This window comes from Trichomycterus rosablanca, chromosome 24 (genome assembly GCF_030014385.1).
Source record: "Trichomycterus rosablanca isolate fTriRos1 chromosome 24, fTriRos1.hap1, whole genome shotgun sequence".
Lineage (NCBI taxonomy): Eukaryota > Metazoa > Chordata > Actinopteri > Siluriformes > Trichomycteridae > Trichomycterus > Trichomycterus rosablanca.
Window position 1 is genome coordinate 5904328 of NC_086011.1, and position 129081 is coordinate 6033408.

Genomic DNA, 129081 nt, shown 5'->3' on the forward strand with positions numbered 1-129081 from the left:
AAAGAGTTGCCCAGGGAACCATACCCCCCCCCCCACCCACACCCCGCGCCCCCCCCCCCCCCCCCCCCCCCCCCCCAAAAACATAAATTAATTAATACATTAAACAACCTGTCAATAACTAACCCTAACACAAGAATCTATTTTATATAAGTTTCTTTCTACTCTTCTTTCTTGCAAAGTCATCCACTAATTCATCAAAATTAAGCTGTCTGACCAAATCTGATTCATTGGCCAGAAGTGACAGTGAGTTCAGGCGGTTTTGGCGCATCCTAATCCTGAATGAAATATGAAATATGGTAGCTTGCCTAGCAATTTGTAGGTCCCTAGAAAGTCAAGGAGCCATGGTAAACGACTTCTATGGAAGTCAAGGGCCCCATAGCAGGGGCCCTCGTGATCAAGGGCCCTCTAATGGTATGCCCTGCTCTTCTCTAGGGCCCCCTGGTAGGGGCTCTCATAACCAGGGCCCTCTAAAAATATGCCCCCCTCTTTCCTAGGACCCCTAATAGCCAGAAGTCGAAGTCAGAGCAGTGCCACAACGCCTCATCCATTTTCATAAGGGGCCCAAAAGCATGGCTAGGGCCCAAAAGCATGGCTAGGGGCCCCAAAAGCATGGCTAGGGCCCCCAAGAGGCCCTGGGGTCAAAGTCCCTAATAGTCAGAGGATCCTTAAAATGGAGGGCCCTCGGAAATAAAAATATATTGTATCATAAATGTTGATAGGCATCGCAAAATGTTTTGGGCCCTGGGCGCTGGCCCCACTGGCCCGGTCAGTAATCCAGCCATGCTTACAATACTTACAATGCAATCAATTAATTTAGGGTCTTGCTCAGGAGCAAAACAACAGCACCCTGGTGTCGGTGGGGCTTGAACCAGGGATGTTTAGATCAATAGTCCAGTATCTTAACTGGGGGTATGGCCGAAGCCCTGAGATGGATTGTCACCCTGTCCGGGGTAATCCTGCCTTGTAGCATGACCCGGACCAGGATTAAGTGATAAATGAAAATTAAATTAAATTAAAGAAATTGTGGCCTGAGCTTTATTTCTTTATTAGGGCACCACGGTGGGTCGGTGGGGATCAAACCCAGGACCTTCAGTGCTAGGCAGGGCAGTTCAGGTCCTTTTTGTGTGAAGTTTGCATGTTCTCCCCGTGCATGGGTTTCCTCCAGGAGCTCCGGTTTCCAAAGACATGCAAGTGAGGTGAATTGGAGACAAAATTGTACGCCGGATGCCCTTCCTGACACAACCCTCCCTAATTTATCCGGGCTTGGGACCGGCACTACAATGCACTAGTGCATCTAGCGGCTAGGTAACTATAGGACAATTCAGTGTTTCCAATTAACCTGGTGGCATGTTTTTGGACTGTGGGAGGAAACCGGAGTACCCGGAGGAAACCCACGCGGACACGGGGAGAACATGCAAACTCCGCACAGAAAGGATCCGGACCGCCCCACCTGGGGATTGAACCCAGGACCTTCTTGTTGTGAGGCGACAGTGCTACCCACTAAGCCACCGTGCCGCCCATCATTTATTTATTCATAATATATTCTTATTTTTATTTTCAGATAAGATTATAAACAGGAATAGATGTTGGATGATCCACCTTGCAGCGTACCAGATACCACAGCACTCCTTTACATGTCTTGTGAGGTCCAACAGGTCAGAGCTGTTTTGACAGGCGGTCCTAATGTTTTGGCTCATCACTGTACATTGCAATAACATTTTACATTGAAATTCCTTGGATGGAATTGGTTAAGCAATGCAGAAAGAAATACACCCTGAACAGGGTGTCAACCCATTTATGGTCATCACACATTTACTTTCTAATTTAAGGAAACATTCCACCTTCTGGCATGGTTTTATGTAGTAAGTGAAACCCCAAGTACCCACAAAAAAAGAACAGGCTCTTTACAAACCAATTTTGCTGTGTAGCACCCGCTCTTTCGGCTGCACCACCATGCATTCTCATCATTATACAGTCCCACCAGGATCTTTTAAACTTGTTGGAAAAGGCCAGATTTTGTAGTGGCTTTGTCAAACTTGGGTGGTGCAGTGGTAGCTCTGTGGTTAAGGTTCTGGACAAGTAATCAATAGGTTGCCGGTTCAAGCCCCACCACCATCAAAGTATTGCCCAACTTTAACTTGGTCTATAATTATAACATACATACTAATGGATGCCCTAACTTTGCACCAATAACAGCCTCCACTCTTCTAGGAAGGCTTTCAACAAGACTTTGGAGCACGTCTGTGCTGTCCTTACAGTCTAAAGTTCAATATTATTACTTAAGCTTAGAAATAAACAGAAAAGCCCTGGCTCACAAGTCACAAATATTGAAATGGTGCTTTTCTACTTTTCTGAAAACAGAGGGAAATTTAAAAGCCTTGTAAACACCAACAGAGTAAATCTAGAATGGAATTAAATTACTTTAGAAATCTACCCACTGATGACAAACATTCCAAATTGTTAGCCTCATTCGTTAACAAGGGCCTACATCCTAAACCTGTTTAGGGGTCTGTTTGGGCCATGGGTGATGCCATGTGCACAGTGGGAGGTGGCGAGGGGATACCGGATTGAGTGAATTACCCAGGTGAACTAGCCGGTTATGCCTTTAAAGCTTCGGCTAATGTCTCTTTCTCTCTTTTTCGCAGCATGTGCGCTCCCCGTTCGCCGCAGCCTCGCGGGGCCGAGAGTCCACGGCCATTGTGCCATTTCTAATCCCCTCTGTTCCTGCCTTTGTGCGGCTGCCCAGCAGGAAGTGAGAGCCGAGCAGACAACAATTAACAAAAGAGCTGCAAGGAATACAATTAGCCATCAATAGGAACCCGCGCGCCTTTGTGCCTGTTGCCATGACGATGCTCGACAACCACTATTCCAGGATTACGGAACCTATTTCCCCTTTCACTCTTTCCTTTCTCTCTCTCTCTCTCTCTCTCTCTCTCTCGCTCTCTCTCTCTGGCCTTTTCACTCTTCTATCACCTTTTTCATCCAACACTTTTTCTATCAGCTCTTTTCTCTTCTTCTCAAGTCATATTCTATCCCCAACAATACCCTCCTTTATTACCTTACACCTTTCTTTCTTTCTTTCTTTCTTTCTTTCTTTCTTTCTTTCTTTCTTTCTTTCTTTCTTTCTTTCTTTCTTTCTTTCTTTCTTTCTTTCTTTCTTTCCTGTGTTACTTATTTTCTATTTACTTTTATTCTTTATCGTCTCTTTCATTTCTCTATTAAACAAGTCTAAAGTCTGACCTTTTGTTTTCTTTTTTCTTGTATTTATTCATATAATCTTATTTGTTTGCTTTATTTCTTAATGTTTTGTCTTTTATCCCTTCTTTTTTCTTGTATTTATTGTATCTTTTCTTTCTTTTTCTTTCATTCACTCTTTATTCCCTACTTATTTATTCTATTTTTCTTTATCTTTCTTTCTTGTATTTATTTTTTTCACAATGGCACAGTGGGTAGTGCTGTCGCCTTACAGCAAGAAAGGCCAGACGGCCAGGGTGAAGTTTGCATGCTCTCCCTGTTTCCACGTGGGTTTCCTCCGGGTGCTCCGGTTCCTCTCACAAGTCGAAATACATGTAGTCAGGCCAATTGGAGCTACAAAAATTGCTCCAGGGTGAGAGTGTGTTTGCCCTGTGATGGACTGGCTACCTATCTGGGGTCTTTTCTGCCTTTCACCCAATGAATCAGACCCACCATAACCAGGAGAAAATGATTTTTTTTTTGTTCTTTCATTCTTTCTTTCTTCGTTCCTTTTGTTTATTTCTTTCAGTTATTTATTAATTAATTGGTTTTTATTTTATTTACTTTTTTATTCTTGTCTTTTCCTCTTTTCTTTTCTCTTTTATTCATTTTTTTCTTGATCTGTATTTTTTTCTGACCTTTATTGTTTCTTGCTGTCATTCTTCTTTAATCCCTTTATTCCCTCTTTTACCCTCTGACTGCATTATCTTATTTTACTATTTCCTTTTCCTTCGTCATGTCCTTCATCTCAGTTTTTCTTCTTTCTGTTTTTATGATTTTATGTATTGTGTTTTTTTTATTTCTGTTGGTCTTTATTGTTTACTTCCTTTATTCCTGTCCATCTTTTCTTATTGATCTCTTTTTTTCTTATTGAGCTCTCTGAGCTTGTCTGAGTAGGCACTTGCATCCTCTGTTGTCTACTGTGCTTGTCAGGTCGTCCACCTTATTCATTCTTGTTTTTGGTCTGGATGATTATCTCACCCGTAGCTGTGAGATGAGACTTGGTAGACGGGCGATATACCGTGCCCCTGTTATAACCGCATTGAGGGGGCATTTTTAGAAGAGAGACCTTTTATTGTCCAGACATGTACAATAGCTTTCAGCATCACACAAAGCAAGAGTTACTCAACACACATAGATACTGAAGCATGCAGTACTGATGTATATAACAAATACATGTGGGAAACTGATGTTTAGCTATAACAGCAGGCTTGTTTGCATTACAATTCATTGTAAAGGTGTTGAATAGGGTTGAGCTCAGTACTACTGGTTGGCCTGTCAGTTCTTCCGCAATAAATTTGGTAAACCAATTTTAATGAAAGGAGCATTATGCTTCATTATGCATCACGCTTACAAAAGTTGCCACAATGTTTAACACACACAGTTCTTTAGAATGGGCGCTCGGGTGGCGCAGCGATAAATTATGCTAGCCCACTACTGGTGGGATCCAGAGTTTAAATCCCTGTGCTTTCTGCTGGTCGTGCGCCTATATGCAAACATGATTGGCTATGTCTGGATCGGCGTCCTGTCCAGTGTGTGTTACTGCATTGTGTAATGCATTTTCCCACTGATTCTGTGGAAATGGGATCCTCCATGACCCTGACCAGGATAAAGCATGATAAAACTCATCTCTGCATCACTGCATGCTGGCCAAGAAAACACATTAAAATTAGCCTTCTCCACCAGACTTTATAGTTAGCACATTGCATTCAGGCAGGTAGCATTCGTCTAGTATCCACACTGCCAGACAGAGAAGTGTGACCATTACTGCCATTGCTTTAAACTGCTCTAGAGTCCAACAATCTTGTGCTTTATTCCTCACTAGCTGACAATTGGCATCACACATGATGATTTTAGGATTGAGTGCAGCTGCTTTGTCATTATAACCATAACACAGAGCTTCTCATAAACAGTTCAACAGGTTTTTGTCCAAGATACTGTCGCTTCTAGATAGTTCCACTTTACCATTACAACAATTAAAGTTTATAATGCAATCGATAGCATAGCTCAAGCATAACCCTAAGTCCAGCACAAGTAACACAGAGGGAATTATTTACTTTTAAAGGGACCATATTAAGACCTTCATCCTGCCATAACCCACTTGTTTTGTATACTGACAGTCAAGCTGTTTTGTTGCAGAAATTTGTCTGGGCAAAAATAAGTAAAGCAAAATCAACTCAGCTGTTTCTCCTCTTCTCAAATCATATTTGTCCTCTACTATAGCTTCTTTTATTACCTACATCTTTCCTTCTTTTTGTCTTATTTATTCCTCTATTTCTTTCTTTTATGCATCCATTTATTTAGCATTTTGTCTTATACAGTTTATTTATTTATATCTATTGTCTTCTTATTTCTTTTTATCCATTTTTTCTTGATCTGTGTCTTTTGTCTACGATTTAATCACTTCTATTCCCTCTTAACTTTTTATTTCCCCATTGACTGCATCCTTCTTACTAATAATCCCTTCAGTTTTAATTGTTCTTCTTTGATTCAAATCTTTCATCTCTGTTTTTCTTCTTTCTATCTTTTATGATTTGATGTATTGTTTTATCTTCTCTTATTTCTATTTGTCTTTCTTGTCTACTTCCTTTCTTCCTGTCCATCTTTTCTTATTGAACTCTCCTTTTCTGTTCCTTTGTGTTATTGTTTTGTCAGTGAGCAGCTCTCTGGGCATGTCTGATTAGGCTCTCGCATTCTATGTTGTATATTGTGCAGCTGCTCTGTCACAATAACTATATCTACAAAACTCCCAATAAACAGTTCACCAGGTTTATGACCAGGCTGTTGCAGCTTCTAGAAATGTCCACTTTACAGTAACAAAAGCATTGTAGTTGTTAAAGCACAGAGGCACAAGAAGAATGATTTATAAATAAAGAAAAATTTCATAGTTGTTATTCCATCTTGCAAAGATTACACCAAGAGCACAACATGCTATGATAAAGAGGCTGTACAGGTACCCAATGGTAAAGCAAAGGGCTTGGAGAAATATCCAGAAATTGCTAGAGAACATTGCCACATGTCAGTGGTTTGCAAAAGATAAACCCATATGTTTCGCAAAGCTTCTGGAATGATGATAAAATTATAAATTAAGAGATAGAACAAAAGTAATAAATAAATAATACAAAATAACAAATGCTTATCCCAATTGTGAGGTACAGTGGAGGTAAATGGTTTGCTGTCTCAAAACTTGGATGACTTAAAATCAATGAGGGACCACTTTTTTATGATCTAGTTAGTGTTTACTTGGTACCTGATTTGAAATATGATGGCATGGACCTCAGGAGGGGAAAATTTGCAGAACAGTCTAAAATTCCTACTTATAATCACTCACTCACTTTCTTAACCGTGTATCCAATTAGAAGCCTATCCCAGCCTATCCCAGCTTTTCAATGGGCGCAAGGTACACAGTAACACCCTGGACGGGGCGCCAGTCCATCTACACACACCCATTCACCTTTAGGGCAATTCAGTGTCTCCAATTAACCTGACTGCATGTTTTTGGACTGTGGGAGGAAACCGGAGCTCCAAGAGTACACCCACGCAGACACATGGAGAATATGCAAACTCCACACAGAAAGGACCTGGACCGCCCCACCTAGGGATCAAACCCAGGACCTTCTTGCTGTGAGGCGACAGTGCTACCTGCCGAGCCACCGTGACGCCCCCTACTTATAATAATATATAATAATGTATAAGTCGTATCAGACACAGAATCGATTTTTGCTGTTGAAAAGGTTCCACGAGTTATGAAATATCAGTGTTCATATACATTTTCCAGCCTGATAAAAAACATTTTGAATAATGATTGTGTATTATTATAACTTGGATAAAGATCAGACCCGGCACCCTCTGAAGGATTTAAATACTCCTTTTTGCAACTCTATATAATTTACAATCTTTATGATCTTTATTATTGACCATAATTAAATAGGAACTCCAGTATCAGTGCCAAAAGCTCTGTGGTGCTGAAAGAGAAAAACACAGAAGAGAGATGAAAACCACATGAAATGCCTATTTCGCCTGACTGCTGCAATTTTTTGATAACACCCAAACCAATATACCATAACTTTGTCTATGTGTGCACTTTACCCAGGAGGAAAAAAAACACCTGGGGGGCCTTATTGAAACTGCAGAAAAAACGTGGAAAGTAGACATGGGTAAGCAGACACAGACCACAATCTATCTGGGCTGATAGAGAACAGCAAAGGTAATGAATGTTAGATGTTAAAACGAACATGTGTCCGATAACATCGAGCACATTATTTCTGAGAACCCAATCGGAAGACCGCAACCTATTCCAATTGCGCTTCCGCTGTCGAGATGTAACAAACAGGTCTGCGAAACGTGCACCAAACAACAATTTTCCTTTTTGAGCTAATAAAGCTTGCAAAATTATAAGAGTTCGGTTTGGCCCAGCTGAGGTAAAAACCACAGCAGCAGGTGTACAAATGGGCTAAAAGAGATGACCCTAAATGTTTCAGGTATACAGTATGCAATGATGTCTTTGGTAAATATATTTACATTTAAAACAAATGGCCTAATTTGTATAGATGACACGAAACGTCAGATCCAAAACCTGTGCAATAATAAAGAATTTATACAGATTTGACTGCAAAACAGGATTGGACCTTCCCAAACTGTGGATGCAGACTCTTTGGAAGGCTGATGTACACCGATCAGCCATAACATTAAAACCACCTTCTTGTTTCTACACACACTGTCCATGTTGTCAGCTCCACTTACCATATAGAAGCACTTTGTAGTTCTACAATTACTGACTAACTTGCTTTCACCCTGTTCTTCAATGGTCAATACCCCCACAGGACCACCACAGAGCAGGTATTATTTAGGTGGTGTTTTAGTGTGTGTTGTGCTGGTATGAGTGGATCAGACAGAGCAGCGCTGCTGGAGTTTTTAAATACTGTGTCCACTCACTGTCCACTCTATTAGACACTTCTACCTAGTTGGTCCACCTTGTAGATGTAAAGTCAGAGACGATCGCTCATCTTTTGCTGCTGTTTAAGTTGGTCATCTTCTAGACCTTCATCAGTGGTCACAGGACGCTGGTGGACTATTCTCAGTCCAGCAGTGACAGTGAGGTGTTTAAAAACTCTGTCAGCGCTGCTGTGTCTTATCCACTCATACCAGCACAACACACAAACACATCACCACCATGTCAGTGTCACTGCAGTGCTGAGAATCATCCACCACCTAAATAATACCTGCTCTGTGGTGGTCCTGACCATTGAAGAACCGCATGAAAGGGGGCTAACAAAGCATGTAGAGAAACAGATGGACTACAGTCAGTAATTGTAGAACTACAATGTGCTTCTATATGGTAAGTGGAGCTGATAACATGGATAGTTTGTGTAGAAACAAGGAGGTGGTTTTAATGTTATGGCTGATCGGTGTATACTGTGTCATTAAGATTTGCCTTCATGGGAACTGTGGGGCTTAGAACAAACCATTAAAACAGCCCAACTGTTTTCTCATGGCATATGTTACACTCATTATTACACTGTTTATTTCATCATATTTTCTAAAAAATCCATTTTATATATGATAACCACAACAAATAATGATCAGTGCACTTTAAAAACTGAAAAGTGTGAAGGTCCAAGCTTCCACCCTTGGTGCATTCCACTCACACAGATTGCTTTGTGGGATCCAGTATGTTTGATGTCAAGACACAAAGCATTGTACAAATACAGCATATGTCAGAGAAGCCATGCGAGGTCAGGACCATTCAATTAAGACCACCCAAAAAGCATTGGAAGAATGTAAAAGTCATGCAGCAATCAAGAATGCACCGCCACTGGCACTTAGATCCATGTTTAATCTAATTGTTTTATGACTGACAAAGGCAAAGGTAGTCCCCCCCGTCCACTTTTTTTCTATTGCGCAGATGCAGTCTGTTCTCAGCCACCCACAGTTTAGTGCTGAGCAAAAAACAAACAGTGGTGAGAATAAAAGGGCCGGCTCTCTCTATAGGGGGTTGAAGGGAATATTGGCGTTGGCCCACACAAAGCCAGCCCTGAAAATAGCCCCCCAGCACAATGAGACCTGCCACTCCGTGTATGAGATAATGTCTAATTGAAAACACTGCGCCTATTGTCCTGCTGTCACCGGCCCCATTGTCCAAGGTTTCCCCCTCCTCCTTTTTTTTCCATTGATGCGGCTCGATTGTTCCCTGCCATTGTGGCTCGCGTACCTCTCTCTCTCCGTCTGTATTGTTATAATTTCATTACTAGCTTGTTTTTTGTTCCACATCTCCTTTCGCTCCTCTGTGGCTCTTTTGTTCCTAACATTTAGCCACCGCATACTGTGTTGCCACCACAGTTTGGATGTGCACGTGTAAATCTATTTTATGGACAAATAAACAAAAAAAGCTGGTCGGACGAGGTGGAAAAAGACCCACTTTATGGCACAAAGGGTGTGAAGTCATTTTGTCATTTGCATAAACCTATAAATGCAGCTACTGCTTTCAGTAAGCTCATTTGACTGTTCGTGTAAGTGATTAAGTGAATTTTGGGCTCATGTTAATAATGAAAATACAAGGCATGTCGACTGCGGCACTACAGTCATTTCATGTAGGCAACCGTGCCAATCCAAACAAGCAGTGTCAACTCGGGAGCAAGTTTGAGAAGCTTTTACAACTTTAGTAGTTTTGCAATACTCGAAGAATTTGGTCTGATCAACAGCCAAGTCATAATTAGAGATAAAAACAGGCTGCTTAACTAATAAAACATAAACAGAGGTATTTTTTCAGGTGTAAAAAAAAAGTCTGTGAAAGTCTGGCTAACAGCTTTTTAAACCGTCAAATGTTTCAGTAGATGAGATAAGACTCGAAGAGAGATACAAATAGTAAAAAATAGCATTTCCTAAGACCTGGGTGTTTATCCGTCTGCATTAAAACCATTTGTCTAAGTACCTGTTTCTACTCTCCATAGGAGTGACCATTCATTAAGGATCACACCAAGTGCATATAAAGGTATGCTAAAGAAAAATAACCTAAAGGATGACACCAAATAATATACAGGAACAAATCTCTAATGTTCTGTTGTGTCTCCACTATAAGAAAAAACTGAAAATGTTTGGACATCAAAGGAAACCAAATTACTGCTTGTCTTTAATCTGTGGAGAAGTTTTCTGTGGAAATGAGGCTCATGACTGCATACTATGTTTGGTTGAAATATGGAATGTGAATGCTATGTTTGGATTAATAAAAGAATTGCGAGCCAACACCAAGACCTTATTCAAACTATGAATTGTGGTAAAGGAAGTACCATATCATCATTTTTGGGATTCAAACAATATGAGTGAATTAATAAGCCAGCAGAGTGTCAGAGTAGTGATCCATTAACTAAAAACAGGTTTATATAATGTGTAACATGTGTAACATTACCTAAAAGGTGCTGGTATTGAGAGAAAATGCTTCTCATCATTGTTAAAGACTGAATCAACAGCAGTTAAATGAGGTTAAAAAGTTACTAAACACAAGTTACTACACACTTGCATTTCAGTGTCCCTTGTCTTTACCAAGGTATCATAAAGATACAGTATTTAGGTATAAATGAAGGTAAGTTTGGTGTTATGGAACGTCAGTGGTCTGCACAAACCCAAGTGAACACCAGATTAATTAAAATATTGACTCCGAGCCAGGTTTGAACAGTGGAGGCTTGTGTAACTGCAAACCAAGGAGGAATTTTTATTTGTAACATTATTAGCCCATGGTCAGATGTTCATAAACTTTTAGCCATAAAGTTTCCCTTTCCAGCATGTGATTAGTTAAACAATGACATAAAACTAAACTGGTTCCAAATAGTTCACCAGCTTTTTTTGCGACTGTATGTTATCTACTGTGCGTTTACGTATGTCGTGAGAATTAACACGTAAGCTGGCCTGTATGACCCCCTTCTTCAATCATCAACTTCATATCAGTACAGTGATGCTAAAATGGTGCTGAAACGCAGACATGTTTGGAACTTGTTAATTATTCGTTCAGACAAAGGCACAGGGACTTTCTCACCTACAGTTCACCCTGGACCACTGCCCACTTTATAGTCAAAAGGTTTAAACAATGAAAAATGTGACTGTTTCCTCGAGTGTACGTTCAAACAAAAGGCCTTATCAGAAGCTGCATATTATTGTATGTGTTAACTGGAGAAATATGAAGGTATTATGTGTGGGGCTGCACTGTTAAAACAAGATAAGAAACACACAAATGCCATGACCTGTTCTTTTAGAGCCATTTCGATGGAAAACGTCATTTTCTTTTCTAAAATGTGTGATGTTTCATATGAAACCTATGGTGGCCAAGACAGAATGACATCACTGAGTCTGGCAATATCAGGCATCTCCAGTAACAGCTTTAAATTCCACTGAACAGGTAATTCTAAACCAATACGGTAAAGTTAAAGCTAGGAATAATACTTGGAGCCATCTCTAAGCAACTTTAACTGTAACTGGACTTTGTAACTATAGAGAATTGTTTGTAAAGATGATCAGTAAACCTAAAGTCCAGTTAAAGATCATCTGTACAAACAGTTGACCACAGTTACAGGATGGTTAGATGTAAACGAGTCTGCCATGAATTGGAAGCCACTGAAATATGTAATATGGTTTTATATTGGCTAGATCAGACTAAAATAAACTTTATAAAACGGATCGTTCCGGTCCTAAAATCTGATTGGCTGAGCCGCGTTCGAAGCCGTTGTAAAATCCCTGATAAACGCACACCTAGGACCACCTCACATCATTCCATATTAATACGCCACTGAATAGAAAAAGTTAGTTATTTTCGCCCTCATGTTGCCTAGCAACACTGTTAATCGAACTATTTTGCGTCGCGGAAGAATGCTTTATTGTAAGTTTATACACAATAAATACATTTATGAATTAAACATTGTTGTATTTATTATATTTTATGTTGACCGCCGTTTTATAAAAGCAATAAGCCACTCGAGACCGTGCATTACTGTTATGATTTTAGCACGGGGAAGGAAGTTTTAGGCACTCCGCTTAAATTCCAAAAATATAGTGGATTATACTGAATATATTGGAAAGTATAGTTAACTTAGATTAATATACTTATTAATATTTTTATCAAATGCAATCATTACAAGTGAGCTGACTAGCTCATGCTATTGTTAGCTTGGTAACTAGACTTAAAGTGCAACACAACAGCATGGGTCCTGAGGTCCAGGTTCATTTATGTGCACTTTACGGTATTTTGCATGATGTGTGTCAGCTATAAAACGTTGGCCAACTGTAAATACTGTAATTGTAAAGAAGGAATGTCTAGAGCCAACAAGCTGTTATTTACATTTTCAGACCCTCTTATGACAGAAATGCTTCCACAGTAAACCTTTCCCTATTCTGGTTTAGGTAGACAACAATCCAAGGATACAAATCTGCTAAAACCCTGTTAGAACAATAAGATGCTATTCAAGGTTAGTTAGTGCATGTTATTGCTCAGCTTTAGTGCTTAGTAAAGGGTTGAGTCTTTAATAGTCTTTTAAAGACAGTGAGAGACTCAGATGTCATACAAGTATAAGCTCAGTGAATTAGTGCTGCAGTGCATATAATGTAAATGTTTGTCCTTGTTTGTAATACTTACAATTTTTAATCTTCCTCTGAAAACATAAGCGCACAACTAATCTGTAATTTCTTTACTTCAATTTTGGCTATGTGGTGTGCATTTCTAGTAAACTGACACCTGTAGGGTATATGTACCCATGTGGGTGGTGAGATGTGAGCCGGGCAGCCACCTGGCTAGAGCTGAGGTAGGAGACAGGTCATGTAGACTAGCCAAACAAAGGGTCTTCTAACAACAATCACCCCAGCTAAAACAGGACGGCCTCATGGGATCAGGCGGGACAGAGATCTGACCTGGGCAGTGTTTCCACCGGGTAAGCAGACTATGGGAGACTAGGTTGTGGCACAGACTTCCTCACAGCATTTCTACGTCAATAAGAGTCCATCTCTAAGCTTACTGGGTTAAAGTAGTTGCCAAAACAAATCTCAACAAACCCCAAACCAGTTGCAACTAGCATCCATCAAAAACATGTGGTATCTGAGTAATGGCAGCGCAATGGAGAGGCACCAGGCATTTTCCATCCATACATGCTTCTCATTTTAAATCCGTATGTTTTGGTCACTCTATGCTGCATATGCCATGTTTTCCTTTACATATAGGAACATGACTTCAGGGATTCCCTTCTGTCATAGGAGCATTAGTAAGGTGTCAGGCACCAATGTGTGCCTACAGTTACATTTTTATTCATCCCAGGGTGTTGATAGGGCTTATCCCAGGGCTCTGTGCATCGCTCCTTATAGATCTCAGTATCTGCATAGGCAGAATTCTAAAACAGACCTTCTATAAACCAAAATTTACAGTTGGCACTATAAATTGCACCAGTTGAAACAAGTCCGTCAAATTAAAAGCTGGTGGCATGTAATTGCTCACAGTCAATCAAGCCTTACATTACTATTGATTTATATGGCACATAAAGCACAGAAGCCCCTAATTTAAAACACTGCCTTAAAGCTAAAGTTTGAACATACTGCATGTGGTGAACACTGAGAGAGGGGTGTCCATATACTTTTGACCATAAAGTGAAACACATGGCCTCTGCCAGAAAGCAAACGGCTCTTCAATACACCACAGAGTTTTCCAAAACACCAGATAAATTACCCTGACAGACACACGGCCATCAAGCTTGCGCACGCCCCAATAGTAACTAGTCTATATTAACAATATACTCCCATCCTCACCGAGAGATTAAACACGAGTCTTACGAAATAGCAGTGTGGTTAAAATCCACAGGCAGCTACTGAGCGCTTGCGGTCGGAGTTATGAAGTAACGCTTGTGAGGGGGGTCTGGAGTCAGCAACTGACTTCCTTCCACTGAAGCTGTGAAAAAGGTACATTTGGGACTTCTGCTTTCCACATGAACTCGCAAACTCAGTTCAAAATGATTAAGATACCACTTCCTTCTCAGGATGCCAGTGAGTGCCTATCTGTCAAGCATCCCCTTAGAAGAAGCACCTCCTGCCTCTAAAAGAGCTCATTAGCCGAGGAACACGGTATCTACTCCACCATGATGCTTTGCTGACTTGTGGCGGATTTCATATTTTGAGATTGCTATCGCACTTCCCGTCAAACAAGACACGTTATTAATAGATAATGCTTAAAGGTTTATAATTTTTTTTTCTTACTTTTTTGAAGCTGAACCAAAAGAATTGTACTGATTACTGGACAAGCATATACTGTATATTCCATAAAGTATGAAAAAAACATGCTGTTATTTATGGACAGTTAAAGATTAATAAAATATTTTTTATCTTTTAAAAGAGATGTGCTGTTGGTTTTTTTTAGTAACTCAATAATATTTTAATAACTCCATTGTAAAGCCTCTGTCTCCCTAAAATGAAAGTCCTTTACATCTGCCTTTTATTCATAAATACATCTTCAGTAACATTTTTATCCTAATCAGGGTCTCAATGGATCTTGAATTAAGCACTATATTCAGAATAAAATTCTAAAGCAAGGCAACACAAACTCAGTAATTGTTATTCCCACTCTCCAAGGGACAATTAAGACTAGTCGTTTACATCATGGGAATTTTTGAATTATGAACTACAAATCCCACTTACAGAAAAGTTGGGACATTATAAAATTAAGAATCTGTGATTTAATTATCTAAGTAGAAAAAGATTTCCAATGTTTTTACTGATAACTGTATTTTCTAAAACAAATTTAGAAATTGATGCCTGCAACACACTCCCAAAAACTTGTGGCTGAAGCCAAATAAGAGTAAAACATTGATAAACTGTCAATTATACAGACTGTAATACAACAGAAGAGAATCCAAGTCCTCAGAAGCCTGGTGCTGGCTTAGACTACCTGCTGCAGTACACCACCACCACACGGGGACCTGGGATTGGTCCACGTCTTTGGTCACTGTCTGCACTGAACCACCCCCATCACACACCATGTACACATGCTTTTGCTTTAAATATTTTGACCACCACACACTTTGTCTTTTTTTTTTTATATATATATATATATATATATATATATATATATATATATATATATATATATTAGGACACACGTTGCCATGTCAAATATCTTCCATAATGGAACCTGCCACTTTCTACAACAATGTCTTTATGTGCACATATATTTAATGCAGCAACAAATATATAAAAATAATATTTGATAAGACTGGAGACCTTAAAACAGCTCATTCTATTATAACATTCCTAACAAAACAGTTTGTCTCTTAAGGCAACTGTTGCACATTAAAAACCACAAAATATAAAAACAAAAGCCCTGTACAGCTCACAACTAAACACCTACATAACAGAATAATTGGCAAAAATTCTGCTTTTAAAACTGGATCTACTGGTACATTCAGTCCCCAAAAGATTATGTTGTTAAAAGTGAAGATGATGTATTTTTGAATGTGTTGCTAGCAGCAAATTTGGATATTAACAAAAAATTACTTCTGAAGTCAAACAACAAACACCATCTTACTCTATACTATTTACAACTATATACAGGTTAAGAATATATAAAACCACTGGGTATTTTTACAAGCATTTTACATTGTCCCAACTTTTTTGAAATTAAGATGTGTTATAATAAATATAAAAGCCACTGATATTTGCAGATAAGGCCTGGCTCAGGATGTTCCAATTTATTCCAGATTTGTTCAGTAAAACCTCTAGAGTTGATCCTGGACACACTACATGCCATCACTACTTAACACCCCCTCTTAAACAAACTTGACAGCAATAACAGCCTCCCTTCTTTAGGAAAGTCAGTGAATTTGTATTTAGTTAGTTGAAAGAGTAGTTTTGAGGTCATAAACTGAAATTGGACTAATAGATCAGCGTGTCTACTTATCCCAAAGACGTTCAGTGGGGTTGGGGTCTCCACATCAAATTTGTCAAATCATGTCTATTAACTTGGCTTAAAAGTCTGATGCTGATTCAGAAAAGGGCCTTCCCTAAGTTGTTGGCACAGTGGCATAGCTTTAGGCATATAATTAATTTGATCTAATTGATTTATACACCTGCAAGCAATAGATGAAGCAACTAAATCTACTGTAGTTAAAATTGAATTGGACTGGTGTCCACATACTTAAGGACAGTGTACCATGCTGAGTGAAGCTACACAGAAGTGTAAAACATTTGTGATTATGCTGCCCTCTTGTGGTTTTGCATAACATTGCAGACTACCAGTTTACATAAAGATGAATGCATGAGGAAAATCTTTTCTATTTAAATTTACCAGTTACTGACGTGCACTGAAGGTCTGATTCGTAGTCAGCATTCCAACTCATCCTAGAGAGGTTGGATGAGGTTAAGTTCAGCACAAAAAAGGTTAACAGTTTAAAACCACCCAAATTTAAACAAATCATCATTCAAAAAAATCCAGGTCAGCAATAAAGAAAAAACATTTTAATGTTGTTTGAGTAGAAAACATTACTCATGATAAGCACTGCTCATGTACAAATGAAAAAAATCAAACAAATCAAACAATAAATCATCCAAATGATTAAGTGGTGACACTTTGCAGAAGCGTGATGTTATCTCCTTTCAACATGATCCTGCCTGTAACAGAGAGAAAAGATTCGACTTTAGCAGGTTCATCACTACATTTTACATTTTCAGCATTTAGCAGACGCTTTTATCCAAAGCGACTTACACAATGAGCAATTGAGGGTCAAGGGCCTTGCTCAGGGACCCAACAGTGGCAACTTGGTGGTGGCGGGGCTTGAACCGGCAACCTTCTGTTTACTAGTCCAGTACCTTAACCACTGAGCTATCACTGGCCCACTGGCCATCACATTTCAGACAGCAATTTATTAGGACCGTGGTGGGTCCAAAGCCACGCGGAGACACTAGGTACAAGGCTGAAATTTACAATACAGGGCACCAGACCACCACACAACACAAAAAGCCCTAAAAGTAACACAAGTTGGGACATTTTGTAAAATGTAAAAAATGCAAAAAAAACTGTGATTGGTTAATTCTCTTTAATCTATATTTAAATGACAAAAATACAAAGAAAATATTTCCAGTGTTTTCAGTGACCAATTCAAGTTGTACACAGACCTGTCAAGCACACACACTCAATGTTTACAAAAGCCAGGGTCTCAGCATGTGGTTTTACCCGGAAACACATAGTGCATGGCAAGGACAGGGCACCAATCCATCGCAGGGTTTTAGCCACCCCCCTCCCCTAAAAACATAGCTTATCATATCTGTGTAGAGGCCTGGACTTTGTTTTCCAAACTACCAAATCTCAGCAACGGTGGGCTAGCGTAATAGACCACTGTGCCATCAGAGCCACTACATACTCTTAATCTTTTTACAATATTATGTACGGTAGATGGTGAAAGACCTAAATTATTTGCAAGACTGCACTGAGGTTTTATTGCATTTTATAAAGTGACCAAACTTTACCAGAAACCAAACCAGGGCTTGATGGTAAGCTTTTAAAAATCAGTTTCTTTGGCTTAAAGGAAACCTGACTGTCTTTAAATTATCATGATAGTCCATGTTTAGTTCTTGAAAAATTTGTAAAGTACTTACCCAGAGGCTTCCTGTTCTTGGTTTTCATGTGAACCTCCTCTGAATCATCCAGCACCAAATTCATATACTCATCAAAACCCTGTAAGAAATATAAAACAGGAATTAGGGCATTTTGAAAACAATGCCAGCAAATTGAGCTCTGGACCAGTGATCAAAAGACAGAGTTTAAATCCAGGCTCTGCCATGCAGCCACTGTTGCAGAGGTGTCGGATGAGGTTCCTCTTCATTGTTGGTGTGATAATTAACACAGGGCATAGCGTGACACACCACGTGCAATATGACTGCGTTGAAACCCAGTGCTGGCGAGTTGGAAATGGTAATTATGTAATAAGAGTGACAGTGTTAATATGAATGTGGTGTAGTAGGTTAACTCACAATAATGCATCCTTCTATTCTCATGTTTACTTGTTCATAGAGCCAAACCTGAATACGAGATCGCTGTAAAGATAAAGAAAAAACTTAACATTAACTTCATTATAATTCTTATACAGCTGTAAAAAAAAAAAAAAAAAAAAAGGCTTTGAGATGGTTTTATATCACATTGTGAATTTTATCAAATTGCACATTTCAATAGTTTGAATTTTGGGCATCAATAAAAATTACAAATAAAAGTTTACAGAATTTAAAAAACTAAAATCACAAAATGTAGTTCTACCCCTGGGAAGACATTTAAACTCATGAATCACGTTGCCATTTTACTGAAACTGGTACAGTTTAACACACCTCAGGAAACAGACCTGAACAAGGACAAAAAACTAAGAATAATAATTGTTTTATTAAATGTCCCAGTCAACTAAGGGCAGTGTTTTCCAGTGTAAACACAATATTTTGTTTGTAAGGATGAAGAAATTGCTGTAGATCTAAATCTGATTTAGGCAAAAACATAAGCTGATACATTCCTAATTAGGTCATAAAGCTTAATAGCAATGATTTATTAAATAAAAAAGTTGCACTTACATTCTGCAGATACCTGAAAATAAGATTCTGTATGTTAAAGTTAAAGAAAAACAAACTCCACACAGAAAGGAACTGGACCACTCCACCTGGGGATTTAACTTTCTTGTTGTGAGGAGACAGTGCTACCCACCGAGCCTGACTAAGTATATTTAAGTTTAATGGGCTGGTGTGTCCTTCAGCAGCAGCATTATTATGAACATTACTTGTGTGTTACGTTGTATTATGTACATTACTTATGTGTTAAGTTGACTGCTTGTATGTGATACACATTATTAATAAACACACACAAAGTTTTATAAATAATACTACTGCTGATTACCTGACTGATTATAGTAAGCCAAAATTATGCCAAACATATATCTATATCTATCAATGTTACAAACAGTTTCACAAGTTTAATGTCCAACACAGTCATGGACAATTTAGTATCTCCAGTTAACCTCACTTCTCACAGTATGTCTTTGGACTGTGGGAGGAAACTGGAGCTCCCGGAGGAAACCCACACAGAGACGGGGCGAACATACAAATTCCACACAGAAAGGAGTGCACTGAGATAGTAAACACAATTCTGCACCCAAGTAATAAATGTATATGATAAAAAGACTAATAATATACAATGTAAGATCCACAATATTTACATAATGTCCACATTATCATGCTTCTAAACGCATTACATGTGTAAGACCAGAAATTATGTATAAAAAAAATACTAAATCTATACACAAACACGTTTAGCTACATGGCATGAATTCTGTTATTTAGTTCAGATTTTCACCCATTTTAACCCATCGAGGTAAAATACACCGTTTAGGCCACAATAACAGGTCACTTCTCTCTGATGGGTAAAGAGAATAAATACTCGAATTACACACAATATAAAGTGTAGTCGATAAAAAACGTAACTGTTTGTTTTGTTGTTACAGTCCCAAATATTACATTTTATAACAGGTATAACAGTATTATATATAAAACTACTGCTGAATGAATGAGTATTCAGTGAGCACTATGCTATGCTAACTAGCGTCATGTTCACAGGATGTTCAAAAGGATACAATCGGCTGCACCATAACCTTCTGCACTTTCTGTCCTTGTCCTCTGTACGCCATTCTTTAACAGATGTACACGCTCCTTTTGACTTTAGTTTTAAGAAAAACTCAGTAGTTTTGGCGCGATAACGAAGCACTCACGTTGGCGAAGACGACAATGGCGTCGCACAGGAAGGAGAAAACCGCTTTAGCTCTTATTGTTTATGAACTAAAGCAGCGCCGCCAGAGGGAGGGAGGTGAATTACAGCCAAATAAATCCATAACAGGGTTTAATTTTGCCCCAGTGTGGTACTAATGTCAATACGGCATAATACTGTGCCACAAGTAGTGGTGTAGTATATGCCAAGTAAATACAGGGTCAGTATCGATACTTTTTACTTATAAAAGCAGTTTATTTACTTTCATGTAGGGGGGAGCAGTGTGTCAAGATTTATGAGTAGAGCATTTATTACTACAGTATAATGAACTAAGTCTGAGGTTTTTGTTCAGAACCAGTTATATAATAACAAAACATAATTTATCCCTTTCATTGCACTTTTCTGAAAATATCCCCACACAGCTCCTCTCTCTCAGCCTCTGTTCTCTCTCTCTCTCTCTCTCTCTCTCTCTCTCTCTCTTTTAAAGATTCAAGATTCAAAGATTCAAAGTAGCTTTATTGGCATGACTGTAAAAAAAAACAATGTTGCCAAAGCATTACAACAATAATAACATTATAAAATTACAAAGGTAGCAAAAGATGACAGTAAAACAATAAACAATAAAAGTGAATAAAGATAAAATAATAATAAATAAATAAAAATATACTAAAAATATTTTTGCTAATTCACAGACAATATATAACTGTATTCTATAAACATTTGTATATATACACAGAATTGTTATAACTTTATTTTTATTTATTTTGAACTCTCTCTCTCCTACACGTGTTCGGTCTCTCGGTGCCCTCAGTAGAACAGCCGTGTGAATGTGTCAATACCTAACCCTAGTCAACTAGTTCACAGCTGAGATACTGACTAAAACCCAAATAACTCATAATGATATACAATAAAGACTTGTACACTGTGTGCAGTACACTAACTATAGGAAAGACATTACAGCTGTGAGTTCATATCCAAGGTAAACAACATCGGTACTTGTTAGCTGCTAAGTTAATTGCAGCGATATCTGTTTCTATAAGCACTCTGTATCTATATTTTTCATCATATTAATATTGTAATACATTTTTTGTAAGTAGCTGCTCTCAGTAGGGTTGTACTTAAATCCAGATTTTTAAAGCTGTTAGATTTTTTACTTTCTCACCTGGTATCACCACCAAGTGGCTAACTAACTCAAACCACGTAGTTGTGCTTGCCGGGTGAATAAATATGTACATTTTAAATAAAGACCGAATATACTGTATGTGTCAATGATCATTTAAATATAAAAATAGATGCTAATCTGTATACATTTATAAGCACAAAGTTAAAAGCAAGAAACACTTGTTCAACGGACACACACACACACACACACACACACACACACACACACACACACACACGGAATGAAAGCCTCATTGCGCATGCGCAGAAGGAATTTGCGTGAATTGCGTAAGGTGCGCAAGGTGCGTTCGTACTTTACGTACTTATAATTTACTATTGTCATAAAATTGCCCTTATTTCTGTATGTGCATATTTAGAAACTTACACTCTTCTGTCAGAAATGAAAGAAGAACGAAAAAATATTAATTGGATCATGTAGATAAGTACTTCTGTTAGATTTAAAAGTGGCATCAAGGACACAAAACCACAGACTAACAATAAATGTGGTTTGCATTATTTCTGTTTACATTTCATAATGTAAAGAAGCCTTTAAGTATACAAATGAACCATGAGTGACTCTCAAAAACTAATGAGTAACTAGTAATAAACTATTGAATCACTGAACCGACTCAGGAATCACATTCATTTCAATGAGTATTATAATATTGCTTATTTACATTTAAATGAAATAATTTATTCCAGTTCCATATATAAAAATAATAATTTGTCATTATTTATGACAGTTTGGATAATAAACGAAAATGTGACCAAATAAAGCGTTTCTGTCAGAATGTTTGTGGTGTTTCTGCGCCATCATGTGGATCTTTACTGAGGTAACTTGTCCAGTTGCTGGCTTGGATTAGTTCGTCCTCCGGGGAGATTTACTACTTAAAGAAGAGTAAATAAACATTAAACAATGTGGCTGCACCGCAACAGCGTCTGTACAGGAGCTCAAACACTAAAGAAAATAAAATTCAACACGTTTCCATGTTGTGTTTTGAGCACTGAGGCAGATCGAGTGATTCAGGAGAAGAAAAAGCAGCTTTTCACTGTCAAACTGAACAGTGAAGGTGAGCACAAGAAACCAGGTGGTTTTATACGAGCTGAACGTGTTTTTACTTCTTAAAATATGATGTATAAATCTCGCATTGAACACAATATGGATGTTTTCTGCTTTTGGTAAAAACATTAGAGTGCGGTGCTAAAATACTGGTTAATGAATGATAAACATGTGCATTTATTATCGACCAAAGCTCCACTATTCTGGCTTATTGTGAAATAAACAAAATACACTAAATTCTAAATTAATTAAATAACTTTAAATTCATTTTCAGTTAGGGGTTTTTCATACAATCATATACAATAACATAATAACATAGTGACTAAATTTTCACTGCACTTCTGTGAAGCACAAAAAATAAACAAAATTATTTCTGGAGAACAAATGTTTTAAACTTAAAATCCTTTTTTATTTTATTTTTTCATGTACTGCCGTAAAATATCCCCCCACACACACAGCTCCTCTCTCTCTCTCTCTCTCTCAGCCTCTGTTCTCTCTCTCAGCCTCTGTTCTCTCTCTCTCTCTCTCTCTCAGCCTCTGTTCTCTCTCTCCCTCTCTCTCTCTCTCTCAGCCTCTGTTCTCTCTCTCTCTCTGTTCTCTCTCCCTCTCTCTCAGCCTCTGTTCTCTCTCTCTCTCTGTTCTCTCTCTCTCAGCCTCTGTTCTCTCTCTCTCTCTCTCTCAGCCTCTGTTCTCTCTCTCTCTCTCTCTCTCTCTCGTCACGTGACGGTACCACAACAGAACACAGCAGATCAGGAGCAGTAATGTGAGCAGCAGCATGTAAGATGTGAGAGAAGCGGCGTCTGTACACACATGGTTTCTACTTTCTGATAAAACAGGAGAAACGTACCGAATGTAGCGGAGAAAAAGTCAAACTGAAGTATCGATACTGTCGATATTTGGATCGATCCACCCATCCCTAGTGATAAGGTTAGAACAGCCGTGTGAATGTGTCAATACCTAACCTAGCCAACTAGTTCACAGCTGAGATACTAAAACCCAAATAACTCATAAAGATATGCAACAAAGACTTGTACACTGTGTGCAGTACACTAACTATAGGAAAGACATTACAGCTGTGAGTTAACATCCAAGGTAAACAACATCGGTACTTGTTAGCTTAGTCGCTAGTGATAGCTGCTAAGCTAATTGCAGTGATATCTGTTTCTTTAAGCACTCTAAGTATCTATAACCCTATCATGTTAATATTGTAATACACACCTGTAAGTAGCTGCTCTCAGTAGTGTTGTAGATAAATTCAGTTGAGTAAAGGGGTCAGATTTCTTGTTTCTGGTGCTTTACTTTCTCACAACGTTACCATCATGAAGTATCACTACCAAGCAGCTAACTCACTCATACCACGTAGTTGTGCTTACCGGATGAAAAAATATGTAATTTTTAAATAGCGACAGAATAAATGTGGCCTTGTTGATTTTAAATAAAAATAGATTCTATTCCGTTTACATTTATAAGCACAAAGTCAAAAGAAAAGAACTTTTATTCATTAAAACACAGACGCACGGAATGAGTCTCACTACGCATGCTCCGATTCACGAACCTGATCTACGTATCAGGATGGTTTAGTGAATTTGCGTAAGTTGCGCAAAGTACGTAAGGTGAGTTTGTACTTCACCTGTGTAAAATTTACACGATAATCTCCATAAATTGCCCCCATTTCTGTATGTGAAAGGCAAAGTATTCAAAAACTTACAATCTTCTGTCAGAAATGAAGGAAAAACAGAAAAAAATATTAGTTCTATCCAAAAGAAAGTTTTAGCAGGGAGATAAATATACACTTCTGCTAGCTTTAAAAGGGCATCAAGGACACAAAACAAAACCACTAACATTAAATGTGGTTTGCATTATTTCTGTTTACAACGATAATTATGCCTAATGCACAGAAGCCTTTAAGTAACCAAACGAACCATCGTCTCGACTAAAGAACCATTGTTTTTAAGCGTGTGTGCAAATCAGGACAGTAATCAAATACAGGTATGTAAAATTTAAATATATGTACTTTATTTGTACTTGTAAATAGACACAGACAAAAAACTAAAAACTCTTTGTGCAAAATAAGCAACATAATACAAACATTTACCACTACAAGTGCAACATGGTCGCTGTTCCACACGCTCACAACCAACTTAGCTTATCAATGCTGTTAACAGATGATCATTTATCCAAATAACGGTTCCTGGCATCCTTGCTGAGTTTGTCTTGGTATGATTTCCTCTCATTTCGCTTCTGCTTCTCCAGCTTTCACTGCTTTGAAAGAATGAAAAATAAGTAATGTAAGTGTCTTTGCTGCTACTTTCACTGTATCGCTAACAAAAACAACACATACAGTGGTGCATCGGGGATGTCACACTAAACACACGTGACTCACAACGACCTATGAGCAACAAGTAATAAACTACTGAATCACTAAACCGACTCAGAATTCACATCATTCATTTTAATGAGTATTATAATTTTGCTTATTTATATTTAAATGAAATAATTTATTGCAGTTCCATATATGATAATAATAATTTGTACTCGTTATATTTGACAGTTTTGATTAAAAATGGAATTTTGACCAAATTAATGACTTAAAATGCTATTAGATATCACAATCCAGATATCACATTGAATAAATGTTGAATTAGGGTCAGACAGTATACAATCTAAGCAATTGAGGGTTAAGGGCCTTGCTCAAGGGCCCAACAGTGGCAACCTTGCAGTGGTGGGGCTTGAACAAGCAACCTTTTGATCACTAATCCAGTACTTTAACTTTTTTACTTTACTTTTACTTTAACTACTAGGCTACAGCAGCCCCTGAAAAAAAATAAAAACATCTGATAGGTGACTGATGTCTTTTAAGATGAACATTCTAACATTTAATTGTTGTTGATATCAAGCCATCTTTGGATGCAGTGTAATTTGGAATCTACTCAGAAACGACAAGAGAAAATTAAATGTATGATTTATGGTGGGTGCCACCAGGATCCCTGATCACGGTTTGAATCAGAGTTTAAGTCTGACGTCACCAGCGTTTTGCTGACGTAATACGCGTGTTGTTTGTTGGTCGGTGTTTCAGTTGTGTTGTTAGAAGGCGCTCAGTGGTGAGTACGAACGGATTTTTCAATAAAAAGCAGGATCGTTTATGAATATTAACCCATGTGTGGTACTTCTAGTATCGTAGCAACAAAAATATTACGTGTAATGTTTATTAGCCAACGCTGCAGAGCAACTGAGGTAACTTAAATCGGTAGCTAATGCTATTAGCCTGTTAGCCCCGACCCGTCACTGTTAATCATTGTAGCTGTTTTATTATACAGCGCACCGTTCATTGTGTCGGGATAGTTAGTACAGTGAATTTAAAACACACAGTTCATTACATAAATAAGATTTAATGTATAATTATGTGGTATATGTAACACCTTTCAAGGTTGGTCAGATAAACTACTACACAACACAATAGCTCCCTGGTGCTACACTGGCTCCACATCATCTTCCAGTGAAACCATTATAAACAAATGCTTACTCACAGTGTCCCTGTGTTTCTGTATCTACTGTGTTCACTGCAGTTATTTTACTTACAATAATATACTTTTCTCTACCAAACATTAAGAGTAAGTGAACAATGACAGCAGTTTCTTTGTTCATAAATGATGTAGTCAGCACCTTTTTATTTATTACTCTAAATCAGCTTTTAGAAACTACATTTACTAAATGATTTAAATGTTAAACTAACAAATCACATTATTTAAAAAAAAAAAAAAGATTTTTTTCCCAAAACATTAGTGCCCAGCAATGCATATAGTGCACTACTCTGGGCTTTAGATAAATATAGATAGATAGATATGGATATACTTTATTTGTCATGCATACATATACAGGTGTACAGTACAATGAAATTCTTTCTTCGCATATCCCAGCTTGTTTTTTTTTAAGCTGGGGTCAGAGCGCAGGGTCAGCCATCGTACGGCGCCCCTGGAGCAGACAGGGTTTAGGGCCTTGCTCAAGGACCCAACAGTGGCTGCATAGCAGAGCCTGGATTTGAAAGCTCGACCCTCTAGGCTACCACTGTCCCATACATTTGGTAGTATGTCCCATTTATAATGCTGAATCATCTTTCCATCATAAATATAAAAAAATAAACATTTAAACAACAAAAAGACTTTAAAGGGGGTTCGTTACACATTGCAAGTCCTGACATAATTATGCTTTCTACTTTACAGCAATAATTATATTAAATATTTGTTTGAGCAGAATAACAGTCATAAATTGTAGTATATAACAAGACAGTTCTGTAAAAAAGCTTTAATATCATTTGTTTTGTGATGGCTCATTGATTCAGGTGTTTTTGACTTTGTTCTGATCCTGGTATTTACTTATTTACGAGCAGGGCTGAAGGGACTCAGAATGCTGCGTTTGCGGTGCAAGGCCAAGAATGGAACTCATCTGATGCAAGGCCTAACGCACCAGTCTTGTGTTCAGGAACTAAAAGACAAGGTGGAGGAACTGACTGGGATACCATGCAATGTGCAGAAGATCATGGTGGGCTACCCACCCTCAAGCTTGGATCTCAGCGACAAAGACGCTCATCTCAAAGACTACCCTATAAAATCAGGTGAAGTTCTGTGTATGCAGGTTTAGTCCAAGAGTGTCAGTTGTTTGTGTCTGGTTTATTATGTCATTCACAAGGATCCCTTTCCTCTGTGTAAATGCTCACATCTATCTTCTACCCACTCTTCTAGGAGACACTTTAATTGTAGAGGAAGAAAAGAACAAGCCTAAAGTCGAGACCAACTCCACCACACCCAAAACCCCACTCTTGGACTGCTCGCCTGTTCTAGAGCGACGTGTGGTACCTGCTGACAACTCGTGCCTGTTTACAAGTGTGAATTACGTAGTAGAGGGCGGTGTGTACAACGCGGCTTGTGCGCCTGACATGCGTCAACTCATCGGGCAGATCGTAGCCAGTGACCCCACGGCGTACTCCGAGGCAGTGCTAGGTAAAACCAATGAGGACTACTGCACCTGGATCCAGCGCAGTGACACATGGGGTGGTGCCATTGAGCTCTCCATCCTGTCCAAGTTCTACCAATGCGAGATTTGTGTAGTAGACACGCAGACGGTACGTGTGGATCGTTTTGGCGAGGACGCCGGCTACAATAAGCGTGTGCTGCTCATCTATGATGGCATCCACTATGACCCCTTGCAAATGCTCATACCTGGAACAGATTGCCCGCCACAGACCATCTTCTCAACGTCTGAAGATGTCATCCTGGCGCAGGCGTTGGAGCTGGCTGACGAGGCTCGTCGCAAGCGCCAGTTCACAGACGTGAACCGCTTTGCGCTGCGCTGCATGATTTGTCACACTGGCCTGGTGGGACAGAAAGAGGCAAGGGAGCATGCTAAGGAGACGGGCCACACCAATTTTGGGGAGATTTAAAACTGACACTGCTCAGATCCAGACTGTCTCTTGCCCCACTGCCATCCCTGCGTTCATGTTCTCACAATTTTACAGCTGTGTGTCTCAGCTTGGTGCAGTTTTCTACCTCACGTTATCCCGATTCCCACTGTCAGTATTATGGCTTTGGTTGACACTGGGTTCTTAAGTTCTCAAGATTAAAACATTTCATTTATCAGCACAGTATTGTAACACATTTGTTTACAAGTATCAGTTCTACAGCTGGAATTTATAAAGAAGAGAAGCTATGGCAAAAAGGATTTTAGCAAAATATAAATTCTATAAACTTCAAATTAAATTCTTCTGGTTTTTTCCCTTCATGCCCATAACTAATAAGTATTGTAATTACTAAAAATATTTGTTCTCACAGTGCTCTGCTATCGACCAGCTGGGCACCAATACAGACATGATTGGCTGTGTTAAAGGATGGGCATGCCGAAGGGATTCCTCATTGCTACTGCAATTGGGGCATGTGTTGGCTGGTCGCCACGCCTGCACAGAGACGGGGAATAATGGAAATCAATGTATGACTCTCCATTCGTGATATTAATCCCTGTGTGAAGCAGTTGGCTATTTGGGTATAGCCCTCGTCGATCAGAGTGGGGGTCTGCAGCAGTAGAAGAGTTACAGTTAAGTAATTGGATATGTCTAGATTGAAGAAATAGAGAAAACACAGAATAATAATAATAATAATATAAAAGTAATAATAAAAGCAGCAAAAATGCATTGCACAAAACAATATTTCTCTTCATTTATAAGACCAGGGAAGGCCTGTCACAATTATGACATTTTAGCTAACGGTTAATTTTCATGATTAATTGGGATTTATGGCAAATTAAGTCTTTCTGGTGGTGTTTGTCAGTTTTAGGTTTTTTTGTCAGCAAACACATCTAGCAAACACATGCGGCTTAGTTTTTCATTTAGATTGAAGCTAAGAAACAGAATTGTGTAGAAATGTAAATATGATAAAACAGTGGCTTGATTATTAATGAATATATTCATATCGACCCTGGTGTTTTGCCATTGCATGGAAAATTTTGAGACATCTTAATGGATATTTGTGGTTCTCAATTACAATAAGCTTAAATTGTAAGTACTTAATATTTAATAATTGTGACAGGCCTCCAACAGATTGCATCTGCGCCTAACTGTTAACAAAACGACTGTAGTGAAACTCTACTTTTTTTGATAAAGTAATACAGGGAAATGTTGTTGTTGGGACACTTAAAGTCCTTTGATTGTTGCACAGCTCGGACTGTTGCTGAATCACGTCAGGCTCGATTCAAACCAAAACATAAGAAATGCCTTTTTGTCAATATTTTGAACTTGCAGAGTAGTTATTGTTACATTTGTGAAACATTGCACATTTTCAGAACAAAAAGTGGCACTACATGGTATATAAATGCTCACTAACTGAATATTAACTGTTACTTGAAGTGGTTCCACACCAGGCTGTAAAGTGGAAGCCAAAAGTTTACATACACATTGTAAGGGACTTGTGTTTTTAAGGCAGTCTTGGGAGTTCAAGGATTTTTGAAACTTTTTTAATTTACTGTAAGTGATTGGAGCACATACTTCTTTGTCCAGAAAAAAACATTTTAAATGAGTTGTTTAGGAAGTTTATTGTGGGTTTAATGGAAGCATTCTGGGTCTGAGGTTTTTGCATGGCAGCCCATGAAGGTTGTGCGATTATAATTTATAGCAGACTGTTAATATGTGTACTTGTATTACATCTGAACAAATTCAACAGTTTTAGTTAATGTCCTAATCGTGTCAAAAGGACCAGCCCTATGTATCTGGGCACAGAGAAGTCACTGAACGTAGTTAATAACAACCATTAACTTGAACCTAGGAGCCATGCCACACAGTGTTAAATGATATTATTGAACTTTTTACATCACCAGGTTCTTGCTGCTGCAAGTGTGTTTTTAAGCCCCTAAACGTGTGAAAGAACTCAAACTTTGAATTTAAATGAACTTTTTTTGACAATGAATTATATGCTCCAGTAACAGAGTGCAGTATGTTGCAGTGCATTCCAGTATTCTTATTTGAAGTATTTAACCTATTAAGTTTTGGCTGTAGTGCCAATTAGACTTCCAACATAGTGAAGGAATTGTTTCTTTATAGCGAATGATGGTGCTCGTCTTGAAATTGTGTGATATTGATTTGCATCAAAAGCACTGTCTTATTGATTTATAACTAGCCATGCACAACACTTTTATGCAAAGTTCTCAAGTGGCTGTGACATTTTTGCAAAGAGTGGCTTCACTTTTGTGTTTTTTTTTTTTTTCTTTTTAGTAAAAAAATTGTGTCATGTCAGACTTTGAAGTGTTAAAACACTGGGGCAAACATAGTTCGAAGCCTAGTATAGTAATTAGTCTGAGTGAGAACTGTATTTAGAATGTATTTTAATCCTAATAAATGATCCTGCAATCTAAATACATTTGCAGTCAGGTACTGTCCACACTACAATGCTTTTGTAAGTTATTTATTTGTTTACATTTTGCTCCATTGTGAGGCCAAAGAAATCTACATCATTTTAAAGCTTGATGGCCTTGATGGATTTACAAACAGTAAAATCTACAGTGAGGGGTAACCAGTCACTTTCAGATCTTTAATGTACTTTCAGTATATGTATGTGTGTGTTTATGTATATATACACCTAACATTTACATGCAAAATGTCTTGACTTTTGTACTTCTTAATATGAATAAAACATATTTAGAAGCATAAAGATGCAGTATATATCCAAATGTATTTTTGTTTATTTTTGCAGCAAAACTTGATTTTTATGTCTTCAAAATTTAGTGACTTAATATTATTATTTTTATTATTTAATTTTTTAGACAAATGTGTTTTTGCTTCAAAATCCAAACACATTTTGTTCATCTTTATAGCTACTAAGCTACAAAATAAAAAGACAATGTGAATACTTTTTTTTTTTTGCTGCTTCAGTATTAGGGGCCACTATAGTGGATCATTCTGGTCTGAATACCTGAATTGGCAGTTTTTACACTTCATGCACTGGTGCAACTCTCCTTGTTTTATCTGAGCTTTGGACCAGAAGAGAGCGTACTGAAAGTGCACTTCCCAGTGGCTAGGCTGTTCAGCCATCCACCCTTACCGACATCATGCCAATCATGTCTTAATAGACCCCAGATTCTGTCTAAATTCTGACCCCAGATCTTAGCGACAGTGGGCTAGCGTATTTCACCGCTGTGCCAACCAAGAGCCCACAAATGTGAATAAATTGAAAACTGATAAATGCACTATGTTACAAGACAAAAGCAAATGTGGTTTAGTACTTGTGTTGCCTCAATGTTCACTATATGTGTTTTGATTTTATTAATGTAAGTTTTAAAGTTCATCACTGAGTAGGAGGAGTGTGTGGGTGTGTGAATCTGCATGTAACCAGAAATAAAAGTAATCTTGATTACATACTTGTTTGGTTGAAAATAAAACATAACTTGAATGTCTATGCTTCTTTTTTGTCTTTGCCTAATACAAGCAAAAATAAACAAATGTATGTAGACACCTCTGTCTACATACAATTGTCCATTGATAGCAAGTGCAGCAAGTCCCAGATCTCAACTTATTCGAACATCTTTGGAGTGATTTGAAATGCCACCTAAAAGCCAGACCTTACATCAGTGCCTGAGATTAATGCTCCTGTGACTGATGTTATGTTTAAAATTCTAATGGTAAGCCCTCCTAGATGAGTGTGCTAAGGATTTCAAAATAACGCAAACCTGAGTCAATTCTGATCTCATGTAGCGTGTAATAACATTACTGTGAACTTTTCATTTATATTTATTTTTTGTTCATAGTTGATAACATTCATCCTAATCAACACGGTGGATTAAATGCCACACATTCTACAACCATGGAAATTAATACTTAATCCACTCTTCTTGGAGGTCATTCTACAAGACTTTGGAGTGTGTCTGTGGGAATTTGTGCCCATTTAATCAATAGTCACTGATGCCTGGCTAGCAATCCAAGCATAAATAATTCAAAAAGTGTTCATTTGGGTTGAGACCAGGGCTCTGTGCAGGCAACTGAAGCTCCTTGGCACACAAATAGTCAAACCAAACCAACTAGTCAAATGATGCAGAAAAAACTAAATCCAGTCGTTATGAGGGGTGTCCACATACTTTTGGCTGTGTAGTGTAGTTTGTAAGCAGCTTTTAAGTCTCTTAAAGTTCAAGCAAAAAGTCTGGGCAGAGAGCTGAATAAAACAAACTCGCTTTGCTGTCCATTTATGTCCAGATACGTTACACTGGTATAATAATGTGGACACCTCAAACAGAAATCGATACTTCGACGGCTAGTTAGCTAATTAGCAATGTAGCTTTGTAACCTTAGACGAAGTTCAGTAACAGCAGGTAAACGTTCAGTTAAACGTTCAGTTAAACGTCAGGTAACGTGTAGAATCGTGACTTACCCTGAAGCTTGTGTTGTTGGTAAATACCGTGTTGTTGGTCAGTCACTGTGGCATGTTGGTCTGTTGGCGCTCCGTGTATGTTTATGTTTGCGCGTGCGCGTGCGCGTGCAGCCGCTGTCACGAAAGTCTCGCGCTGAAATCAAATAAATGAAGTGACGTTACAGGTTCACTTCAGGGACCAATCAGATTTCAACAGGGGTCAAGGTCTCCGTGGGTCCCGCCTCTGATCTCATGGCAGACTGTGTGATGTGATGGACCGGCCAATGCGTTTTTGTGGAGTCATATAATTTACAAACGCATCAGTATGATGAGAAAAGCTGGAAAACACTCCACACATATTGTGGCGTGTTTAAAGTGTATTCCTAAATTTGAGAATTACTATTAATGCTTTGTCAAATAGCTGTTTTTGAGAAACAAATAGTTTAAACCATGTCATCTAGTTAGAATGCAGGTGTGTATATATACAGGTGTGCAGTACAATGAAATTCTTTCTTCGCATATCCCAGCTTGTTTGGAAGCTGGGGTCAGAGAACAGGGTCAGCCATGGCAGAGCTGGGATTCAAATCCTCAACCTTTCAGTAGGCCAAACCCACTAGGCTACTACTGTCTCTAAACGTGAGTGGCCCGTACAAAGTTTAAAAACATGTTTTTAAAATATTTTTAAATTAATAAAAAAAATTCCTGTAACTAAAATCTCTTCTATTCAGAGAGAAATTAAAACCGTAAAATCCTTTTAATTAATGGGCACTGAACTGGTGCAGTGGTTTGATGCACTAATTCACCACATCTGAGATCCGAGTTCTGCTCTCACACAGACATAATTGTCAGGAGGGATGGTCGAAAGTAGTTGACTAATACTGCAACTGTGGTCTCTACTGGCTGGTCAATGGTGCCTGCACAGAGATGGTGAATAATGAAGAGCAGTGTGTGAGTCTCCATACGCTTTACTCTCTGGCAATTAAGAAGATGTGGTTGGCAATTGCACAATTCTCAGAAATAGAATTTTCAAAAAGAATGAAAAAAGGAACATTTGTGTAAAGATCAGTGGGTTTAGGCTTTTTAAATAACTTGTTTTAATGAAACAGGCCACATTAAACTTTACTGTGGAATTGTCATGAAATGTTTGTATGTATATGTATGTGTAAAGTGTTTGTGTATCACTTACCCTTTATTTAAATAGAAAAGACCTGTGACAACTTCAACAGACATGCACAATAGTACTATTTCTAGAATCACAATAAATTTGCATCTTATGTGAATCTCTGTAGAGTATTGCTCAATCTACCAACATCATTTGCAACTTCATTTGCATCAAACCAAGCTAGGAAAATCACATCTGTAAACACGTCACATTTAAATAGATGGAAGAAGGGAAGCTTCACCCTGTACATGAATCTGTGAGACAGGACTACTCATCGGGGACGGCTGTTTACTCATTAGTAAGTATTGTTTCAGCAGCTTTGTTACATAAAAATTTTTTTTTGTTTTATTTTCTTGTATTATCACTGTTTATGTTAGTTTGGGTCATGGCGGACCAGTGAAACAGATGGACAAATGGACAGTTTTGAAAGCTCGGACAGTACGCTCAGCTTGCACTCTTGCACTGTAAGTTCCATTTCAATACATTAAAGACCACAATTTTACAAAGTTATTGATTACAGTCCTAGTTCCTGTGATTTGATGTAAGGAGGTGAGTTTTTGTGTCTTTTAGAATGATGACCCTCAGTATCTGTCTGCGGGAGAAAAAGCTTGTCTCATTTTCTTGGAGGAGGCCATAGAGTCTCAAGATACAGAGGAGGAGAATGGTTTATCCAATGATGAACCTAAAAATCTTCCTGTACATGGGAACAAGCCTAACAAAACATTAAATTCCAAAGGTAAATACCTGTAATGATCTTTGATTTAATCTCATATAAAATGCAGTTGAATGGATAAGTTTGAACATCTCAGTTACATTTCATATATGGTTGATATTGTTGATGATTTTAGAAGTGATAAATGTTAAACATATCCTATAACATGTCTTATTAACATAGCCTAAATGGCAGCTATTCTGGTTTATAGTTTACATCAATTTTAAAATGACATATTCAAAAGTCTAATGATTTTTCTTTTCTTCTCAGATGCACCATGGCACTGTAGTGATCCCAATCAAATTAGGAATTACCTGGTTCCTACACCTTTTGTCCTGGCAAACTGCAGTCCTAATATCCTTGCCAATCCTTTTAAGGATAAAACATCACCCAACCAGGATATTACACCCAAAAGTGGTGCGCTATGCCAGGATGCTCCTGCTGAGGTTAACGTTTTGATTTCTCCTACATTTACATCTAAAATCAGTAACAGGAACAGTTTTGGATTGCAGGATTACCAACCCTCAGACTGTGGCTCTCCTCAAGGCCCTCTGACTTGTGAGGGTCTAATGAAAATATGTACCAGTGTGTCAAGAAGAAATCAACATTCTACACATGAAGATTTCACAAATAACACTAATAAAGGACTTCAAACAGAGACAAGTGGGTGCTCCAAGCCCAATCCTCCATCTGTTGCACCCAAACCAAAAATAATACCCTCATACATATCCACTTTAAATTCCAAAGAAACCAGCAACTCCAATATAGATTCTAATATCCAAGTTTTATCTACATCCACAAGGTGTACAAGTACCGGACCAGAAAGAGTAAGGCTAGAGGCTTTATCTAAACTAGGTCTTCTAAAGGAGGAAAATCTGAAACTGTTAAATGTACAAGTTTTAGAGGGACAGCCCTCGTCCAAAATTATGGCTGAGAGCAGTTCCGATTGTGATGACAGCCTTAAATTCAACTTACTGTCTCAAAACCCAGAGAGAGAAGTTGGATTAAGTCAGGCAGGTACAAGCCAAACATCAGGACAATCATCCAGTGCTTCTCCTGCGCTTAAAAAACCACCTGCTCCAGGTTCCAGTGTGCTAATGGTTCCAAACATGGAAGAAGAACATCGAGAGGCTTTAAGAAAACTAGGATTGCTCAAGAAATAAACAACTGAATATCTCTGACTACCCATATTTCATCTGCTCCAAATTGATCTAATTTGACTCAATTCGACTGAACTGACTATTGTATTTATTTTCTGTGCTCCTCACATGGGGCAGCAATTATGTAGGCTATGAAGAAATACATTGGGCATTGTCAGTTCTAGTCAGTCATTGGGCATTGAACCAGTTATTAGTGCTATATTTACTTTAGGAGTGGAGGTTAGCAGCAGTAAAGTAAGTGAAATGTGATCGGGTAATTAGATATGACTACACTGAAAGAAAAATGCGTAAAAAATTAAAACACATTCTTTGTACACATGGTCTTTCTCCTAGAGCTCTCATATCAAAACTAGTGTTATGATTTGCCTCTGGGGTTTTTCCAGACACAAAGTCATTCATGTGTAATAAAACCACATTCTTGCCACAGTACCTGCAGATGAATAGTTCCACAGTTCTAAGTGAATGATGGTGCCTCTGACAGTGCTCTCATTCACTTACTGTGTAACATGAGAAGTCTTACTGAAAGGTGATGTAACAGAGAAAAGTGGTTCAGAGTTCAGCACTCTGTGGATTAGCAGATTATATCAGAAAGTGACTATTAGCCTCCCTGTTCACATCACACACACACACACACACACACACACACACACACACAACCTTTCAGGTTTAATACCACTCAGAATAAACTTAAAATTGAACTGAGTCTTACTTAACCAACACAAGTGCCCAGCAACAGAAATGCTTTTTTGACTGAATAGGCCCAAATTCCCACATACATACTTCAGGCTTGTGAGAAGCCTTCTCAGAAAAGTGAATGTTTTTATAGCTAAACTATCCAATAAGGTATGACATAAGGGTCCTTCTATTTCTTTTATATTGGGCTGTCCAACAAGCTCATGGTCAGGTGTCCAAATACCTCAGGTGTCCAAATACCTATATCTATGTATTCTATTGAAATTAATGTCACTGTGTGCTTCCAAAAGCTTGGTGTGACCAGGCATTAAGTGAGTAAATGTGTAAGTGTGGTATGCTGTGCACTGGAGTGGCACCAAGTCCACAACCATGACCCTGACCAGGATGAAACAGCTGAAGAAAATAAATGAATGAATGATCTCTGGCAAGACAGAACTGAATTTTTCATTCTAAGTGTATAAAAGACACAAAAAGCCAAACGATAATGCTTTTCTAGTTTTTATGTAGGAAAAATACATTAGTTTAGAACTGTGATACAAACAACAGTGAGAGTATAGAAAAAACTAGTGCAGGTCCATGGTAATAGGTAGCATTCTTATTAAAACTCAGCTAACAACTTCAGCCACATTTCCTACATTAAATTGCTTTCCTAATTTAATCAGCTCACATTCAGTTAGTTAAAGTCACATTAGAAAAGGTCATAAATAAAATCACATTCAAACATTAATCACATTTGTCAGTAACCAGCTACACTTTAATTTGCACCTAGAATTTTAAAAGCAGCAAATTTAGTGCTCTGATAGCTCTGTTAGATACAGAAAGGTAAGAAATGTGCCTTAATGCAGTATCATATGCCATCGCAGGAGGTGTACAGTTTGTTCTTCTTTCGCTTGGCTTTACTGTTGGCAGGCATGATTCCTAGAGACTCCAGCCGAAAGGGGCGAGGAAGGTGGGAGTCAGCAGCGAGGTTTGAGCCACTGGAACTCAGATGGGCCAAGCTGTTCCCTAAAGAATTAGAATGAACACAAACAGAAAATGCAGAGTTAAGGTGTTAAATGGTGAGTTAAAAAGATTAGCTTTCTAAGAGCTGGCATGAAGTAAAAACGATTGTTTTATTAATACTATGTCAGCCATTATGAATTTCTTCTAGGTATTATCATGTTTTCGTAGAAAATCTAAGGTGACTGGGTGACTTTGATGGTAAGGTTAAAAAACGAGTATGTGTTATATAGTACAGGGCTGACAGATCAAATTTAATTTGCTTTACTGGCTTACCATTCAAATGTGATAAACTGAGTAACCAAGCTTATCTTCCTGTACATATTACAACAGTAATATGCATGTTAAACTACTACATCCCACTAATGCTGGAATTTAGGGTCTGCAATAACAGAATCAATCACAAAGGGGGCTACTACTTATTCCACATTACTGTATTGCTATAACCTGGTCATTAAACGGTGTCTTCCAATGGATTAGCGCCCTGTCCATGATATTCCTGCATTGCGCCCAGTGTTTCATAGGTCCTGCTTGACTTAGTAATATTATAATCGTATATCTTTCTATAGTAAAAAAAAAGGTAATATACAGTAATACATTATATGGTCAAAAGAATTTAAACACCTGACCATACCCATGATGGACATCTCATTTCAAAATTATAGGTATAAAAATAAAATCCACCCCCAACCCCTACTTGCAAGTAGAACATCTTCCAATCTTTTGATGGCTTTAAACAAGATTTTGGGATGTGTCTATGGGAACTTGTGCTCATTCAGTGACAAAGCATTTGGGGTCAGGCACTAATTTTGGACGAGAAGGCCTGGCTCACAATCAGTGTCCCACTTCATGCCAAAAGTGTTTAATAAAGATCAAAGTTGGACACATAATTATGTAATATGAATGTATTTTTCTACACCCTTTGGCAAAACATGTGGTTAAAACTGCTGAGGTTAATCATTAGAACCGGTGTTCACACAGTCTGTCGCAGAGTTTGCTTTAGTGTTACAAATCACAGTAACTGCATGTACATGAATATAAATCAAAGAGAATTTGGTTATTTTTGTATAGACAAGATATTAGGGAGTGCTGTCACTTGTTCATCAGAGCTGCTGAGTGCTTGTGATCTCACCAGGGCTCCTAATGGAATCTCCGGCCAAAATCTGACTGGCCCTCTTCGTCCTGAAATAGTTACTGGCAATGTTTTCACTGTCGCTCCGATTCAGCATCTCTTTATAGCGGTCTTCTTCCTCCTATCCATGAAACATACAGGGTTTAACTCCATTAAACCATTCCAGTATTATACTGTCTCAGGTCTTTGTGAGCTCATATGAACAAATCACCCTAAGCAAGGGATTGTTGAATGTACAGTTAGCGACTAGAGCTATTATTTTTCATGCACAGTGCGTATGAATCTTCCTGGACACTGAAGTATTTAAAAATCTCAACACACTGCTGCACCTGCAACACTTGTACTAGCAAGTCATCACCACAACAATATTTTAGGTTGGTTGGTTGAGGGACATCTCATTTTAAAATCATGGATATAAAAATAAAATCCTCCACCAAGCCGTGATTGCAAGTAAAACAGCTTCCACTCTTTTGGAAGTCTTTTAACAAAATATTGGGGTGTGTCTAATTTTAGAAATGTAAACAAAAAAACTGCTCAACAGTTAAAAAGCGAAGTTTTCACATTCCCATTACAGTATTATATGCGTACCATGAAAAGGTCTGCTGGTTCTGACATCGAGTTCCTGTATGCTGGGAGTCTGAAAGAGCTGCTTGCTGTTGATGGAGACACTGCTGAGAACGAAAAACACCCCGTCTGTCACTAACTGGTGGCCACAATCACACAAAATGAGCAAGCACTATCTACAATATATCCGAAAATAAAAATCAAGCTCTGACCGATCCTGCAGCAGTCCAAACCTCACCTGCAGGTAGCGCTGTTTTCTGTACCAGTACCTCGGGCAGCCGCCATGCTCCGTTTTCCTCATCCCACACTGCCTCCTTCTTCAGGCGCTCCAGGTTGCTGTAGTTGCAGTCTCTGCGCACCAGGGTCACCGTGCGCTCCAGCAGACCCTGCAGCAGCTGCGCTTCACGCTCCAGACGCCTGATGGAGGCCAGATAGTCATCGCGCTCCGCGGCAAACTCCGCTTGCAGGTCCCGTATCTCCAGCTTAGCAGCTTTTAGCTTGAAAAAACATAATGATTTAAAGCCCTTCACCTCTCCTTCACTTTTTTAACTGTTGACAGGAGACTGGACTGGACTAAAAACATCCCTAGGCTTTCTTTAAACAACTTTAAAATCAGTCTACAGACACAGCAGGATAATTTGCTAGCACACCAGTGCTCTACAACCAGTCGGCTGGGTATCCTCTGGCAGGCATAATTGGCTAATGCCTGCAGCAGACAAAATTGGCTTCCAGTCTGCTGGGTGGGAAAGACCAGACTGGGTAATCAGTCCTCTCCATTTGCTAGAGTCTAAGGGAAGGAAAGCCAGATAGAAATCACCCTTTGTGTCTGAAACAGCAACTTCTATTGTCTAGTTAAGGCAAATGCATGCTGTACATGAAAAAGGTGTGTGATAGCCTGTGACCATCCTTGTGGGCACTGTGTAATGGGCAGAATTCGTCCAAAAGGACACTGGGTATATCCAAATTAAAAACCTGACAGACAAAAATACCCAACACATTAGAAAATTGCACACTTAAAGCCCACCTTGCACTGTGTGTTCTCCAGTAGTCGGTTCTTGGCGTGCACCTCCTCCTGGATGGAATCGTAGACATTAAGCATAACTGTGTCACTGTCCTCATTGCCTTGACTCAGTGCCTCGATCAGCTGTTTTTTCCTTTGGTTAGCTAAAGTTCTCCTCTGCCTTCGTCTCTGCCTGAGCTCCTCGTTTCGTGCCTGCTCACCTCCAACAAACTCCTGCTCCAGCTGATGAAGCCTGGAGGGCGAACAGCATCGTGACCAAAAGTGTATCTCCAACATCGCAAACAATCGTCACGCATTGTAGAGTTGATTCTCCGCTTTGATGTTCTAAGCTTTGCTTTGGGGCCTGGCTGGGAGTTGACATTCCAATTCATCCCAAAGTTTTTCTATACTAATTTATTTAAACCTGCAAATCTTAATTTATGGACCTTGACTAGTACATCACGAAACAACAGAGCAGATCAAAATGTGGCAAAGTGACTTCCTTGGCAAGGTGGTATCCTATGACGTTATCATTATGAAAACCACAGCTCATTTATTCTGCCAATGTTTGTGAATATTTCATGGTTGTTTGTTTTTTATGCAATTACAGTTTTGGCCATATACTGTAAAATCAATATTTCTGATCAACAGTCTGATCAAAATGTAATGTTCAATATGATTTTACATCTTTTTTAGTTGTGTCTAGTGTTGTGACAGTTTTATCCTAAATTCCCAAGGTGTTATGCTAAAAAAAATCTTTCCGTTGCTCAGCAAATGAGTTTCCTTACCTTTCCAAAACATGTCTCTGGTCCATCGGTGCTGGTGTAGCAACAATCACTCTGTCTGGATCGGAGTTCTCTCCCCCTGGACCTTCTGTAATAGTTCCCTCATGAGATTGCTCCTTATCCTGTAGGAAATGTTTGTTTACATGTCATGAATATACTTACTTAGGTGTATTAAATAGAAGTCCGAAGGCTGATGTGTACCTTGCTGATGTCTTGGGGAGAAACTGAGAGCTCTGGTGTGGCTCCGTTGGTAGGACTCACAGTTTTGTTAGAGTTTGCTGCAGAAAAGACCAGAAATAAGAACATCAGTCGTGTGTAAATATATTGATTAGTGATTTGTCATAACAAAACTAAACTTACATGCTCGACTAGCTCGAGCCCGTTCCAGACTGGAGACCTTGGTCTCGTAAGACATTCTCAGGGCAGCGATGTCCTCTTGCAGTTTAGCTTTGGACTCCTGCTCTGCATTGTACTCTGCCTGCAACCTGGCAAGCTTCTCCTCATATTCCTGCATTCAAACACACACCATGATGAGCTGCTAAAGTGTAAAGCTGTTATTCAAATCTCAGTCCTGCTTATGAGAAACGCTTTCAAACTTCACGCCCACCTGTTTAATCTTCTCCTTCTCTGCTTTACTTTCAGCTGTACTGCTCTGTGGTCTGGACTGGTCACACGGGGTCCCCTTCAAGCTCTGACCTGTTAGCAGAGCTAAAGTTGCAAAGACATAGGTTTAGCATGTATGAAATGTATATGTTTATCTAGTATTTCTCTAGTAATTTAATCATAACCAATTAACAACCACTAACTGAGTCTCCCTATATAACTCGCACATGCTTTCTTTGTAATACTGAACATAAAGCCAGTCAACCTGTTCATTAAGCAATACTAGATAAGCTTAACATGCTTAGAAAAGAATGCTTACTTACTAATTGCCTAATTCTAGAATGTGCCAACAATTAGCAATCACCAAACATATCAACAGATTACACATATATGCTATCCATCCAGCCCAGTGAGCAGGGCCAGTGTGTGCTCTCCTGGATTCCTAACCAACAAGGGATGTGGTATTTCTGTGATCTGAGCTTGTAATCCTGTATTAATGTCAACTGCAAGTTAACAGCGACAGGAAACTTACAGTCAAGGCTGGCAGTGCCCAGCTGGCCAGTGATGAGTGCTCGCAGTTGCTTGATCTCCTCTTGATATTCACGCAGAAGTGCATCCTTGGGGTCCTCATTGACACGTGGACGGTTCTGAATGCTCTTGGCTCGGTTGGCATAACGCAACGTACTTAGGCTCTCCTCGTAATTGTTATCAGCAGGGGAAAGACAGGCCACCATCAACGTACGGGTGTTTCCGCCCAATGAGTCCTGAAGGAGGCGTGTAAGCTTGGAGTCTCGGTAGGGGATGTGCTTGGAGCGGCCGTCCACCAGCGCAGAAATGACGTTGCCCAGGGCTGACAGGGAGAGGTTGATTTTGGTGGCTTCTTGAAGACGATCTCCTGTAGCACCGGTCTTGGACTGGCGTTCACTCCCGGCCAGGTCCACCAGGTTGAGCTTGCCAGCACGTAAGTGGTCTTCACCAGCAGCATCTCAGATTGGAAAGAAGACAAGCACTTAGTTATTTTATACTGACAAATGATGAATGGAACAAAGTAATGCTAATTATGCAAGATGTGGCATCGTGGAGAGGGTCACAACCTAGAGTATCACAGCCTGGAAAAAAAATTTCTGCAATACCATAGCTGATTTTTTGCTGCTGTATAACGGAGAGCTCCGAGCGTCCCCACAACTAGATGAAAAAAAAGTTAAACTGCCACAAAAATTAATAAAATTCTAAACCTGTGCTGCAGATCTCCAGGTGGATGGTGAATATGGAATGAGATCTAGAGGAGTCTTTGTTCATGAGTGTGTAGCCCACTGAGCGATTTTTCCAGCCCAGCTCCATGATCCGCTCACACTCCCCGACACTGTGCACCGTGTGCATGGACAGGTCCCGGACATACACCCCTTGCTCTGGGTGTTCCTTCAGCTGTTAGACATACAACCACATATACCAAAGTGGTAATTACTACAGTATTACTCACATTACAAAGATCCTAAACAAAAATCTGCAACCCTCTGGCTGCAAGCTTTAAGGAAAGGATGTTTAAGCACAGTGACCCAATGCAAACTGCCAAATTACGCAATTTTAACTCCTATGTCCTGTTGAACATCCAAAAAACTCAAAACTGCAGCATACCTCCAGCTTATGTTTGGTGTCCTTTCCCAGAAGATCTCTGATTTCCTCTTTATAGATCTCAAGGTAAGATGCCCTCACAAGGAACTTGGTGTTTTCCACACACTTTAACAGAAATTACATTATTTATTTTTTAGTTCTGTATTTCTGTGGTCCAAATACAGCAAAACAAGTGCCAATTACATTTTTTAAAACAGGTCAATGCACTAATTTCCCTTTTCTATGGTTGTTTTATGGTCATCCTAAGTCCACCTTACCCCACTTTAGAGTACCAGTGAACCTAATCAGTGGACCACAACAAGGAATGTAAGATACAATGTACAAACAATGTTACAGTACCCTAAAAGGTACAACAGTGGTCTTAAAGGTTGTACTAGGTTTTTAAAGATACACTTAATTTATTTAAATATGTTTACAGTTTAGACAGAATCGAATCCAAGCAACTGAAGGTTAAGGGCCCAACAGTGACAGCTTGTTGATAGTGGGACTTAAATCCTTAACCATCCAAATCATCCACACTGTTTTGAATTTTCCAATAAATCTGCAGGGTTAGATTCAGCAACAAACCTGACGTTCCTTACCTGAATGGTCTCAAAGATGTGCTCAAAAGCTCTTGGTATGACTCCTCTCTGAGTTGACGGGTCTGATACCCCCTGCATGGTGAACGACTTGCCACTCCCTGTCTGTCCATAAGCAAAGATGGTTCCATTGTACCCTTCTGTTACACCCTATCATTTAAGCAGAAAGATAAAATAAAGTCAGCACACCTATACAAACTCACAGCATTCAGGACCAACTGTGAACCCAGTGATCATCTCTTGTGTCATGTCATCTGACCTTGTCTACATAAGATCGATGCCATTACCTGATTTTCTATCTGTGCCATCGTATTATATTTCACATCAAGCATGTTAAGTTTATCAGTTACAGTACTTTACCCATTAGGCCTGTCTATGCTGTTTACTGCCAATGATTCACATTGTCTGGCTGCTCATTCTAATCAAGTCCTTATTGATTATTAAGACTTATTATTATTATAATAATATTATTATTAAAAGAATTACCTCGACAAGAGGATATGCAATCTCGTTATACATCTGCTCAGTGGTTTGTTCGATGAAGTAGGTCCCATCAAATGTGAACTGCTTGGGTGGCTCCTCAGCAGCTCCTGGTTTTTTAATAAAACACTGGCAGCGGCTGGTATCCACAGACACCACCATCTTACAGTTAAGGGCCTTCTCTCTGTCATTCAGCGGCCGGCATCTAACTACAACCTTCACAGACTCTGACGCCATCCTGGAGTGCAGAAGGAATCAGCTCAGGCTTTGGTAACACTAGCTTGGACTTCTCTGTAATTACATCAGGTTAACATTTTAATTTGGAGAGTTAAGGATAGTGCAGTTGAGGTCAAAACTTGACATGCACTTGTAATGGACATGCATATCACGACAGTCTTGGGATTTCAATAATTACCATAACTGCTTTTATTTCTCTGACTAAATGTTTAGAACAAATACATCTTTGTACAAAGAAATGTAGACATTTAGCAAAATCTTCTGGGTCAAAATGTAACACATGCATGGTTTAATATGATCCTCTCATGTGGCCTTGGGACCCTAAAATTCTACAAATATTATTTTATACAAGTAAAATAAATGAAAATACATGTAATGTATACATGCAACTTGAACTATCAGATTTCTAACAGATTTTCTGCTGTTACCCAGTTCCTTTCTAGGAATTTCTGGGGTGCAGATTTTAAAGAGCTACACCCCCTTCATCCCTCAATCATTTAAATCCAGTGACCAGGGAGCCAAGAAAGGCATTTGGCTTTGGCTTGTATGTGGCATTATTAGCCTGGAATATGTGACCAAGAAGAGGGTTTGCACCATAGGACAGGTACACCTAATTCTATAAAACTCTAAAATACTTTAATACACACTTTTACACACTTTTAGCTGGTAAATGACCATGCAAAGCTATCACTGTACCTATGTACTGTAATCCATGAACAAACTGATCATATCATTATGAATTCTTCATTGGTCTAAACAATTGGCAGCAGACATAATGGATTGTAGACTTCCTTTAAACATAACAGACCAGACCGTGTTCAGATTTGGAGGAAGGAGATTTATCAGATCATATTACTTTTCCATTGCTCATGAATCAGGTTGTGCTTTTTATACCATGTTATGCATTCTCACACATTGCCCTTTAATACAAGTTAACAAATGGCTGCTCAAAGAAATTCCGGCACTATGAAACTAAAAAGTCTAGTGTTAGCTAATTCCTGTGGTTGTCTCTGGTGGCACAGCAACATGGGTACAGTATATATTTACAATATATATGTACAGTATATATTTACAGTATATATGTACAGTATACATGTACAGTATATATTTATAGTATATATGTACAGTACAGTATATATTTACAGTATATATGTACAGTATATATTTACAGTATACATGTACAGTATATATTTATAGTATATATGTACAGTATATGTTTATAGTATATATGTACAGTATATATGTACAGTATATATGTACAGTATATATGTACAGTATATATTTATAGTATATATGTACAGTAAATATGTACAGTAAATATGTACAGTATATATGTACAGTATATATGTACAGTATATATGTACAGTAAATATGTACAGTATATATGTACAGTATATATGTACAGTATACATGTACAGTATATATTTACAGTATATATGTACAGTATATATGTACAGTATATATGTACAGTAAATATGTACAGTATATATGTACAGTATATATGTACAGTATATATGTACAGTATATATGTACAGTATATATTTATAGTATATATGTACAGTAAATATGTACAGTATATATGTACAGTATATATGTACAGTATATATGTACAGTATATATTTATAGTATATATGTACAGTAAATATGTACAGTATATTTGTACAGTATATATGTACAGTATATATGTACAGTATATATTTATAGTATATATTTATAGTATATATGTACAGTAAATATGTACAGTAAATATGTACAGTATATATGTACAGTATATATGTACAGTATATATTTATAGTATATATGTACAGTAAATATGTACAGTATATATGTACAGTATATATGTACAGTATATATGTACAGTATATATGTACAGTAAATATGTACAGTATATATGTACAGTATATATGTACAGTATATATGTACAGTATATATGTACAGTATATATTTATAGTATATATGTACAGTATATATGTACAGTATATATTTACAGTATATATGTACAGTATATATGTACAGTATATATGTACAGTATATATGTACAGTATATATGTACAGTATATATGTACAGTATATATTTACAGTAGACTTTATGGTACAATGACATTAAATAACAATAAATTCAAGACTAGGTGTTTAATTGGTATGTACTGTTAGTAATATTGCAGAGTAGATAAATAATCTAAATACTGTTTATGGTTTATGATAATAGTTTAAGATATTTAGAGGTTTTGTAGTTTTGTCCTCATCTCATTACTGCTGCAGATAATTAGTTAGCTCTGTAGCTAGCCTAGCAGGTTTACAAACATGTAAATACAGTCATTATACAAAATTAAAAATAGAAAATATGAACATTAGCTTACACTACAAGTCTTCATTCCCACTTCCATAAAACCATTCCGGTCCTACACTGCTACAATCCAGAGCTTAAACAAACACCATTAACACCAGCAGCAGCACTGTGCGGATATTCTGCCATAGCGTTCAGCGTTACTTAGCAACGTGCAACACAGCTTCAACTCCACACTGCTTTCACTCGATCTGATCTGATCTACTCTGATCTGATCTAATATCTGATCTACTCTGATATGATCCAATCTATTCCTAAATCTGATCTGATCTACTCTGATCTGATCTACTTTGATCTAATCTAACCCTAAATCTGATCTGATGTAATCTTAGATTTGATCCACTCTGATCTGATCTGATCTAATCTTAAATCTGATCGGATATACTCTGATCTAATCTGATCTACTCTAATCCTAAATCTGATCTAATCTTAAATCTGTTAATCTAATCTGACAGCAGCTGGTGTAAAAAAAGACAACTTTGGCTACAATAATAAGAAAACCAGAAATTAATTATGAAAAGTAAATAAATAATGAAATGTACTATATTATTTAGTATTATATTAACATAAAATCAAAGTGTAAATTATACAATGACAACCTTATATATTAACAATCCCCAATCTGTTATTTTCACCACTTTGAACCACGCATACAATTGTTTGGTTTCACCACTGCTATATAGTATAGAAAATTTGCCAAATAAGTAAACCTAGTGACCGTAAAAATCTTAATTTCAGCAAGTTGGTGCAAGTATTTGTCACTTCACGCTAAGAGTTCCTCATAGCCATCTAGTTATTCATGCTTAAGCTACATGACCTACACTACCACCCCATAAAATACCAAACTAGTATAAAATCATCTGCACTGCATAGCAATACCATAAAAATAATAACAAATTCTACCTCTGATTTTCACTTTACGATTGTGTAAACACGTCTATTTAACTCCGGGCCTTAAACCAGAGCAGCTTGTTTATTTAAATTTCCTTCCCATTTTAAGTGTTCCCATTTTCTGCATCTATGATTAAGTATCCCAACATCTTCATCAAACTCTCAAAACATCAGACATTTGTTTTTTTTTTCAACTGCTTTGACCTTAGCAGGTTCATGGTTAGTTCAAACACTAAGCGCAAGGCAGTCATACCCTGGACAGGCCAGCAATTTATCCCAGTGCTTCAGCTATCCCCAGACAGACAGACCAATCACAGATCCTCCAACATACTTTATGTCAAAACCTTGACTGGATCCTGATTCCTGAAATTGAGCTTCTAATAAGAGTAACAGCAACAAGCTATGGTTTCTTTTAAGAAAATAATAAAAATCCACAACATGTGCAACAAATAATGTTTATATAAATTATAAATCTCTTGCAAAGGTGTACACGATTCTTTGTTCAGAAAGTGCTTCAGTCAGGTTAAAAGGTAATAAAAAAATTGTTAGTCAGAAATGGAAATGGAACATTTGCAACCGAGTGCTTCAGTCAGGTTAAAAGGTAATAAAAAAGGTTGTTAGTCAGAAACTGAGTAGAGCTACAGCTCTCAAAAAAAACTGACATCAATAAGAGTTATTAACCGTTGACAAGATACACAGCATTTTCACAGCATACGCCAACATTTCAACTCTGTTAAACAAATCTGCAGTTTAAAGGGAATTACCACAAATGGTGGTTTCAGCACGTTTCCCTGTACTGCTACAAGAACCAAAAACATTATTACTTATACTCACTTATAATGGAAGTCTAAGAACAATTGTTTAAGCAGTCAAATATATTTTTGCAAAACATTTTAGTGAGTGCTGTTAAGCTATTTTAAAACACAGATTTATGCTAATTCTAAATATAAGCTTTAAATCAGCATTTTCCTGCATCGTCCTTACACTTTTTGAGAAAATAATTGTGGGTTCCAATATGGGTGGGTGGATTTAACTGTGCATCAATCTCATGGAAATCCCAAATAAAATTATTGTCATCCAAATACTTTTTGTATATTGCATTTAATAATTTGGGGGTATGTAGCCACATATTTAAACATGCATTGACAGAATCACAACTTTCCTGAGTCTTCTATTACAGGTGTTTTAAATCAACAGGTTTCTCATAATCTTTCAGTACAGGTAAATGCCAAAATTAGTGTTTGGGGTAATCACATATAAAGCAGACAAGCTGGATATAGTATAGAGTATTTAGATAAACAAAAGTTGGCCTACAATTGAGCTGTGAATTCACGCAAAATTTGTTCTAAGGTTTGCAACTGGCTAGTGTACAATTCTGCTTGGTAAGAAATGTTGCAAATGCTTAATAAGACATATAAACATACTACACATAGAAACATAGAAAACTAACAATGCTTTCAAAAAATTTGTCCAGTGTCCAAAAAAAGAAAAACTTAAAGCATTGTTCAAAAAGGGGAAAAAATAAACATGAACAATTAACTAACTACCCGTGTGTTAAGTGCATTCAGAACATTAGTGTAAATAGAGCAAAAGCATTAGTTAGGTTAAAGATCAGTGTCATACTGTAAAAAAAATCCACATTTAAATCAGTAGTTTAAAAACAAGATCACACAGATAAAATACTAAACACAACTTAAACCCAGCATTGGTTTTTTGTGTCCTTTTCAGTCTGGTCTTTGTCCTCTTCCCATTCGTAACAGTGATTAACACGAGCACAACTCAGTGGGACCTCCAGCTCTTCTCGGCTCTCGGTGTAGTGATCGATCAATGCAGTGAGACTCTCAAACTGTACATGGCCATTCTGTTAAATGAAGCAACAAGTCTTATAGCAGGTACACATTTAATTGATGAAGCTAGCTGTACAGTGTAATTACTAATTAAACTTAAATGCTTTAATGCTCACTGTACAACTCTTGCTGTAAGGTTTTGTAGTGTTTTAGACTGCTGGTTGTACTGGGACCCACACAGAACTGAGTTTCATGGTCCAAGCTTATACCTGATAAACAGTCTGCTAAACACTAAACGATCATTTTTAATCTCTACAAGCATACTGATGAGTCATGAACGTGTGCTATTATAGATGTAAAGCTCAGAATATAGAAACATAACAGCTCACCTCAAGGAATATTTTGCCTTTGGAAGTCTTAACATCCAAAGTGACTAATCCTGAATTGAAACGTACGAGTAGAGATCCAAGGTTGCAATTTGTTGTGTTAGGACATAGCAAGTAGGAACCCAGGACATCATCCACAAGCAAAGATGAACTGCTGTCACTGTAACCACAAATACATTTTCACACATCAGAAGAACTCATTTGGCTTGAGCCTATTTTATTGTCAGCTATGACAGATCCAGAAAAGCTAACTGACATCTAGTTATCATAAGTATCAACACCTTGTACAGTGTGTGAATACTGTATTAAAATTTGTTTACATAGATTTTATTAAATTAATTTAAATGTGTATTTTAGTTGTTAAGTTATTTTTGTATTTGGCCTTCAGAGATTAAAGCTTGAGTACAAAGTTCACATTGTGTAACTACTGGAATGTGCAAAACACACTTACTCTATCATTAATGATTTGCAAGTTAAATGTAACCTAAATGGGCAAAATCAACATATAATGTAACAATGTAAAAAACTGTTTCGTAGTTTATCATAAATTCCTATTTAAATGACTTTAAACATCCATCATTGCTATAAAATTTAAGCTGACAATTTTCATTTAAATAAATGTAACTTTGTCTTTCATGTTCACATATGTGCAGCCTTTATTTTACAGTGACGAGAAAGTGACATTTATCCACTTTTCTTTCTTTTAATTTGCTTTCAGTCCATGTATCCACTTTAAACAAACTTATGGGCATCCTCATATTTTAGGCTGTATAGTGTATATGGTGTCCAAAACTTTCCTAGCAATTACAGAAAAGTAATAACATGCTTTCAGTTTATTACAAAAAATAAATATTTGTTGCCATGAACACTGACATCTTACCTAGAGATGCCAGCCCAGCTCCACACGGCATGAGCCAGTGCTTCTTCGGTCTCGGCCAAGCTTGGAGCGCGAACCTTGCAAACTGGCACTGTGTCCGGTCCCTTGTCTGTTGCACACAGACAAAGAACTAGTATCTTAAAAATCAGTCATTAGGTGGTTGAACTATTACCGTTTTATTTAAGTTGGTGGTTTATTTTTGAAGAAGCCATTTAGGGTCACTCTACAAAAGAGGTCAATCTGGGCCCAGCTCTCTCTATATATATTTAATATGGTGTAAAGAAATTATGAGTAAATACATTTGGAATAAATACTGTACTTAAAAATAGAAAAACAAAAACGGGTAAACCAGAAAAGAAAATATTGTGTTGAAAGTGCAAGTAATTATATAAAGCATTACTGAACCCCAGTGATACAGGTGCCACCATTCTACCCACCCATTGTGGTAGATTAAATATTAATTACTTGAGTTCTGTATTACCTAAGGAACTCTTTCACTTTTGACAGCGTTCTCTGAACACTTGTCCCACCTTGTGGAGCATTAAGGCGCTCCTGCAGGCTGCGCTGCTTAATGGGAGTGCAGGTGAAGGAACGATAAGCCCCTGAGCGCAGTCCTTTGTCCCTGATGGCCTTCTTACGTACAAGCGTAGGGGAAGTTAAAAAGACATCCTCTGGGCTGCTTACGGGATCCATGCTTGGATTGTAGGAGACCTGCATCACAAATTCAAACATTTAACAAACTTTATTTATTCACATTTTAAGCACCAGTAAATCAGGCACATCCAAAAAAAGTCACGGTCAGCTGCCAAGACACTTCTGGTGTATATCCAGTGCAGTATAAAGATTTGTGTACATTTACCTTTGCCAACAATTTATTTAAATGTAAAAACACAGATATTAAAAGATATAAGTAACCTGTGACCCTGACAGCATCCCCTGAGTTGGTGCCCTGCGAAAGGACACAAGGGCACTGACGCTGAGGGGAAAGCCATGGTTCAGCAGTGAGGGGTTACGAGCTGGCTTTTTTCCAGACGCCTTGTCCTCTGCATCTTCAGGATGTTTCTCCAAATAATACAGCTGGAAGCAGCGGCACAGCAGCAGGTTCAGAAACTGGGCCTTAGACAGGGCAGAAACAAACATTAATAAAGCACACTGATGGAAAACAATAGGTAAGCTTGAGAAGCTGACAGTGTGGTTATGTGCAGACGTACTGCTCTGGCGTGTCTGGCCTTAAAGAGGTGGCAGTAAAGCTGGGTATCAGAGCTGCCTGGATTGTGGGCGACGAAGGCGAACTGGGCAGCAGAGGGACGTGCGATGGACAGGGAGACTCGGCGCAGTGCATGAGCCATCAAAAGAGTCTGAAAAGACCAAAAGTCATTAAATTGCAACAACAACAGCATGTTGAAACTGGCTTTGGATAGTTGGATTGAGTTTGGAAATCTTACTGTTTCATCCTCGTTGTACACCTTCACCCCTTTGATGGAGAATTTGAGGGAGACGTAACGTCTACGTTTGCAGCGCTAAACATATGAGTAAAAGCAATGAGGGCCATCACCAGTAGACTTTTATTACTGTAGACAGTGCATGTATTCATGCATTACCTTAAGAGATTTTAGCTGTGTTTGCAGTTGTTGCATTTGCTCATCTAGACAGCAGTCATCAACAGGAAATGAGCCAATGTACTAAAGAAAAATATAGTAAACACAGAAAAGATAAGAAAATTCACTACTTAGGCTGTTTTTATGGCAGGAATAGCTGGGAGGGGGCTTGGTTGTCAAGGGATTGAGGTACAGTTTGTAAATTGTAAGTAAATAACTGTTTTTAAGGTAAATGTTCAAAAAGTATTTGGATAGAGCTTTACAGTAATAAAAACTTGAATACAAAATCTCTCATTACAACTAAACTCTTCTTTGAACTGAAACTGGACATTTAGGCAAAGCTTACCTCAGCAGACCTTGTCACAATCCCATCCTCTCTGACTGGTGTCTCTCCCATGTTGATCGATTATCTGGTTGGTTTACTTAACTTGGTGACTAATATAAAAAATGAAAGAGAGAACATAGTTTTACCTGATGCCAAACCAAGACGCGTAGTTTCTGTTAAGTGAATTCAGGTCAATTCAAACTTGTTGAACATAACATTTTTTTTTTATAGAAGGTTGAACTGACCATAAATACTGAACAATCCTGTGCTAAAAATGGACTGCACCCCTGTACACAAAGCATTTTTGATAAAGACATGGTTTGTCCAGTTTGATGCGAAGGAACTACAGTGACCTGCACATACCCTGGAGCTCAAGCCTATTAAAAATCTTAGATAGGCACTAATTCTCAAAGACTTTTAGTTAGGTCAAACTGCATTAATTCACCTGCCTTGTGTCAACACTTCAGACTGCAGCTATACCAATCAAACATGGTTTGAGTATTGTTGCTGACCATGTGCATTTCTTTATGGCCACAATTAATCATCTTACAGTGGCTATTTAAAGCATATTAATGTGTTTGACAAAGCAGTATTCATCTCAAACTGGTCAAATGGACATGACAATGGATTCAATGTACTTCAGTGGCTTTCCAGTCACAAGATTCGAATCCAACAAGCCACACTTAACATTTTGTAAAATCAGATTGGCAGAGTGAATGTGTAGATGACACGTCTGCAGCAATTATGCAATACAACCATGTAAACGCTGGCCAAACGGGTAAATAAACGTTTTCAGCAGCTTGTGAATAAATGCCAAACAGAACTGAGTCTGCTCTCCAGTGTGTTTTCATTAAAATGACCGGTGAGAGTAGTATTATTTAAAAACAGCTTCTCTAAAACGAACCGACTCAAGGAACCGACTCTTTCGCGAACGATACATCACTACCAGGAGTATTGACACATTTCGCTCTTGACACAGCAACTGTTCTCTTAGATAAGGAAAAAGTAACGCCACGCCTTGGTATGTTCATTTATTTCTTTTGACAAATGTTAAAGAACAAAAACCTTCAATTTATTGGATAAATATACAACACATTCTAAAACATTTTACCTACACACGTTGGTAAACTCCGCCCTCTACACTACCCAACTTAAGGATGAGATAAATACCAAAACAGAGATAAAAGAGGCAATTAACATGTTTTAAACATATACTATTAATTAAATAAAACAAAACTTACAGTTTGGAAGAGGTTTAAATCAACATGACAGGCCACAACACAGCGTCCGAACTTCCCCGCACAGCCCCTCACCGCGTCTCCTAACCTCACTGCCTCACCTTATCTCATTAGCCACGCCCAATACCTTCCTTCAGATGTGCGCCGTGTCCCAAATCACATAATGCTTCCTACTCCCTATAAACTACACACATGTGTAATTAGGACTCTACGTCCACCAGGCTGCAACACTGGTCACTTATTACTCTCAGTGCAATGTGGGGTAACAGAAATGCGCTGCGTACTAACGTTTATACGACAGAATGCGCAAGAATATATTTACTAGTGCACTTTATAGTAAGCAGAGTCTGGTTTCAGACGCACAGTTAGTCGCCCACTCCTTTACCGTTATCTTAAAAACGAATACATTACAACAAATACGTTTCCTCTTACTGCTATTATGGCCTCTACTCTTATGGGAGACGTTTCAGGGGCGTAACCATCAATATAACTTGTTGAGGGGGCCCAAAAAATTTTTTGCACTGGGGCCCATTAGCTCCTAGTTATGCCACTGAGACTTTCATAAAATTTTGGAACATTCATTCACTCATTTTCTTATCCGCTTATCCAATTAGGGTCGCGCGCACGCGGGGAGGGAGTTGCTGGAGCCTATCCCAGCCTTTCAATGGGCGCAAGGCACACAGTAACACCCTGGACGGGACGCCAGTCCATCGCAGGGCGGACACACACATAAACACACCCATTGACTTATAGGGCAATTCAGTGTCTCCAATTAACCTCACTTGCATGTCTTTGGACTGTGGGAGGAAACCGGAGCACTCGGAGGAAACCCACGCGGACACTGCAAACTCCACACAGAAAGGACCCGGACCGCCCCACCTGGGGATCGAACCCAGGACCTTCTTGCTATGAGGCGACAGTGCTACCCATGACTGAGGGAATTTACTTTAGTTCAGCCCAAAATCATAAGTCGCATACTGATTTTGGTTGATAATGAATGACTTGCAGTCTGCGTTCTCATTTATTCCAAAAGTGTAGGATAGGGTAAGGTCAAAGTTTTAGTACAATCATTTAGTCAAAAAAATAATTTAATCCAAATTGCAAATTAATACAGAAAGCAGTGATTTGTAAATTGTATTTGGTACATTTACTTCTTACATAATGTAATTACTTTTCCTTTATTAACTTTATAGGGTATGGGGTATAGGGCATCCAAGATAGACATTGTCTTTTATGAGCAAAAATTGGTTGAGGCTTCCCACATTGTTAAAAAATGTCTACAAATAATAAGTAAAACATTCATCAACAGACAGTTGTACAAATTATGGGTATTTCACCCTTTATAAAGCTAAAACAAAGCTAAAACAGAAACTACTACTGAATACCCATGACCTTTAATCCAGAAGGCTCTGCTACAAAAAAAAACTAAGATGTTTCTGTGATAGATATCACCACATAAAGTCAGAATACTTTACAAACTGTTGTTAATATATAAAATTCATCTCTGCTTCACAAATCCAAGCAAAGACTATGCACAGTGATAGCCATATGTCAACAATGTTGTCAATGACTTATTAGACTTTGGACAGGAATGTAATATTCCACTGTGCTGCAATATTTTTGACCTGTTGGTTAATCTCAAAGGGATTCTACTGGGTTGAGGTCAAGATTCTGCACAGAACACTTGAGTTCCACCACAATTTAAACCACCCTTTTATGATTCTCATTTTGCACACAAAGGCTCACGGAACAGGAGAGGGCCTTCTGCAAACGGTTACCACAAAGCTGTAGAGATGAAGCTTTTTTTTATATTATTGATTTTACTATCTGAATCACCTGAATTTTATAATACTTAACCATGTAATGTATCGTTGTAACTGTTTAATGGCAAAGGGGATCACTAAGCTCCTTCACCTTCAAAAATGATTACTTGCAGCAGTTTTTCCAGCTCAACCCCCCAGTCATTGCCAACACCCCAATTACAATTCTTATGCTGCTTGTATCACCCCAGTGCTAGCAGAGGAATGCTGAAACTAGCGCAAGACCCCTTCAAACATTATGAATTTTTTATGTAACCCACCCCTAGTGCAGGTGCCTTGACCAGACAGCAGAAGCCACCGTCTTACAGCTCTTTTCCCTTTATCCCTCAGTCACAGCCATATGGTGCCATGATGCCTCTAGTTGAGAGGCAAAAACCCCATGAGATGCAAACTTAGTCACTTGGAGTACAAATATAGTCACTTTATTAAGGACTATGTAAAAGCATAATCAGTTACATACATGCAGGCCATAATGGATGCTCAAATGAAAATTGATTCAGTGAATCACACAATACCACTGTTTTTATTTACTGAAGATCTTGTAATATTAAACTTAGTTTACTAATGAGGACTTGTTCTTATTTTTACTACACAAAGGAAGAATTGTATAAATATTTAGCTTTATATAAGATATTCCAAATAATAATAATAAAAACAAACAAAACCCTGCTATTTCACATGGCCCCAAATCTGATGAATCTTGCAAGTCAAACTCAAAGCTAAGCACCAGTAATTTGACTTTCACTTTTAATTTAACTGTATTTTAATTTAAACAAAGGAGCCAACCAGTTAGATATTTTCTTACATTGTTGACATTTCACAAAATGAGTCTTCTTTAATAAAAAAAAGAAAAAAACACTTCAGAACTTTTAAACACTGTTGAAATGTGAACACAAAAGAAAACAAGTAGCTAAAAATTCGCTCCCTATGCCAAGACAAACAAGTTCTGTTCAATTTAATGGGCACAATCAAGACAACATGGTGGCATTAACCATCACACAAGTGTGTTCAAACGGAACATCTAAAACAAAACTATTAAACACTCGAGACTGTTGTAGAAAAAATGAATAACTGAAAATGCTTCTATAAGCACTACAGTAATTTGTAAGGAGGGAAAAGCATTGTGGTTTTATTTAACAGGAGGCTTTGAAAGGAAGAACAGTGAAGCTACTAAAATGTGATTAAAAAGGAAAATCAAAGCACTGCAGTCTAACCAGCTACAGTTAACCACCCTTGTATCAAGCTTATTTTTTGGCCCTGAGAGACTTTCGCCCGGCAGATTTAGCCTCAGCAACAGGAGCTTCCTTTTTAGCTGGTGTCTTCTTGGGTGCTGGTCGGTTAGACCCCCTGCTCGTCATCTTCTTAGCGATAGGCGTTTTGGGTTTGCGGGCCGGAGCGGCTTTCTTGACGGGTGTGGCTTTAGGAGGTGGAGAGGGCTTCTTGGAGGCTTTGCTTGTTTTCTTGGCCGGTGCTGCTGATCTCTTAGCTGGTGCAGGCTTTCTGCTGCTCGCCTTGGCTCTTTTGCTGGGTGGAGCCTGGCGTCCTCTGGATGCTGACCTCTTCTGAGCTCTGTAGGTGGGAGGAAAAAAAGCCTAAACTTTAAAGGGTATGGAATCCTTCTCAAAACAACTACTGCTGTCACCACAGAAAGCACCCTTGATACTGCAAAAAGATTTTTCTATATGCCTGAGACCTGTGTCTTTATTTAAATAAGGGAGGGGTACATTTATGTGATTTAACTAACAGTAAACTACATGCACTTTAATTTCTGATTGTCGGCAGTAATCTAATTATTTAAAGAGTCATGTACACTGCAAAAAAGCTACCTGGCTTTCGATCAAGCACTCAATTTATTCAGGTCATGCATATAGGTGACATTTACAATTCATATGACTTAAGTGGAGTCTTTTACCCACACAAGCAGTACAGCACACGTTCAGACTTCTGATTTGTGATCATCAGTATGCATGCACTAGTTACATTTAAAAACATATGGAGTTAGAATGGACTGGTTCTGTTTATGATGTTGATGTTCATGTTACTGTTCTACATTACTGCCTTGTTTGCCAAGTTGAGATACTTTAAAAGTTAAAACTTGTTATATATTTTGATGAGACACTATTTGCTTGTCAGTTAATAGCTAACTGTCACCTTACACCAGTTGGTTATAGGCTAAAAAACTGTATTTTTTTTTTTTTATTCAAATAGAAAAAATAAAAAAGAATAAAAACAAAATCAACAAATTCAGCTGATTTTCTGACCTTTTACGAGGAGCTGGCTCCTCCTCCTCAGACTCTTCATCCTCCTCCTCTTCTTCCTCTTCATCGTCCTCCTCATCAGAATCATCCTGGTTCCTCTTCTGCTGCTGTTTGAGTTTCTCCTTTTCTTTCTGCTTGATCTTTTCCATCATTTCTGGAAACAGCACCGCTGGACTGTAGAAAGAAGCAACAACTGGTTATGCTATGGAGATTAAAACCTTTATATAATAATAATAATAATAATAATAATAATAAAAAAACAGTTCTGCCTTATTAGATTAAGGAGTTTTCTAACTGAGGAACATGCAATGTGGATCTGGGATATTGAACTCTATACAATATGTGGTATCAGATTTGTGCTAACTAGACTATAGTGATCACATCAGATCAGAAGTGTTTGTGTTAGACTGAATTAATCACGCAGGGTTTTTCAAACCAGTCACAAGCCAAAAAATGGGTCAGAGAGAAAACTAATAATAATTAAATAAACTTAAAATGTGAATGCCCCCTTGTGGAAGCTTTATGTTACATCTTGTAAGCCACAGTGTGACCAAACTGTACAGAGCTGAGCAGAGAGAGTAAGATGCACTGATTGTGTTGCATACACAAAATGTTGGTTGCTTGAAAAAAGAAGGCATGTTTAAAGGATGCGCACCTTGGGTAGTAAGGGTAGCTGAGCTGGTAGGATCCGCTGAGGCCGTGTCCGGTGATCTGCTCCATCCAGCCCATCATCTTACACCTCTGTAGCGTTCTCTTTAGGTTAGCCACTGCACAAAGTCAAATGTACATTTACTGTTACAACTATGAGGTGTCCTGAACTTTAAACACAACATTGCTGCTATTGTTTCCAAATAAAACAGAACTATATTGTGTGTTCTAACCACAATATAGGGGTGGGACTAAAACTCAATACATTACTGTATGCCTCCTGGAGCCAAATCGCATACTACTGAACTAACTATCATGTCAAAGGCAGGACACTACCAATGGTAGGAATATGCACTATGCAGCACATTAAGATAAGAATTTGGGATGCAAGCAGTACAAAAATTCCATCTCTCATAATCATATGCCCAAATAATCACACATGTATAAACAAATGCCACATCTGCAGTTGATAAAAGTACATACTAACCCAAACGCAGTTAGGCTTCCACCTCAGTCACATCTGACCAATAAGCAGAGTGAACGTTCCCACATGGTTTGTGGCTGAGAAACATTTTGATGCACTTGGATTAAATTTTTCTCAGTGCAAAAAAAAAAATTGAACCAGATGTAAATGTTAACAACCCCATGAACTGACTGACCAGAGAAAACAAACTACAGGTGTGAAAACACCCCAAGACAAGTCTGAGTGGTGCTGGTTCTGAGGTTTCACTCTTACCAATAAAATAAGCATTTTTATCTTTGTGGTTCTCCACTAGGAACTTGCGCAGTGTGCTTATACTGACGGTCTTGGGTTCGTTCATAGCGGTGATGGCTGCGACAATGGCATCCTCCAGGATCCCACCGGTCAGGAGCACTTTGTTTCCAGATTTCTTCAGCTAGTGGAGAAGAAAAGAGTTGACCATTATTTAAGGGTACCCACAATTGCTTACACCCCTTTCTGTACATTTCTTGTAATTAGTAAGAAACAGTAAACAAACCACATGTCAATAATGCCACTGAGTTTTAAATAACATTGATTCTAATAAACCTATATTGTTCTGGATAGCCTGCTGTTTTTTTTTTAGGTTGTAGTACTTTTTACAAGGTACAGATGAAACACAGATATTAAAGTGTTTGGTTAATCATTCCTAAGAATTATTTCTGTAAGACGTACAGGAAACCAGAATTAACTCTACTGAATTGCATTGGAATGCTTCTTCAGGAAGCAGGAAAAATCATATCACAGCATCTTTGTAAATAAAGTCTGTATCTTATTAATATTTTTCTATAGCTGTCTAAACCTAACTGATGTTTGACCTGCTTTAATAACAATGACATTGCAACTTGGACCTTGTTTTTAGAAATGGTTTAGCAAAAAAATTAAAAGGATTTATTATAGATATGCTAGTCAGTGTTACGACTGATAAGGTAAAATCCTGTAAAAGGATTGAACAAGACAAGCATGGCATGACATGTTGTTTTAAGGGTCGCCACAGTGGATCGGGTCCGCATACCAAAGTTGGCACAATTTTATGCCCGATGCCCATCCTGACATAACTCTCCTATTTCTGGGCTTGGGACTAGCATTAAGAGCACACTGACAAGGCTGTTTTCATCATATGCTATATGCAGCCTAATTTAAAATAATCCAAACACTAAACACCAAATCCTGCAGGCTTCAGGTGTGTTGTTTTCATATTGTTATCATCACTGAAGTGAAATGCAACAAGATGATCAGATATACATTAATGCATGTGTAAACACGAATTTTGGCAAACACTGGCAGATGCTGTAAAAAATAACTACACCGCCCTCTAGTGGATCTTTAAGTTATTTTTTGGTTTAACGCCATGTTAACACATTGGTTACATTCACTTGATACATGTAGTTAAAGGACTATGTTTATTTATATAAACAATGCATTCGTGGAAAGCTTACTGATTACTTACTAATGGTAAAAGAACACTGGATTATTCTATTTCAATGCAATGGCCAATAATATGGAGTTGGCTCCAATCTAAAGATTTTGTAGTGTGTTCTTGGGAATTTTGTATCCAATAAGTCAAGACAATTTGTGAGGTATGGCATGGCTCGCAATAAATGTTCCAAGTCATTCTTGTTTAATGGTGGTGTGGTCAGTGCTCATTGCAGGCCACTGGAGTTTCACATTAAAGTTGTCAAACCATGTCATGATGAAACAAAAAAAGTCCTTTTCAAACTGTTCATTTCAGGATCACGATAGGTCCAGTTCCACCGGGAAACAATAGGTAAACTGTTAGAAATTGGTATATATATATATATCTGGGCTTGGGACTAGCATTAAAAGCACACTGACAAGGCTGTTTTCATCACATGCTATATGCAGCCTAATTTAAAATAATCCAAACACTAAACACCAAATCCTGCAGGCTTCAGGTGTGTTGTTTTCATATTGTTATCATCACTGAAGTGAAATGCAACAGGATGATCAGATATACATTAATGCAAAAAAATAAATAAAATAAAATCGTGTGTATATATATACAGTGTATCACAAAAGTGAGTACACCCCTCACATTTCTGCAGATATTTAAGTATATCTTTTCATGGGACAACACTGACAAAATGACACTTTGACACAATGAAAAGTAGTCTGTGTGCAGCTTATATAACAGTGTAAATTTATTCTTCCCTCAAAGTAACTCAATATACAGCCATTAATGTCTAAACCACCGGCAACAAAAGTGAGTACACCCCTAAGAGACTACACCCCTAAATGTCCAAATTGAGCACTGCTTGTCATTTTCCCTCCAAAATGTCATGTCACTCGTTAGTGTTACTAGGTCTCAGGTGTGCATAGGGAGCAGGTGTGTTCAATTTAGTAGTACAGCTCTCACACTCTCTCATACTGGTCACTGAAAGTTCCAACATGGCACCTCATGGCAAAGAACTCTCTGAGGATCTTAAAAGACGAATTGTTGCGCTACATGAAGATGGCCAAGGCTACAAGAAGATTGCCAACATCCTGAAACTGAGCTGCAGCACAGTGGCCAAGATCATCCAGCATTTTAAAAGAGAAGGGTCCACTCAGAACAGACCTCGCGTTGGTCGTCCAAAGAAGCTGAGTGCACGTGCTCAGCGTCACATCCAACTGCTGTGTTTGAAAGATAGGCGCAGGAGTGCTGTCAGCATTGCTGCAGAGATTGAAAAGGTGGGGGGTCAGCCTGTCAGTGCTCAGACCATACGCCGCACACTACATCAAATTGGTCTGCATGACTGTCACCCCAGAAGGAAGCCTCTTCTGAAGTCTCTACACAAGAAAGCCCGCAAACAGTTTGCTGAAGACATGTCAACAAAGGACATGGATTACTGGAACCATGTCCTATGGTCTGATGAGACCAAGATTAATTTGTTTGGTTCAGATGGTCTCAAGCATGTGTGGCGGCAATCAGGTGAGGAGTACAAAGATAAGTGTGTCATGCCTACAGTCAAGCATGGTGGTGGGAATGCCATGGTCTGGGGCTGCATGAGTGCAGCAGGTGTTGGGGAGTTACATTTCATTGAGGGACACATGAACTCCAATATGTACTGTGAAATACTGAAGCAGAGCATGATCCCCTCCCTCCGGAAACTGGGTCGCAGGGCAGTGTTCCAGCATGATAATGACCCCAAACACACCTCTAAGACGACCACTGCTTTATTGAAGAGGCTGAGGGTAAAGGTGATGGACTGGCCAAGCATGTCTCCAGACCTAAACCCAATAGAACATTTTTGGGGCATCCTCAAGCGGAAGGTGGAGGAGCGCAAAGTCTCGAATATCCGCCAGCTCCGTGATGTCGTCATGGAGGAGTGGAAAAGCATTCCAGTGGCAACCTGTGAAGCTCTGGTAAACTCCATGCCCAGGAGAGTTAAGGCAGTTATGGGAAATAATGGTGGCCACACAAAATATTGACACTTCAGGAACTTTCACTAAGGGGTGTACTCACTTTTGTTGCCGGTGGTTTAGACATTAATGGCTGTATATTGAGTTATTTTGAGGGAAGAATAAATTTACACTGTTATATAAGCTGCACACAGACTACTTTTCATTGTGTCAAAGTGTCATTTTGTCAGTGTTGTCCCATGAAAAGATATACTTAAATATCTGCAGAAATGTGAGGGGTGTACTCACTTTTGTGATACACTGTATATATATATATATATATATAAAAAACAAATACATGTAAAATTAGAAGTGTGTCCAAATTCTTTATATAGTGATGGGTTAGGGCAAAATTCAAAAATATAAGCCCTTCTCTCTCCATACTTGGATAACTACGGTTATGGAGTACATGCTGGTGTATTTTGCTTTTGCATCCACTTTAAAAAAAAAATCAACAGATAACAGAAAGTTAGAATGGGATGTGTAAGACTGAACCAACTTGAAAGGTCCCGGAAGCGCCCTTCCCAGTGATCTGTTCCAGGTAGCCTTTTTCCACCGACCTCTGCAGGCAGTTCTTTAGCACATCAGGCCTGTGAGAGACACAAACACATCTATAAGACCAATAGTTTAAGATCAACAATAAAATAAGGTTAAGGCAAATGTTGAATCTGACCTGCTCTCTACGTTGAGCTGGGGGAAGTGCTGCTCCAGGTACTTCTTGATAAGGATGTAGGACGCTTCCTTCGGCTCACAGAGGCGAGTTATAATGAGAGGCAAAGCCTCACCCAGCGTCCCTTTGTTTCCGGAGATGGATGAGGGCTTCTACCAAGCGAGCACAACCAAAATGTACAATCAGTATTAAAGCATTAAACCAAAACATCACTACTACCAAAAGCAATTCCAATTATGCTGGATATGATAAAGTAGAAATGGGAGTGGAGGGTGGACTGCCTTAAATCCCTAAGACTTAGTATATTCATGCAAAAATGCCAAAACTATTTGGACAGCTGACCTGTCCACATGATTAGGGTCATATAGGGTCAATTAGTACGTCACAACCAAGTGACCAGCTAATGAAAAGTTTTTGGAAAACTCAGAAAGGTGAAAAGAAAATCACAGCTTGACTGTTTTAATAGGCATGTAAATAAAATAAATGCAAAAAAGGATTTAGTAGTGGCAGTATTATATATTATATAATATATTCTGTTTAATTAATAGAGCAGTAAAGCTGCTCTTGACAATATGTTTATGCTCTTTAATCTACACTGTTAAAGTCTTTGTTGGTTGAATGTACCTTAAGATTGTTCTTAAGTGCAAACAGGTTAACACCAGTCATTTAGGATTGACTATTTTATGCCAGTGCACCAATTAAGCTTTACCTTCTTCGAGTTGGATTCGGCTGGGAGCTTTCCAATAGTAAAACTTCCTGAGAAGCCTTTGCCTTTCAGCTGAAACGACAACAAAATACAAATTAAAACATGTTGTAACAAACCCCATGTTTGGAAAAAAATAAAGGAAGGAATAAATAAATAAAATTATCTATTCATCTCTTACCTGCTTGACTGTCCCCTTCTCCACCAATCGTTTAAGTGCCCTCTTATACAGGCTCTTGGTTCTTTTGTCCATTTCCATGGAAGAATATTTCTTCATTACAAATTTCATAATGGTGAAGATTGATGCGCCGGCTCGGTCTTTGCAGCTCTGAAATATATTTAAAATGTGATGCTTTGACATTAATTTTATATGCTTTCAAATTGCACATCAACTGGACACATGAAATCGAAATGCCCAGAAGGAATCTATGTAGACACAAGGAGAACCTGTGACGCCACAATGTGAAACCCCCATAAACCCTAATGAAGTAAAATTTGCACAGACCTGAATAGCATCGACGAGGATTTCTTCCACTTTGGGCTGAGACAGTGAGATCGCTTTTGGAGCAGAAGCCAGTTTGCTGGCAGACATGGTGGCCCAGGCTGGAATTTTCCTTTTCATCTTTTTTGTCTTTTCATCACTTACTTCCTTGTCTCTGTCACAACATAAAATCAGAAAAAATATTTCAGTTTGTATACATATTTCTAACATGGTCTTCAAATTCCAACATTATTAAGGTACAACTTTGCAGCATTAACTCTACAGATATGACTTAGCTACTAACTCTTTCTTGTCCTTTTTCTTCTTCTTTCCCTGCTTTTCGGCTCCACTCTTCTCAGATTTCTCCCCCTCAGCAGTTTCTCCATCCTCTGCTGCTTTTTCTCCTTCCTTTTTAGCAGACTTCTCTCCTGCATCTCCACCTGCCTCCCCGTCTGCAGCTGCTGAAGCTGGTGTTTTCTTCTCCTCCGCCGCAGATGTGGACTCATCTGTGTTGGCTTTGGCCTCTAGAAACACAAATGACACGTGTGTCAATGTTACACAAATATGCACTAAAACAGTCAAGTTCTGTTTTTGTCTTGTATAGTCACCAAAGCTAAGAAGCTCTGCGCAGGGTGTAAAAGACCCGTGAGCATTTAAAGTATTACTGTCTAGCTTTAACAGAACACCTAGTGCAAATACACAATGTGTGGACAAAATCAATGAACGATCTATAAACAGGATTTAGGTTAACAAAAAAGCCTTCTTCTTTCTAGGCATTTACTTGTTGCAATGCATTCTGTGGAGGATTCACCATTTTTGCAGCTAGGAATTCAAGTGAGGTGTTCCAGAGGTGTTTTTTTTTATTCTATCCTCCTCTCAGTTGGACATGCCCTGGCTTTAAACCTTACACTGTCACATGACAGCAAGAGGTGCTTTCTTCCAAGACAGTTTATGAGCTGCTGGCTGAGCTGGGCACTAGGTGGGTCAACGTTTACCTTGTTGATATGTCATGTCCTCCATCCACAAAGCACAGCTAATGATACTCACTATGTCTATTTCTGAATAATCCATATGAATTAATATGGTTTTGGAATGGAATGTCCAACAAGCTTACTGTCAAGGTGTCCACATAACGTACCTGCTTTAAAGCGGTCCTATATGCAACAATCACAATTAAACAAAACTTAATGAAGGGTTGTTTTGATTTTGCTATTGAGCTAAAAGATGCCGTGATCCTGTCAGTATGGCAGACCAAGTGAAATGTCACATTCCCAAAACCATTTGCAGGCCCACAGAACTGTTTCCCCACAGTTTTCCCCAATTTAATGCAACGATCATGAGGAGTCCTAAAATTACGGCGGGTTTAGACTATACCTGTCTCAGATGCAGGAGCCGCATCCTCCTTTGGCGGAGCCGCAGCGGCACGGCGAATCGGCATGATGATAAGCTGAAAGGAAAAGACGTTCTTTAAAAAAGTTGCCTGGTATTACATGTTATCAACTGCAAAACTGCACAAGATCAAAAAATATAAATACAAATGGCTACAAATAATTGTCACAAATAGGGTTCGATACTTAAGACCTCTGATGATGACATCTTTACAGTAACCAGACTGACTTTATGCAAGGTATAAGTGATGGCATGCTTTTATACAGTTTATGTTCATGGTCCAGGGGCAGTATTTGGCAGGTTGGATGGCACTGGCTGTCTCTAGTGGTCAAAATGTGCAAAAAGTGAACATTATGGAGCCAAATGGCATTTTCACCTATACTATATTATGCACAATAAGCTGGATTTGTTTCAAAACTGTTGCAAAAGTTTTTGTCACATGGTGCCATCAGACAGTGTTGTCGCTTAGATGATTGATGATTAACCGGTCAACTGATAACCAACAAAGAATTGTTCAGTTAATCCTGTCAGTTAAGTCTTTAGTTAAATTCATTTCTATTAGCTGACACTTCATTTTAACTATCAGCTGATCAAGAGACCTCTCTCGTTTTTCCACTGATTTGAGTCCTCACAATGCATGCACAACTTTTGTATGAATGTACAAAAGAGCGCTTACAGTTCTACCTCAAACACGAACATGCACATTCTCAAATCTTAGATTAGTTATAAAATTTCATACACCAAGCATGATAAACTAGCCATGGCAGGTTTAAAATTCTGCAGTGAGAGCATGCCATCACATCATATTAAAATATGTCAAGTAAACACACACACACACACACGCAACAGTTAATATAATAACACAAAGCCAACAGTACAAATCTAGTTCAACAAGAAAACTTCTTTTTATTGTGATCTCTCTCAAACCTTCAACCAGATATTAACAAATTAAAATCACAAACAGTTAAGCGTAAACTTAGTCTGACTGTATTCAGAAATGTGGATATTATGTGCATCATACTCCAGCAACATTTCATGCAGCATTTAAGTCATAAACCAGTAAACTGTGTAAAAACAACATCTAAACTCAACTGAGTTATTTGAACTGTGATGCCTGATCTGTCAGAAAACACACCATGGTCATGACATTAATCTACACTGACATGTCTGATTATTGGTTAGTAACTTACTTTATTTAGAATTATTAGGTCAAAACCAAAACTTTGGGTTGACTGGATCTGCACCTTGAGATATTTTGAAGTTTTAAGATTGGAAAGAATGTTTGCATTTATAATGACCTTATCAGTCGTTTTAACACCTAAAGATCAGTATTGTGATGAACACACGATATATCATACATCCTTTCAATCAATGAATGAATGAAAACTTACAGGTCTGTTGAGGCTGCAAAGAAATATTAAATCCTACAAGTTTTTAAGTGATTCCTAATCTAAAATTAAGCACGCCCTATTAACTGGACATATCTAAATGCCATAAATAAATGATGGGGGTGTGCAGGGGTTTATGGGGGTGAAGTGTTTGTTTTTTGTTCTAAATGTGTGCAGTGTATAGGTGCTGTGAGGACACGGTTAGAGAAGCTGGAGCTGAGTGAGATCTGCTGGGGGACGTGATGAACACAGAATTTTACTACAATGAGCAGAGGTCAGGATTCAATCCCACTTAATTAGGTGCATTTTGTCAACACGGCGCTAGAATGTGAATGCATGTTAAATGCAGAATGATAAAACGTTGCAGTTAAATGCACGGCGTTGGTGTTTTAACTGCACAAGAGCAAAGCAGAAGCACTAAACACAAAATGGCCATTTTGTCCATTTTACCTACACACAGTAATGGCGCTTGCACTGGAAAGATGGTAAATACACGGAGTTCAAGCAGCACTCGGACACGAAAACGCGGACGAAAAATTCCGTGCATTACTGCGACATTGTGACTAAAATAACTACAAATTTTATAAAGAAATGCGCTGTTTTCTTACCTTTATTGGCCTGGATTAACGGCTGAAGTAAATTAACTGCTCCTTTGTTCGGGATTCTCTGTTTACGGCCCCTCCCCCTTTCTGCCTTCACGTACAGACGCCCAGGCGTCTCCTTCAAGTTTTCAAGATTCAACCAATCACAGGCTGAAACGTCACCGCGTTGCTACGTTGCTTGGGCGACTTTTAAATCCGCATACTTCCCTACTAAACAGTATGGATGCGCTTAAAATGGCGTGTTTATGCGCCCTACTCGTACTAAAACTCTCAGAGCTTCACAGGCATGATGAGCCTTGTTGTGTCAGTAGTTTTATTAATAGTAAAATTAACCATAATTTCAAATTAAAAATGGAATTTATTCTATTTGGGATAATTAAAAGTGATATATTGAATTCAGACGGGATTTATGTTGTCAGTCTTCTCTAAATATTATCCAAACATCACATGAATAGTTGTATATTTATAAATAATAGACCAAATTTCAACACTTTTAAGGCATCCTTTATATCTTACATTAATATATGAAAATGTAAAAGGCAAAAGTACCTTAACACTGCTTAAAAACTTTGTATTATTGTATTATTTATAAATTCCTGCTATTACTTTTTACCTCAAGCAATTTTTAGTTAATTTTAATCTAATTTTCATTGTGTACTATATTTAAACTGTGAGTTGATGTAATCTTATGTAATATATGTGTTGTTCAATAAAGTTGTGTCATAAACGTGTCATAGCTACGCCTCAGCCCGCCTAATGCACTGCTAATCTAGAAAGTTTTTATTCATCAGTAGCCAGTTTGCGCCATTTTTGCATTTTTCCTTTTGTAATCTACACTGTCTGTGAAGATGAGCGCCCAGCCAAGCACAAAGAAACCAAAAACGGTTCGATTCAGGCAAGAACACTGCAAACTTTCGTTTATACGTGGCAGAAGCGCATTTAAACTGTTAACCCTACAATCGGACATTCATATGAGGTCAAGCGCCTCTGCTGGACAATTTTGGAACTTGCTGGATGAGGGGAAAAAAATCCAAACATAAGAAAATGTGCCACACATTTGACAGCATTTTTGGGATCAACCTGCTTATGTGAATCAGCCTTTTCTCCACATGAAAATAATGAAGTCTAAATATCAATATAGGCAACCGAAGCGCAATTAAAAAGCTACAAAGCATTTTCGAAAAATTATGAGGCCTACCTTTTTAAAAAGTAGATCACGATGACCTGTCGATTGAAAATAGAAGATCTCAAGCCACGAAAGTATGGAAACCCACGCAGACATGGGGAGAACATGCAAACTCCACACAGAAAGGACCTAGACCGCCTCAGTTCAATTTCATGCGTTATGTTAACACATTTCTTTACTGAAAATACACTTTAGCCACATGTTTCAATTAAGCCAATTTCTGATTCTTTTATCACACAATCTTTTCTAATTATATAAATAATAAAATATGTTACCCTTTAAATAGGAAACTATTTAGGATTAGTCACACATTTCTTTAATGAAAATTAGTTAATCTATAGATTACAGGGAACAAACCTAGCATTGGCATATGTCCTTTTTTGTTCTTTAAAGATGTAAAACTTACAAACATCTGTATAAGCAACACATAGTATTGAAGTGGTGTTCAAACTGGATATCCAAAACTCATCAAGGACAGTGACCAAAAGTATAATAATAATATTACAATACATTGTACTGAATTAATTGTACGTAAACTAAGAAACCACCTTCTGTTATCACCAGTAGATGGCATACAAATCCACACTTTAAGAAAAATCATAAATCTTCAGAAATGGGCCTAATAATAAAAAATAGTTTTCTTATCATTCATTCCATCATCTATTTGTTTGCCTTCAGTACATTGTGTGTTCTGTCCCTAATTGGCCCAAAGTCAAAATTTTAAATGACCCAGTCTCAAAAACTAAACAACATTAGCTTCACAAAGGTGGTTCTGATGAAAGTGCTGCCATTTACAAACCTTTTCTTTATAATATCAAAAAGTACGGATTCCACAGGGCTTCACTGGGTGTGTCTGGTAGCTCTAAGCTTCACAGCAAGGAGGGCCTGGGTTTGATTCTCCAGCCCAGTGGCTAGGGAGGTAGTACCAAGGATTTCCCTGTTTGTGTACACATACTGCCATCCCTATCATTGGCTGATAAGATTAGTGTGACTTTCTGAATGTGTTAAAGCTTTGTGTGAGCCATCACTGCTGGTCTGTGAATGAGAAGCTGCAAACGTAATTGCTAACATGTTGGAGAAACAACTAGACTGGAAGACAAAAGGAAAAAAAACCACAAAATGTATTAGTGTATGTAAAGTTTTGACTTTAACTTTACTTGCACATTTAAATTTGGTATGGAGGCAAGGCTAGTGGAGTCTGCTGCCCTGTCCATGTGTATTACTGCTTTGCTCCCAGTGTTTTTGGGTGATGCTGGAATTCCTCCACCCCCATGAATGAATGGATGAATTATTATTATTATTAGTTCATTATTATTCATCTTTCTATGACATGGCTCTTCTCATATGCAAAAATCTTCTAGGGTGTTGAGTTAAAAAGAAAAGAAAAAAAAAGTTAGATTGCAAACCAGAAAGCACCTTTATGCCTGGCTTCACATTCAGCATTGCAGCAAACACCCACCCACACACTTTTTGTGAGTTTCTCACTTCCTGCACATAAAGCCACCATTGCCTCTGAGCCTCTGTAACCACGCGAAACCCTTATTAGATAAATCGGATTTTAAAAAAATTATTTATTTGCTTTTTTATTAAGATTTATCAGAAATGATTACAATGGACTCTCGACTTTTGTCTGGTGCCAAAAGTAGACCTCGTGTATCTAGCTATGAGACGATTGCTGTTACCATGCCAACACAAGCATTCATCTCTTCAGAGGACTAGTCTGCTGTTGCCTTGGAGACGAGAAATTCAAAGCATCTAGGCCTCACCATGGAACTGTATCACATTCAACTTACATCTATTCTAGTTTTTCTTTTTGTTACTTTACTATATATATTTATTCTCAAATGCATTTATAGCTTATAACATATTTACAGGTTTTCTGCAACAATTTGTGTCACTTTACATGTTAATGCATGCTTAAATAACATACTAGTGAAGTTACTATATATGGCCAAAAGTATTTAGACACCTGTTTTTGGAGTGTGTTGTACATCCTGTTCCAAAACCATTTACATTGTGAGTATGGCCACCCTTTGTGGCTATCAAAGCCTTCAATAACCTGGGAAGACTTTTGGAGTAAAGTTGTGGTAACTTTGGTCCCTTCAGTCAAAAACATTTGACAGGCCATGCACTGCTGGATGAGAAAGTCTGGCCCTTAATAGATGTTTAACCTTATTCCAGGAGTGTTTAGTAGGGCTGAGGTCAGCACACTATAATCAACTGGATTTCCACAACACCTTGCTTTGTGCACGCCGGCATATTTATGACCCTCCCAAACTGTTGTAAAGTATATAGTTTATTTGGATATGGATGAGGCTGAAACACCGGTAACATAATAATAAGTAAATGTGTCCACATTCTTTTGTTCATTTGTCTGCAGCTGTTCTTTAAATGTGACTGGATGACTAGTACATGCTTCTTAGACTTCTACTAATTTAAGTTCTTTAATGAGATTTTTTTTACTAATATACTAGGTTAAGAATTTGTATTATTATTTAGTGATGGTGTGATGACTCCTCTGAGCCCAGATAAATAGAGTTTATGCAAATAAGGTGTTTAATGACCTAGTCCCAGAAAAAAGGATTATTGCAAAAATTATTGAAATTCTTAGAACATCCTGGCATACATGTACCTTACAAATGTATGCACACCAAAAATGTAAACCCTAATGTAAAACCACATGATCAAAATAGCCTGTTACATAACTGCTATTATAGTATCACACAGTGGGATTGCAATAGATGCAATTGATAAAGACTCAGTAGGAAGAAAAATGGAAAAAGTAAAATATGATGGGTCATACAGAAAGGCTTTCAGTGTTGCACTGTCATATGACGTCATCTTTAATAACAGATTGTATTAAGAAATGTGTGGCTCACTAAGTCAGCAGTCAAAGCACAGAACACAATGTGCAATGTCAAGTGTAGAGTCAAAAGAACACTACTGTTGGCTACCACAGTGTTAACTGTAAAATTTGACTAAGAAAATTAAGAAAACTTGGCAGTGTGACCATGTATGACAGTTTAAAGGGTTTATGAACTTTTGAAATGGGATCATTTAAAACCGCAAAAAATATTACTTGTGAAATGAAGCTAATTAATAGATTTTTGCCAATAGTTCTGGAACTCTATTTTGTCATCCTCACAGATGGTTTTAACTAAGACTCCATGTGGGAGATACATTTTGGACACCAATCAGAGAAAACAAGATATTTTTCGACAAAAGTTGAAAAATACACCTACGCATGTTCTGCATCTACACATGGCCATCTACACCTTTTTTTTTGTGTGTCTAAGATTGTGTATTACAAAATGTCTATCAAGTCTATACAACAAAGACAGAAAGAATCCACATTTAAAAGGTGGGAGAAATGTAAACAAACAAGCTGCTCAAGTAATTGATTTATTTATCAGGATTTTAACGTCATGTTTTACACACTTTGGTTACATTCATGACAGAAACAGTAGTTACTTGTTACACGTGAAACACAGTCATGGACAATTTAGTATCTCTAATTCACCTCACTTGCATGTCTTTGGTCTGTTGGAGGAACCCAGAGCTCCCAGAGGAAACCCACACAGACACGGGAAGAACATGCAAACTCCACACTCCATACCTGGGGATTGAACACAGGACCTTCTTGCTGTGAGGCGACAGTGCTACCCACTGAGCCACCGTGCCACCCTCTCAAGTAATTGAAGATAGGCAGTTGTGGGGACGTGTTTACTCGGCCAACACCAACACCAACGATTTCAGCTAATATTAGAAGCCTCTAGGAAATTGATTTATATGATGTTGCTCTGTGGTGCAGATCATACTAGTTTATGTTTTTGGGATAATTTTACAATGCATTTTGTTAATGGAAAGTAGTATGTGAAAGGTAGTATAGTGCATGTGTGTCATCAATGTAAATAACATGGCAGATAAATATTGGGTGCCAACCACTTGTTTAAAAAATTAACAAAAAGAAAATAAAACCAAAACAAAAAAAGAGACAAAGAGAGAAAAATACACCCTCGCATGTCCTACATTCACACATGGCCAGATACACCTCTTCTTTTTTGTGTGAGTGTGTGTATGTATGTGTGTAACTGTGTGTGAGTGTGTGTATAAAAGTGTGAGTGGGTGGGTGGGTGGGTGTATGACTGACTGAGGGACTGTGAGAGCCAGAATCAGAAGTCAGGTACTAAGTGAGGCTGCCAGTGAATGTGTGTGTGTGTGTGTGTGTGTGTGTGTGTGTGTGTGTGTGTGTGTGTGTGTGTGTGTGTGTGTGTGTGTGTGTGCGCATGGGAGTGTATGAGCGCGTGAGTTTGTATGTATGGGGGTTGTTTAGTTCAAAGTAAGTCTGCATGCTGACTTCCTTTTCTGAACGTGGATTTTGTTGTCACTTGTACTTCTGTATTTTCTTCGCCTCACCCCTGTGAGGAATCCAAGTCCATCTGCTGTTGTTTTTGGATGACCATTAGTCTGACTCATTTAGTAATCTTCACTTCTCTATCTCCATCTCATGCTCTTCATGCTCAGCTCTCTCTCTCTTTCTCTGTCTGTTTCTGCACTGACTTTGTGTGCTCATCATCTATTCGCATTTGCATGAATGACGTTCTGTATTTCCTCCATCACTCACACAAACGGCTGAAACAAAAGAGGAACAAGGCCTGAGCAGAGGAAGGTGGCGCGTTGTTATTATGTTCTTATGCCAGTTTAAGAATCGCAAGGCAGATTCCAGAATGTATGGCTTTTTAGGCAAGTTTTGGTAAGTATTCTTGAATTGCTTTTGTTTTGTTTGCTTTTAAAGTTTTAGTCAGAGTGAAATGGTCATAAGTTCTGGTGATAGGAAGTCCTTGACAAGCAGTTGTTTGATGAAGGTGCTATAGCATGTAAATAAGACAAAGTGAAAGACTGAACTAGTGGAGTAGTTTGGGATTGTTTTTATTACTACAGTTGTCAAAAGTTTGCATGCACTTGTACTGTATGTCAAAGCAGAATTTAATTTAATGATCTCTGGAACTTGGAAAACATACTTTTAAATGTTAATTGTGCGTTTTCAAAACACTAAAAAAAGTCAACAATTTAGTTGTCATAATAAAACTTGAACTTGTTTTGAACAATCAAAGTCCAAGATTATTAATTTTGAGGCAATTGTTCATGTGCAACAGGCAGCAAAACACCAAAAGAGAATAATACTACCTCCATCAGGTCTGACGGTAGGTACAGCGCTGGAGGATTTAAATGACTTACTGCTTTTACTTTAAACATACTTTGACCATTGTTGCCAAATAATAACCTGTATGACTTTAAATTAACAGAATTTGCAATATTTTTTGAAAACCTACTATAAACTTTAAATATAGAATAACTGTGCATTACAATCACAGAAACAACTGGCATTATTAAAATCCCACAGCTGTACATTTCCCCTACATACAGTTTATACAAAAACATAAATAAAATTTTTAAAAATTAGCTTGTAACTCATTAATTATTAACTTCTTAAATTAAAAAAAAAAAATCTTTTTTTAAAAATGCAATTAATTGATAATTACAGGTTGCATAGACACCACAGTTTGAAACCTCAACTTTTCATTCATATTAGACATGTAAGCGTTTATTTTGTTTACTTTGTAAATGTTTTAATATGGAAACATCATAATATAAAAGTTCATTAAAAATTGGTATGGATATTTATTTTTTAAATTACATATCATTTAAAAATAATTGACCATTGAAATCACAAGAATCACGAGGAAGAGTTTAGGGTTTAAGCTTTACAGGAATATTGTCAAGTCTTTACTCTACTACTCATGGAGGAATGTAAACAAAGAATGTAAGACAAAACAGAAATGTATTGATATTTTATTACAATTTAGTCATTTACAATTGCAGTTTTGCTTTTCTATTTGATATGAAATAGTGAAATAGGTGAGTACATGTGCTTCATGAGGTTTTATAAAAAATTGAAAACATGTCCTAGGGGTATTATGTTATCTTTAAGATTTCTTATACTCATCTGTAATAAGTTATAATAAGACATTTATAAGCATGCATGGCATGCAATTACTGATTGTAGCCCATCTGTTGCTCTGTTCTGTTTGTAACAGTGTATGCGTGTTTTAAATGGAGCAGTGTTGTTGGGATTTAAACTTAATGGCCCTTTTATTTGAAACCCGTACCATATTGGCACTCACTGTAGGTGTATAGTTCGACTAGAGTAATACAATTACAATAATAATGTGTAAGTGGTAACTTTTTTGATTACAGAATGCTGTTGACTATTTTGCTTGATGCACTATTCTTCTCCCAGCATTGACACTGAAGCATTTAAAACTCTCAACACTGTTTCACCAGATACCACATAAACCAAAAAACCCTCCCCACAAAGTACTGGGTCATTACTATGTTAGTGTCACTGCAGTGCTGAGAATGGTCCGCTATCCAAACGTCATCTGGTCAGTGGTGGTCTTATGGGGGTAACACAGGGATGACAAAGTGTACCGAGCAACAGATGGGCTATACTGTTGAGAGGTGTACCTAATAAAGTGCTTGGTGAGTAAATATGACATAATGTATATATTTAATAATCATGACTTTTATAGTAGGTCATTTTGACTCATACATTATAATTTAATTATAATAAAATCCAAAACATATGTCAAAAGTAAAGATTGCATTAAAATTAAACCTCAACCTATAATGCGTTTGAAAAGTGAATTTAAAAACCTGATTTTGATTCATTAAGGGATCTGGAGATTTTAAGCTTTTAATATGTTTTTAGTAAGTAAACAGTTCGCTATAGCTTGGTTAGCGCAGTAGTCTGTTATGCTAGCCTCCCACTGCTGAGATCTGAGTTTGAACTCTGACCAGGATAAAGCAATTTGCAATATATTAACAAACTGCTTTTTTTTTTCAAATGCAGGTTAAACTTAAATAAAATACTACTGTATCAGTCCTGAAAGTCAAACGTTTTGTATCTTTATTGTTCCACTACTGTTCAAATGGACAAAGTGGGAGCTGACATTTTGCGTGCCAGTTTTTAAAAGGGCCCAATACTTTTTCAGCCTTTCGATGAGTCATTGCTATACCACGCTCTGAACTGCCTTTGATAACATCATTGTTTCTGCAGTATGCAAATAGCAAGAATATGTATATTGCACACTGGGGGTTCTCCTTAGCATTTTTGGTTCTTCATGTTACCTATTTTGGCACTTCAAAGCACACGTTTCTGGGTGTTTGTGGCTGTGCAGTTAATGTGGTAAGATTACACTCAACCCCATGGCTATTTTTACATTTTTTGCAAATGCCAAATCTAGTAAGGTACAGCCTTTCCCCTAGTTGATCTATAAAAATAGATTGTAAAATTTTTCATCCTTATGCAAAACATTACCTAATCAACATGCTAAATTTCTTAATAGTCAACACCAAAACAAAATCATCACTGGTCTAAATATATCTGAAGATCAGTTTGTAAAGCTGTTTATGTCATTAGTAAGATTTTACGTTACACTTTAATGCTTCATCTTATAAATTCCTCTATTACATAAAACATTGTATCTGTTATTCTTTTTAGCTGGGTTGACATTACATTCATTCATATTTATTTGGGAGGGGGGATTCATTGAAGCTTTAAACAGTGTCGTAATGAAAAGTATGTTTTCTGTTGCAGGTAATTAGCAGGCTCAGTCTCTGAACATCGCAAGGGTACTGTTACCATGGCAACTGGCAAGCAAGGCTGCGGTAGCGCTGCCGAGCCTCAGCATTCGGTCTCTGCTCAGAGAGAAAAAGAGATGCACGTTCAGGCCCCTCTAACAGCCATGTATATCCAGGCGGTGCCAGCCCTGCCATCGCACCCTCAGGCCCAGCCAGCAGCCATGCAAGATGCAGCGGTTATTCCCTTGTCTATGCCAATGGTGTTGGCCAACCAGACTCTGCCCATTCTGACACTGCAAATAACCAGCGGAACAGCTCTTCAGCAGCAGAAGCCTGAACTTTCAGCATCTTCACCTAGACCCAAATCTGCAGGGAAGCACGTGTGCCCACACTGTGGACGGGACTGTCTAAAACCGAGTGTGCTGGAAAAACACCTGCGCTGCCACACTGGTGAGAGGCCATATCCTTGTCCCACTTGCGGCATCTCCTTCAAGACACAGAGCAACCTTTACAAACACAAACGCACCCAGGCCCATGCTCGTTTATCCAGCGAATCTGGAAAGGAAACCTTCAGCAGCCAGGAGAGCACAGACAGCTCGAGAGATATTTGCTTCGGTCCATCTGTGGAATTGCAAAGGGAAGACTCAGGTGACACAAAAAGACCCGACAGCGTCCTTTCTACTGTATCAGAAAACACAGCGAGCTCTGATCAAGTTTGTTCGGCTGAGAGTCAGACAAAGTCTGACACTGAATGGGCTTTATGCAAAGCTGCTGTGGTTGGACTTATTGCTTCACCAGCTCATGGACAACAGGAAACCTTAAACCCTGCAGACTGTAGGATATCATTATCACCTGAAGGCAAAACAGAAGCTGCTTTAATCCAGGCAAAAGACCCAACAGGAGATGGTCGCTCTCCACTGACTCCAAATCGCACACCTCTCCAAAGGCAGGAAGCCCTCCTTCCAAAACTCTCCAGAGGGAAGTCTCAAAGCCATGACAGCACAGACTCAGGCTTTAGTGAAAGTAATGAACATCACTTGACCTCAAGTCCGGGATATTCCCTGCACAATCCCAGCATGGATTCAGCTACCAGCATGGAACTGCAGAAACCAGGAGACTCTGAAACCCCCACAGATGAGGCTACAGAGGACATGAAAAACAAGGTGTCATTTCAGGAGAAACAAAAGCTGGAGGAGCACATTTTGAAACTTATATCTGAAAACAACTTGCTAATGGATGACAAACACCTTGTAAATGTGCGTCCAAGGAAGACAGTGTTGTCCAAACAAGGCAGCATTGATCTTCCCATGCCATACACTTACAAAGACTCATTTCATTTTGAGATGAGAAGCAGCAAACACCAAGTCTCCATTTCGCAAACACAGGACAAAAGAGGTAGGGCTATTTACAGCTCTATGCCCACACAACACTCCACCAGCATGGAGCATGCTCCATTAACAAGAAGCAGCTCTTTACCATTTAGCATAAACAATTATAACAGTGACAAGACAATTTTACCTTATCAAGGAGACAACATACCTTTGAGCAGACGGTGTAGCGCAGGTCACATTTACCCTTTCAAATCGGTAGATCAACATGCACCTAGCCATCGCTCACTGGTCAGGCAGGTAGCAGTGGACTGTCTATCGACAGCCGAGGGATCTTCAGTGGAGAGAGGCAGTCACAGTAGCCTTAGCTCGGTTGAAGACTTCACTGACAATGCAACAGAGTCAGCTGTCAAAAGATGCCACAGAAAGAAAGTACAAAAGTTTCCTTACAATAAATGGTATATGTACGGAGGTGGTACATTCAAAAAGCTCTACAACACAGAGAAAGACAGTGTTTTGAAAAGCAGAAAGGTCATGGTTTGCTCTGAGCAAACTGAAACCAAGATGAATCAAATAAGCCAAGAGAAAGATAGTTCATCAGTGTCTGAGAGCGTTACTTCCTGTTCTAATGTGTGTCCGCCTCCTGCTGTAAATATGCTAATAGCACACACATCCAGTCAGGTAATTTCTTCTTATGTACTTTTGCAAAGTCCAATAAAACAATCCGACAGATCACTTCAGCAATGTTTGGTCAATCAGACTAATGTTTCAAGCTCATGTGACTTAAACACCATGACGAATGCAGAAAAAGGGACAAAAGAAAAAGACACGGGTTCAGAAATACATTTTTCAAGTCAAGTTCCCTCAGAGAGGAAAAAGCAGAAGACAGATGATGTAATTACAGCTGTGATGGAAGACAAGGACAAACAAATAGGGAGGCAGCAATGTGTTTTCACCTCTGCAAGTCAACAGGTAAAATCACTACCATTTAAGTTTTGTGATGTGTCCCAAAGAACACTTTATACCCAGCAGAAGGACAGGGAAGGCAGTTTGACCAATATGTCTTCTTTAAAACAGAGACAGCTTTTTAAAAGACACAGCTCTCCTCTTTTTGTGGCCAATATAAGCGGGACATCTGGGTCGACTTCAGCCTCTGCCAGCATCCCATCTGTTTCTTCAGCCGAGACCAGCTTTCTTCCTAAGTATCAGCTAAAGATTCCATCTTCTACAGATGGTGCCTCAAATTCGTGTTTTGGCAAAACTTTGCTGAACATGTCTTTACCCAGCCTTCAACCTTTACAGCAGACTCACCCTACAACAACTTTAGCACAATCAGCTTCAACAAGTACAAATTCTACTTTGTGTACAACAGCCATAACACAGACTGATACTGTGACATCTATGGAATACATTGAGCCATCAAAAACAAAGGTACAGAATCAACCTAGTATATACACATCGGCTTCAATCTCAACAACACCTACAATACTTTCGTCATTCCCCCAGAACAAGCCTGGTAACATGCTAACACAAAACCAGTGCACCACATCTTCAATTTTGAGTAATCCTGGACAAACTTTTACAGCCTTGGATCAATGTCAATCCATCACTGTTAGCACAAGACAGGACATAATCCCATCACTTTGCCAATCAACTACTTTAACAGCAAACACCAAGAACTGTGCTGGATCTACAATGTCTGTTTTACAAAACAATTCTGCCACATCGGTAGTTATTGTAAGGCAACCACCAGGACCTACTAAGGAAACACCTGTGTCAGGTAATAAAGATTTAATGGGGGGAATCCCCTTGGATATAAGCCACACTGCATTCCCCGAAGCTAAGGACACATTTTATGTGCAAACAGCGGATCTCCAGATAGTTATGCAACTCATTTCAGATGAGCAGTTAGCTCAGATAGAGCCGCACATCGAAACACCAGGCTATACATCAACTGGAAGTCACTCATTTTTCAGCAAAGATATGGAAATATCTGGGAATGACAGGATCCATAAACAATGCTCGGGGGACACAGGATCAAAAGAGTGTGTAGCATTTGAGAGTGTAAACAAAAGTGTGCTTAGCCAAATCCCAGACGTAACACAGACATTATTTGGCTCAACAGTTACAGAACACAAGGAAAACATGACAAGTGCTTGTGGTGTTTATTTAACAAACACTCAAGGGGTCATTTCAAGCTCATGTTCAAAGACAGAACATCACATTTCAGCTTCATTGGATAGCAAAGTGAAAACATCAGGACAGCAGTATAAATTAAGTACAGCACCTGAGGGCAGTAGTGTGCTAAAAAAGCTGGAGACTGCAGGGTTTAGGAATCGACCATGTCCTATTCAGAGACCTAGTGAGATACCGAATGAAGCTTCACCAGGCAGATCTGCAACAAAAAGTGGCAAAGAGCTAAGCAACTTTTCTACAGATGACTGGATCTCTGGAAACTTTTCACCATCATTAAGCAGAGTGGAGGAACATTTTCAAGAGGTTAAAGTCTGTCCAGGGACTAGCCATTGCTTTGTGGCATCTATGAACAAGACTGCAGTATTCTCTGAGGAAACATCTGTCAAAGCCACATATTTTCCAGACATTTCTGTATTATCTGAGCCATCTGAAAAAAGACATGAAAGCCATCGGTCTGTAGTAATGACTCCACAAAAGCAAAAATTGACATCTGTTGAAGGAGAGATGACTCAAACAAACATGTCATGCATCTCTGAGGCACCCAGACTCAAACCAGCCTCCATTTCGACATCTACAACCCAAGTGAAGCTGGTTTCCACAGAGGAGCCAAGCCAACCAAAATCACACTGGTCATCGTGCAGCTCTTCAGCATCTACCAGCTCAGGGAGTGTATCAGCCTGCCAAAGCAAACCACTGAAATGTACACGTGCTAAAGCACAGCAAAATAAACCTTGCACTCTCGGTGAATTTGTACACCACTCAAATCAACAGGATTGTTCTACTGAGGGAGCAGAAGTATCTTTGGATAAAGCTGAGGTCAAGGAACTGACATCCAAGACTGTTCATCTGACCCCGGATCATTTTGAGTCACAGAGACCAAAAGCCAATTGTACTGAAAAAGAAAGTATTGAATGTAAACAGGTACCTGGTGGAATGAACAATGTCAGTCAGGATACATTCACAGGTAAGTAAACTATTAAGCTGCTGGATTTTTTAATGACAGTCTGTGTTGCACATATACAGTACAAACTTAATGTCCTTAATACACTGATCAGCCATAACATTAAAACCACCTCTATGTTTCTACACTCACTGTCCATTTTATCAGCTCCACTGACCATATAGAAGCACTTTGTCCATCTGTTTCTCTACATACTTTTTTTTAGCCTGCTTTCACCCAGTTCTTTAATGATCAGGACCCCCACAGGACCACCACAGAGTAGGTATTATTTAGGTGGTGGATCATTCTCAGTACTGCAGTGACACTGACATGGTGGTGGTGTGTTAGTGTGTGTTGTGATGGTATGAGCGGATCAGACACAGCAGCGCTGCTAGAGTTTTTTATTACCGTGTCCACTCACTGTCCACTCTATTAGACACTTCTACCTAGTTGGGTCACCTTGTAGATGTAAAGTCAGAGACGATCGCTCATCTATTGCTGCTGTTTAAGTTGGTCATCTTCTAGACATTCATCAGTGGTCACAGGACGCTGCCGACGGGGCGCTGTTGGCTGGATAAATCTTTGGTTGGTGGACTATTCTCAATCCAGCAGTGACAGTGAGGTGTTTAAAAACTCCAGCAGCGCTGCTGTGTCTGATCCACTCATACCAGCACAACACACACTAACACACCACCACCATGTCAGTGTCACTGCAGTGCTGAGAATGACCCACCACCTAAATAATACCTGCTCTGTAGTGGTCCTGGGAGAGTCCTGACCATTGAAGAACAGCATGAAAGGGGGCTAACAAAGCATGTAGAGAAACAGATGGACTACAGTCAGTAATTGTAGAACTACAAAGTGCATCTATATGGTAAGTGAAGCTGATAAAATGGACAATGTGTGTAGAAACAAGGAGGTGGTTTTAATGTTATGGCTGATCGGTGTATGATGCACATTGAATTTCTTGAAAACTCCCAAGACAAAAGATCAAAAATATCCCCTCACATTTTTAATGTCTGAATTATACTGGGAGGTAATGGAGGTGGTTCACTTCTGTTAATGTTGCGAATGTTCCACAAGGTGGAGATAACAGATTATTATTTAGTGAGCTCTCCCTGTCCCTACACAAGGAATTTAACGTTTAAACATTTTATCAAATTGAACACACTTTACACTGTGCCAAAAGCTTTTGAATCTACAAAATCAACTTGTGATCTTCTATAATCAGAAACCATATACTGTTCAAGCTATTGGCAAATTTTTAGTGAACACAATCCAGTCAAAAAATCACCATGTTAGCAAGCATCCTCTTTGAATGTTATGTTCTCTGATTAATGAGATAAAATCGTATGTGTGGGTTGTAGAGGTGCCATACCATGTTTTATAAAAATAGCCCAAAACCCAAAGTCTATCCCCTACGACGGCATATTAGGGCCACTGTAAAAACTATTTTTAGTTTTGATTTCGAGAATAAAGTCGTATACGTTTCGATTTCGAGATTAAAGTCAAAATATTATGTGAATAAAGTCGAAATAATATGGCCGAAGATTGTGCATCCGTCGTAGCCTTGTCAGTTCAGAGAAGCACGGGTCTCAGTACCTGGATCAGCATGCAAGCACTGAGGGCAGTTCATAATGAGTGTTATTGTGGTTGTCCAATAACCCACGATTATTTTTGCGTGGCTGTTTGTATTGTACACTTCCATCCACATGACATGATGACTAAACATGTCAATGCAATAATTTATAGCGATGCACCCTTGGCGCACGTTCTTCTAAATAAACCCAGTTTATTGCAAAGCCGCTTCATTGTCCTTATACTAATAACAAACTGGTGCTGATGTGAAGGAGATTGGGGATTGCTTTATTTGTGAAACCGATATGAAAGTACAGATCATGAACTTCCCTGATTTTAACACAAGGAGGTTACTATGGCCATAATATTTCGACTTTAATCTCGTAATTATTTCGACTTTAATTTTGTAATATTTTGACTTTATTCTCAAAATCAAAACTTAAAAAAAAAAATTATTTAAAATGGCCCTAATACGCCGTCGTAATCCCTGTATTCTGATTCCAGTGATTATATCTTTTTACAGAAAAGCAATTAAACTAATTTTGAGGACCTCTAAAAATTAGAAAATGCTGCTAGAAAAGATTTCTGTTTATGTTCCTACTGTAAGAGAAACACTTAACAAAACGGTTAGTAAAAGGACACCACAAAGAAAACCTTAGCTGTATTAAAAATACACATCTGCAAAAGACCACCTAGTTGTTGTACAACACTTCAGGGACAATGTTTTATGGATTGATAAGACAAAAGTTTAACTTTTTTGGCAGAAATGCGAAACACTTTGCCTAAAAAGAAAAAAATCACTGGTTTAGGACTGATTGCTTACTTGAGACCTTAACTTGGGAACATATGGAAACAATAAATTCACAATTGTATTGAAATGAAATGTCAAAATCCCAGACCTCAACTAAATTTGCACCTCATGCATTATTCTGTGCATCAGCCTAGCCAAAATGCTTCCTTTTATTTAATGACATTTGCTCTAATTCATTCAGAAGTAGTAAATCATTTTGGTCAAAGCATTTAACAGATTATTGAATTAATACTCTCACACTCACTGACCAAATGTGGATTTAATTGTACACATACACAGAAGATCTTCCACGCTGAGCGTAACTCGATCATTTACAATCAATTAATATCAAAACCATCTTTAGGAAAACATTTAATGTTTTGAAGTCCTGTCAGTGTTGAATGACCCTGTGACTCTCTTAAGGGATTGCCTTTCAGTAGGTCAGAGGCCACATGAATTAGTCACAGCAACAAAATAGGAAAGGTCAAAGGATGATCAGAAAGACAGAGAACAAACAAAACCTCAAACTTTCCTGATAAGACTGATTAGTTAAAGAATTATTTACTCTAAAATATGATAATCTTAGAAGTCCAGTCACGGTAGAAAAGCAAGCAGAGTTTACTTTTTGCCAGATCGGTGATGAGAGGCTTTATTCCTGCAGCAGATATGTTGCTCCTAACTAACCTGGTTTAGGTGACTTTGATTGATTACAGTTTTTAGAGAGTGAACACAGGGCTAAATGGAGGCCCCCAGGAAGCTCTGGCGTTAGGATTGGGGGATTTTACGCAACTCTCCTTTCAAAATGACTGACACATGTTCTAAAATCCAAATGCTGACTAATTTCAAAGCAATGCTGCAGAGGCACGTGCAAGAGTTCAGCCAAACCAAACATGTCCTGGGTGGTTGGACGACTGCTTTTCTGCAAGATAACTGTTTCTGTCTCTGCACCATTAGAATATTCAGGTACACAGTGATTCCTATGTACAAAGCTGTAAAAAGCCTTCTGATTCCTTCTGTCATTTAATATTTAGCCCACTCTTATTTGCAGAACTGCTTTTAATCAGACACACTGCTACCACAGTATAAATCCTGTAGTTATAAATACCAGTCATTACATGTTTTTCTGGGATTAGTTGGGCTCGACTTGTCAATGGTCCTTTGGATGAATTTCCGCAGGCTGGGTAGATTTATCACTGTTACAAGTTTCCATGATTTAGAGATACTCTGATTTGGAGATATGCAATATGGTTATGCAATATGGTTCAGTAGAGTCCAAGTTACTAGTGAAGTACCTCTGGGCAACTGATCTAAAGCCCAAAAAGGTGTCATTTGAAGCCCCAAAGAGGTGGTGTCAAGATGTGTCCTCTAAAGCCAGTTTTTATTCAGTTACTTTTCATACAAGATAATCAACCACAAGGTAAAGTGTTATTTAACAATGTAAATTTAATGTGTCTACAGCCTATACCTGTATGACCACAGTTTACCCGTCTTGTAATGGCTACTTTTAGCATGATAATGTACCATGCCGCAAATCACAAGTCATCTTAAATCACGTCAAAATGTTAACTGTATTTCAAAGTTTCTTAATGCGATATGGAATTTAATGTTCCCTCAATTACTGCAATTGTTAAAGTCCTGAGGCAGCACAGCATTGTTAAACTACAAAACTTTACATCTACAGCCACACCAGTGTCATCTCATATACTGGAACCAGTTTTTGAGGTTGCCAGTCTAGATGTTCAACAACTTTTTCATTATCCTGGGCTGTAAATAGCTTAAAAGTTACATGAATTTAATAATATTAAATTTATTAATAGGATATTAAATTTTTATATTAGACTGTAAATCAGATCACACAGTAATTAATGCAAAAAACATGTTGTAGTTGTAACAACTCTACACTCATATTTACTGTAAATCCTGTTCCACGTGTGCAATCATTGTACTGTGCAAAGTGTTAAAAGGGTGTTAGAAGGTGTCATAAGGTGGTAAAAACAAGCTTATTACACTTAAATATCCCGCCTCTAGCAAAGTGAAAGAATTTTATCTGATAAAGATATTTGACACTTACATACTAATACCTCAGGCGGAAAACCTAAGAGACAGGCCGAGGCAGAACTTCAAGCACATAGCTTTGCAAATGCTGGAATTAATTTATTGTTCTTTTTTCAGGGCCTCCGGTGAGCCACTCTCTCCAAAGCCCTGAGCTCCAACGGGTGGCTGGAACAGGGAGCTGGAGGTGGACCCCCCAGGAAGATAAAAATATAGGAGGTGACTGTGGGGTGAGGATGTTAGACACAAACCTGACACGCATGATACAGGAGGAGGACGGCATGAAAAACAAAGAGAGGGTGAGTCAAAAAGTTATGTAATTTTATTTAATTACTTAGCTTTTTAATTGTATACCTATAATGTAAAACTGTCCATGAATTTAAACAAGGACAAAAAATGCTACTGGTACTCAAAAAGGAAAAAAAATAAGGGTGACATTTTTAAGTATATTGTAAACTTTAGCCTATTCTTCAGTTTATCTAAGGTTTCTGTTTTATATGACAGCTATCAGTCCAGGAGAGTGTGGACTAACCTGTGTTTATTCCAAGACATGTGAAGTTAACCATCCACCTATGTGATGCCACTGTGCAGATAAACACAACACAAGGGGTGCACTAACTACATTCATTTATATCAAAGTTCACTGATCCCTGCGACTTGCCAGCTTATGATGGTTGATAGAGGTGACAGGAATACCATCCCTTTCACCCAGAGGGCAGGGCCAGTTAGTTTCCAGCATTTGGCCAGACTTTGGGTGAAGGCATTTCTGTAAAACACTTCTGTAAGATGCAAAATAACAGCAAAATGTTTGATTTCCTGCATTGCTATTGTCTGTTTACTATCCATCCTATAATTTAGTAACCATCTGAAAATGTATTGTATAAACCACGCTTAAGTCTGGAGAAGCAAATGTTCTACTCTAAAATGTACTACCATTTCTAACCTGTATTTACTCGTATATCTTTGTATCAAGCAGGAGGCAACGTGCAGTCATGAAGGCTACAAGACAGCAGTAAAACCACACCCACAACTGTCCCAGCATGAGAATAATCTAAAGACATCATCTTCCCAGCTGGGCATGTCTACAGTTTCCAATAGTACTCCTCCTGCAATCTGTGACGCAACCAATCATCCACAAGACTCACCACCTCTTGGTCAAAGCGACTGTCTGCACAACTCTGAGCAAGTCAATCCAAAGCAAATCAGCCAGAATAATACAAAAGAATTGAAGCAAGTCTCTTTTGGAAGCCATGAAAGATTCATATCAACACACACAAGACAAAATGAGGTCAGACACTCAAAGTGTGGGCATCTCTTAGCTCATCCTCTGTTGGTTAACGCCATTCAGAAAAAGGTTCAGAAAGAGACTGAAAAAATGAACTCAGAGAGCCAAAGTTATTCAAAGAAATCACAAATCCAGAGGCCATTGGCAGATCACAAAACAGATGGGACACCAAGGGTTGGTGTGCCAGATGAACTCTTCGTGACATCATCTTGTAACACAGAGTCAAGTCAAATAATAAAAAACACTCCTGATATAACATTTTCCTCATGCTCTGTTCCTGCTAACAAATCTGGCATAAATTCTAGTCCAATATGTACTTCTAATAATACCACTGAGCTTAATGCACCACAGTGCCCATTGGGTGGCAGCTACTTAGAGGAAGAGGAAAGGGCCAGTAGTAGCGATGATGAAGGAAAACTAGTCATTAACCTTGAGTAAACGAGCACACTGATATTAGTAATCAAAAACTTTAAATGCAAAGTCTCAAAATAGTCCCCTACATTACAACACACACACACACACACCCTGTATGTTAGCCCATATTTAATAAATATTTTTTGCAAGACCACATAAATAAACATGGTGTACACAGTAACCCACACAGTAATGTACTTTAAACCTCCAATATGTGGTTTAAACTTGCTTAACCTCAAACAACAGGAGACAAATGTAAGAAAAATGCATTCCCACAGTAATAGGCGTTCCACAGGGATCAATCCTAAGCACATAAGGATTACTGGGAGACTGAACAGACAGGTAGCTTTTGGCTTTGACAGCAAAAATAAATTTGCTTATCACTCAGCATTTTTCAGCATCATTTGCTGTCATCTGTTTTGTTTAATAAGCTGCTTTCAAATGTAATGTTGGATACAGATCAGCAGATCAGGATTTACACAATGTTATTTAAATAATAAAATGCAAAATGTTGAACGAATGACTCCCATCTGGTGTTTATTACATTTGCTGTACCTATTGTAGGTTTGTTTTTATAATAAACATTTTTATTTGCACATTTTCTTATGCAATGTCATAATTAATAGACATATCACACACAGATGGCAAGTAAATAAATAACAGTATAAAGACAAATTGTTATTAACCCAGCTGTGTTAATCCACAAGCCATGTAATTTTAAACTGTACAAATACATGATCTTCCAGTTTAAATCCTAAGCCAAAACTGCTGTCACTGATGTCAGTGAAGCCATCAGTGGTTCAAAAATTACATCAGCACCAAGACATTGCCAACAGCATGAGCAGTGTCACAAAGCACAAGATTTCTTTATACTAGGTTTATGAATAAAACATTACTTTTAGGGCAATGCACTGCAAAGCATCTGAATATCATGCATACACAAAATGTAATTCATTCTCATTTAGTTCATCTTTATCTGGTATCCTTTTTCATCAGGGTCACAATAGGTCCACAACCCTGTAACTCTGGTTGCTAATTATAAATAGATCAAATTCATCACTGGTCATTTCACACCCAATCATACTTACACATATCTAGTAACAATTTAAAGCAAACTAGTCCTACACTGGTATGTTCTTCTTCTGGAGCATCCAGGGAACCTGCATACAAAACCATGCAAGACTCCACACAGGTAATAATCAGAGCCCAAGAACTGAACTTTGTTCTGAAGCTGTGTAGGACAGTACCTGCTGACATACACAGTGGCCTGTACATGCATTAGTCAACTTTTATTTCATAGTAATTGTTGGCCTTTAATATTTAAGGGAGGGGCGTGTGTTAGTCACAGCTCTCCTCAATCAGGGTGGAGATCAACATCATTAAAGAGGAAGTATAATGCAATAGGGTGACTGGATTGGGAGGGGGGAAAAGTATACTTTCAAGTATTACAGACCTCAAGCATCCTATTGAGCTTAAATAAGGAACATTTTAAAAGCTGCAGTACTTAACTATGATTATTGTGTAACTAGTAGCAGAATAACCTCAACAAAAACAGTAGCAAGCAACATCTGTAAATGTTCAGGTTTTTTGCCATAATCCATGATGATGTATGAGGTAAAAGTCTACAAATCTTTCCAAACGCTAGTAGACAATGATGAAAATGGACAGCCTCTTTTATCCATAACACTTTACAGAAGTGCTAATAGAAACCAAATATTCACTACAGCATTAGTTTAGCTGTGTTCCATAATCACAGGTTACATAATTATATTTTTGTATATAAGGAAATAGTTCTCACAAATGGCTAATTTGCCTAGATTGCATTGGTCAGGGGTGGAAATTACAATACTAATGAATATGACTTATAATAACTGCAGTTTTAAGTAGGTAAGATTAGTACACAGACTGAAGGGTGTCTGGCAGGAGGCAGCCTGGAAGGAGATCACCAACAACCCAGTAAACAGCTAAGAACCAGTAAACAAAGATAGGCTTTAATATAAAATTGCCCCAGACTTCTTTAATCTATAACAGCAATCTAGGTCTTCTAGGGAGACTTTTTACAAGATTTTGAAGCTTGTCCGTGTGTCCATGTAGTCAAAAGTGCATTTGTGAGTTCAGGCTGAAGCTGGTCAAGAAGGCTCAGCTTGCAAATGACATCCCAATTCATCCTAAATGTGTTTAGAGAGGTTGAGGTTACACTGTAAAAAATCCTTGTTTGGTTATGTTCTAAGAATGTAAAAATAAATGTTGGCACAACATGAATTATGGAAATAGTTGGTCCAAAAACAAAAAATGTGTTGTGCCGTCAGCTGTAGTAGTTTTACTCTTCAACTTAAAATGTTAGGTTCAGTAAACGAGTACAACTGTTTTCACTCAACATTTCAAATCCAATGAAAAAAACTGATTTGGGTGAACAACAGTGGGAATGAGGAAACTTCTGCGCATGCGCTCCAGGGGGACGTCTTCGCGCCAGTTTTTATGGAGAGAAGAGGACTTTCAAACAACCGTTTTATATTAGGGTCATTCTATAATTTGGGGTACATTTCACATCACCAAAAAAGTACAAAAACAATGTTCTTTCTCAACAGAACAATCAGTGGTTCAAGTTAATATATTCCTTTAGTGTAACATATCCACTATTTGCAAAGCTTAAACATAATTATTTTTTATTTTATTTAAATGGGCAAGTAGATGTAGACTACTAGGTAACTTAGTTGACAGGTAACATAGTTGACAGTTTCCCTATTTTGACCCATAACTTCAGTGGTAGACCTTGCCTGGCTGACCACATGTCATTTCTTGAACAGAATAATGTCTAATTTGAACATATATTTGAATTAAAATTATTTTAAAAAATTGTAACCATAACAAGGTATGTAACATAGTTGACGGTCAATTAATATACTCATTGACAATGTTCTATTATAGATAAAATATTTTAAAAAATAAGAGGACATTCACCACAGTTTGTTCAATATACCCTCCACAGAGAAAAATGATATCATGTAATGCTGGTCACATAGTTTTAGAACAAACCATTTTTGAGTTGCTGAGTGGAGTTCTGTTAGTAACATAGTTGACAGAACTTTTGCGGACATTAATAAATAAAGATATTTAAATTATTTAAAAGAGGAACTCAATTTAAAAAATATTATTTTTCTTTAGTATTTAAAGTTTTGAAATAAATAAAAAAATAGATGTTGTTGCCCTTAATGATTTTATTCATTATTTTAAAACCAAGTCATCCTCAACTTAAAAAATGGACACAGCAAAAACTGTTCATTTAGGAACATCATGACACATTTCAAGCTAAATGAAGCATAGGATGCACATAATGTGTTTGTGATATTACAACATGTTTTCCATTAATAGGTAAAATATGACATTTTTAAAGAACATAGTTTAAAAATAAATATAAATATAATTATTATCATTGGACATGGAATGTACCCCAAATTATAGAATGACTCATTAACGAGGAGATTTCAAACAAACAGTTATTATCTTAACATCATTACATCTTATTCACGAACTGAAACTGAACTGAAAGCTGCACAGAGGACGTTTCCATCATTTTAATGTTTTTAAACGTAACTCCACATGCCACCACTACCTCTTTTACTTTGGTCTGAATATTAAATAACTATAGACAGAGTCTGTTAAGCTGTGATAAAACACCGTATCAAACTACTGAATCTTTCCACCACTAGCCGTGTCTATTAAGGAACCGACTCTTATACTGTTAGCGAACCGACTCTTGGACCGTTACTCTGCATTTTACTAAAATATTTTGGAAGCCTGTTGAGTTACTGCATTGTAAATAACGTTAAAGCAACTGGATGCTGCTGTCAGATGCTTCTGCATCCACATACGTGTGTGAAACGGTGACTTCGCTTTTAATTTATAAACGTTGTTAACAAACCGTGGTGTAGAGATATTTTTAGTTGTTGAAATGAGTGGAGAAATTCTAAACGCAGCACATTATGTAAGTAAAAAGCATTTATTAATTCATTTAATTTTGAGTAAGCGTTGTTAATCTCTGGGGAATCTAAGCAAACCTTTCTTACTTTAGTTTGATTTTTACGTGCTGACTGACGTACTACAAGTACCATTTTATACTGCAGTCAAGCCAGCCTCCACTTAATGCTCAGTCAAATCAGCCCCCACGTTGTTTTTGAGGATGTGCGTATACTAAACATTACGGTAATAGCGACTGCTAACACTGATAAAAAAAAAGTCACTGACAACCTGAACGTGACTACATCAGTTATAAATATATTAGTTAAAAATATATATATATGTAAATATATCAGTTAAAAATATGAATATATCAGTTAAAATATATTTAAAAAATCACTTACAAATATGAATATATCAGTTTATATATAAATATATAGTTATATATATATATAATATTATATATCAAATTTAAAGTCAACTAAAATTTAATCTTAGCTCTTTAATTTTTATTGTTATTAAAAGAAATCTACTTTCCACAAAACAATTCCACTTCATCATGATAGTACACCATCTGTAGATGTCACTCAGTTAATATCAAGCAATTGTGATGTGTCATTTTTAAATAAAGGCCTTTATATTGTCAAATTTCCATTATTTTAACTCTAGACTGTTATTAAAAAGAATTCTCTAGTTTCCACAAAACAATTCCACTTCATCATGATAGTACACCATCTGTAGATGTCACTCAGTTAATATCAAGCAATTCTGATGTCATTTTAAAATAAAGGCCTTTATATTGTCAAATTTCCATTATTTTAACTCTAGACTGTTATTAAAAAGAATTCTCTAGTTTCCACAAAACATTTCCACTTCATAATGAGATTACACCATCTGTAGATGTCACTCAGTTAATGTCAAGCAATTCTGATGTCATTTTTAAATAAAGACCTTTATTTCAAAATGACTCACTTGTAATTTGTAGTTGCCCTTGCACTTTAAAAACTACATTTAGGCTCTACTTACATTTTCTAATATAAATTGTTTCAATTACACACTATAACATGTATAACTTGTAATTTGTTTGATGCTTGTGAATGCTGAATGTTTAAAAAAAATGTATTGTTTATATGATACATGCAAATAAAATGTATTTGTTAAGAATTTACATTTGCTATGCAGTGTTCACTTATTCAGTATATTTTACATGTACTTTGATACTAATTATTAATTAACTGGACTAAACAAATGTAGTTGACAGAATTGAAAATATATTGTTGGACCAACAAGATGTATTTAATGAATTTTATTGACACAACCTATTATTTTAGTTTGTCCGAAATTGTAGAATTGTCAGCAGAACTTAAAATATATTGTTGGACCAACAAGATGTATTTGATGAATTTCATTGACACAACTTATTTTTTTTAGTTGGTCCTAAATTCTATGGTTGTCAGCAGATTTTAAATTATGCATTTTAGATAACTTAAATTAGGCCAACTAAAAAAATTAGATGCCACGAGTCACTAAGAATTTTTAAGTTGAAGAGACTTGAATTTTTTTACGGTGTACGGCTCTGCGCAGATCTGTAGTTTCTCCTCAACAAGCTTGTGCTGCAACGTTGTATCTTGTACCTTCTACATGCAACTGTAGCACTAAAGCCTCAATAATTTTTCACATGACATTATATACGACTATATATTGGGCACAGCATCTGCTGTACTGAAAACAGGTTAGATGGTCAGCGTGTGGTCTGTGAAGTTCTACACGTGTACCAGATGAAATTTCAGTAGGCTATGATGTGGCGCCAAAAGCTAGGTGTGTAGGAATGTGACTGTGGGTATCTTCATGAGATATACGCCATGCACTGTTAGGATTAATGTTTTTTTTCCTGAATTGTATTGGTTTGTTCTTGGGCCAGGCCATCTGCAGCTTATGTGACTCATTTCTGTTGAAATCTCTAAAAGACAAGCTGCTGAACCCTGGACTCACTTTTTGTTTTGACTACTGTTATAATTAAGTTTTTATTCTTGAATGTTTGCCGTTTTGTAGGATGGAACTGCTGAACTGTCTTAGTGTAAATACATCTGAATTTGAATGCAGATTATAAAATGGGGTACAAACAGGCTGCTAGATTGTAATTCTTTGGGAATTGCCTGGCTCGTTTTCTAGGGTTTGGATTGACTTATGCTATGACAGAGCTATGACACTCAGCCTTTGACTCTTCCTTGTGGTTCCAAAGTGACAGTTATTAATAAGATAAAAATGTATGAAACTGTGCTCTATTTGTACTAAATGCAAGGGCTTTGGTAAATCACTGACACCAGTTGGGCTTCCTGTAATATGCAGCTCCATACCAGTGCTGGTGCAGAATAAAACAATATATGGCCAAAAGTATGTGGACCCCTACCATTAGGTTGTTCATGGGCAATAATGTGGATCCCCCCTCCTAGGCAGCTATAACAGCCTCGATTTTCTAAAAAGTCAAATTTGTCAAAGAGTTTAGGCACTGATTATGGGCCCTGGCCCTCATCCCAAAGGTGTTTAATTAATAAAAATGCCTGACCTTAGAAGACATTGTTAGTCTAGTCTGGACTGTAAATAATGAAATCTGAGGGTCTAGCTTTTTTCTTGCATTTGTATTGTGGAGATGGATCAGGTATGATATAAAATGTACATTACCAACAGTAATATAATGTTTGTAAATATATGACCAAATAGTGCTACATAAAATTGTGACCATTTGAAATTGCCAATACACAATGGTTACGGTACCTAAATTTCAGAAACAAACCTTAGTGGTCCTTGCAAATTGAACCTTCACTTTGTTCATGGTGTTCCACCTCTTGATATCTTCTAAGCAATCCCTTCCTACAAAAAGAAGATAAAGGCCAAGAGATACAATCATTCTCCAAATACAGCAGATCTCCCATGTTTCTTGTGCCAGCACAGACTTTATACGCCTTTGAGCAAGCATCCACTATTAGTTCAGTCCTTTATGCAAAAACATTAGATATTCCCTAAGCTATAAATAAATCACCTTAAAATGGCCAAAAGTGTGTGGATGCTTGAACATGAGATATTCACACTCAAAACACACACGTCTTCAACACACTCAAAAGAAGTTGGGACAGGCAAAATTAAAGTGAAAAGAGACATTGTGTGTGTAAATGTGAAGTAGATATCTGCACTGGAATTATATTTCATTATAAAAACTAAAGTGCTTAAATACCTTTATCTTTTAGCCATTTAAGAAGCCATATAAACTTTAAAATCTTGCAATCTTGTTATTTGATAATTTGGCGCATGTTAATACATTCACTGTTGCACAATCATATTTAGATTAGCAGATTTATCGTGGTTTTGCCTGTCAACTTCATTTTTTCTAATCTCTCTTGAACCATCACTCAACAGCCATTTAAAGCTAGACTGAAAAATACTTTCAGCCGGAAAATCACTCTCATGATTTGTATAACAGGAAATACAAGAGTACAAGAATACAAGAGAAGTGATTACAGTTTTCAACACGATAATCTGCTGGCTCATAACTTTTACAAGTGAGAAGAACACGGAGATTTGTTGTGAAGAGTGGGGATGGGCGAAAGGGCATCGAGGTGCTGTAAAGTCCAGGTGGGATTTGTCTCTGCCTTGTCTCACTTTAAGGATGCCAGGAGCCACATTTCTGCCTGCAGTCGAACAGTGACTGAAGAGCTACTCTGGACACATCCAGCCCTAATTGGATTAGACCCATCTGTCTAAAATTGGCCTCAGGGGAAAAGGGTGTGAGATCCCATCAATAATTTCTGTGGAGTCGTCTTACAGAAAACAAACGCCTTGGAGACTGTGTATTATTATTTTCCATCCTTGTGTGAGGGTTTTTTTGGTGGGTAATGGCTGCCTGAATTATTTCTTAATGCGAGACTGAAATGTTACAATATTATGTGGATAAAAATTCTATCATGGCAAAAGGCTGAATGGGTCAAATGCCATTTTGGAAAGATGGATGAGACGACCCATCTTCATTATTTATCTTATGCAATCCAGTGCAATTCACAAAAAAAGAATTTCTTATCTGGTAACCAGTGTAGTTCACTAAAAAGTTGATATGACACTGTACAATACAACCTACTAATTATTCTTGTATCTGTGGACTACATACCTGTTAACCAATTATTGTCAGATTAAAAAAAGTGTATTTTAATGCAAAATAAATAATTAAAAGAAATTAATCTGTATAAATAAAAATATAAGTATAAAATGAGAGCTATACACACCTGTTTCTCAGTTTAAAAATGTTTCCAAAAAACTAACCTGATTAAATAAAACCTACTTAAAGCTGCTAAACAACTTGCTAGATTCACTTGTAAAAAAATAAAAACACACAAAAAATGCATTAATTGTAAACTGGAAGGATCTCAACATTGAAAACGATTTAACATTTAACATTATTAAACAATATCAACAGTTATACATTAAAAACAACAGATTTATGATATTACTAACTGAATTAGATTAATAATAATGTAATTTATGTAAATACATTAGAAACAAACTTAAATAATTGTATTAACAAAAGTATCAAGTATAAAAAGTGCAGCATACTGTATCAATAAGGGACCATATTAATACGATGATCACACTACTCTGTTAAAAAGCAGCTGTGGTGGTCTGGAGGGTCATACATCAAGCCATAAGTGAGGTGTTGTGGTGATCCCCTGAAGCCATTTCAGTTTGGGTACATGTCTACATAGCAGCTTGCCCTAATTTAAGAATGTGTCTTGAACCACATTAATCTTAACTTGTAGGGCAAGATCTTCATCTCAAGATTTTCTCCCCTAAGAAATATCTCCTGGTTTAAACCTTGCTGACCGGCTGTAATTAATCTTAATAATTATTTATAGGAGGAAACCATTCCCATGTTTAAGTGTGCTGTAAAAAAGCTGTGGTAATAATTCAGCAGACCACCTAAAATTCTAATAACAAACCACTAGTTCACACGCTTTACAGTCACTGAACAGTCTCATGTTTCACTGCACTGGCTAATAAAATAGCTTAAGTTCATGTTTTCAGTCAGTCAACCGCCAAAAATCAAAAGGTTAAACAAATGCTGGACTACCAGAGGTGTGTGCAGACAGACAGACACTTTAGTGACCCCCAATGAAAGGACTGTGTGATGAATGCAATATTTCTTCTCCAAGCAACTACTGTAAACAAAGTGAAGTATTTTACCCTAAGGTCACCTAGAGATCACAATCAAATGATTGATTCCAGCAATAATTCTGTCACTGAACAATGTGAACATTTTGTGGATTGAGCAATGGTGTAAACCAGAGAATCTGTCATCAATGCAGTGGTTTAACAGTTGATGGTTCAAGCCCCACCACTGCCAGGTTGCTTGAGTTTGTTGTTGGGCCCTTGAGCAAGGCCCTTAACCCTTAATTGCTCAGATTGTCACAGTTCTGTAAATCACTTTGGATAAAGGTGTCTGCTAAATGCTGTAAATGTATAATATTTACTTACATCCTTACACTAGGGTTTTGAGTAGTTTTTTTGAGTTTTGTTACATTATGAAGCTGGTAAGGAAGTCAATGGATCAGAACTGTTCCTCTCAAAGCTCAAGGGTCTTTCTCATGATGACAATTTCATGAGCGTGACATCATGAGACACTTCTGATGGCTTTTATGGACTCCACTCTCTTCACAGGTCCCTGTACAGTACCAAGACCTTTAGTTTGCATCAAGCGCAAGTATTAAGCCTTTTCTCCCTACAGGCAAATCTGCTCTTTAGTACTACTCCCCTTCCCTTGACTGGCTCTTCTTTTTCTCTGTACTGGAACATACAGAAATGGAACAGTATATCCAGGAGTCTTTAATACTGGGGTTTATTTGACTTTTAACCTCTTTGGTGGCAGAGAGTTTTCTCGTTGTCGGGATGAAGGATGGGACCTTGTACCTTTGTTGTGGAAGTGGACACCTCAGAAAAGGCAAAGGGTCATTTGTTTCAGCAGAGTCAGAAGACCTAGTTTGTGTTACAAAAAGTGTTTCAAGCTTTAGTTTAAAGCCTTAATGTTATATTGTATAAACAGTAATTTCAATAGAGAGGTGCATTCTTTACTTTAGTTTTATTGTTCTGAGAGACTCTCTGAGGTACATTGCCTTCGATGTGCCCTGTGTATCTTTTTTTCCAGGATTAATTTCCCAGATGGATCAACAAAGAATGAATTTTAATTTTGAGTTCTGCATTCTCAAGATATGCCAGGTGATTTCCACTGCCACTGCTCATTACTTTTGAATTTTGTATATTGAGAAGGAAGTTTAAAAAACGGCAAAGCAGGTAAATAAACATGCATTAAATTTAGTGTATTTTGTGTATTTTAGCAGTTTATTAAATAGGTTATGATATAGTTGAAATATGTAAACACCCCATTCTAAGTAGTGGATTCAGCTTATTCAGCCATGCATAATTACCCACACAAAACTATAGGCATACAATCATGTAATGGATTTTTAGTTATTTTTAAGTTTTTCTTGCTCCAAAGACATCTAATCGAAATCATGAAAAGCATAATAATTTGCTCGTGAGTTAAATTGTGAGTGTTTGGAGAGGATAAAACTTCAAAGTTTGCAAAGCAGTAGGCTTTGAGGACTGATGCTGAGAAACCTTGGTGTAAAGCACACTGCCAGATCAACTGTGCCAGTTAAAATGTGTTGTTTTATTGGAAGTCTGAGAGACGACTAGGTTTGGTTAATAAAATGGAACACTACTTCCAAATGTATCATGCTAACTGTAAAGTTTTAAGGATGGACACAATAATCTTCTGAGACCCTTTTGATGGGTTGGGCTTGGCTGTAATGGAAAATTGTATTTGATATTTGTTTCGTCTCTCCTAACATGAATCTGAGACCAAAAGAAAACTTTTTGACTTTGCATGTGTTGCAGTATATGATAAATGATCTGGAGCCTGGTTGACAAGTCTATTAAGGTGTCCATGCTGCAGGAGACTGATTAGAATGATATAAAGCACATGGCAGAGACGAAGTGCGACTAATCTGTCTGTCATTTGGAATGTAATGAAATTGGAATTCTGTGGTCATTCTGTCTTGCTATAATGGTCAACCATCTCCAAGAATACAGAGTTTGTTAGATAACCGTAGCATTTTGGCTAACACACCCCTTTACATGACTGAAGCAAAGTTAGAATGAAAGACCCAATATTCTTAAAAGAACTTCTGGACAGTGACCTCAGATCTAATACTAAAACTTTTTTTTTAAAGAAATACCATCTTTGATGCTTTATAGAATCAAAGCTGAGATACTGGGCTGACTTTCAAATACCACCTTAGGAAGGAAACTTTCTGAGAAGTCCTTGTTTTTGTGAGAATATGTCCTGTGGACTGGAAAAAGAAAAATGGATACATCTCTATAAACAAATCAAAACATACAGAAATGTGTCTATTTAACAACTTAATCATAATCATAGAACAGATTTAAATTTGCATAACTGGATTTGCGGATATATAAATCTGTGCTAAAAGAAACACAGCAAATTTTATGAACAAATCTCCTAATCACTAGGTTTCCATTGCTAACAGATGTATACAAATGAATTTTGTGGCTGCAGTGTGGGAAAAGCACTTTCCTATTCTAGCATGATGGTTTAACAAGTTTAATGTGGTATGCAAGTGTGTCTAAGAAGCCACACTGTCATAGCATTATCTTGATAAAATAACCATAGACATCCCTGGAAAATACTTCACCTAGATGGTAGAAATCCCAGTATATGTCTCATCTTCAATGGTACTTTAATATATGCAAGTCTTGCCCTATATTGACTGAGGTTTGTTTAAGTTTCCTGAAAATCAACACAATATTATTAAAGGTAGATGGAGAAAGACCCAAGGAGATAAAAGGAAGGAGGGTCAGGAATATAATGTCCCTTGATATTATTAGACTATGAAGTTGATCAAATACTACAGCTTATATACGTAGCCATGCTCACAATGTGCCAGTGCCACATAAGTCTGAAATGTCACAATTTTCTTGAAATGTAAATGTTAGTAATAAGTAAATATGCTTTAAAATATATTTTAGTAGTTAATTATTAAGAGAGTTATGTACACTACACTACATTACAGTACAGATAAACATATGCAATTGCCCACATGGTGGATTTCACTTTTAATTCTTATTTTTTGCCATGTTTACGCATTAAGCCACACTATCCTCTCTGCACTAGCCCAAACCATCTCAATGTCATTGTAATCTTGTCCATTTTTGTCACTCCCAACCTGAATCGCAGCATCTTTATCTCTGCCACCTCCAGCTCCCTCTGCTGTCCTGCAGAGATGGTTGACAGGACTCTTGGAGCTCTTTTAGTATAATTCATTGATGTGTTTTTCTTTTTTTTTGCCTCTCTGACCAAGGCCCCAGATGCCTAATTTTGTCATATGACCAAAGTTCTAGATTGTGCTCAGTTTCCATTTTAAAATTAAAGGCTTCAATTGAAACATTAAATATTGAGGCCACTGTGGACATGGAAACACAAATCGTTGGCCCTTTTAGATCCAGCTGTGTGTATTTCCAAACTATGCCCAGTCAAATCAAATTGCAGCAGTTGGACTTTGATTTACTTAAGCATAAGTAAAGCAAACAAAATGTACCTGACCACAAGCTGGAATGCCACAGCAAAGGGTCTTTGAAAAACTTGTTTTCTCTTCATTATGTTGGTGGTCAAGTGTAGCTTAATAGATAGATGGCCATCCATTCAAAATCTAATCCACAACACAATTCAGTGTGCACAAAGTCAAGGGATTTGAATACTTACTGACTCCCCTGAGTGCTGTATATGCTATGAGTGGATATTAAGTATACCTGGAATATTTCCTCAGTGTATCTGTAGTGTTTGATAACTAGTGTTTTATGTAATATTAATGTGAGCTTGTTGCTTACCACTGAATATTTCTCTTTTATCCTTAATATGAATCTTTTTTATTTGATTACTTGCATATACAATGAAGCATAACAGCGTGTTGTCTACCATAAACGAGTTTCAATATTGAAACACACAAAAAAGGTACAAAATGTTCTCAAGGCTGTCTGCAAGATTTTTGGTTCATTCATTTATCCCAAAGTAATTTTACTGGGTTCTTTCATGCTGTAACATGAACATTTCCCAAATCTTTACAAAGTTGGAAGCATATAATTTATTTTCTATAGTTTTTACTAATAATTAGAATACTTAGGAAAAGTCTGCACATACTTTTGGTCTTACAGTGTACATTTAATACTTGGTGATGCAAGATACAAAAGCTTCCTTCTTTTGTAACACTTTTTTAGTAATAACCCAGAGGTGCAGGTGCAGATTATATCACACGGATGCAGTGTGTGCCTGCGGGGGGTTTGGGGTGGTGGAAAAGGGTGGTGCTGTGTGGGCTGTATAGGTTTATAAAAGCTCACTGCCTAAGAGCTACACACAGTCACCCGAGCTGCTGGGACTTAGTACTGCTGTTACTGCTTAACATCTCATAAAGAAGCACATACTTGTGTGTGCAACCTGAGAGCACAAAAGAAAGTGCCTGCTTCACTGGGAATATGCCTTCCTTTTGCATCAACATAACTTTTACAGCCTGTATGCTCCATCATCATCTTCATCCAAGTTTGGAACTAATTTGAACGTGTCTTCTTCTTCCTCATTACCTTCTTTTATTATTGGACACGTTGTACTGAGGATAGTCATGACATCTCTTCTGGATTTGGGAGTTTTTATTATAATTGCACTGACGGCTGCCCACGTTAACGGTACAGGTTTGTTTGAATGATTAATTTGTCCACTGCACAAATTAGCTAGTTTATTTCTGGAACATTTTGATCTGTAGGTGTTTGTGTTTAAGACGTGTTAATAGGCGTGTGAACTCACAAAGTTCATCCTTAATCATGTTTTATAGCTTTGAAAAAGAAATAAATAAAGATTTTTTGTTAAAATGCTTTGAACAAATCTAAAAGTTTGATTTTTGCTAATGATAATCAAAATAAAAAAAACATGTTAGATTCAGGATTAGATTCAGATTCAATAGACTGTTTATGAATACATAAATGCTTAACAAATGTTTTATAGTTTTCTAGGCTACATTATGTTTATTTAGTAAAAGTTAAAAAAAAAAACTGTTTAAAAGAACATTTTACAGCAAATAAATTTAGCCCTAATCAGAGCTATTTGGTTACTTCTTATTTTTATATTATAGCAGGTTTGTTCCTTTGATGGTAGCACAATTAATTATTTGTAGGTGTAAGATCTTGGGGCTTGTTGTTACTCTAGGATATATTTCATTTAAAAAGGGTTATTAAAAATAAACCTTTTATTATAAAAAATTATGATCATATATTTTGTATTGTATTTCATAACCCTAGGATTGGAACAAATTTTAACAGAGTATATATATATATATATATATATATATATATATATATATATATATATATATATATATATATATATATATATATACTGTATATATCAGGTAAATTACATATTTACATTATATTTAGGTATATTACATATTTAACCAGATTGTTAGATAAAAATGTAAAAATTATGTTATTCTGCATAGTGTTACCTCTGGACTGAATTTGTTTTAATTGACTGTTAAAACATTTGTTACACATAAACTTTGTATGTTACATTTTATAGCATTTTTACATTTAAATTTTTAGACCTAATATATGATTTTTTATTCCACATTTTGTAACATTCTTTTGTTACATGTGTATGCTTAACAAATGTTCTATTTTATTTATCATTTCATTAAGTAAAATTAAAAGTGTAAATCTTTTTTAATACTGTGAGCACTAACCAGATCTTTTATTTTTCAGGAAATTTTCAGGAAAGGGTGACGATGGGTCAGAAATCACTCAATAGTGGGTCAGGACTTAATAAATGATACACTCAGACATTAACTCGCACCTAGTGGAAATTTAGAATCATCATTACACCCTCTGCACAATTCAAAAGAAAGGTCAAATAAAATTGAAGTACCTTGATAAGGCTGTTGTAATAGAGACCATGTAAAATGCCTTACATACTGTTACTGGAACTGGATTTATAAGAGGAAAAAGTCTTCTACAAACCTTTATCTTATACACCTGTAAGCAGGCCGCTGAGGTCTGGGGTAATTTTGAAGCTTTATAATAGATTGGCACCCTGCCCAGGGTATTCCTGCCTTGTGCTTAGTGTCTCCTGGGCCCACCGGGACCCTGACAAGGATAAAACAGTTAATGAAAAAAAAATGAAAAAAAAAAGACACCTGTTAGAAATTGGTGTGGTTTAACCATCTGAACTTACCATTTAAAATTCATGCACAGGGACACAATAATGCAGGGCCTTCCCTAAACTGTTGTTGCAAAGTTGAAAGCATATCATTTCTTGTATATAATGGATTAATTACACCTGTTAGCAATTGTTGTGGCTGAAATGCTTCAAAATGTGGTGGAAAGCTTTTTCCAGAAGAGTAAAGACTGTTGTAGCTGTGAAGCAGGCACCAACTCTTAATGCCTATGAGAATATGATGCCCAACAAGCTATTGGTCTGGCCCATACTTGTCTTTAAAGGAGACAAAATGAAAATAATATCAAAATCTACTGACAGATTTCGTTGAGTGATTAAAAAATTGTAAAGCCGTAAATTATTTAATGCAGAATTTTAATGTACTAACTGATCATTTTTTCCAGCTTAGCTTACGTTTTTCAACATTGAATTCCGTTTAGGCATTTCATCACTGAAATCGGAGGGCACGGTGGATCCTGTGCAGCAGAGCCTGAAGCTGAAAACATCAGTCGTGCCTCAAGAACAGTCAAGAGGACTCGGCAACGTTGAGGCGATACCGAATTACAGTTTTCCGCAAAAAAGAGCCAAGCGGTGCACGTGTTATACATATAAAGACAAGGAGTGTGTTTACTATTGCCATCTGGACATCATCTGGGTCAACACACCAGAGTGAGTTTATGACATTTACCTTCACATTTACAGCACTTTTCAGATGCTCTTTTAAGAGCAAGTTATTGAAGTGCTTCCCTGCTAATAATTTCTTCACTCAAGCACATGAACCATAATATGTAATACAACCTTAGATATGACCTTTCCTATTTTTTTACATATTGCCATAATAAACCTATCCAAACCAACAGTCAGCAATGAAAAAGAATTCCCTATTGCTTAAATGATGCACACATGCATGTGCATGGCTGTCCACAGAATTTGTTGGACCAGTCCACCTTTTTTCATTGCTTATATAGCAGTTCTTGAAAATGAGTGAATAAAAGGGGGCTGAGGTGGCGCAGCACTATATCACGCTAGCCCACTACCTCTAATATCCAGGGTTCAAATCTCAAATCTCAGCAGTGCTTGACTGTTTCGGGGGTGGTCAAACAGCCTAACCATTGGGAGGTGCACTTGTCACAGTTCTGGTCACAAGCCCAGATAAAAGAAGAAGGGTTCCATCAGAAAGTACAAACTTGCCATTTTTGGTATGCAGACCAGAATGATCAGCTGTGGTGGCCCCTAATAATACATAAATAAGGGCCAGTGATAGCTCAGTGGTTAAGGTACTGGACTAGTAAACAGAAGGTTGCCGGTTCAAGCCCCGCCACCACCAAGTTGCCACTGTTGGGTCCCTGAGCAAGGCCCTTAACCCTCAATTGCTCATCGTGTTCCGCTCACTGTGTAAGTCGCTTTGGATAAAAGCGTCTGCTAAATGCTGAAAATGTAAATGTAATTGCAGGGCAACACACTCAAACTGCCAAGGAGTTTTATCTCACCTCTTGAGGGTATTACTAACCTTACTGCTGGGCGTAGTTATTACTTGGCTTTTTGATTATGTTGCCAGATTTTGTCATGACAGTCCAAACTGAAAACACATAGCGCCACATGGTGCACTATGTAGAAAGCATGGAACCGTCAGATTTAATCTACTGTATAGCACGAAGCAACTGTGTTCTATGATCTTTCATGCCATGCTGATGTTATAGCTTTGTTAGGTTCGGCAGAAACATGGTGGTATAATGCTACAGGTTCTCAATGGAGTAAGTTATCAATGAATGAATTAATTAGTTCATTTCTGATGAAGCAGCACTTTCACCGATGACAAATCAAATAGAAAAGAAAGACTTTAGAAAAGTAGGGAAAGCAATGTGGACCAGTAAAGTAATTTGGTGTTTTTATTTGATTCAGTTTAAGTTAAAGGTTTTACATAGTTAGGTAAGAAATATGTAATTCATTGTAACTATGAACAAAAGTATTGGGACACCCTTTCTAATTGTTGACCTCTTTTGAACACACCTATTACTATTAGATGTATAAAATCAATTATGTAAAATCAATTATATGCCTTTGAATATGTTGAAAACAACTGGGACGAGTTGGCAGGTTGATTGTGCGCAATCCCCTCCTGTTTAACATAAATGCTTGACCTTACTAGTGTTCTTTCAAATGAATAGGCATACGTTCCCACTGGCACACTCCAAAATATTGGGGAAAGCCTTTCCAAAAGAGTAAAGGCTGTTATTGCATTAAAGGTTAGGATGGTGGTGCCACAATATTAATGCCTATGGTTTTAAAAAGTGGTGTCCAACAAGCTCATCTTAAGGTATCCGGATACTTGTGGTCAGATTTCTGCAGTTTTTACTGTAACTAAATGATTAGAACACATAATTCTGTCCAAGTATACACACAGCGACTTAGATTATTCATTTGTTGTAGAATACTCTGTAATGCTATTTTATTTCATTTAATTTTGTAGCAAAGCTGACTAATTCCACATGATTAACTACAGCTGGTGAAACCTGCTTCAAAAACCACAAGCATTTATATGAAGTTGCGGCTTTAACAGCCCTCGCTCTTCTGGGAACACTTTCCACACAATTTTGGAGTTTTTTATTCGTGAGGGTAGGAACTAGTGTTGGACGAGAAGGCCTGGCTTGGAATCAACATTCCAGTTAATCCATTAGGTGTTCAGTGTGGTTGAGGCACTCTGTGCAGACCACTGGAGTTCCTCCACACCATATCAATCAAACCATGTCTTTATAGACATGCTCAAAAATAAAATAGCCTTTCCCAAACTGTCCCACACTGAAGCATATAATTAAAAATAATTGATGTTATGACCATTATACGATACATATTGTCTCACCAGTTGAACACTTATATTAGGTATCAACAATTATAAGTCTACAGTTATTTACATTATTGACATTACATTATATTAAATTGCTAAGGTTTTTAGCATTGTTTTTTGTATCATGGCTTGATGTTGACTATAAATAAAGAGCTAATGTAATGAAAATGATCTTCATCATCATGTTTTATCACCTCTGTATCCTGCTTAGTGTTGCAATGGGTTCGTTTTTTTTTTTTTTAATCACTGGGTGCAACGTGAGGCCTTGACCATTTTAAATCACCCCACCCCACCACCACCCCAATAAAAATTATTTTTACATTTATACTTTCGACATTAAGCAGACGCTTTTTATCCAAAGCTAATCTAAGCAATTGAGGGTTAAGGGCCTTGCTCAAGGGCCCAACGGTGGCAACCTGGCAGTGGTGGGGCCTGAACTGGCAACCTTCTGATAACTGGTCCAGTACCTTAACCACTAGGCTACAGCTGCCTTTTTAGGTGAATACCTATTTTTTTCTATTTTATTTATGCATTTTCTCCCAATTTAGCATGGTCAATTTGTCTTCTGCTGATGGTTGATCCGCCATTGCAGTCGAGGTGGGTATATTGCTTCTCACGCTTCCTCCGACCCGTGCGCAGCCCTTAGCAGAACCCTTTTTCACCTATGCATTCTGCACATGCCTCTCTATCTGCTAATCAGGGTCCTTACACAGCGTTTGAAGACCCCACGCACATAGTCCGGTCATCCCGCCCTAGCAGAACCATGTCTGCTGCAGGCACTGCCAATTATGCCACTAGATGGACCCCAGTCGACCGGTGGCAATGTCGAGTTTCAAACCGAGGAGTATCCCACTGCAGTGTGGGTGTATACCTATTTTAAACCCATTGACTTTAAGCAATAAACTATGTGGTCAACATGCTTATAGTTATTTGTGTTATACTCTGTTTCTCTCTATGTTAATCAGAAAGGAATTTTAGCCTCTGTGTTACTTCATGTAATACACAATGCTTTTGATTTTGTTGAAAGTATATATTTTTATAGATTTAAATATGTTTGTTTTTATATCTTTTAATGATGTTGTGTCTATAACAGCTTATGAGTTGAGGTAACGATTCTCTCCTGTTGGTGCTGTGTTGACAGGCGCATGGTCCCGTATGGCCTGTCCAGTTACAGAGGCTCACGAGCACGTCGCTCTCTGGCTGATAAAACAACTCAGCGATGTGCGTGCGCTCTCCACAATGATTCATGGTGCAGCAGCTTCTGCTCTAAAGGGTAATTTGAATCATCACATTGATCTGCTAATTCTGTACATCTTGTTCATGTGAACTATGCGTCGTACATTTTTCAGAGAACCTTTGAAAAAGCTGAATACCTAGAATAGCTGAATATCTTCAAGACGATTATAAGCTTGTGTGTGTCTTTTCTACAAATGGAGGATATTTAGAACTATGTGTTATTCTCCCTAGGAGTAGGAATTCTGCAAAGATCATGCTAAGAGCACATGCACCACTGGAAATGTCAAAAAGAATCTAAGGGATCTGTACATGTGCTTATTTTAAGAAAACCTTAAGTTGAGATCAAATTGAACAGAAATGCACAAAAATATTTTTAGAATTATCTGCACACCTCATTTTAACTGCAAAATATGGTGGAGGGAATGTCAAAGTAAATGTACAACAAAAAAGGTTTAAAAAGAAAAAAAATTGTGTTTTGGAGTGGCTAAGTCCACCGAACCCAGTTAAAATGTATAAAAGGTATAAAAGTTTATCAGCTTTTGACTTGATTGTTGTCTTTCTGTGTCTTTAGAGGGAGGTCACCATGACCATCTGTTGTGAGGGAGCTAAGCCATGTTGGAATTGTCCCGCCCATGCATTCCTCTGTCCTAACACCTGGACTTAATCTAAAGAAAGAGCTTACCTCTGTCTGAAGGGGAGGAGAAACTGGATTATCTAAGGGAGACATGACAGGAAAGACAAGAGACACAATGGAGGTTTTGTGGAACACTTACAGAAAAGCCTGGACAATAAAAGTAAACCAGAGTGTAATTTGATAGGAGAGTGTTTAACACAACTATTTTTGAACAAATCACATTTCAGCTTGTCTTGTTTTCTGCGATAACCAAGGCTGACTGTTCAGACAGACTATTGACCTGTGCCTAAACGTCTTTACTAAAGATACTCAAGGACAAGAATTAAGTTTAACGTTTGCTCTGATCTTGCTTTTGAATCCAACAGACATTCATGAATGGTGAGATTTGCTGTCTACAAGACTGTGTGGAAATGCCTGTCATAAGACAGCACTTAAAGATTACGACTAGAGAAACACTACATAAAGCAAAACATTTCACCTGCTGATGAACTGGTTTTATAGAATGTATCATTATTTATCCAGTATTCACAATATATTGATGTATACAAAGTATTCAAAACATTTTTGCACACTTTATTGTGCTGTGGATTTGATTTTGAATGGATAGAATTGCCATTTTTATCCATCAGTAAACACTAGAGTTTTACAAAAATTCATTCAAAATGAATACTCGCTTTATTTATCCTTGAGATGTGGACTCCCAACACCTAATGCAATTTGAACTGATTAGACATCATGTGGAAATTTACACATCTGGGTCTATAATGGCCTACAATGTACACAGTGTTGTCCAAGCTATGAAGTCCAAGGAACTGTCTATATATGTCTGTGACCAAATTGTGCCAAAACATGGATATTGCTCCATATGCTTGCCCTGATCTAAGGATTTAAGTGTTCCCCAGGACCACAGTAGTAATTTTGCATTTGGCACAACATTGAACCTTCTGAGAGTTGGCCTTCTGGCCAAATCTAGACATCCAGGAAAAAAGGGCCTTGGTCAGGAAGAAAGAAGAAACCAAATGGTCACTTTATAAGAGCTTCAAAAATTCTCTGAACAGGCAACCATTTCTGCAGCAGTCTATAACTCAGACAATTATGACAGAGCAGCAAGACAACAGACACTTTTATGTAAATGACAGCTCTCTTGGAGATTGCAAAACAGAATATAAAGGACTTCTTTGGTTTGTTGAACTCTTTTGGTAGAACATCAAGCAAAATGTTAAGTACTGCACATCACCTGGCTACCACTTCTGCAGTGAAACATGGTGGTGGCAGCATTATACTATAAATGTGTTTCTCTGTGGCGAGACTAAGAGATTAAGAGAAAATTAAGGGACAGTTGAATAAAGAGAATTACAAGAAACTCAGACACCTAGCCAAAGTCCAGACTGAAATCCCATAAACAACTGTGGAGCAACCTGAAGAGCATATGCCATGAAGAACTGGATAAACTGCACAAATCTAGGTGTTGTAGGAGCTATAATTGTTGCCAAGGCGCTTCTACGTAGTATTAAAGAATCTGAATATATTAGTAACTCTAATGTAAGAAATTACTTTTTTGCTATTTCAAAAAACTTAAAAAACATGTTTTCACCCTGTCATTATAAGTGTGTGTGGATTAATGGGGAAAATGGCAATTATATTTATTTAAAATTAAATTCAAAACACACTAAAGAGTGTAGACAGTCTAGGAGTCTGAATACATTCTGAATCTGATGTAATAACTTGAGTAACAATGGAAGTGCATCGACTACAGCATATTGCATTAAATTTTGTACCACTTTATTTCATACATACAGTGTATATAAAGACAACACGTTGCTTAACATGTCAGTAACGTTTCATTTATCAAAATGAAATAATAGAACTAATATTTTGACTTATATATAAAGTATCAACAGAAATTATATTAAAAACACTACAAACAAAAATGTTATGTGGAGATGCGGTCAGAGCTCTGTTATTTCATCCAACATCAGTGACAACACAAATGCTGAGGTGCAAGGTTCAATGGACACAGTCTTGTGGATGGAACAATAGTGGAGACTGTTATAGATGTAAAAGAGGGGGGCTTATTAAAGCCTATTGTTTTTGTATAAAATGCCACAAAATGTTCATGTCTGATAACTGTGATAAACTTATCTTATAACTCTTCTTATATCTTATAACTTATAAACCAACTGGCAGTGCATAAACCCACCCAGTTCTGATGAAAAGGAAGACTTTCTGTCCACATAACATGATTGCTAGTTTGGTACTAAAAAAAGATGTAAATATATGTTTACAATGACAATGGTTTTATGTAGCCGACGAAACAAGCATGATGTGCAAACTTACTGTTAAACAAGCGTGGACCTAGTTAAAAATTTTGTAGGGGACTGCGTTAAAACATCAAGTTGCATAAATCGGACAATCTCTAAATATGACAATCCATTTGGGGGCGGTCGAGTGGCACCCCATCACCCACATGTGCTGGCTCATTACCACTGTGATCCCAAGCTCTTGACCCCTCAAATTCCAATCTCATGTGTGCATTTGACAGACAGGCACCCACACTGACAAGACTGGTATGGTATGAAGTAGTTATGGGGGAATGGGTTCCTTGCGGCCTGGTTGAAGCACCTGTATGAAAGATGTGAGACTCGATCTCTGGCAGGGGCACAGTCGGCGAAAGTGCACAAGTCAAAAGGGGGCTGGTGATATAGTCTGCAGCTCTTCTCGGGCAGGGATTTGGATCTGCAGCAGTGCTAATATATTATTTAAAATATTTTGTTTATGCATTTTCTCCCCTTTTTCTCCCGACTTTTAGCACATCCAATTGCCCGATTGAGTCATGCTTCCTCTCCACTAATGCCAGCCCCGGATTCGATTGAGGAGAACGAAGCTAACCCACGCCCCCCCTTCGACACGTGGGCAGCAGCCATATGCATCGTCACCTACACTAGACGAGATCAGCTGCGGATCAGCTCTGTGTACGGAGAGACACACCCTGATCCGCACGCTCTCCCCGTCTCTGTGCAGTCGGCATCAATCAGCCAGCTGAGGTCCTAGTTGCATCAGTCATGAGAGAGTCCCTACAATCGAGAGGCCAATCGTTGTTCATGTGGCTGCTCAGGCCGGTCAGCAGGCAGAGCTGAGCATCAATAGGATGTCTTTGAGATCCCAGCTCTGGTGTGCTAGCCTGTGTTTTTACCGCTGGCCTCGAAGGAAGTTTTAATTGGGTAAATGGATAGAACTAGATTGTGAGGAGATTTCATCTTTCTGAATTTGCATCTTGTTGGAGTTAAACATGATTCATGATTTCCAAAAGTGTACATGAAAAATTATCATATTAATTTCTCTTCCCTACTGTAATAGCCCTACTGTAATAGCCAGAAATTACTGACATGTAAATCATCATGTTTGAATAAGTACTGGTAAACGAATATTTACACTTGTACAGAACGTGTCTCATATCTCCGCTTTATTAAATTAAAAGGTTCATTATTAGTAACATTTCTGTGGCTGGTGTCTGTCTTGTGACCTTGGAGTGAACTAAACACAGCAAAACAACCTTCTAAAATGTTACCTACTGAGCCGACTTTAACTCCAAGGCTCAAGTGTAATTCAAATGCGTGACATTCTCAGGCTTTACTGCCTTTGCCTTTATTCCAGTTAATAAGAATACTGCTTTATTACATGAGAAGACAGAATCTGTTACTCTCACGCCCTGTTTGTTATTAAACTGACATCTTTTTACAGGGTGCACAGATCTACAATGGAGAGAAAGACATTTTGGAAATGAAACTCTCAGCTGGGAATATTAAGAAAAATCTGAAAATAATCAGGGTATTCTGCTTGGATTATAATGTGATCATTATATTTTGAACTGTCCAAATATTAGAACTCCAGAGAATCCCTCAACTGGTTATTACAGAAGGGGATTTCAATTTCCTTTTTTAAATAAAATACAGACTAGTGGGTAAATCTGTTACACATATACATGGATATGTGTTTGTTCATCAGCTCAGACAAAACAAATAAAAATAAAAAGCTTTGGTGGACTTTTTTGCCTCTTTGTTGCTTGAATGCACAGATGTTAAAGATAACCTCTCTGATTTCCAGCTTTCTAATTCTAAGCAATTAAAACTAGGCTTGGCAAAGCTGGAAATGGAAATGTATTATTACAAAAGTATCCAGGGAAGATGGAATGTCTTCCATCTTGGAAGACTATGTGTATATACACATACACGTGTAAAGTACAATGAAACGCTTTTTCTGCATAGCGCAGGGGCAGCCACTGTACAGGGCTTGAGGGCCTTGCCCAAGCTGGGATTCAAACCCAAACATTTCAAATTCAACCGACCAGTTGGTAACCCACAACTCTACCTACTAGGCTACCACTGTGCCAAATAATTTTGGAAAAATAATGAAAGACCATTTGAAAAATCCTTGGCAATCTGGGCAGTTGTAGCTCAGCAGTTAAAGTACTGGACTAGTAAGCATAAAGTTGCCAAGTTGCCAGGTTGCCACCGTTGGGCCCTTGAGCAAAGCCCTTAACTCTCGATTGCTTAGACTGTATACTGTAAGTCGCCTTGGATAAAAGCATCTGCTAAATGCCAAAAATGTAAATGTAAATTCAATCTGGCCAAAACATATTTCAGAGTCACTATTAGCAAGCTAGACCTTGTAAATAATAAAAAAGCATTAAGGACTTTAAGGCAGGTGTAGCCTAGCAGTTAAAGTACTGGATTAGTAAGTATAAGGTTGCTGGTTTAAACCCCACCACTGCCAGGTTACCACTGTTGGGCCCCCTGAGCAACCCTTAACCCTCAATTGCTTAGACTGTATACTGTAAGCCACCTTGGATAAGAGCGTATGCTGACAATATAAACCTATAAAGGGACAAACCTATGTCAGCCAGAAAACTGTTAAATGCATAGTAAGTTTTAATTTATGCCAATTGCTGACATACACCGATGAGGCATAACATTATGACAACCTTCCTAATATTGTGTTGGTCCCCCTTTTGCTGCCCCATACACAACAAACTGTGATGCACTGTGTATTCTGACACCTTTCTATCAGAACCAGCATTAACTTCTTCAGCAATCTGAGCTACAGTAGCTCGTCTGTTGGATCAGACCACACGAGCCAGCCTTCGCTCCCCACGTGCATCAATGAGCCTTGGCCGCCCATGACCCTGTCGCCGGTTTACCACTGTTCCTTCCTTGGACCACTTTTGATAAATACTGACCACTGCAGACCTGGAGATGCAGTTTTGGAGATTGCTCTGACCCAGTCGTCTAGCCATCCCAATTTGGCCCTAGTCAAACTCGCTCAAGTCCTCACGATTGCCCATTTTTCCTGCTTCTAAAACATCAACTTTGAGGATAAAATGTTCACTTGCTGCCTAATATATCCCACCCACTAACAGGTGCCGTGTTAAGATAATCAGAGTTATTCACTTCAGCTGTCAGTGGTCATAATGATATGCCTTGTCGGTGTAAATGTAAGGGACATCTAATCTAATTAAGCATCCTGACTGCAAACCAAATTCACATTTTTTGTAAACTGCTGTATTAGATTTTTTAAATTTAATATGATTTAAAAAATGTTTTCAGGTAAATAAAACACCACCATAAAGCTGACAAGCAAGGCAGGTGAGAAGAACGCTAAAAAATGGAATTGTCTTGCTTATACCATGGCCACCTATCAGGTATAAAAATAGATTTGTCATAAATGTAATTTCTATAATTTTCTAGCCAGAACAGCATATGGCACAACTGACAGAGTGGGTGGCTGCATAGCTACATAGGACCTGAGGACCTGGGTTTGATCCAAGCCTCTAATCAGTGTTTGTAGGATTCTAAGTGATACTGACTCTCAGTCCAGCTTGTATTTCTGCCTTGTACCGAGGGTTTCAGAAAGGCTTCAGAACCATGCAGCCTAAACACGGTCAAGCAAATAGTAAAAATTTATATTTAAATAAAATGATAAAAAAAACACATAAAACAGTGTAATAGATGCATATTCTGTTACACAAACCTATAATTCAGGATCACTTAGAGCTCACAGCAGGACTGACCTCAACAGGAAGCGCTCTTGGTATTCAGCTTTGTTTGAATAAGAGGTGCACTGGGGCCCGTCTGAACATCAGTTTGAACACTAGAGCCTGCTGACTTTGGCACTTCTGGCTTTTTTCCTACAATAAATAATGACAAAATCACAGTGAATGTGCTTTTATAGACACTTAATCTGGAAACAGTTTTAAAGCATCAGTATGGTACACTGATAGTGAGTGCTTTGAGTTCACTTGGAAAATACAACACTGGGTTTTAGGAAGTTTATCCAGATTTGTCATTTGGTTCCTTAGATAATACAATCTAAACTTGCTCCTAATGTGCTAATGTGCTAATGTGCTGGCTTTTCATCTTAAACAGTATATAGTGAAAAACTTGCACCCTGAATAAGACACATTGTATAAAATACTTTATAAAAAATTGTGGCATACAACCCTCCTACATTTTGTGGCTCACAATAAATGTGTTTACCCAAAATTAGGGATTATACTGTCTCAGAGTGAAACAAGCAAATAGGACAATTAATAAGAAAACATCAAAAATTGACCTAAACTTGTGAATTTAAAATAATTGTCATAGTAGTCTTGGGATTTTAATGTTTGTTGCTTGTTTGTTTGGATTTTTAACGTCATGTTTTACAATTTGGTTACATTCTTGACAGGAACGGTAGTTACTCATTAAGGTTCATCAATTCACAAGGTTATATCAAACGCAGTCATGGACAATTTAATATTTCCAATTCACCTCACTTGCACGTCTTTGGACTGTGGGAGGAAACTGGAGCACCCGGAGGAAACCCACGCGGACACGGGGAGAACATGCAAACTCCACACAGAAAGGACCCGGGCGGCCCCACCTTCTTGCTGTGAGTCGACAGTGCTACCCACTTAGCCACCATGCCACCTCGTGGGTTCAATGTTCTGCAACTGCTCTTTTTCTAACTGAATGGTTGAAACACATATGTCTTTGCCAAATAAGAAATAATTTGAGGTTCTCTAAAATGTCTCTGAAAACTCACCTGGACCAGAATATACATGCAGCACACTTTATATTTGGTTAAAGTCTTGAGTCTTTTCATCTTGATTAGCTGCTTCTAAAAGTCATACGCAAGCTTTGGCCCAGCTCTGGTTGAATCCTTGAACCTTCGATTTGGTAGAGTTTTGGTTTTCTGATACAGAATTAAAATTAGGTGAGGGGAAAATACTTGTTTTAGCACTATACTTGCCAAAGTCCTGGGCAGATATGAGAGAACCTGTTGGATGGACAACCATTTCAGTAGTCCATAAATCAGGCACTGTGATGAGATGGAAGCTACTAACACAAAAAAACTCCTTTAGGCAAAACAGCAAACACTATCCCTGGTGAAAACCACACATTGCACATTACCTGACTACTACACCTGGTCTGATTTTCCCGTTGTTCTAAATTAAGTTACCAACATGAGCTGAAAACTATTGCTTTTTTAAGTAATTGCACGATCCTGACATGAGGATACATTTTAAGGAATGTATAAATCAGCTCAATCTTGCTGGAGTTTGGCTTTAGGTGATGAGCCAACGTCCACGATTAAATGTCTGCCAGACATGCAAGCTGGCACATGAGTTTTTAAATGAGGGAAGCACAGGATGAGTGAAGTATATTCAGCATAAGAATGGTCAGAGAAGTTATGTGAAAAAGCTTCAGTAAAGCGTGTGTATGGCAAAATAATAGAGATAAAAGCACTGAAGATCTTTTATTATTTAATTATGGATTAAAGACATACAGTACATACAGCACATCTTACAGTTGGCTTTATGCCCCTTCTAAGAGCCGTCAACAAGCTTTGGACTTCAAAAAAGCATGTGTAAAGGAAAAAAACAAAAATCAAGCTTTGTGGACATAAATCTTTTATAGACACCTGGTATGACCTGCAATGTCTTTTCAGTTAGAAAGTAAAGCACTGTCATGTTAAGCCAGCATTTCCCAATATTCAAAGAAATAAACAGAAAAATCTGTTAATCAATCATGTCAAAGGTTATGGAACTGATAATTAGATCACATTGGCAGCATAAAATGAAGCTTTAAAGACTGGAGCCCAAAAACAAAACAAGATTGTAGTTGCCACAATTAAGAAACATAAGGAAGAAAGAAAGACGTCTTATGGGTGTGTAGTTTTTGACGTCAAGTTTACTGACGGAGATTTCCAGTTTTCACATTTTACAATATCCAGCCACATTAAACCCAAGTTATCACACTGTTCAAAGGCTTCACAGTTTTGGCATAGATATGCGGACACCTGACCATAAGCTTGTTTGACTAAGCATTTCAAAACTATGAACATTCAACCACATCCGCTCTCCTGGTCTTTCACATGACTTCAGAGTGCAAGAATCAGTGATGTTGCACATTAGGTCTGGTTTAATCGATATTGGATGTTCCGATTCCAATATCTCAAATGTGCTTGGTGAGGTTGGGGTAAGGGTTCTGTCCAGGTCACTGGAGTTCCTTCACACCCATTTTGTCAAACCAATTCGTTAAATACCTTGCATTGTGCAAAGAGACACATTGATGCTGGAATAGGTTCTAAAAACTTCAGAACAAGAAGTAAATAAATAAATAAAAATACACTAGATTCATAGACACTAGATTTGTTCAGCAATAGGATACTTTTGGGAATTATTTTATGCATTTTTTAAAAATTAGGGCAACCTCAGTATCTAAGGTCCATGACTTTGAGCAAATCACATTCAATTTAAATGATGTCTGGGAAATATCTGTGTTTTTTTTTTTTATTCGTGTTTATAATTTCCGAAAACTTGGAACATATAAAATGCAATAAAAAGAATCTGTGATTTGTAAATTTGTTGAGCCTGTGTGATTTGATATAAAGTGTGGAAAACATATAGGAAATATAGGAAATAAATGTGATGTTCAGCATATGTGCTGCAAGTGCTATTGTAAATCAGCTGTACATTAGAACACAAGAGAGAAGAAAGTACATTTATTTTATTAAAATGGGCAACAGAAAGACAATATGTGTCCAAAGGGTTTGTGGACCCTAAATATCACATCCAAAACATGGATTCTCTGGGAATGCTCTGTAATAGATTTTGGAACATGACTGTAATAATTCACTGTGATGTGGCCAGGAAGTAGAAATTTTAAGTTCATCCATAAAGCACTGGATTGAATTAAGTTCAGGGCTCTGTGCAGGTCAGTCAAGTTCTTTTACTGAAAATTATTTATTTATAGACCTCACTTTGTGCTCAGGGTATTTTGTGCGCAAAGGAAAATTATAGTCACCAAACTAGTGTTTAAAATGTTATTGTATGCTGTACTGTTAATTAATGTTATCAACTGCCCAGGTGCTCAGGTGGTGCAGCAGTCTATTACAATAGCCCACCACCTATGCAATCAAGGTTTGAATCTCAGAAGTGATATCGGCTGGCCGTTCATCTACACGTACGTGACTGGCTATGTCTGAGGAAGAGGACGGCCGAAGCATTGTGATTATTCAGGGTATTTGTGCTGTGCACTCAGTGTTAACCACTGGAACTGGACCAGCCACTAGACCAGCACCAGGTCACTGATCTTTAAAAGCACCGCCAATAAGACAAACTATTTGTATGTCAAAGCACAGACATGACTGAGAGAAACTGATTCTCACTGTTGTACTCATCTGCCATTGTCTGTGTTTAAAGGAAGGATCAAAGCTTACAACTGTGTATAGATTTTTGTAAGTTAAACAGTAAAACTGATCCACACCAAGATCCACTCCTACCAATTCAAGACTTGTTGGATCACCTTGGGGGTTACTTCTCGTTATCAATACTCAACCAGAATAGTGGGTGTCATCAAGGCGTCATTGGTGAGAATTCCAGGCATTTTACTGCTTTTAGTTGACTTGTTCAAGCATCAAGTGAGGTATGTTAGGTACTTGGTGTCAAGTGATTGTGTTCTGATAGACTCCAGGGACCTTGAATCAGAGTCTTACTGGGATTTTTGTGTTAATATAGATTGTTCAAACAAGACTTTTCGCAAATTGAACAGCCACTGTTTAAGCTTCAGGAAAGTTTCTGCGGGTCGAGTCATAGTCCTGTTCAAGGCAGGTGTGCTAAAACGAAAGCAGAATGTAAGAGCCAACTAATGGGCCAACTAAAAGTGTAGTTGATTTTGAAGTACAGCATAACCTTTAATGTCTTAATGTGTTAAAAATATCATTTTAATTCAAATCCAACCGTATACAGAGATCTTCAAAGACTTCATAGAACACTCTCATGATTTGTAATACACTCTTTATGAAGCATGGGGGTTTGAAAGACATTTTATTCAAGGAAATATCCAATTTCACGTTCTCTGGAGACCAGAATGAAGATCCAGCACTGATCCTTTACTGTTTTTGTAATAACTGGTAGTCAATTATCCCGAGTGGTTACGGTTTCATTGTAAACTCCCTTCCACAGAAGGGGGGAATCTGACTGACCCATCTGGGAAATCAGAAATCACTAGCTTAAGTCCAGTCCAAACAACCAGCTGTCAAACTGGGATTTCTTCTTGCTCTTTTAGGACAGCAAACTGTTTACCTAGATGGGAACCTCCTTGTCTGCAGATTTTACATTTTGAAAAAGCAAAAAAAATTACAAACACGTTCTTTTCAGAACCCTCAAACCTGCGAATGTATGAAAATTAATTCACCACATCCACAGTATTAAACAGCCAATCACAATCTGTCATGCTATGTTGACAATACGTGCTCTGAAAAGAAATCAGGAATCATTTCCGAACAGACTGAAAGAATAATACCAGCTTAGTTAATGTTGCATATAGAGCACCTTAATTTGTCATATATACATATACAGATGTACAGTACAAATCCTTTCTTCGCATATCCCAGCTTGTTTGGAAGCTGGGGTCAGAGCGCAGGGTCAGCCATTGTATGGCACCCCTGGAGCAGAGAGGGTTAAGGGCCTTGCTCAAGGGCCCAACAGTGGCTGCATGGCAGAGCTGGGATTCAAACTCTCAACCATTCAAACCTAGATGAATAAATACAATTAGAAGAACAATAAATCAGCTATTAAGAAGTCTGAAGACCCAGGATCTTCTGGTTCCTGACCTTACCACTGCTTTTATGACTTAATTGGTACAGATTTCCACAGATACACTCAAATTACTCGTGAAAGGCCACATTTAATACTAACCAAATTAAATGATCTGTAGCTAAATAAAATTGGAACATTTGGAACAGCTGAAAAAATCGGAAAGTTGACAACATGAGTACAATTCTCCAGAGACTCCGTCATGTAAAAGAGTATTTTTTTAATCTGTAGCCACTGCTAATTTAATGACATTAGAGCTTAAATCTTTGATTGATGATTTGGAATACTTAAACCTCTCACAATGCATTTGAATGCAAACCTGAAACCACTTACTTGTAAATTTGGTTTCTTGCATTACGGTTTTAAACCTGATAGGTAGCCCACAAAGCATTTTTACATGTGTTGATGAAATCTGGGATTTGACATCTAAGGCTTTTGGGTTACCACTACATGGAGTGCTGACTGGGAAAACATAGCAGTCAATTTTAGCTCCCCTGGTATTTCTGTGCTGGAAAAACGTTTATAAATCTGAAAATACAAAGAGAGCTGAAGCACTTCTGTGGAGTAGCCCTCTGTTAGGCACCACAATTCACTAGGGCCATAAATCGTGTATAAAGCAATAAAACTATAAAAGGACAATCCTCTGTCACACAGAAAACTGTTAAAAACATAGTATGTTTTAATTTATGCTACTGGCTGACATTCTGAAAAGTGTTTCCTCCGCCTTGTGTAAACAACATTAAAAATAATTTTAAAAAAGGATTATTGTGCACACACCACCCAGTGGAAACCAACCAGGGTGAAATTTAACATGGTGAAAAAACAGTGCGGTTGAAGAAATTGTATCTGTTTTGGTTTCCTTATTTATTAGAGACAAAGAAAAGGTGTGATACTGACGCCTTAGGTGTTAAAGAGTGAAGGAACAGGCATGTCTTTACACAAAACAGGCACCCACAAGTAATTCATTAGCATGGAATGTTGGCAGTGAGTTTATTGTAATTGGATAATTTTGCAAAAAGAAACTTTTCATCTTCATAACTTTTCCAGACTTGTCGATGTTACTGGGTGTTAAATGAGTGTAGTGGAATTTATCAGAGGACAAAAAAACAGTCATGATTTTCAGTCATGCTGAACAAGAAACGTCCTTCCCCAAACTGTTTAAACTAAACGTAAAGCATGTATTTTTTATAACTGATTTTATATGTAAGCATTAGGTTATTTGTAAAAGCGTATAGAGTCGAAATACACACATAGATCTCTGTGTCCAATAGGGGCGGCACAGTGGCTAAGTGGGTAGCACTGTCGCCTCACAGCAAGAAGGTCCTGGGTTCGACCCCAGGTGGTGCAGTCCGGGTCCTTTCTGTGTGGAGTTTGCATGTTCTCCCCGTGTCTGTGCGGGTTTACTCCGGGTGCTCCGGTTTCCTCCCAAAGCCCAAAGACATGCAAGTGAGGTGAATTGGAGACACTAAATTGTCCTATAGGTGAATGGGTGTGTGTATGTGTGTGTATGTGTGTCTGCCCTGCGATGGACTGGCGCCCCATCCAGGGTGTTACTGTGTGCCTTGCGCCCATTGACAAGCTGGGATAGGCTCCAGCAACTGATTATTTTAAATCCAACTTGAAGACCTATTTATTTTGCTATACAGTATGTCTTTTACTGTATTTTATGTCATTTGTCATATTGCTTTATTATTGTTCTGATTTTACTGCTCTTGGACGACATTTGAGGTCTTTGAAGGCACTTTATAAATAAACCTGACTTGACTGTATAATATTTTAAAATGAACTGAAAGAGACCACCTTTATTAAACATTTTTCTAAAATGACTTCTTAAGCTTCACATAAAATATATGTAATGTAAATATATGTAATAATCTAAAATAAGTTCTTACTCACTCACATGGTGCAGTCTAACATGCAAACCCACCATCATGAAGACCCAAGTTGCAGTTTCAGCAGTGTCACTGTTATAAAGACGCAATAGACCCTGTTTCACTGCAACAGCGACTTCCACTGTCTGGTCGGGGCACTGGCATAAATGGCGTATTATAATCCTCCATTCGTATCAAGGCTTTTTGTAAGAAGAATCCTCTGCTAGCCTGGGTAAAAAAGTCTGACAACTTTACACGTGTCGGAAGAGGCATGTGATAGCCTGCAGCCCTCCTTGGCCAGCAAGGTTTTCTACAAGTGTCAGGGGTTACCAAAGGGCACGAGGGTTATGTCCACACTTGGAGGAAAAATGGTGTCTTGTCTGTCTGTCTTTTGAAGTACTGCACAACTAAATATAATTTCTGTGTAATTACTTTTTTATGTTTAATTTTACGTGTGCGGTTCAAGTGTGTGTTTTGCAAAAATAAGTTGTCAAAATGAGAGGCAGACATGTCAGGTCGGGCCAAGCATGGTTGGCACAGTCAGATGTCAAGTAATTCAAAACCCAGCCTTAGATCAACAGCAGAGGTTGTCTGCAGTGGAACAAACACAAGAGGTACAATTATGGTATTTATTGTCACTTTTATAACAGAGTATTTTGTTAGATGTTTCGGACATGTATCATCTTTATCTGATCCTGTGGCAGAACAAACTGCTCATACTTACACAATATTTTTCTTTATTAAATGTAATCTAGCAGTTTAGGTTTTCAGTTTTTAGGTAAAATGTTTATGAGGATGTTTGAAACAACCAGAAGTATATTTAACCTGCTTGGAAGAGGGAGCAAGAGTATTTTGACAATATGCACAGTGGGGAAAGTGATTAGCAAGACAAAATCTTACAAATCTGAATATTAAATATATAATATTATAAATCTAAGAGCTACAACTCACTAGGGCCATAAAACATGTTTATAGCAATAAAACTATAAAGGGACAAACCTCTGTCAGCCAGAAAACTGTTAAATACATAGTAAGTTTTAATTTATGCTACTGGCTGACATACACCAATCAGACATAACATTATGACCACCATACTAATATTCTGTTGGTCCTCATTTTGCTGCCAAAACAGCCCTGACCCATCAAGTCATGGACTCCACTAGACCCCTGAAAGTGTGCTGTAGTATCTGGCACCAAGATGTTAGCAGCAGATTCTATAACTCCTGTAAGTTGTGAGCTTGGGCCTTCATGGATCAGACTTGTTTGTCCAGCACATCCCACAGATGCTCGATCGGCCAAGTCAACACCTTAAACACGTTGTTGTTTTTGCTTTGTGGCAGGGCGCATTATCCTGCTGAAAGAGGCAGGGAATACTGTTTCCATGAAAGGGTGAACATGGTCAGCAACAATACTTAGGTAGGTGGGACGTGTCAAAGTAACATCCACATGGATGGCAGGACCCAAGGTTTCCAGCAGAACATTGCCCAAAGCATCACACTGCCTCTGCCGGCTTGTCTTCTTCCCATAGTGCATCCTGGTGCCGTTTGTTCCCCAGGTAAGTGACGCACACGCACCCGGTCATCCACGTGATGTAAAAGAAAACGTATTTCTTCAGACCAGGCCACCTTCTTTCATTGCTCCGTGGTCCAGTTCCGCCGATGCAGTGGACAGGGGTCAGCATGGGCACCCTGACTGGTCTGCGGCTACGCAGCCTCATACACATCAAACTGTACTGTGTATTCTGACACCTTTCTATCATAACCAGTATTAACTTCTTCAGCAATTTGAGCTACAGTAGCTCGTCTGTTGGATCCGACCAATTAAACTTTTACACATGTGATATGGGTGTTGGATCTCTTTTGCCTTCTAAGTAAATATCATTATGTTTATAAAACAAAATGTGTTTATACCGAGTTTCTCAAGTTGAAATTATACGTTTACTGATATAAAATCATTCAGTATACCTTTTAACAGCACTGCAATTCTGTAAGCCCTGATATTTGTCTTGTCTCAAAGACTGATTTATTTTCCAGCAGCATATTGTAAACATTGGCCTCCCGGTCATTTAATAAAGTGAGATTTGGAGTGAGATTTCAACTGGAGATACAGTATGCGTAACATGCCTACACACACTCATAAAGCAGCCTTAATCCCAGCCGAAACCTTATACCAGTCTAAACTAAGCCTATACAAGCTATTTCCAAATTAATCTACACAAAAGCGGGTAGGTCATGATACCCTAGCCGATGATAGGTTATCTTAAGTGAAATCATCTATTAATATAAATAAAACTGTTCCAAAGAGGGATTAGTCGGAAGTCTTGAAGGGAAATCTACTCCCGTACAAAACTGGAAATGCTTGGCTGATTAAATGTCTGTTTTTAATTAAAAAAATGACAGCAAAATATGGAAAAAGTACTTCTACCAATAAACTGCACTAAAACCATTTGTGCTCCTTCATCCCATACAGGGAGACAAATTTTTTGACTAACTCTGTGTTTTGCTTTTGCATCCAAGTCCATGGTGATGCAGGTAAAACTCTGCACAGTGTTACCCAGCAGATTTTTTTTATCCCAGACAAAAAACAATAAAAAAAAATTACCAGTGCAACCTGGCTGTTAAAATCCCTTCTAAAATTCCCGGGCGGTACAACAGTCTATCAAGCTAAGCTGGCTTTGAGTTTGAGGTGCCGCTGCTCTGGTTAGCAACTTTACAGACACAATTTGCACCTTACTGTTTTTATATCTTTGCTAACTGTATATCAGAATATGTTTTTTATTTACCTCACCTATGATTTACCATGTACTGAGCATCACTACACTTGTCTCTAGTCTAGTCTCTTTTAATTCCTTTTTTTTTTTTTTTAGATTAGAAATGTCTTTTTTGTATTTATTGTAGGCCTTTTTTATTTTTCTGCACTGTGTATTGTATTGTCTTGTACATTTTGTTCTATGTTACACCCTGGTCCTGGAGGAACGTTGTTTCATTTCAATATGTACTTGTATACAGCTGAAATGACAATAAAGCCTCTCTTGAACAATAGGCCATGTGTGAGGGATGGAGGGCAACAAGAAGTATTACTTCCTTACCGCTAAAACAGAGACTCCTACTGTATGTTTAAGGCACCTGTATGAGCAGCAGAGAAATACCCACCTCATTAAGCACCAGAATCTGTAATCGGAATCAGCCATTCAAAACCAGGTACAGACTACAGAGAGCACTTAAAACCCCATATTCATCATATTAAAATGTCAAACAGAATCAACTAGTGAATAACATTGATTTTATTAAACTAACCCGGGCAACAATCAGCAGGTTCACTGCTGTCAGTCAAAGCATGCTTATATAAACTGAAGTTCGTGATACGGAAAGCTCAGAAAATGTATTCAGTGTTATTCTTCTGTGGCTCGCTATTCATGCCAAACCATATTGGAAAGATTTTGTCAACATTCACCATCAACCTAAAACAACTTGTGAACCTTCAACAACTTGACAGTGTTTTGATGAGGACCACTATATTTAAATTTAAAGTATAACATATATTTAAAAGATTTCAGACTGTATTAACTGTTTTGATTAATGTTAATGCAACTGTTAAAAGGAGAATCATCTTGTTTGGCTATTTTTAATAGATTTATTAAATAAGTTTGGAAAAAAGTTCACAGCTTCATTAGTAGCTGAATTCTTTGCTAATGTATTAAGCCATCAACTACTCAATCGTTAAAAAATTGGAATTTATAATGCTTTAATTTCAGTGCACAAAAATATATGAATCTGGATAATTATCAATAAAAACAGAAAACAGGATGCGTTTTAAAACTTTTGACATTGTCTTAGGCTTTAAATGATTTTTATAACTGCTCTTTTGGATTGAGTGAATGGTTGGAGTACTTACTGACTGCAGGCAGGTCTTCTGCCTAAATAATAATAAAAGATCTTTAACCAAACACTCACAAATGCCTACAGGCAGACTTTAAATCTTGTGAAAAGCCTTTCCAAAATACTGAAGGCTGTTACAAATAAAAAAGATGCCTATGGTTTTCGAATTTGGTGTCCAACAAGGTGTCAACATAATTTTGGCCATTTAGTGTACATCCAGATACCTTCTACATTAGGGAATTATAATAAATTTGACATTTTATTAATCCATAAGAACAACATTTTAATTTAATGCAGTCTAAGCAAGATGGCTTATCTTAACGACTTTTAAATAAAAACGTTAAAAAACGAATTGCTGCAGATGTGGAGGTCACTGCAGCAACAGCTATGTCTCAAAACATAAGCCTACAGGAAAAGATGACTGACTTGGTGGCTTCGGGGCATTGTTTCAGCTAGACCTGATGATCAGGAGGTCAGGAAAGTGTTGAGGAGGAGGTCAGAAAAGAGAAATGTAGACAGGAAGACAGATAGATGATAGATGGCACCTTGGAGAACAGTGCAGCTGTTTGTATGACCTGAACTGTGTGGAGGTTTTATTCCAAACTGCAGGTATGACAACACAATCTATAAAGCTGACAGTAGCAAATTCAGCCAAGTTCAACCTTTCATAGCGTTTAGTTATTTACTTTTAGCCTTGACTTTGGCTATTGAGCGTTTGGCTCTTGTGCAAAAAGGGTCTTTCTTTCACATTAGGTTGAGTGTTTAATCTAGACATATCGATACCCTTTATAAAAAATGAGCATCCAAACAGGTTGGCCGTATCTGTGTAACATGCAGTTATGACCACTGTGTGGTTGAGGAACCAGCAAGAATGGCATAGGAATCAAGGAGAATAATATTCTTTTGTATGAGTTGGTACTCTTGGCAAAAATCAACATTAGCTCCATTGCCAACATCCTAGGTGGCAAGGCAACCCCTAAATATCTGCAAATATACTACTAAGTACACTATAAAGTACGTAGAAGGCATTGTTATGCATAAAAGTAGCAAATAGAAAACCATTTGGGATTCAGTAGTACTTTACCTGCCTGAAGCTCCAAAACAAAAAGGAAGAGATGGAAATGCTATCATGGGAACTCTACTGTGTCCAAAACATAAAACTGCAAAGTACTGGGGACTAGGGACAAAACCACATATCTGGATGTGTGCTGTTACTTCATATCCAACTAATGATGTGTCTGTACAGAATGTCCAGACTATATCCAGACTAGTATCTAATCATACATGTCAGGAACACCTTCCAAAATCATGAAACTATCAGCATTAAGGAATTGTGGTACGAGTTCTATGTAATACGTTCTTACTTCCAAACACGGAAGAGTCTGGATAATCTTCAGTTTTCAAAGCAGACTGATGGGAAAAGAACAAGCTTTTGGTCAGGTGTCCACATTATTTATTTTCTTACAATGTGTAAAAAAGTAACATTTCGAAAAATGTTATGTCTCTTAGTGGGTTTCCTCTGGATTTTGTACACCTCCCCAAAAATATGGAACATTTGAACTGGCAGCTTTGTGTTACATCTAGGCGTGAGTTGCCCTGGGGTGTAATGAAGCTCTGTCTAGAGTGTGTTCTGGACTTGCACCCAGTGTTTCAAAGTCAGACTTTGGACTGTGGAAGGAAACCGGAGCTCCCGGAGGAAACCCACACAGACACAAGAACATACAAACTCCACACAGAAAGGACCCGGACCACTCCACCTGGGAATCGAACCCATGACCATCTTGCTGTGAGGCGACAGTGCTAACCAAGTAAAGAGAACTTGCCTGTGAACAGTCTGGCCTGTATTTCAGCAGCTTATAAATCATAGAAGATCTGTTTTTAGTGGTTCCTGGAACTGACCTTCCTGGAGAATGTACTATAGGTTTCTTAATGGATTTGACAAAAGACCGATCCATTGACCTGAAAAGGAATCGAGTAACTTCTCGGCAGGCCCCTGGAGTTTCCTTACTCCAAATTTGTCTATTACACTTAGTGCAAAGAGCCTTCCCCAAGTATAAAACATACTTTTACTACTAAATACTATTATAAAGTGTTACCTATTTGTCCTAAACCCGGGACTATTTCACTTCCAGATAAACTAGGTCTTCTACTGTGCCAACTATAACATTTTAATTGGGTAATGGTCTCAGCTGGTGCCTGAAATAACAGCACACTCTAATATTTAAAGTAGTACCTCAGTCAAAACGTTGGTGGTTTACAATGAACTCTACCTAACCCAAGATATCCAAGTCTGCCAGATGATCATAAATCCGCTGAGCATATATGTGTTGCACTGAAGCAAACGAAACTCCCAAGAAGAAGTTTTTAAAGATATATCTATGCCTCAACAGTGCAAATCCATTGCCGTTCTGCTTTATACATCACAGTTTACATTATTCCCCGTCAGTGTATTTCTTTTCACTGATAAAGGTTAAGTACTGGTTGACACAGCAATTCTTCCATTTTTGGCCAGCATGTGGTATTATACTTTTTCTTAACAACTGCAGTAAAAAAGGTCACTTGAACAAGTTATTACAGAGTTACATTACTAAACAGTTTAAAGTCCTAGTATTTTAGCATATACTATAGTCTTTGATAAATGCATGCAGTTCTAGGATCTGCCAGCCCCCACCCCCCACCCCCTTCCCCAAACTAATTTAATTGTCATACATTTCTGCTTTTGTCCTTTTTGAACAAAAGTGAAGAACCAGTTCTCAAACCAGCACCTTAAAGTTTGACTCAAGTTTGTTGCTGATAACATGGACAAAGTAAAAAGTGGCTATTACTATGATCAACAGGTACAGCAACTGCTTCTCCAAGTGTGTAACATTCAGCAGCTGGTTTAAGCATTGTGATTGATTATAGTAGCATTAAACAAGTGAAATAAGCTACTTACAGTATTGTAAAATATTGTTACAACATTATTTAAGGTTCTTGATGCAGATCTGAAAAATTTAGGACATGGCAGGGCAGACAGAAAGGCATGACAGGATTTGGGAAGGCTGGAAAGCATAATAAAACACACATGTGAAAACACGTCCTAAAACAATCAATGGGGAAGCAATAAATGAAGATCATAAAATGCCGGTTATGTCTCCAACTAGTGTCGTGACCCATATCTTGCTCTGCAGGTGATTCTTAACTGGTGACTAATGGAGTGGGCTGTGTGTTTGATTGTGCATTTATATCTTTTAAAACCCTTAAAAGGTGATACTTGATTAGGGAATACACAACAAATTTACAAGTTAGAATCTCAGACCGGCCGGGCTCCAACACACAAACATGATTGGCTAACATCTGCCGGAACTCCTCATCACTGCTGCAATTATGACCTCTACTGGCTGGTCAATGGCGTCGGCACAGAGATGGGGGATAATGGAGACCAGTTTGTGACTCTCCGAACATGATACTGATTCCTGTGTGAAACCACCTCAGGCAGGTGAAAAGAAGCAGTTGGCTACTGCACACGTGGCGGTGGGAGCGTGTGTTAGGTACGACCTTCCCAGACCAGGGTAGGGGTTTGCAGTAGCAGAGGAGAGATATAACCAGGGTAATTGGATAAAGAGAATTAAAACAGAAACACACTAAATAGGAACCGGAATCTTGTAGAGCATCACCCACTGCAAATAATTCACACTTACAGGGGTTGGACAAAATAACTGAAACACCTGTCATTTTAGTGTGGGAGGTTTCATGGCTAAATTGGACCAGTCTGGTGGCCAATCTTCATTAATTGCACATTGCACCAGTAAGAGCAGAGTGTGAAGGTTCAATTAGCAGGGTAAGAGCACAGTTTTGCTCAAAATATTGCAATGCACACAACATTATGGGTGACATACCAGAGTTCAAAAGAGGACAAATTGTTGGTGCACGTCTTGCTGGCGCATCTGTGACCAAGACAGCAAGTCTTTGTGATGTATCAAGAGCCACGGTATCCAGGGTAATGTCAGCATACCACCAAGAAGTACAAACCACATCCAACAGGATTAACTGTGGACGCAAGAGGAAGCTGTCTGAAAGGGATGTTCGGGTGCTAACCCGGATTGTATCCAAAAAACATAAAACCACGGCTGCTCAAATCACGGCAGAATTAAATGTGCACCTCAACTCTCCTGTTTCCACCAGAACTGTCCGTCGGGAGCTCCACAGGGTCGATATACACGGCCGGGCTGCTATAGCCAAACCTTTGGTCACTCGTGCCAATGCCAAACGTCGGTTTCAATGGTGCAAGGAGCGCAAATCTTGGGCTGTGGACAATGTGACACAAGTATTGTTCTCTGATGAGTCCACCTTTACTGTTTTCCCCACATCCGGGAGAGTTACGGTGTGGAGAAGCCCCAAAGAAGCGTACCACCCAGACTGTTGCATGCCCAGAGTGAAGCATGGGGGTGGATCAGTGATGGTTTGGGCTGCCATATCATGGCATTCCCTTGGCCCAATACTTGTGCTAGATGGGCGCGTCACTGCCAAGGACTACCGAACCATTCTGGAGGACCATGTGCATCCAATGGTGGTGCCGTGTATCAGGATGACAATGCACCAATACACACAGCAAGACTGGTGAAAGATTGGTTTGATGAACATGAAAGTGAAGTTGAACATCTCCCATGGCCTGCACAGTCACCAGATCAAAAAATTATTGAGCCACTTTGGGGTGTTTTGGAGAAGCGAGTCAGGAAACGTTTTCCTCCACCAGCATCACGTAGTGACCTGGCCACTATCCTGCAAGAAGAATGGCTTAAAATCCCTCTGACCACTGTGCAGGACTTGTATATGTCATTTCCAAGACCAATTGACGCTGTTTTGGCTGCAAAAGGAGGCCCTACACCATACTAATAAATTATTGTGGTCTAAAACCAGGTGTTTCAGTTATTTTGTCCAACCCCTGTAGATGTTATTTAGCGTAGCCAATCTTGGTTTTAAGAGGTGGGTGGACAGAACTTCAAACAGGCAGTATCAACTCCGGATCAAACCCATTGTGATTTTGGCTTCAAAGGTTTAAGGACAACCAGCCTGTTGTCTGCAGTTAGACATTTTCTGACAGGTGCACCTAAATTTAGCAGAGGTTAATCTCATACAAGCCATATGAACATAAAATAAGATTTGTGGGATAACTTTCAGAGCTGATGTCTTTCTTGCTCTTGCCGTCACACCATGACGGAATTTAGACAGAAGCCAGAACCGAGGCAGCATTAAGAACCAGACTAGAATGGAGGTTGGTGAAATAAATCTCCATTATGCAAACAGACATGAGTGTTGATTTATTAGCCAGGAAACAAGACAGCACCAGAAGAGCTTCAGTTCAAGAAGGTATTACAGCTGTGTAATTGATTTATATCTTAGAGTCAGGGTCACTTTAAACTTTAACAACCTCCTACCATATCTCTTAAAATCCTCGTTTTCCTCTCTAATCAATCTCGATTCAAATTTGTTGCCTAACTTTGAAGCAAGGACATGACTTGGCATGGCAGTGCGATTGTGAGTTCACCTATTCTCTACGTCTTAATGATGGACAGAACTGAGCTTTAGCTTGGTGTATGGCCAAAGCATCTGGACACCTTTCGTAATTATTACGTTTAGGTGTTTTAGCCATCGTAATTGCTAAGAAGAGTATAAAATTTA

General features: G+C 38.1%; 8 protein-coding genes and 2 long non-coding RNA genes across 13 annotated transcripts; 5 read left to right on the top strand and 5 right to left on the bottom strand.

The window, feature by feature from the left end:
- Window positions 1-16692: 16692 nt before the first annotated feature.
- Window positions 16693-20017, bottom strand: snrpe (small nuclear ribonucleoprotein polypeptide E). Its single transcript, XM_062986717.1, has 5 exons — window positions 19854-20017; window positions 18802-18828; window positions 18220-18282; window positions 17845-17923; window positions 16693-16860 (listed from the first exon to the last, which is right to left on the bottom strand). Exons 1-5 carry the CDS (start codon window positions 19905-19907, stop codon window positions 16805-16807), a joined length of 279 nt encoding a protein of 92 aa, XP_062842787.1. The 5' UTR covers window positions 19908-20017; the 3' UTR covers window positions 16693-16804.
- Window positions 20018-24199: 4182 nt separating this feature from the next.
- LOC134301702 (uncharacterized) lies at window positions 24200-32198 on the bottom strand. 2 transcript variants are annotated; one of them, XR_010007467.1, is made up of 3 exons: window positions 32105-32198; window positions 27422-27573; window positions 24200-24467 (listed from the first exon to the last, which is right to left on the bottom strand). It is a non-coding gene; the product is annotated as an uncharacterized LOC134301702 (long non-coding RNA). The 2 variants fall into 2 exon arrangements; XR_010007466.1 differs by lacking the exon at window positions 27422-27573.
- yod1 (YOD1 deubiquitinase) lies at window positions 25258-27832 on the top strand. The gene is made up of 3 exons (XM_062986537.1): window positions 25258-25306; window positions 26593-26817; window positions 26945-27832. The coding sequence occupies exons 2-3, from the start codon at window positions 26610-26612 to the stop codon at window positions 27640-27642; spliced, it is 906 nt and encodes a 301-aa protein (XP_062842607.1). The 5' UTR covers window positions 25258-25306; window positions 26593-26609; the 3' UTR covers window positions 27643-27832.
- A 1238-nt stretch (window positions 32199-33436) lies between the features above and the next one.
- On the top strand, window positions 33437-33875 carry LOC134302061 (uncharacterized). The gene is made up of 3 exons (XR_010007508.1): window positions 33437-33543; window positions 33623-33709; window positions 33816-33875. It is a non-coding gene; the product is annotated as an uncharacterized LOC134302061 (long non-coding RNA).
- A 330-nt stretch (window positions 33876-34205) lies between these two features.
- On the top strand, window positions 34206-35120 carry zgc:158258 (uncharacterized protein LOC791186 homolog). The gene has a single exon (XM_062987181.1). The coding sequence runs from the start codon at window positions 34206-34208 to the stop codon at window positions 35118-35120; it is 915 nt and encodes a 304-aa protein (XP_062843251.1).
- A 1175-nt stretch (window positions 35121-36295) lies between these two features.
- On the bottom strand, window positions 36296-46433 carry kif17 (kinesin family member 17). Of its 3 annotated transcripts, none has more exons than XM_062986274.1 (15): window positions 46181-46433; window positions 43590-43874; window positions 43107-43253; window positions 42529-42630; window positions 42129-42318; window positions 41426-41878; window positions 40898-40998; window positions 40651-40798; window positions 40492-40568; window positions 40294-40412; window positions 39530-39758; window positions 38744-39002; window positions 38530-38609; window positions 37942-38062; window positions 36296-36815 (listed from the first exon to the last, which is right to left on the bottom strand). In XM_062986274.1, exons 2-15 carry the CDS (start codon window positions 43818-43820, stop codon window positions 36658-36660), a joined length of 2415 nt encoding a protein of 804 aa, XP_062842344.1. In that variant the 5' UTR covers window positions 43821-43874; window positions 46181-46433; the 3' UTR covers window positions 36296-36657. The 3 variants fall into 3 exon arrangements, with proteins under 3 accessions (XP_062842344.1, XP_062842342.1, XP_062842343.1); XM_062986272.1 differs by having other exon boundaries at window positions 38530-38612; window positions 46181-46429; XM_062986273.1 differs by lacking the exon at window positions 46181-46433 and having other exon boundaries at window positions 38530-38612; window positions 43590-44210.
- Window positions 46434-47499: 1066 nt separating this feature from the next.
- sh2d5 (SH2 domain containing 5) lies at window positions 47500-54302 on the bottom strand. Its single transcript, XM_062986230.1, has 10 exons — window positions 53273-54302; window positions 52053-52141; window positions 51710-51790; window positions 51554-51628; window positions 51320-51466; window positions 51024-51224; window positions 50639-50819; window positions 50112-50217; window positions 49235-49391; window positions 47500-48919 (listed from the first exon to the last, which is right to left on the bottom strand). Exons 2-10 carry the CDS (start codon window positions 52101-52103, stop codon window positions 48752-48754), a joined length of 1167 nt encoding a protein of 388 aa, XP_062842300.1. The 5' UTR covers window positions 52104-52141; window positions 53273-54302; the 3' UTR covers window positions 47500-48751.
- A 1291-nt stretch (window positions 54303-55593) lies between these two features.
- hp1bp3 (heterochromatin protein 1, binding protein 3) lies at window positions 55594-67221 on the bottom strand. Its single transcript, XM_062986229.1, has 12 exons — window positions 67136-67221; window positions 65125-65197; window positions 64055-64274; window positions 63775-63925; window positions 63451-63597; window positions 63276-63344; window positions 62570-62718; window positions 62396-62486; window positions 58732-58891; window positions 58003-58114; window positions 57351-57521; window positions 55594-56658 (listed from the first exon to the last, which is right to left on the bottom strand). The coding sequence occupies exons 2-12, from the start codon at window positions 65186-65188 to the stop codon at window positions 56334-56336; spliced, it is 1659 nt and encodes a 552-aa protein (XP_062842299.1). The 5' UTR covers window positions 65189-65197; window positions 67136-67221; the 3' UTR covers window positions 55594-56333.
- Window positions 67222-73002: 5781 nt separating this feature from the next.
- Window positions 73003-87058, top strand: znf831 (zinc finger protein 831). The gene is made up of 4 exons (XM_062987183.1): window positions 73003-73068; window positions 75976-80447; window positions 84964-85142; window positions 85817-87058. Exons 2-4 carry the CDS (start codon window positions 76022-76024, stop codon window positions 86564-86566), a joined length of 5355 nt encoding a protein of 1784 aa, XP_062843253.1. The 5' UTR covers window positions 73003-73068; window positions 75976-76021; the 3' UTR covers window positions 86567-87058.
- Window positions 87059-101391: 14333 nt separating this feature from the next.
- Window positions 101392-106679, top strand: LOC134302136 (endothelin-3). Its single transcript, XM_062987184.1, has 4 exons — window positions 101392-101395; window positions 102260-102488; window positions 105806-105937; window positions 106472-106679. Exons 1-4 carry the CDS (start codon window positions 101392-101394, stop codon window positions 106485-106487), a joined length of 381 nt encoding a protein of 126 aa, XP_062843254.1. The 3' UTR covers window positions 106488-106679.
- Window positions 106680-129081: the final 22402 nt, after the last annotated feature.

What these genes read in the sequence shown, in the direction of transcription:
- snrpe (XM_062986717.1), bottom strand. Translation starts at nt 19,907, where the DNA reads ATGGCGTACAGAGGACAAGGACAGAAAGTGCAGAAGGTTATGGTGCAG. An exon ending in AGGTTATGGTGCAGCCGATT is followed by an intron (nt 18,829 to 19,853) that starts GTATCCTTTTGA and finishes TTTAACATACAG; the next exon opens with AATCTTATTTTCAGGTATCT. An exon ending in GAATAGAAGGATGCATTATT is followed by an intron (nt 17,924 to 18,219) that starts GTGAGTTAACCT and finishes TATTTCTTACAG; the next exon opens with GGTTTTGATGAGTATATGAA.
- yod1 (XM_062986537.1), top strand. Translation starts at nt 26,610, where the DNA reads ATGCTGCGTTTGCGGTGCAAGGCCAAGAATGGAACTCATCTGATGCAA. An exon ending in AGACTACCCTATAAAATCAG is followed by an intron (nt 26,818 to 26,944) that starts GTGAAGTTCTGT and finishes CCACTCTTCTAG; the next exon opens with GAGACACTTTAATTGTAGAG.
- zgc:158258 (XM_062987181.1), top strand. Translation starts at nt 34,206, where the DNA reads ATGATTTTTCTTTTCTTCTCAGATGCACCATGGCACTGTAGTGATCCC.
- kif17 (XM_062986272.1), bottom strand. Translation starts at nt 43,820, where the DNA reads ATGGCGTCAGAGTCTGTGAAGGTTGTAGTTAGATGCCGGCCGCTGAAT. An exon ending in AGAAGGAGAAGATTAAACAG is followed by an intron (nt 40,799 to 40,897) that starts GTGGGCGTGAAG and finishes GTTTGAATGCAG; the next exon opens with GAATATGAGGAGAAGCTTGC. An exon ending in TGGAGAACACACAGTGCAAG is followed by an intron (nt 39,003 to 39,529) that starts GTGGGCTTTAAG and finishes TGTTTTTTCAAG; the next exon opens with CTAAAAGCTGCTAAGCTGGA.
- sh2d5 (XM_062986230.1), bottom strand. Translation starts at nt 52,103, where the DNA reads ATGGGAGAGACACCAGTCAGAGAGGATGGGATTGTGACAAGGTCTGCT. An exon ending in TGTACAACGAGGATGAAACA is followed by an intron (nt 51,467 to 51,553) that starts GTAAGATTTCCA and finishes TGGTCTTTTCAG; the next exon opens with ACTCTTTTGATGGCTCATGC. An exon ending in GGATGCTGTCAGGGTCACAG is followed by an intron (nt 50,820 to 51,023) that starts GTTACTTATATC and finishes TTTGTGATGCAG; the next exon opens with GTCTCCTACAATCCAAGCAT.
- hp1bp3 (XM_062986229.1), bottom strand. Translation starts at nt 65,188, where the DNA reads ATGCCGATTCGCCGTGCCGCTGCGGCTCCGCCAAAGGAGGATGCGGCT. An exon ending in GCGCTTCCGGGACCTTTCAA is followed by an intron (nt 58,892 to 62,395) that starts GTTGGTTCAGTC and finishes CTTCTCCACTAG; the next exon opens with CTGAAGAAATCTGGAAACAA. An exon ending in TAAAAATGCTTATTTTATTG is followed by an intron (nt 58,115 to 58,731) that starts GTAAGAGTGAAA and finishes GACTTTGTGCAG; the next exon opens with TGGCTAACCTAAAGAGAACG.
- znf831 (XM_062987183.1), top strand. Translation starts at nt 76,022, where the DNA reads ATGGCAACTGGCAAGCAAGGCTGCGGTAGCGCTGCCGAGCCTCAGCAT. An exon ending in CAGTCAGGATACATTCACAG is followed by an intron (nt 80,448 to 84,963) that starts GTAAGTAAACTA and finishes TTCTTTTTTCAG; the next exon opens with GGCCTCCGGTGAGCCACTCT. An exon ending in GCATGAAAAACAAAGAGAGG is followed by an intron (nt 85,143 to 85,816) that starts GTGAGTCAAAAA and finishes CTTTGTATCAAG; the next exon opens with CAGGAGGCAACGTGCAGTCA.
- LOC134302136 (XM_062987184.1), top strand. An exon ending in ATCTGGGTCAACACACCAGA is followed by an intron (nt 102,489 to 105,805) that starts GTGAGTTTATGA and finishes CTGTGTTGACAG; the next exon opens with GCGCATGGTCCCGTATGGCC.